We start from the raw sequence: 144,179 nt of genomic DNA, 5'->3' as shown, positions 1-144,179 counted from the left end.
CTCATTAAAATCATTGTGATACAATTACGCTTCCTTAGAGTATTGATTGATGAGACCATTTCATGGTTAAGCTTTCTAAGTAGGACTAGACAATGGGGTGTGTCTAGAAGGTGGCTAATTAGTTTAAGCCACATAACCTCATCTTGTTTTAGGGGGGTTGGGGGGATCTATTAGGAGGATAATACGTCGACGACACGGGTGACGGACGACGACGATATTGAACGGGATCTTCATCAATGATGGCGTGACGTTTAGGTTTTGGCGGTGCCTGCTGCAGCGCCTCGATCAGCAGGCGATCAAGAAAGCATGGCACTAGTGACGGGCGTCTTCGTTGTGACCTTCATGCTACCCGCGCTTGTGTTGCTCTTGCTCTTCTCCTGCATGTACGCCTGCTTCATCGTAGCCCTCTTCTTCCTCTTTGTAGCACCGCTCCTCATGCTCATCTTCCTCTTCTCCGCCTAGCCTAGCTCAAGAATGAACGAAGCTCCTTCCCCTTCTTCTTCTTCTTCTTCATAGCATAAACAATGATCCGCCGCCGTTATATTGATCCGGGTTAAGATCTCCTGCAGCACCCAGGCGCTGTGCCCCCTGATTTCATCTATGAATTGCCGCCCACAACAGTACTAGTCCTGAGCATAGCTAGCTATCCCATTAATTTACTCAATGGCAACCACAGGAAGTCCTCGTTGGTTGCCCTGTAATTTCATGCACCATCTCTCGCAAACAAGACACCGCCGTCGTGTAGACTCGTGTCCACGATTTGCACAATGGTTTAAAGCTGTGCGTTTGGTAATCATGATATCACGTGAGGCGCATGTGGCTTTTTGCATAAGTTGAATCGAATTTTAAGTATTTGCTCTTACATCCAGCCTTTTTGGCTTAGTTGTTAGAACCCTCTTAATGCAAGTTGAATCAAATCTTGTAGTATTTGCTCTTACATCCAACCTTTTTGTCTTCGTATTAGTTGTTAGAACCCTCTTGATGCAATTTTCACTTTTGTGTGTGTGTGTGTGAGAGAGAGAGAGAGAGAGAGAGAGACCCGGGAATATTCACAAGCTTTTTCATTTGACGAAAAACAAAGGATAAATTGATATCAACTACTTGTTTTTACGCCAAAAGTTGTTTTTGGTTGCCACTAGTGACCCATTTATGGTGTAGTGGTGTACATGCCTAATAAGGACAAGCGTTTGGGTTCAAGTCATGTTGGAAAGCAAATGGTATCCATATTGGTGTATGTATCTTTCATTACACACGATTGTATGCAATTATATTTTGTTAAATAAACATTTTGTCTTTCTTTGTTACATAGTCTTCTTTTTCAAATGTTACTAGTTTTATCATCGTCTTTCACGTGACATCATTTTTTTTGTGGGCTCAAATTTCAGTGTGCATGTGCCCCCTCGAAAAAAGACAAGCCCCTAGGGTGATCAGCACATGCGTTCAAGGGGTAATTGAGAAACACTACCCATCTACAAATTATTATAATGTACATGCATCTCTTCTATAAATTTTAAAATGATAGAAGAATCCCAATGTATAGAAATTTTCACTTTTGGAAACCCCCTTATGTATGCATATTTTTTGTAATTTTACAACAAAAACAAAACCCCTTTTGTTTCTTACATATTTTTAAGCAAAGTTAATTTATCTATAGAAAAAGTACATACATAGAATTCATATAAACATCTATATCCAAGGTTCTGCACATCATTTACCATAAAATTTTGTTTTTGAAGTATCCTAGGAAACCTCTATAATAAACACTGCTAAATTAAGTTTTTCGAGTTAAGAAAAGAAACCCAAGACCTTGGGGAGGTGTTAACCTATGACGGACATTGAGACGTACTATGTTTTACGTCATTAATTTAAATATTCTGAGTCATGGACCGGGCTTGTCGGCACCATATGTTAAGGATAAAGGGATTGGGTGATCGCCGATGAGAGGCGCACCTTGAATATCAGCAGGGTAAGGGTTAGGATCGACCGGCCATGTATGGGCGCCCATGTGTGAATGACCAAGTCACCTATAAGAGTCAAATGTAACCCTAAAACCCTCATTCTCATGTGTTGTGAATACAAGAGTGCTCTTGCCTTATCTCCTTGGTTTCCTTCTCCTACGTGTGAGAGAGAGAGAGAGAGAGAGAGAGAGAGAGTGAGTGAGTGAGAGAGCGATCGAGCACTGTGTAGCGGCACGGCAGCGGAGAGGCGGTAGAGCGGCGACGGCGGCTCCTTCTTCACTCTGCGACGTGGGAATCCTTCGAGGCAGCGGTTGAGCGGTGAGTGACACACCTTTTGCATTCTGTTTGAGCTTGCTTCCCTGGTTGTATGCTTGCAGCCATTCGTGGCTCGCATACGGTGTTCGGCAAGTCCCCAGCTACGACCTGTGCGGCAAAAGCGCACATTTTTCGTGCCGCTGTCGAGGAGTTTCCCTGCACCAAGCTTCAGTTTTTGCAGCTCGGGCTGCTGCGTAAAGTTTAATTTACACTGTAGGAAAGCGACTGTGTGTTTAGTGTTGAGGTGTTTCCGTGTTTTGCAATCTGTTTCTGCAATTTGTCTTCTGCATTTCTGTTTCTTTTGTTATTTTTTCGCTCCGTGTGTGGGCGTGCGTTCTGTTATCTGGTTTTCTGCATGGGAGGGGGGTTTCTGAATCCCCAGACCTGTGCTGTGTGCGAACTGCGCCGCAGCCGAGGCTGAACCCCAGAAAGAAACCCTAGAAAACTTATCTCAAAAAAAAAGATTTTTTTTAAAAAAAGAAAAAATTAATTTCAAAAAATAAAAAATAAAAAATTAAATTTTATTTCTAAAGAAAAAACCAAACGTGTGGAGAGGAAAGATTTTTTAATTGGAGAAAAAAAATTTGAAAAGAAAAACCCCTAATTGACTCCGACCCCGGTCCCGGTCCCGGTCTCGGTCTTTTTAGTATATATATATAGGAGAGTGAGCCTCCATAGCTTTCTTTCAAGTGAGAGCTTATGGGAAGTTGTGCCCTATATGTAGCCCACTCCCCAAGGAGTGAAGTGAGGTGGGATAAAGCCTTCACCCTTTCCTCCACAAGCAAATAGGCCTTCACCCTTTCCCCCACAAGAAAACAGACTGTTTTGAGGACCACAAGAGTTCTGTATAGGCGAACACGGTGCTGTAAAGCACAATAGGACCCTTTAAACGATACGCTCGTTTCAAGCTATCACACGCCCTAGTTCAGGTTCGACCATAAGTAAGGGGGTTAGAAACGGGTTAAAAACAATACAAAAACAAGTAAAAATGGAGTGTGAAACACCTAAGAAACCACTTGTGTGGACTTCAAGGGTAGTTACCAATGCCCGTAGGGTGCCCACGTCACATGCATCTACGCTCTGGTCGAGTGCTAGAGTCTGAGCCACTAGAAAGCGTTTCAGTCTACGTAGGCTCACACCATCCCTCCACGTTAGCATCTTGGCCTTCGACTGGAACCCAAGGGAGTGCAACCCAAGATCCACGAATAATGGATAGTGACTCGTCCTCTGATTCAGAAGCCATGGAAGGGCACCCTACTAAGAACCCTGAGGAGACAAACCAAAACATGCCAGTTTGGGTCCCACAACCCAGATCTAGCATGTTTAGTCGTCTAATAGAGACCTTTAGTAGAGCTACACGCTCTGAACATGCGACAAGCGAAGTAAATGAGGAAAGAGGGATAGTAGATTCGCCATTCACATCTTATGTAGATCCTACCCTCCCAAAGAGTGTCCATGTGGATATTCTACCCACTTCGTTTAATGAGGGCCCTACTGAGCTACCACCTTCCTATGCTCTTCCTAAAGTAGAGGTCCCTAGAAGCCAATCCATAAGAAGTGACATTGCGTCCACTTCAAGAGAACCGTTTGGCACACCAAGTCTGGATGGGATATTTCTCAATGAAAATTGGGAATATGATCTACACACAGAGACTCTAACTGACCTATACATGGGTTACACATACCATGTAGGTTGGTTAGAAGTCCTACGATCTACATCTAGCACCACTAATCTAGAGGAGCAACAACAAATGATATGTGAGGTTATTCATAGAATTATCCAAATTGAGAGGCAAAATAGGGGAGTGAACTTAGTTTCCACTGGCCCTATGAGATTTTTGGATACGGGCAAGGCCAAACAACCAACCCTATCACAATTGGAGACTCCCTCGGTGAGTCCCATAGACCCTTCGTATGTTGTTTCGCCTGGAGTCTCAATGCAAGTTGAGCCCACGAGCAGTAACTTTAGCTTTCCAACCTTGGCTCAACTTTCCATTAAGGAATCCACAATGCCTATCCCAATGATGAGCATGACAGAAAGCGCACCTGTTACCACTGTAGTTAGTACGACACCGCTACCTAGTGGAACAGTACCTACAACAGTGCGTGCCAGTGCCTATCGACCATATGTACCTATCGCTACTCATGCTCATGTAGCTCCTACACCTCTTAGTATGCCAATGGCGTATGCTCCACGACCGCCTTATCACAACCCTTATCCAAGAGGAGCTAGGCCTAGTCACATATCATATCCTACGTCATTTCCCAACATACCCAGACCAACGCCAACTCCTATCAGCCAAGCTATCCCAGAAGTGCCTCCACGAGCTATGCTTGCTCACCTAGGTGATTTCGCAGCGTTTGCTCAAACAATCGGATGATCTATTGTGGAAAACATGCGGGGCATGCCTGAGAGAGAACCTAGAAGCAAGGCCGTACAAGTGGCTAAGCTCACTCAGAACTTCAGTGGTAACGAGGATGTTAGGAAGCACATTAAAGTCTTCGAACACGTGTGTGATTCCTTGGAAGAGCACAATGAGCTGCATAAGTGTAAAGCTTAGGCTTAACCTTAAGTGGGAAGGCCGGAGATTGGTATCGAACCTTAAGGGTTGAAGAGCGCACTCACTACCCTACTCTCAAGAGATTGTTCTTGAAAGAATACATACGTGAGGGTGTGCTTTGGGGAGTAGCATCTCAACTCCAAAAAGCTAAACGCGAGGAAGGGGAGTCAGTGAGAGACTTTATAAGTTGATTGAAGCATCTAAATTCTCGCTGCACTCCCGATGAGCGCTTCAATAATAACCAACTGCTCGATAGATTCATCCGAGGATTGCGCCACAAGGACATATACAATGGCCTAGTCATTAGAGGTCTTACAACGTGGGAAGCAGCCACTGCCAATGCAATCCAGTTATTAGAAGTCGAACTTGATGATTGCAGGTAAAAAGGTGTCTTCGGAGACAAAATCCGTTAGTTCGCAAGTATCTGGGCACGAGCCAATGACGGTGAAACCTATTGCCAAGGAGCCCAAGATATCTGAAATGTCTGTGTGACCGACCTTACTAAGGCTCTCCAAGAATACTTTAGGGGTAATCGAGCTTCTCAGAATAGCCATATGTACCCAAGGAGAGAGCAACAATGGTGTTCGGTGTGCTTAGGACCACATAGTACGAGTGAATGTCCCACATTCAGAGTCAAATTCAATGGGAATTGCAATGCATGTAGTAAGTATGGCCATCAATCTAAAGATTGTCTAGTACTTAAGCGAATGTTGGCAAATCAGGCACCACTAGCCTGGTCAAACACACCTCAAGTACCCGCGCTGATGCCTGCACAACCTGTCGAGCAACCGTCACAGCACATAGTTCCAAGGAATCCAAATGTAGTCCAGTCTGTGCCGTTACCACCGCCAGTGTTAGGACCACAACCTCCACATCCAAGGATTACCCCAATAAACCAGATGGGTTATGAGTCACATAGTGCGTGTGGGGATTATGAAGAGGAGATACACCCCACTGCTCCATATGGGATTGATACGTTTGAAATGATTCCCCAGTACTACATGGAGGATCATTTCAGGCAAGTCAAGCCTGTATATCAAGCGGCTGCTCTCGCCCCACAAGAGGGCAAAACCTTAATACCTTGGCGAGGAGACCACCTCTTCAATGCTACGATTGTGGTGGATCGCATCGTGTAGCGGAGTGCCCTAATAGGCTATAGAAGATCGCTACTCAAATGCAACCAAATCAAGGGAGCACATCGAGAATGCCGGTACTTACATGTAATCGTTGTGGCATAGATCATTTGATCGCTCAATGTCCACATAATCCTAATGCACCCAAGATTATGCCATTGAATTTGGTTGAGGTCACCAACCAAGCACGAGGAACCACACCTGTTGTACCCGCGAATGTAGTTACACGGTCAATGCTTCAAAATCAAAACTACATTCTCGAAGAGAGAGATACTGCATCAATTGCTCAGGCAAAGAAAAAGAAAACACGACGGAAGAGATCGCTTAATGCCACGAGCTCCAAGCCCAGTTCAAAGACTAACATAGGGACAGGAGACGACCCCGTGTATATGAATGATCCTGAAGATGATTCTGATTCAATAGAAACCATGGGGACCAAAGCCGCTACCTTAAGGGAGGAACCCACTCGGGAGCTCAATGAAGGAGAATCAAGCGAGTACATAAATAAGGAAAAACAGAAGGAAACTCCCTCGGCCCCACAACCAAGTCAGTTAATGCCCTCTCGACCACCCAAACTGACTGAGACTCCCCAAGACAAGCCACCTTGGCCAAAAACCCTCAAGAAAAAGATTGGAACTTACCCAAACCCAGTTGAGGAGATTGAACAAGTGCAACACTTAAGGGGTTTGGTGGAAGAAACACAAAGAGAACTGGAGACAAACCCGAGAAAAATCAAAATTCCAGACACAGTGTTTCCTACGCAAGTTCAGCCTCACAGGAACCATAAACCGTTAGCTATACCTAGTATCATTCGGGAAGAAAGTGAGGATAGGACATCAGGAAGTGGGAAAACACTCTTTTTGCTTGAAAGAATGTTTAGTGAGAGGGAATGCCTGACCTCATTGAAGAGGAAGTGATTCCATCTTCACCAGTCCCTAGTCAAGGGACGATGTCTCGAAAAGTACCGTTGAATGTGTCTAAGCTAATGGATTTCATGTCCTCTGAAATCAGAACCACGATCATATCCAAATTATACGGAGATCCTGAGCTATTCTTAGCTCTTCGGGCATTTCTCAATGGAGAACTAAGGACGGGGCTACCACAATTTGCAACCCGACACGCTTCAAGATGAAGGGGAACATTGGGATCTACAACCCAACCTAGATGAAGACTCGGTCATTGAAATACCTGTGAACAAGTTGGGACAATATTTTGAAGGTGACGAATCTAATGTAACCCTCTCCATTACTACCAAGAGATTAACTCTAAAGAGAATTCTTGATGGTGGTGCTGGAGTGAGCATTGTGACTAAAAACTGTTGGGAATCTATGGGGAGACCTCACCTCGAAGTCACAAACATAGTGGTTAAGATGGCAAACGGAACTATTGCTAAACCTATTGGAATATTAAGGGACCTTAAGATCAAGGTTCTGGGATACAAGGTACGACATACCTTCATTGTAATGGATTTCTCCAAGCATCTTATGTCATATCAAATGATCTTAGGACGTCCTTTCATGAGGGAAGCACAAATGGTGCATGACTGGTCGAAAAACCATGTCTACCTACAATTCCAGGACTGTCATTCGAGTTGATCTTGAGAATGGTTGTGCACATCCTTTAGGAAGCAAGGTTATCATCGATAATCGATCGGATACCACTATTCACTCCGTCCCATTAAGGTATTGCTATACATGCAAAAAAGAGACTGATGATGGGAAAGATTCTCCTTATATGGATGTCCTACCGGGTATGACTGAGTCGGATAACGTGGATTGGGTACACCTAGCGACAACCATAGACACATGGAAAAATAGAGGCACAAGTTGGGTAACACCTGAGAGGCAGGATATGCCACCATTAGTGCCAATAAACATGATAGGTGTTATGCACTTGACTCCTGATGGTGAGAAAGTGGCAAACTCCACTGACACTGAAAGTAGCAAAGACTCTGACCAATGCAACTCTGAGTATAAATCTCAAGAAGAAACTAACTCTGAGCCTGATGAGGGGATGAATCAAATACTCACCCAAATGTGGAAGCAAGGTGCTCAAGGCCTAGGACAGTGACCTCCTGCAGTTCATCCGAAAGTGAGGGGGACACAAGTGAAGATCGACCAAGTGAGTCCGAATCTGATAGAAACAAAAATCAAAAACTTGGTAAGAAGAAAAAGAGACATAAGCGCCAACGCTATCGAGCTAATGTACGCACTGCAATAAACAAGAAAAGATCCACTGCAGAATGGCTTAGTTATGTAGGAGCCATCGGAAGTTAGCAGATAATTAGGGACAATACCTCTAAAGTGTCATGTGGTGTATTCCGCAACCTCATGACGTCGCCCAATTAGAAATTGAAGAGAAGCCGAAACTAAGCGTACTGCAAGAAGGCGGCAAAACCAAGAGTTGGCTCAGCAACAAAAGGAGGCAGAATTGAAAGAAAAAAGCCTCGCACAACAAGAACCAGTAGACTTACACCCCGCACCTCGAGCATTTCAAATCATTTACCATGGAGAACGTAAAGTGGTCTACACAAAAGCCCAACGAACGCCTATCAATGGGGGTAGCGGTGTCTACGATGGCCCGGCGGTAGTCAAGGAGATAGACTTAGAAGATCCGGGTGAGGAGTCTAAACCAGTTTTTATTGCTCAAGACCTCACCAAGACAGAAGAAGCTGCACTTACGAAGCTTCTTAAGGAATTCAAGGACATATTTGCCTGGACATATCATGATATGAAGGGTGTTTCACCCTCTGTGGTGCAACACACGATTCCAATGATTAGCACTGCTAAACCAGTCCAGCAACGTCCCTACCCAATGAATCCTAAGTACGCAAAGATTGTACAAGAGCAAATTGAAAAGCTTGTAAAATGTGGATTCATATACCCTATCGAGCACTCAGAATGGGTTTCTCCGATAGTCATCGTACCAAAGAAGAATGGGAAACTCAGAGTGTGCGTTGATCTCAAAAAGGTTAATCCAGCCACCAGAAGGGATCATTATCCCTTGCCATATTCTGAACATGTGCTTGAAAGAGTGGCAGGCAAGGAGGCATATAGCTTTTTAGATAGGTACTCAGGTTACAATCAGATCACAATTGCAGTCGAGGATCAAGCTAAAACAGCATTTATCACAGAGTTTGGAGTGTTTGCCTTTCGCGTCATGGCCTTTGGCTTGACCAATGCACCTGCAACATTCCAACCATTGATAAACACGGTCTTTAAGGAATATCTAAGGGACTTCTGCGAAGCTTTCTTAGATGATCTTTGTGTTCATTCCTCTTGGGATGAGCATTTGATGTGTTTACGAAAAATATTTGAAAGTTGTAGATTATATCGCATCTCCTTGAATCCTTTCAAATGCCAATTTTGGGTTAAACACGGGGTTATTTTAGGGCATATAGTGTCCAAAAATGGGATTTCCACTGACGAGAGTAAAATCAAGGTCATTCTAGAATTGCCCCCACCCACCACCAACTATAAGGGAGTCCAACGCTTTATGGGCCACGTTGGTTATTATCGAAGGTTTATTCTATTCTTCGCCGAGATAGCTCGACCATTGTATAAGCTTCTCATCGAGTTTATTTGGACCGAAGAATGTGACCGTGCCTATGAGCTATTAAAGAAGGCCTTGGCGAGTGCTCCAATCTTGAGGATGCCTAACTGGGATTTACTCTTCCATGTGCATATTGATGCATCAAACTTTGCTATTGGGTGTGTGTTAACTCAACCTGGAGAACACAAGCTAGACTACCCCATTAGCTTTGCCAGTCGCCAGTTGAACGATGCTGAGATGAACTACACCACTACAGAGCGAGAAGGGTTGGCAATGATATATGCAGTAAGGAAATTTCGTTATTACCTCCTTGCCACCAAGTTTGTTTTCTATGTGGATCATCAAGCATTGTTATATCTGGTAAACAAACCATGCTCCACAGGAAGAATCACACGATGGCTATTGATTCTTCTTGAGTTTGATTTCACTGTTGTTGTGAGACCTGGCAAAAAACATGTTATGGGCTGATCATTTGTCTCGCATACCCAATGGTGAGGCTCCTACGGGGGTTGATGATGACTTACCTGACACTTCCCTGTTCATGGTGGAGACAATGCCTGAATGGAGTGAGAAGATTGTTAACTTTTTGGTTAATGGCTTTCCACCCAAGGAGCTTCGTAAAGATCTAGCTCGAAAGCTGATCAAAGAATGCGAACCCTATTGCTTGATAGCCGGGACTCTTTATAAAAGCGGAAAGGATGACGTTCTTAGGCGTTGTGCCCGGGAGGATGAGTATCTACACATTTTGCAAGAGGCACATATGGGCGTAGCCGGTGGTCACTTCTCAGGAGACTTAACTGCGCAAAAGATCTTACAATCAGGGTATTGGTGGCCCACTATGTTCCAAGATGCATCACTCTTTGTGAAGGGTTGCGATGAATGCCAACGATACAAGAAACCCCAACGGAAAGATCAGATGCCCCTACATCCGATCAAAGTAAACCAACCATTTAAAAAGTGAGGTTTAGACTTTGTAGGTCCAATTAGCCCAGCGGCCCGCAACACACAATCTCGCTATATTATTGTGGCCACTGACTATATGACCAAATGGGCTGAAGCGAAAGCGACACATAAGGCAGATGCGAGGACAACAGCCAAGTTCCTCTTTGAAAATATAATCACACGCTTCGGTTGTCCTTTTGAACTTGTGAGCGACAATGGGACGCATTTTATAAATGACATGATTAAGGATCTCACAACAAATTTCATGATATCTCATCATAAATCTACTCCTTATTATCCGCAAGAAGCGAATGGCCAAGCCGAGAGTACAAACAAGACATTAATCTCTGTTTTGACAAAGACAGTTGAAGCTCATCGCACGGATTGGGATCTAAAGCTTACGACAGCTTTATGGGCCTATCGTACTACGTACAAAGTGGCTATTAATTGCACACCATTCAAAATGGTATATGGCCAAGAAGCAGTCATGCCGTGGGAATTTATCATTCCTAGTCTTCGTGTTGCTACCCAAGAGGGTTGGGATGGTAATCCCTTAGTAGAGCGATTGTATATCCTTGAGCGACTAAACGAAGAAAGACAATTGGCTGTGTACAATGCCCTTGTGGAGAAGGATAGAAGGAAAAAATGGTTTGATCGCCACACCTAAAGGACAAGGACATCAAGGTTGGGGATAAAGTCCTGATGTATGGAGTGCGTAACGAAAAGAAGAAGCTCAAATATGCTGGTAAGGGACCGTATAGAGTATGTGAAATTACCCCGCAAGGTACCATCAGAGTGGAGACTCTCGACGGAGTTGAAACCATTGGATTCCTTAATGGGAGTAAATTCAAAAGATACTATGACCCCCTGAGCCAAGAGGAGTTACATGCAATCCATCAAAAGAAGGCAGCTAAAGAACAAGCTGAGCTTAAAAAGATACAAGCGAGAGTCGAAGCCAAAGAACGTCAACAGCGTGCTAGGCGACAACGAGAAGCCAACTTGGAAAATACGCAAGTATTTTTCGAGGAAGCAGAGGAGGATGCACTGAAAACTTACCCGCCTCTAAGATACCCAATTGAGTTACAGAGTCCTTACGGGGAGGTGCTGTATAATGCATTATTGGATACAGGAGCTCAACACAATTTGCTATCATATGGCGTGTGGTGTCAACTTGGAAAACCACCTTTATCCAAGAGTGCTATCCAAGTTCAAGGAATCAACAGGAAAAAAATCCCTGTCTCACGAGTTCTGCACACTCCGGTTGCCTATGAAGGGGACCGTAATTCAAAGCTTTTTGGTTATGCCTGCGGGTACCATGGAAGGGACTGTAAACTTAGGGCGCAAATGGATGATGGCCACCAAGTGCAATATCGATTGGGCAACTAGACGAGTCACAACGCAAGAACCAACACTAGGTCTGACCGCTCAAAATCCCGCACCTAAGTCATCCACTCAAATGCTAGATAATGAAAAATCACAAAGTCCAGTGGCAAAACCATCTTTGATTGTTTGCCACCCCTCTAACGCTTCAACGCCAAGAGTGGAAACATGCAGGGTGGTCTCTAAAGCTCCGCTTACTATGCCAAAAAACACATACAAATGGGTCCCAAAAGCTTCGTTAATAGCTACTTCCCCTGCTTAATCTCGTTCAGCCACCAAGAAGCCTCGTAAAAGGAAAGCAGCTACCCACCTGAGAAAGGACAATGTAACATCGCGATGAATCCCTAAAAAATTATTAGTAGCCCAAGGGTACTACGAGGGGAATGACCAGATTTGGGTCCCTAAACATAAGCTGAATCCCCAATGACAATTCAAGACCGTGGTAATAAGGGAAAGGTAACAGAGTGCTCCGCACCACTTCTTCCAGAGTTAGTTTGGATTCCCAAACGATACAAGCTGAGCTTAAAAAGATACAAGCGAGAGTCGAAGCCAAAGAACGTCAACAGCGTGCTAGGCGACAACGAGAAGCCAACTTAGGAATTACGCAAGTATTTTTCGAGGAAGCAGAGGAGGATGCACTGGAATCTTACCCGCCTCTAAGATACCCAATTGAGTTACAGAGTCCTTACGGGGAGGTGCTGTATAATGCATTATTGGATACAGGAGCTCAACACAATTTGCTATCATATGGCGTGTGGTGACAACTTGGAAAACCACCTTTATCCAAGAGCGCTATCCAAGTTCAAGGAATCAACAAGAAAAAAACCCCCGTCTCAGGAGTTCTACACACTCCGGTTACCTATGACAAAGGGACCATAATTCAAAGCTTTTTGGTTATGCCTGCGAGTACCATGGAAGGGACTATAAACTTAGGGCGCAAATGGATGATGGCCACCAACACCAAGTGCAATATCGATTGGGCAACTAGACGAGTCACAACGCAAGAACCAACACTAGGTCTGACCGCTCAAAATCCCGCACCTAAGTCATCCACTCAAATGCTAGATAATGAAAAGTCACAAAGTCCAGTGGCAAAACCATCTTTGATTGTTTGCCACCCCTCTAACGCTTCAACGCCAAGAGTGGAAACATGCAGGGTGGTCTCTAAAGCTCCGCTTACTATGCCAAAAAACACATACAAATGGGTCCCAAAAGCTTCGTTAATAGCTACTTCCCCTGCTCAATCTCGTTCAGCCACCAAGAAGCCTCGTAAAAGGAAAGCAGCTACCCACCCGAGAAAGGGCAATGTAACATCGCGATGGATCCCTAAAAAATTATTAGTAGTCCAAGGGTACTACGAGGGGAATGACCAGATTTGGGTCCCTAAACATAAGCTGAATCCCTCTACATCACTTGTAAAACCTTGCAAACCAATTGTTGCCACCCCAATGACAATTCAAGACCGTGGTAAGGGAAAGGTAGCAGAGTGCTCCGCACCACTTCTTCCAGAGTTAGTTTGGATTCCCAAACGATATCGATCATTATCACCTAGCTCAGGAAGGGGGGAGCCACATGAAGCTTCTAGCTCCTCATGCCAGGCACACACTCATATAGAAGTTTCTACATGCTCTACACCTACTCTTGTCAACACCCAGCAAAAAACCGATGAGTCTACGTCTCCCCTTGTAATAGTATCGTCGGAAACCATTTCCTCCATTCGTCAATGGGAGCGTACACTACCATCTCTACAATTGGATGTGGCCACAAGGGTCATAAAGAGCTATCTGCCCACATCACAACCTATGACCCGCTGGACAAATTGGTTCCAAGAGGCTGCAACATCATTGCAAATAATATGATCTACCCAAGGAAAGGGGGAGCATGTACTCACGCTCGACATTCTAATGCTTCCTCCTTAACCTTCTCCCCTGACCATGTAATTGCCAAATTCAAGGGGATGTATATATATAGCTTCATACATTTAAAAAAAACAAAGAAAAGAAAAACAAAAAATAGTAAAAAGAGCAAGAGCACAAAAGAAAAGAAATATCCGTATACAATCAAGAACTAGATTGACCTGTCACAAACCTACTGATGCTATATCTGTGTTTGCAGATATGGCAGATGCACGATCATCATACACTTCATCCTCTCCCACCTTTGGTGAGAGATATCATCTGTACCTTTCTCAGATATTTCACATGTGCTATCCTGTAATTGAAACTGAATGGGATCATATAGATGTAATTGAAAGTGAATGGGATCATATAGATGTACTAGCCAGAGAGAAAAATGTTGAGGAATTAGAATGACTAATTCGCCTATTGATCATGACGGTTACATTCTTGATGAGTTTATGTGGATGGAAAAATGAAAAGAAAATATCTGACAATGACGAATGGACGGATGAAACTCATGGCACTACTGAGGTTGACTTTATCTATTTGGATGATGCGGATAGAGGATTAGCCTTAGAACTAGAGCGAGGACTCTACAACATCCTCTTATCGTATCCTCAGTAGTAGTGTGGTGACTGGTAGGTAAGTTAGTGTTTTCAAGTTTTTTCTAGTTTGGATTCCTTAAACGAGTCTTTAATTTTTCACACTGATGTGCCTCTCGAGATATAGTGCTTGTTAGTTGATTGTACAAGTTGAAAAGTTTGAGATGAGTTCGCTTTCAAGTCCTGAGATAGTCGTAACGCTCATACATAAATATCTCATCAAATTGCGGACATTTCTCTCATCGAATCAAGGAGATCTCCAAAATACAGGTGTAATTCTTCCATATCCACTCTCTTTCGTTTTTTTTGTTCAATTAATTGCATGAACTATAATGCATGACCACATGAAAATTGTCAATGTACTACTTAGTTTTTGAAGTTGCTTGACGTGCTAATGTGAATCATTAATGAGTCTAACCTTATTGGATATATTCTTGAGAATGCATGCAGTCTTTAGTTAACCTTGGAATACGATTGTCTTAGGTCTAGGATCAAACCATCTTAATGTTTGACACCTGGCCATGTGTGTGTTGACCTCTAGGACATAGCTTTTACCCCTTTGTCGAAAGGATGCAATACAAATTATAGTTCAGGAGCGAAGATCAAAAGAAATTTTGAAAAAAAAGAGCCTACAATAAATGGCAATATAAGTCTATGATGTGCTTTAATGTTGGCCTATCGCCTTATTGATACTTGGTAGGCGAGGAGTATACTCCACACCGATGCCTTGGTTGATAGGGGATAGCCTTGCCTAAAGTGAGCTAATAGATTCCTGGATAATGCCTTGTGTTAAACATGGTACCAGGATCGATGTTAGTTTTACCTTAGGAAGGTCGCCATTGTGTATAAAAATTATCACGTGCGTAAAGAAATAAAGGCAAAAGACTCCTGTAACTCTGATATTTCTTGTGTCCCTAGGCTCGTGGTATTAACTTGTTCTTAGAGTAGACACAGTGTGATCATCTGTTTATTTATTAAGCTTGGTTATTTTCCTTGACTTAGGCCAGTTATAAACCTTGATTAACCTTTGACACCTTGCTAACTCTTGATTTACTTTCAATAATTTTAAACTCCTGTTAATTTGCTACACTAGCTCATTCATATGACCCTTAAACTAAGTTCTCATAACAACATCCATTGTGGTCTAACATGCTTGAATTTATACACTTTATATCTTTTGAATTCCAACATACTTTCACTCTACTTCCCTGTTTTGCAGACGGTCCACCACAACCCCCCTATCGAGCTTACTATACCATAGCTTCCGAGGACGGAATCTACATCAGGAAGGGGAGAATATTAACCTATGTGACGGACATTGAGACGTACTATATTTTACGTCATTAATTTAAATATTCTGAGTCATGGACCGGGCTTGTCGGCACCATATGTTAAGGATAAAGGGATTGGGTGATCGCCGATGAGAGACGCACCTTGAATATCAGCAGGGTAAGGGTTAGGATCGGTCGGCCATGTATGGACGCCCATGTGTGAACAACCAAGTCACCTATAAGAGTCAAATGTAACAATGATATCCGCGTACCTACTCTTCTCGAGGATTCCCAGACCTCGTATGAGATTTTCTGAGAAAACCCAAAATTTGAGCGAAACATTCGAAACGATGAAGTCGTAACCTTATCACAATGATTTTCATCCAATAGTGTGGCACATGACAGACGCCACACAAAAAAAATAGTTCATCACAATATTACATTGTTGCAAAGAAAGTAGACGTAAATAACATAGATGACACAACAAAAGATATTTCATCACAAAAGGCATATTCTCCACCCAGCATAACATCAGAGTTGCTAACTAAAGAAATTGTAACGATACCACCATGCCTTCAGAGAAAAACTAATGCATATGTCATAGACGCCACAACAAAAAATAGTTCATTAGAACATTGCATTGTCGCAAGAAAGTAGACGCAAATAACATAGATGGCGCAACAAAAGATATGTCATCACAAAAGGCACACTCCACCTAGCATAACACCGGAGTTGCTAACTAAAGAAGTTGTAACCATACCACCATGCCTTCCGAGAAAAACTACTCCATATGATTAGGCCGCCACAACAAAATCTACTTGACACAGCAATAGCCAAATCTTGGATATCAACTTCGTTATGCCGCCACATTGCATCTTCTCCCACTTAGGGCTTGGTACAATTCAACCTTGGTGAGGACTTCCTGGTGCATGAATTCATGAGCAAGAGAATCCAACCTTGGTGAAGACTTCCTGGTGCATGAATTCATGAGCAAGAGAATCCAACCCCAAAACTTGTAAGAATACATGTTTACAAGGCACATATGTCAAGTGTTTGCTCTCCCCGAAAGTCTTTGTAAGTACATCGTGGAAAATCTAGTATTGTCACAAAATAGTTCACACCCTTAGAAATGGATCCCTATTTACCAACATAGAAGATATGGGACTCATTGCCTAGTATAATGGCCTCACAAATAACTTGTGCATGCATGGTTCTTCCATTCTTAATTCTATCATGAAATTCCTTTGTCAACTTTGATCTCCACTTGACAATTTACCATATCTATTCTTTGGGCGAAAACCACTCAGAACTCTGCATCCATCTCTTGTTACCTACTGGGAAACTTTAGGGATCCCACCCCCCTTAGCACAAAACCGTTACCTTGCAAACAATTGTACTTCATGAGGCAAAAAACATGTCCCCTCTTCAACTGGCCACACCCCTGGTGCTAGGCCCAGTTGTCCAACCACAAGATCATGAACATCCCAAGCATGCGTATTTGAAGTGTTGCAGAAGTAGATGTAACCTTCCACCACCTCACTAGGGCGTGATCCTGATGCGGGGTACTTTCTACGGCCCTTAAAGCATGGTGTACCCACTCGTTGACCATCACCACTTGCACCCTCGTTAATGTACAACTCTCACTATTGCCATCTTGGCAACTGGGCTGAATGTTTCCTCATAATCAATGCCATAGGTTTGCGCATATCCTTTGGCTACCAATCTAGCCTTGTACCTGCTTATGCTTACATCACTGTCATGTTTTACTTTGTATACCCACTTGCATCCAATGGCTTTCTTGCCTTCAAGCAATTACACTAAATCCGAAGGTTCATTTCCATAGAGTGTATCCATCTCCTCATCCATAGCTTTCTCCCAACACACATTTCCAAACAGCCTCATCAATGCATGTGGGCTCTACAACCTGTACAACTTTTACCATGTATGCATGGTGATGCGCCACATAACCATCATAAGTAAACCTCTACACAGGATTCTTCACTCTCCTAGATCTTCATAGCTTTGCATTCATGGCTTCCATAGCCTTCTTTACACTAGGTGTTCTCATAGCTGGTATCCCAAGATCCTCATCAAGGCTCATCTCTGAGCCACTAGACTCTCCATCAACATGAGAATGCCCTGCAGAAATGTCAGGTATACTAAGGGACTCAACCACTTTCTCTTTGCCTTTATGTGATGTACTAATCACATTTTCAAGACTGGTATTATGACGTAGCCTACCACTCTATGGTCTATCAGCTGAACCACTAGATGAGGACTCTCCTGGTCCACTCAAAGACTGTGATTGCTGACTTGCATTCTGTGCAACCACATTTCCACTCACATATATACGACATATTCTTCTCTCCCATCAATGCTCGCGCAATCTCAGCAATGTGCATGTTTTTCCGCTCAACTCCTCCATTTTGTTGCGGAGTGTATTTGCATGTAACCTGTCTCTGAATACCATTCTTCTGTAAAAATTCAGAGAACTCATTGGAGAAGTACTCTCCCCCTTCATCTGACCTTAGGCACTTTACATGTTTCCTGTTTGCTTTTCAACCATAACTCTGAAATTCTGAAAATGAGTGAACAGCTCACGCTTCTCCTTCATGAAGTATACCCACACTTTCCTTGTGTGGTCATCAATAAATGTCACATAATACCTGCAACCTTCCATAGACATGGTCTTCGCAGGACCCCATACATATGAATGCACAACATCTAGTGCATTTCTGCTCACATTTCTGTCACGTGGAAATACATGCTTTGTTTGCTTTCCAAATTGACATGCTTCACATATTTTTTGCGTACCTTCAACTTTAAACTTTGACGGCCCTGTCACAGTTCCTTTAGTCTACATAGACTTCATTCTTTGCACATTCACATATTCAATTCTTTTATGCCAAATGTCTGTGTCTGCAACAATTCCTGAACTATTTGCAAACATCGCAGCACTCACTTCAGGCATGTTTACATTCAATGTAAACATTCTGTCCACTCTGTTGCCTTTTGCAACCAACTTGCACTTGTCTTTAAAAGTCTTCAACATAACAACCATCAGGGTTGAATCGAGCCAGCAAACCCTCCTCAATCATCTGGCCAGCTGAAACCAGATTCTTTGTTATGTTCGAAACATGAAGTACATCTGCAAGGTACTTCACTTCGCCATCCTGCATAGACAATGGCACATCTCCAACATGGGCAATTTGATGAGCAGTGTCATCCCTTGTTTCCACAAAACCTGGTCTTTCAAGGTTTTTCATCTCCTTGAACCACTCCCCATGACTTGTCATGTGGTTTGAAGCACCTGAATCAACGTACCATACATCATCTTTATGTGCTGCTTCAACATTTTCAGACATGGCATTAATGGCATGCTGCATAACAAACAACCTTTCATTATCCTCATTGTTTCTGCTCGAGGATGCATAGTTGTTTTGCTACAATTTTCCATTTTGCATGTCAGCCTGCTTCTTATAACAATCTGCCTGCACATGTCCAAGCTTACCACAATAAAAGCATCCACATGTATCATTATACTGCCTTTGCCAATTTCCACGACCTCTTTGACTCCTATCGCGAGAGCTAGGTTGAACCTATAGCGATGGTTAGACTTGTGATTTCCCATTCGAATTCAGTAAGCCACACCCAAGATTCGATCTTGGTTTTAGGTGTAGGTGTAAACACTGTGCGCACCAAACCGTCTCTTAGGAGTGATCTTAAATTCATTATGGGTTCGACCTTGCATTTATCCGGCTACCCTATCACAGTCTACTTCCCGGGCCTCTGAAAGCAGTATATCCCACTCTTTTGGTCGACTGGGCGACTGATAGAGCACGTTTTGGGGGGGTCCACTTCTGAAAATGGGCAAGAAGCAACGGCCTTGGATGGGGATGACAAAGCAGCTGCCATGGAGTCCTCTTGAAGGGGTGAAGACCAGAGGAATTCGACACTCGCCAAAGTAGTGGCAACCCACAAAAACTACTGGGCAAGTAGAGAGCGAGGATATGCAAGAGAGAGGTAACAAGATGGCAAGGAGCTCCAACTTGCCTTTTGGATTAGTGCATGTTTACATATATTTTAGCTAACTTTTCCATTTCACTCATCTATTCATCTTTTCCGTTTCGCTCATCTGTTTGATGTATTTCTCCTTTGCTCGTATTCCGCATTTCACTCTTTCAACTCATCCTCCTCATTTCACTCACTGAGCCATTTAACTATAAGTTAAAATAATACATAATGAAAAATTCAACACTGGGCCACGATGTAAAGCAAACACAATGCTGAGCACCAGAAACCAGAACCACAAAGTGTGTATTGCATTGAAGAAAGCACACTGTATATTACAAAACAAAGGCAAACTGTATGTTGCATTCAGGAAAGCAGAGTATATATATTCTTTTGCTAACAAAGGCAAAGTAAAAAAGATCTATTCACAGGTTCATAACCTTCACACCTAGGCAGAAAGAGATATTCCACACTTCGGCGTTTCAAACTTAACAGAATGTAACATCTTTGGGAACGACTCTGCATGGAGACAGCAGCACAAAATCATCACCATTCTGTATTGCTTCTCTGTATTGGTCAGTTTTGTCGCACATAGAGCGATAGTTTGCTGCATACTCAGTTTGCTGCATACTCTTCACTTGGTACTATAGGATTCGCTGAACAGCCAGGTCTTGCACGTTCGGACACCAGACTGGCTCGCTGAAGCTTCCGCTCCCCCCTGCTCGCGCTGCAGCCTGCACGCTCACTCCCTTCCCCGCCTCCTATCTGCCCTCGCGTCTCCCCCGACTCTGCTCATCCCCCCCCCCCTCTGCTCATTCACGCCATCCCCCCCCCCTCCCCCCGCTGTCCTTTCACGTTTCTCTTCTCTTTCGGCCCCCCCCCCCTTTTTTTTCTCCCCCTCCATCCGCCTTTGGTGCAGCTCGGTTCCTGTAGGGCTTTCCGTTTACGCTTCGCCTTCGACAAAGCTTCAGACACTGATGGAGGCTCCTCCCGCCCCACCTCAGAGGGACTCTTCCGCAGCCCCCTCGCCCGCCCCTGAGGATACCCCCATCAGGCTTTCTCTTCCGCCAGAAGAGGAAGCGAGCCTCGCCGCAGAGGTGGACCGCCTCCAGGCACATTCCACCATCTGCCGTATAGTTGGCACTCGCCCCAACTGAGGGGAGATCCAAGATCTTCTCTAGGCCCGCCTTCTTGCAGATGTGGGCAAGATCCTGGACGTTCAGCTACTGGGCCGCGGACACTACCAGATCGAGTTCGAGACAACCCAGAGCGTGGCCCAGATCCTAGCAATGAGTCGCCTTGACATCAGGGGCGCTCGGGCCTTCTTCAGACCTTGGCAGCATGGCTTTGGCCCAAATCCTAGCAATGAGTCGCCTTGACATCAGGGGCGCTCGGGCCTTCTTCAGACCTTGGCAGCATGGCTTCGACCCACCACGGCCGAGCAGGGAGAGCGCCTATTTCATATCACAGTTTGCTTCCCTGGACTCCGCCGCGAGTACCTTCCACTCCTTTCTAGAATAGGAGCATTGGTGAGCTCGGTGCTTGAGACTGGCCCCACAGCAGCTTCAGTGGTGGCTAGAGCAGCTGGCCTGCCTTCGGTCAAAGTTTTGGTTCCTGACATCTCTCTTCCGAAGGTCATTCAGCTACCTAGGATAGGGGGGGATGGATTGATCAGAGAGTGGAGTTCTCGGGACTCCCGAACCAGTGTTTTATATGCAGGCAGGTCGGCCACCTGGCCAAGGCCTGCCCTCGCAGGAGACCCCGACCTTCACCACAGCAGCAGGTCCCCGATGGCCCGCCCACAAATGCGAGCCTCCGAGACATCTGCTCAGCCCACGGAGACCTCGGATTGGCAGCTTGGACAGGGGCGCCGTAGAGGGAGACAGACACAACAGCAGGCCCAGAGGCCGATGCAGCAGCAGTCACAGGCTCAGCATCACTGGGTTCCAGTGAGGAACACCTTTGCTCCCCTCCAGGAGGAGACCCCAGCGCAGACTGAGGATCTGGAGATGCCAACACCCCCTCCTTCGCCCCCACACCCCCCTCCCCCGTTCCCCCGTCCCGCCTCGCTTCCGCCTTCGCCTCCTCCCGTTCCCGCTCCCATTTTGTCAACGGCTCCCTCCCCACCCCCTTCTCCCCCCCCCCCTCCGCTCGCCTCAGCTCCTCGGGAGGCCCTGGCAGTACCCTGGCGCTCACCTGCTGTCCGGCTGGCACTGAGCACCGACCTTGCTCGAGCACCGCAGAGGAGACCTACCATGCCGATTCGGGCTTCACGCATATCCTCTATCCGCAGTCGACTGAGCAGGCTCGACACTAGACAGCGCTCGGAGGCTTTTGACTACTACTTCACACGGCTTTTTGGAGCAGAGGGCCCCCATGAGCCAGCACCCATCAGAGTGCATGTGGTGATACCTCCGGCCCGAGAGGAGGAGGCACTTGATTCAGTGGTGGCTTGCCTTCTCCTTCCCTCGTTGTGGCACTAGTCACCGGGAGTGGACTCTGAATCTCGCTCTTAGCATACTGAAGACTCAGGCAGTTGAGTTTTCTCATCATGTGAGCGATCTGGAGGTGACAGACGTGATAGGCCGACTCTGGGAGCTGGCTCACTTCTTTGATTCCGGGAGTGCAGATGCCTCCGAGGTTCGTCACTTGGTGGTCCGCAAAGTGGCAGACCTAACACGCGACCCTGGATATGTATGTATACACGAGGTTGCTCTCTCTGAGCGGGAGACAATCGCCATGGGACACAGCCACTGGCGCCTGATCCGAGATTCTTGCAGCACCCCGGGTGGGCAGATTCGTAGCCGCTCGAATGGGGACTATTCTCCATCCAAGCCGCTTGCAAAGGCCCGCCGTATGGCTGAGACAGCCTCCACCTCAGCAGGTCATCCATGAGGATCATCTCATGGAATGTATAGGGCCTTAGCGGCGCACACTATGTACACTATCGTGGATGCTTGAGGCAGGAGCTTCAGAGATGCCTGGTTGGGGGCAGTATTGATATTCTGATGATGCAGGAGCACCATTTGAGAGAGCAAGATTCGGAGATATGGTTCCGTGATGCCTGGCAGTTGGGACACATTTTGGTCTGCAGGGTTTGGCCCCTTGGGTGGGCAGGGAGGAGTATGTATGGTCATTGCGGATGCATGGCGGCAGGCCATTGTGGATCGCGGGGTCATTGTGCCTGGTAGAGCACAATATGTTATTCTGAGGATGCACGATGAGCTCTTTGGCGTGCTCAATGTCTATGCGCCTAACCATGCTAGTGCCAGAGCAGAGTTATGGACCCTTGTTACAGATGCATTGCCCGAGGCCGCACATTGGTGTGTCGGGGGTGACTTCAACATGCTTGAGGACCCGGCCGTTAACTGGGGAGTTCTTTGAGATTACCGGACCCCGCCATGCTCGAGCAGGTGTACGCCAGCTCAAGAGACAGGACGGCTCTTTAGCCACTGAGCCCGGGGAGATTAGAGCCATTGCCACTGAGTTCTATAGAGACCTGCTCTCAGCGGAGCCAGCCACGGAGGCACGTGATGCTTGCAGACAGGCTGTGTGGGCCCATGTACAGAGGAGAGTCACAGATCGTATGCGCACAGTTCTGGGTGAGTCTCTTTCAGAGGATGAGCTTGTTGAGGCTTTGAGGGTCCTTCCGCGCCATAATAACCCTGGGGAGGACGGATTGACGCCTGCCTTTTTTATGCGCTATTGGGACATTTTGGGACCAGGCCTCTGCAGGGGCTTTCAGTATGTTTTGGACACTGGGGTGATGCCACAGAGCTTCTCAGAGGGCTTGATCTTTCTTATCCCCAAGGGGGAGGGAGTGTCTGATGATATTCGGCAGTGGAGAACCTGCTCGATTCTGAGTTTGCTGATGACACGGGATTATTTTTGCATGGCCAGGAGGCCAATCTTCAGCGGGCAGAGCAGTCGCTACAGGTTTTTGGTGCAGCTTCGGGAGCATTGATCAATTGGCGCAAGACAGTGGCCTTTTGGATCAGTAGCGCTCCCACTCCGGCATGGAGCCCAGACCCGGGTTTTAGATGGATTCCTCCTGGCACAGCAGTGCGGTATTTGGGATGCCAGATTGGACTTGATTTGTCACCTGAGCAGCAGATCGCCCCGCTTTATCTGAGCATTCGGAAGAAGCTTTTGTATTGGAGTTCAGCTCGGCTATCCTTCTTCGAGGCGCTGAGCCTTGGAAGGAGCTTCTTTTTCAGCGACTGCAGGCTAGGGCTCCTCTAGCAGGGGACACTTGGGCACCAGAGATACGATGGATCTTCATAGAGATGAGGAGGACAGGCCTCAGTAGAGGATAGGAGGACAGATTTGCCTTGAGCATTCAGCGAGCTTGGGAGCTGCTGAGACCGCGGCTTTCTCAGAGACCTACTTGTGATGAGGGCGGGCCAGACAGCCGCTCATCTGGAGCTCCGCGGTACACACTGAGCAGGGTCATATGTTGGGTTCTCGGCCTCGTCTAGATGCCTCTACTATGAGATCCAAGATGAGGGCAGACTTCAGAGAGTGGAGGCGGAGTCGCCTTTGGTTGCAGAGTGCATCTTTCAGAGGATACGGGTAGTGGCCGCCGCTTCCCGGAAGTGGCATATTGATCCAGACCCTGCAGATGTGGACTCTGATTGGCGCATTTGGGCATATGTTGCGCGCCTTGGCCCGGCTCCAGTGGGACCCTGGCGAGTACGAGTGGCATGATCCTTATGCGTCCCCCGAGGCCACATAGATTACCTTTTTCCAGTACACTGTTCGGTTGGGGGACATATTTTGACTGCGAGGAGGATGGTCTCTCCAACCGCAGCGGAGCATTGGCGGCCACAGGGACTCTCACAGCAGTTCCTGGAGGATTTTTGGACCGGGCTCTGGGCTAGTCGACAGGCACGCAGGATATCGACTTTTCAGTGGCTGGTTGCCCACATGGGCTCTGCAGTTGGCACCTGGCTTGTCTACAGTGGTCTTCCGGCGGCCTGTGGCCGATGCGGCCACCCTTTGGAGACACAGAGACACTGCCTATGGGACTGTCCAGGCGCAGCAGATTTGGCTGAGGATGCCGCGCATTTTGGCCCCCCTCTCTCCAAAGGACATGTATATGTGGGGTGCCGCTGCTTGGTCGACATCGTCAGGGCCTGCTCTGGGATACGAGACGGAGCAGGACAGCCAGGCCATCAGATTCATTAGGGGCCAACCTCGCCTTGTTCCTTCATCGGATTTCTCGTCCGCCGTCTGGACACAGGAAAGGGATTTACGATGGGAGCTCCTCAGCAGCCTCACCATCTGGTTCACCTGGAGAGTCCGGTGTTTCAGGGCCTTTGAGGGGAGACTGGAGCCACCAGCAGAGACTGTTCGGGGGATTTGGCAGGAGCTGATCCACACCCTGCGCGGACAGTATGACCGCATCATCCGGGGCGACTCTGATGCGGCAATCTTGCGGCGCCAGGCCGTCCACACCACTTGGCGCAGCGGCCCCTTCTATACACTACACGCGGGAACCCCTCGCTAGCATTACAGGCCACCTGTTTGGCTTTTCCCCCCTCCTATTGTATGATATAGCTCTCAGTTATTTTTACTGATCTTTGTACCTTTTTGCACCTCGGGAGAGTCTCCCTAGCTACCTTGGTTGGATCTCTGCTCTGCCTTCTTATGAGCAGGAGAGTTTTTGTAGCCCAGTGGGCGTTTTTTTTAGCTAATGAAAGGATCTTTTCTCGGAAAAAAAAAAAGGTCTGGCACGTTCGGGAGTGTGAGCATGCTGATGTTGATGTCGTATAGCCCCTCCGTCAAACCTCCGTCTGTCCTCCTCAAACTGAGGGTAATACCTAGGAGTTGGAATACTGAGAAGAAAATATCATCCAAGTTGTGAGCCTCTGCCATGTGTGGCATCCTTATGACTTTCCAAATTGTGTTTGCACGCTTCCTGTCCATGCCCTGTCCGGCTTTCGGAATGACCCACGAAGCAGCTGGATAATATTCTCCTATTTGTAATATCTTCAGTAAAGTTGAATCGAGATCTGTGGCCAAGTTATTCACAATGTAATTGTCCATATACACATAACATCTATCAAAAAGATTCAGCACTGTCAAGCACACCTTGTTATTCAAATCTGCTTGTCCATACAAAGTATAAACTTGACGACCCTCATTCAACTCCTCAGCTGTAATGTTATGTGCGAAGAACCTGAAGTGTGGTTTATACAAATCTTTCATACAATACCCCAACATACCTTGAAAAGTGTGCATACGAACTTGTTTCAAACCACGGCACATAACCAAACCACCTGGCGGTTTCTCCATATGCCAACCCATATATCTTTTAATCATTTTACCAACCGATATGAGAGACAGAGCCATAACCCTCACCACCATTTGGAAATGCAAATGATTCAGTGTGCCCCATTTTTCAAGGGAAAATAATCCTTTCATGCATTCATTATGGACAAACTCTTTGATTGGCCTACAAAAAGAAAGGTCAATATCAGCACTGCCAACTCCAATAGTCACAAAGACTTCTAGCATCTTTTCTCTTTTCTCACCAGCCAATCTTGGACATGTTGGTGTCGAAGGAGTATAATCTTGTACTGTACTCTCTGAAAATCTGGTTTCATTTCTTGACGACCCCAAGATAATCTTGTACTGTATGCTCTGAAAATCTGGTTTCATTTCTAGACAACCCAGCAAAAACAAGAGCACATGAGCCTTTGTAGAAGTGCATGACGAAAAACATGAACTGAAAACATGGAAATAAAACACATACCTGACGATCGAGCCAACTTTTCACTACAGCCAGATTGTGCACATACCTGACGATCGAGCCAACTTTTCACTACAGCCAGATTGTGCACTGCTGCAGATCCCTCAGGAGGCGTTGTAATACGAGGTGCTGCCTCCTGGCAAGCCACAGGCACATCACCTCTCGAGCACCTGTCCCCAAGAGGGCAATTCGAAATATCAGCAAGCACATTCCTCCTGCAAGGTGAGCCGACTCTTCTCTGTGGAGCCATCGCAATCCAGACAGCACACAGAACGCAGGTTGGCATAGACAAAAGTATCTGCACATGACAAATTGAAAGATCACCAGAACGTTCCACTGCAGCGAAATCTCACGAAGGTGCACATGCACTGCAAGCCAAAAACATCCAGAGGCGAAACGGAAAAAGAAAGAAGATACTGATCCGCAGTCGGAACCTTCCAGTCAACTGAATTCCAAAAGAGGTGCAATCTACTGGCAGTGCACAGCCGCGAGAGAAAAAAGAAACACACGTGGGTTTTTGCAAAGCAGAAGCCGTAAGGCGGCAAGAACTATCCGCAACGTTCTACCCAATTCGTATGGAGGTCCAATCCATGACTCCGAAGCAAAACGCTACAGAGGTGGGAGAGAAAAAAGAAACACGCGTGCGATGCAACCCAGAAGCCGTCCAAACCTTCCAGTCAAGCAAATTAGAATGAAGCAGAAGGAAGAAAAACCGCTAACAAGTGCTTGACTGGAACCAGACGGATACTAACCCGCATGCCTCCACGAAAAGCATGGATCGGAAGCTTGGAGTCCAGCAAATTGCAGCGAACCAAAATGGTGCAGACACCGAGCAGAAAAAAGAAAGAAGCCCACACGCACCTGAAGACTGCGGGATCGAACCGCTTCATTGGAAAGCACACGCACACTTACCCACAGTGCTCCATGGAAACCAAAACGCATGCGCAGCCGGCACCCACAAAGAACAGCACACGCATGCATCATAGGAGGGCACACACATGCTTACCCACAGTCGAAGACAGCATCGCTGCATGCAAAGGTGAATTAATTCTTTGACTGTCATTAATTAATGGGAACAAAGTGTGCTAGTGGCCAATTTAGCTATTCTTAACAATTTTGAGCCAAGTACTACAGAGCATGCCACAACTTCCAATGGAGGTTTGAACAAAGTAATGCACACCGAGCAAACAATCCCCTATCTTGGAATTGAGATTCATAGTAGTTGGAGGAAAATTCACTCACAACCATCCATCTCCTTAAAACACACAAATCGTAGTAAGCAGGAGTCACTGCTTGCCCCACACACACAATAAAATGATAATAATAAAGATTCATAATCTACCACACTTTCAAAGTGATTAGATACCCTCTATGTTTTTTATGATGTCATCAATACATGACCATCTTAATTGAGAGTGTTTGTCATGGGCCCTCAGCATAGAGAGTCGCCGTGTTTTGTGCTTTCGTCAGGGTTACTTGTGTTTAATCCAGAGACATTTGTAGACCACTATTAGGAATTAATTACAATCATGAGCTGAATTATTTCACTCAAATGTGTGGTTATCTGCATGTTTAGTGCCAATAAAATCTCAGAGCTTGATAAACTCCTCATGCTTATTGATATAGTCTGTGTGCTTATCCTGCAAAAACTCGACAAGAGGCATCTCCACGTCTGGATGTAAGCCATCCTTCTCTATAGCTGTTTCTCCTTGAGTTGTCACTACAATGACCTTGTGCCTCCTTGTCAAGAGCTCATTGGCTACAACCGCATGCATTCTGTACTTACTCTGTGCCTCCTTTGCTTTTTGTATCAAAATTCTCACGTCTGTTTCAAGCTGCAAAAACAAACCATAACATCAGGATTTTGAAACTTGCCTTCTGACCAATACATGCAATCCAAACACAAGTTGGCAGATGCACACTAGCAAAGAGGGAAAGGGGTGACCTTGAAAGAGACACAGAATGCCGAAGGAGCCCAAGTCTCCCTCAATACTTTGATCATTTTGGGGACAGCTGTGAGCTGCATTGCTAGAGGGCCTCCTGCAGATTGTATTTTGTGTTCGTCCTGTATGCACAAGAAGATGAGGAACCAAGCTCTTAGGTTGTTACCTGTCAACCAACCTTGAAGTAGGAGCACATTCTCAAACAGTAACAAAGCTTACCATGGTTTCCCATGGAACATAAAAGTCTGATACTGCAGCCGCAAGGTAGAACATCCCGACCTTGTGGAGGCAGTTCATAGTGGTTGCAATTATGCGCAAAATCTGTTTCATATCCAATCATACATCCATGAAAGAAATGGCAAAAGAAACCCGTGCATGGCATCATGTGCATCTGCAGGTAAGGGTGGGTCTATAGCTTTGTCTAGCCGCTTGTGCACTAAGCTACCCTGGTCTGAGATGCTTTTCATCATCATTGCTTTCCTAAAAACAAAGAAGGGAGAAACCTGTAGATATTCGAAGAGTGTAGAATATGGCACTTTCAAGAGTTTCCCCCCCATCATTGCCTGCACAGTTCAATTTATTAAGTTTCCTTTTCGGGTCCCCGTGCACAGACGCATGCCACAAAAAAAAACAGGTTAAAGCCAAAACCTTCATTTCAAACCTCATGGTGTGACCTAACTGCATGTTCCACAGCTGTGAGATATTCTCCCCGCACTGTAGTTTAGCAAACATCACCCTTACACTTCCATATCCAAACACTTCACTCCAACATATGCAAAAACTTTTCACTTTAACATTTGCAAGATTGTAAAAACCTTAAAAACATTTGGAAAGTCTGTAAAAATTTAAGAGAAACTTGAACTTATGTAGCACTATGTGGAACCATTATGACAATCGATGAACATCCGTCACGAGTCCAACCACCTACATATTCTCCTTTACAACCTCGTCTCTTTTCTTCCACAACTGTTACTGATAACATTTTCCTCGAGGCGTATCAAGACCAAATTTTTGTGAAGTATTGCACAGGCCAGGAATCTTAGGCATGAGGGAAGCAGGCATGGCAAAAGAAGACCAGCAAAACATGAAGGGTAGCCAGCCAAGAGGGAGAAGAGAAGGGTCCAGCTAAAACAGGCCTGACAAAGTATCCCACACAGGGTGTCCAATGACTTGATTCCAATCATAAACAGGCAAGAGGCTTAAGATAGAAAAAAAATTTGGGGAAAAAAAAGTGGGCCAGAGGCTGGTCAGCACTAGGCTGACCAGCCTATTGCTGACCAGCCCAACCGGTAAAAAGCAAAGAGGATTGGGGTAGATCTGCCTATGTAAAGGAGGATCCCCCACCATTTCTTCAGGCGGTCACAACCCAACAGCCCTCGTCCAGCCCCAGCACATAAAGGCTAAAACATATACTAAAGGGAACGTTCACCTTATAACAAAAACCAAAGTGAGTCTACTGACAAAGCTTCAAATCATCAACTCTATCATGCATAGCATAGACTACATGCTATGGCATCCTCACAGCATCTTTAACAAACACTACTTTTCCAAGTGGAGCAGTATATTTTTTTGATATATCAGAACCCTCAAATACTCTATCCACCTATGATGCGTTGCAGATAAGGTTTCTAGAGAATGTGGTGACATCCGTGATAAAGTGAATTTAGATGTAAACATGTTATGTACCTACAGGACATAACTAGACTGGCTTTATTGATGAGGTTAGGCTTAAAAATATTGGGCTAAGTGACTTAAGACTGATTTTATTACTGAATCCAAGCCTATATAAGCGAGTGGATTCCCAGGAGATTATGACCCAGATCACACCATGACCAAGCTCTTGTAAGGGGGGTTTCAGTGGTGCGGGACACCAGGAGCTGGGTGACGTGCATGGTTGGCGTAGGGCTAGCCTCAGGCTCTGAACAGAGCTATGGTTGAGCCAATGGGCAGTGAGCTTGCCAGCAACCCTTTAGATGGTATTTATGTATATGTTTCTGCAAGATGGTACTTGAGGCCTGTCATTGACTCAGACATGTCCTACAGATTTAGTTGCCAGTTTCAGAATTAAAAAACGTGCATGCCATATGGAAGAGTTCATTTACATCCACTACTACATGCACCTTAACATTGAAACCAAAAGTAAACCATGCAATGATTCAAGGCACAAAATATTATAACTTACCGTGAATGCTAGAACTGTCCATTGGTTCAAAACAAGTGAAGACCGCATCTTCTGGAATAAATCTGCCAAACGGCTGCACAGTTCCTCTGCGGAAAATCCACCAACAGAAACATATGTATCCCTTAAGCAGTACAAAGTCTTAAAAGATTGCTAGGTTAATTTGCCAACCTCATAGTTAGCTAGAAGGGAACAGACCGTCTATGTAAAAAGATGACAGCATATCCAGCCTTCAAGAAACATCTAGCAAAACCAATATACAGAGTCAATATCAAAATAATCAGTCCTGCTTGAAAAAACATAATTACGAAACTGAGATAAACACAGATTACGCATAAATACCATCAAAGTTGGGGCTGGCAAGCTCACCTATGGCTTATTTTACTTGTTTCATGTCCTCCTTTGGCTGCTACTCATAGCGTAGTGTGCTAGGATTTTCAGAGATAGAAAGGATGGGTGTGGCGGAATGCCACACATCACACACAAGAGTCCTAATCTACTAACTGTATTACGTACAAGAAAGAAGTAATATAAGTGAATCTTCAGTACAATCAATGGATATGGCTAAGGGCAAACGTCAACTACAGCCCACATTCCTCGCTAACTTTGCCAACAGAGAAAAGCTATGTGAAGTCCAATGCTCAGGAAAGCAGATGATTATGATTAATTGGCTATCAAAGCACCAATGCTACTCATTGGCCAGTATATGTTGTCGGCCTATTGTCCACGACCTGCCACGTGTCATTGTTGGAATTATTCACATTATTTGAAATTTATGGATTTATTTGATGAATATTTATTATGTGCAGGCGAGACTGATCACCTCTAACTTGTCACATATTTTGAGCTTATATTGTGAATGTTAGTGCAGAGAAGTGGCAGGGTTAGTGTGCGGGATGTGCATGGATCCATTGGGCTTGAGCCTTGCTTCGACGAAAATCTATTGACACATGGTGCGTGGCGATTATTTATTCAACAATGGCAATCATATTTTATGTGCACATTATGATATACATTAGTTCTATTTTATGAGTGAACCTTAGAGTGTTCACTGTGACATGTGAGGGATTAACCGTCATAAACGCAACCTTAAACTGACTAAGCTGCACTTAATGATGCTTAAGAAATAGACAGATAGTGTCAATGCAATGCAATGCAGCTATATTAGATGAATGGGTTACAATGAGATCTGAATAGATCTATGATGCTGTCCTAGATGACTATCCTTCTTGGGATGAGAGGAATAGGCTGAATGCTGATGCTAAGGACTGTCCTTGCTCCAATGCTGAGGTCCACCCTTCGATGCCGGCTTCCCTCTATGTAGGAGATAGGAATGATGAACTATATGCTGAATGGACTGCTGTCCCACTGTCTTTCCCTTGTCTCCTGGGAAGGAAACGCTGAAGGGTTGGCTTTGGGACTGATCAGATGCTGATGCGATGCTGAAAACGCAGATGCTCTCTTGTTGCCTGGGAAGGAAACACTGAGGAGATAGATGCGTTGGCTGAACTGTACTGGACTGAACTAGATGAGATGGCTGAACTGAACTAGATGCGTTGATGGCCTGAAAACGCTGAGGTCAGATGCGATGATGGACTGAATGGTATGCGCCTCTATTTATATGAGTGAACTGGTGCTGGTCGGCCAGCCTTGCTGCAGTTGGCCAGCCCTGAATGTTCACGACTGCACCTGGATGCCATAAATGCCATCAAATGCTGGTCGGCTGACTTGAAGGCTGTCGGCTGATGTAGATATGCTGTCGGCTAATGCTAACAACCATGACTTGATGAACATTAATGCCTTATATGCTCATGATGACTAAAATGCTGATGTTGGTGATGAAACACCCCCATATGATGCTCATACTAATATATGCCTGAATGAATATCCTTATTATATGCCTGATGATGCCATGCCACTCGTACACCTGCTGGGTGTGCATACCTAAGGGAAAATCCCTAAGGGTGCCTTGCAAGATTTTGAGAACTGGGTTTAACTGTGCGGAAGCGATTAACATGATGTCTAACTGAATGACTGATGGAATGATCTAAGGTTGGTTACCCTCTAACGCTCTGATACCAATGTGACATGTGAGGGATTGACCGTCGTAAACGCAACCTTAGACTGACTAAGCAGCTGCACTTAATGATGCTTAAGAAATAGACAGATAGTGTCAATGCAATGCAATGCACCTATATTGGATGAATGGGTTACAATGACATCTGAATAGATCTATGATGCTGTCCTAGATGACTATCCTTCTCGGGATGAGAGGAATAGGCTGAATGCTGATGCTGAGGACTGTTCCTTGCTCCAATGCTGAGGTCCACCCTTCGATGCCGGCTTCCCTCTATGTAGGAGATAGGAATGATGAACTATATGCTGAATGGACTACTGTCCCACTGTCTTGCCCTTGTCTCTTGGGAAGGAAACGCTGAAGGGATGGCTTTGGGACTGATGCGATGCTGATGTGATGCTGAAACGCAGATGCTCTCCTATTGCCTAAGAAGGAAACACTGAGGAGATAGATGCGTTGGCTGAACTGTACTGGACTGAACTAGATGAGATGGTTGAACTAAACTGGATGCGTTGATGGCCTGAAAACGCTGATGTCAGATGCGATGATGGATTGAATGGTATGCGCCAATGCCATCAAATGCTGGTCGGCTGACTTGAAGGCTATCGGCTGATGTAGATATGCTGTCGGCTGATGCTAACAACCCTGACTTGATGCACATTAATGCCTTATATGCTCATGATGACTAAAATGCTGATGTTGGTGATGAAACACCCCCATATGATGCTCATACTGATATATGCCTGAATGAATATCCTTATTATATGCCTGATGATGCCATGCCACTTGTACACCTGATGGGTGTGCATCCCTAAGGGAAAATCCCTAAGGGTGGCTTGCAAGATTTTGAGAACTCGGTTTAACTGTGCGGAAGCGATTAACATGATGTCTAACTGAATGACTGATGGAATGATCTAAGGCTGGTAACCATGTAACGCTCTGATACCAATGTGACATGTGAGGGATTGACCGTCGTAAACACAACCATAGACTGACTAAGCAGCTGCACTTAATGATGCTTAAGAAATAGACAGATAGTGTCAATGCAATGCAATGCACCTATATTAGATGAATGTGTTACAATGAGATCTGAATAGATCTATAATGTTGTCCTCGATGACTATCCTTCTCGGGATGAGAGGAATAGGCTGAATGCTGATGCTGAGGACTGTTCCTTGCTCCAATGCTGAGGTCCACCCTTCAATGCCGGCTTCCCTCTATGTAGGAGATAGGAATGATGATCTATATGTTGAATGGACTGCTGTCCCACTGTCTTTCCCTTGTATCCTGGGAAGGAAACGCTGAAGGGATGGCTTTGGGACTGATGCGATGCTGAAAACGCAGATGCTCTCCTGTTGCCTGGGAAAGAAACACTGAGGAGATAGATGCGTTGGCTGAACTGTACTGGACTGAACTAGATGAGATGGCTGAACTGAACTGGATGCGTTGATGGCCTAAAAACGCTGATGTCAGATGCGATGATGGACTGAATGGTATGCGCCTCTATTTATATGAGTGAACTGGTGTTGGTCGGCCAGCCGTGAATGCTCACGACTGCACCTGGATGCCATAAATGCCATCAAATGCTGGTCCGCTGACTTGAAGGCTGTCGGCTGATGTAGATATGCTGTCGGCTGATGCTAACAACCCTGACTTGATGCACATTAATGCCTTAAATGCTCATGATGACTAAAATGCTGATGTTGGTGATGAAACACCCCCATATGATGCTCATACTGATATATGCCTGAATGAATATCCTTATTACATGCCTGATGATGCCATGCCACTTGTACACCTGATGGGTGTGCATGGTTGTCACGGTACGAAAATACGATACCGTACGATACGATACCGTACGGAAATTTTTGGTACGATATGAAATTTTCGGATACCGTACGATAAAATACGGCTTTTATTTTTTACACTTTCAACCTATGGAGCTTCAAGCTTGAATGTGAGGGAAGGTTGGGAGGGGAGGAGTCTATAGTGCTTGAGGAACCAGAACATGGATATGTGTCTCTCCCTGGATGGGTAATGCAATACCAAAGGTCTCCCAGTGTAACGTTTATGACTAAGGGACCGTCCTTGCACAAATACAAGAAGTGCATCTAGGGTGATAAGTTTAGGGACTCCTCTCTAGATCAAAATGGCCATGTCCAAATCTTCTCCCTCGTACATAACTTGAGAATCTAATTGTCTAGCCTACCTATACCAGGGATCCCCAAGTGATGTAGCAAGATTCTCTCATCCTACCAATCAAGTGTACACTACCAGTCTACCTCGCCAGATTTTTTAGGTCTCTCAACAACCCCATATGGAATACTGAGTGGACACAAAAGTTGCGAAGTATTGCGAGCATTTGGGATCTTCGTAAAGCAGGGTTTCTATATTTTTTAAAAGCATTTGGGAAATTTTTTTTCAAGGAAAAATAATTTTTTTTGGGGAGGGAGGGGGGGAACCCCTCGTACCGTACGATATCGTACGGTATCGTACCGTACGAACCGTACCATACGAACCCATTCGTACCGGTACGAGAAACAACTATGTGGGTGTGCATACCTAAGAAAAAATCCCTAAGGGTGGCTTGCAAGATTTTGAGAACTGGGTTTAACTGTGCGGAAGCGATTAACATGATGTCTGATTGAATGACTGATGGAATGATCTAAGGTTGGTTACCCTGTAACGCTCTGATACCAATGTGACATGTGAGGGATTGACCGTCGTAAACGCAACCTTAGACTGACCAAGCAGCTGCACTTAATGATATGCTTAAGAAATAGACACATAGTGTCAATGCAATGCAATGCAACTATATTAGATGAATGGGTTACAATGAGATCTGAATAGATCTATGATGCTGTCCTAGATTACAATAAGACTGGGAACTCAGTCGTCATAGTAGAACTCCTGAAGCCTGCAAATACCCTGCATCATGGCTTCATATCCACTCGGCATCCACAAACAAGTCCAGCCATTGTTCACCTCAAAAGACTCTCACACATTGAGTCCTGCATACAGAAGTCTTCTTCCATGATCAGGACTGCCACAACCATCCATAGCCTCTCACACTATGAACAACATCACACCCTGACACATCCAGTGCTTCTGCATCACAACACAGACTCCCAAACTGTCTCTCAAAAGAGAACTCGTATCACAGCACAGCATACCATACAGTCGACACACCTGTACCAACCCTCTCTACCTTCCAAGGGTACTATCCATCTCTGTTATGGATTCCCTGTCCCCTGCCCAATCAGTAGCAAGGCTGTACCAAACATGTGTCCATTCCTATACCTTCTGCCTGCATGTGACCTATCTCCTGGAGAAACCCAAATACATGTTTCCACATGAAACAAAGACCTGTTTCAACATGAAACCCTTAGGCCTCTTTCCCTTTGAAACTTCTGTTTCCATACAGAACCCTTCATGGCACCATTCAACAACAGTGCCAACAGCGGCATACATCTAGTTACCTGTTCCCTCATGAAACATCTGGAAACATAGAGATGCCCATAACTGTAGGTCCCTCTGTTCCTTTCTAGTAGGAAGAAAACAATCTGCTCCATGAGCATGCAGCCATGCGAGCTTGCTTCACTCCCATGCCAAGAAACACATTCAAGTGACCTGTACTTGCAGCCGGAAACTCAAGCACATAGCTGAATTTGCTACCAAACAAAAACAGCCCATAAACAATCTCAAAATAGTCCTAGCTTTGCGCCTCCTTCAGCCCGCTCCTTCCAAGAGAGAGAGAAAGATAGAGAGAGACCTGCTCAACCTGCCTGTGTTCAGCCCAGCACATCCCCTCCTGAAATGGCCTGCAGTCCTGGCCGCCTTATATGGGTGGAAGAGAGGGAGAAAGAGAAAAGTCCTGCACCTACAGTCCAGCCCTTGCCTGCTGCTGTCCAGCTTGACACAACGCTCCCTGCTCCCCACCGTTATCCTGCAGCCAGCCGCCTGTAAACTCCCCGATCAGCCTTCCAAAGGCGTGTGGAGAAAAGCGCGTACTGTTCTGTCCAGCAGCCGCCTACAGTTCCCCTTGTGCGTGGAGAAAAGCATGCACTGTTCTGTCCAGCGCTGCCTGCAGCCGCCCGTTTGACGAGAGAGAGAGAGAGAGAGAGAGCATGGCATGATGACACCTGTACATGCAGCGGCTGTTCAGTCCGCCTGCAGCCAGTCCAACAGCCACCTAACACCTTCCCTTCTGCAACCTGTCAAAAGCCCGTAGAGCCTGCTGTCCTTGCAAAGGAGAACCATCCCACATGTGCTCCTCTGTCCAGCAGCCGCCTCTGTGCAAAGGAGGAAACCGGCGTGTAAGAGCAGTCCTCCTCAGTGGAAAGCACACCTTCATCAAAAGATAGGCGCCTGTATGTGTTCCAGCGCAGCCCGCCAGCAGCCTTTTCCAAAAAAAGCAAGAAAGAGAAAAAGGCGCATCCTCCAAGAGTAGAGTAGCCTCCCCAAATTAGCCTTTTTGGGCCACCAAAGGTTATAAAACCTTTTTAATTAAAATGTCTTCGTCCCCTTCACACTTGGGATTGTCCACACATGGGTTTCCTTTTCAACTCCAAACTGATGCCATTCACACTGTCCACCATGTCCCCGTGCCCACTTGCATACTGTCCAGAGAAAAACACAGGGTCGTGACACCCCCACCATGAGAGAGTGGCTGACGTCCTTTTCATAGTGTATTTAAATATATTTCCTTGTACAAAAAGCAAGAGCCAACATACATGTAGCCAAAAAAATGGATCTCCACATTGGGCTTGCATAAGCCTAAATACAAAAGTGTGAACTGTCACGTGCACACCCATCGGGTGTACAAGTGGCATGGCATCATCAGGCATATAATTCAGGCATATATCAGTATGAGCATCATGTAGGGGTGTTTCATCACCAACATCAGCATTTTAGTCATCATGAGCATATAAGGCATTAATGTGCATCAGGTCGAGGTTGTTAGCATCAACCGACAGCATATGTACATTAGCCGACAGTCTTCAAGTCAGCCGACCAGCATTTGATGGCATTTATGGCATCTAGGTGCAGTCGTGAGCATTTAGGGCTGGCCGACCAGCACCAGTTCACTCATATAAATAGAGACGCATACCATTCAGTCCATCATCACATCTGACATCAGCGTTTTCAGGCCATCAACGCATCCAGTTCAGTTCAGCCATCTCATCTAGTTCAGTCTTGTACAGTTCAGCCAACGCATCTATCTCCTCAGTGTTTCCTTCCCAGGCAACAGGAGAGCATTTGCGTTTTCAGCATCGCATCAGCATCGCATCAATCCCAAAGCCATCCCTTCAGCGTTTCCTTCCCTGGAGACAAGGGAAAGACAGTGGGACAGCAGTCCATTCAGCATATAGTTCATCATTCCTATCTCCTACATGGAGGGAAGCCGGCATCGAAGGGTGGACCTCAGCATTGGAGCAAGGAACAGTCCTCAACATCAACATTCAGCCTATTCCTCTCATCCCAAGAAGGATAGTAAGCTCTTATAATCAATTAATGAAATACCGCAAGGGACGCCACTGCGTTTTGGGGCCAATCGGTGTCCGTGTACTGTTTGCAGGAGCACTCTAGCTCCCCCTGTTTGTTTTCCTTTTCTAGGTCCTCAATGGCGTTGAAGTGTTTTGTGTGCGAGTGTTTGTTTCACCGCCCATCAGATTTCTGAAGGCCGGTTCCAGGGGGAGATTTAACCCATTCTTGTGTCGCGTACATAGCTTTCTTTTATTTTAAGCTTGTGTATTTCTTTCAAGTTGATTTTTAATAGAGGGCCAACCGTGAGCTTCCAATATTGGTATCAGAGCCAGAGAGCCAAGGAACACAAAGAATTGTGCCGCATACTTTTCTTGTCAGAAATACAAAAAAAAAGTTGTGTATTGGGCACTCAGACGGCCCATGACTGCTGTCCTTTGCGTGAAGGTGAGAGCTACCGGCACAAAACCCGAGAGTGACACCAGTTGTCAGAGCGCCACCTATCTACTGTCTAGAGTGCACACTACTACAGTGGACATCGCACAAAGCACTAGAAAGCAAACAGCACCGACTCGGCTAGCAAGTACACTCAGCACCACCAGCACAGAGGCGACACTAGCGAGCATAAGAGGCAGTTAATACAGCCGACCGCAAGCGCCGGCAACAAACCCAACCACCGGCAACAACACGGACAAGGAGCACCTGCAACTGCGACAAGCGGCAGCAAGAGCAGACTCCGGCAGACGGACGGACAGCACCGAGACGACTCCTCACCTCCCCACCACTCAAAAAACGTGGGTGTCTCCTAAGAAACGAAGACAAGACCATTCCCTTCTCCCCTTTATACTCAACTTCTTTTCACCTTTCAATACTATGTGGGATTATTTGAGGCCTGCGTGGCACACTATGGTGAGCTAATGAGAAAAAGTAGGAGAGTAAAAGAGAAGAGAAGAGAAGAAGAAAGAGAAGGAGAGAGAACAAAAGAAGGAAACAAAAGAAGGAGAGAGAAGTAGAGAGAGAAGAGAAGAAGGAAAAAGAAGAAGGAGAGAGGTAGAAAATATATATATATATATATATATATATTCAACATCGAATCAACATATTTATTTTTTAACTAGCCTTATTAAAGGCTACCACTAAGCTTTTTTAAGATCTTGCAAAAGTCTTGTTAAAGGCTTCTTTTAAGCCTCCTTCACATAGTTTTGATTGGGTTTTTCATCAGCAAAATTCACATCAACTTCTAGCCTTATTGCAAGAGTTTCTTGTGACTTTTTCCACGCCTTTTTGAATGAGGAAATTTTTCTCGGCTTCAACAAATACCACAATTAATATGTATTTACTAATCACTTTCTCTATCCAAGATTGAGATTTTCACAGATGTGATTCAACATTATCGAACAAATAGTCGCTTCCACATTCTACTTGCTTCGACATTCAAAGGTATTTGGCGTACTAATTTGTCAATTATAAAACAAATTTCCAAATTCAACTACTAATCTAGGTATTCTTCTTGTGACGTATTTTTCAGCTTGCCATTCATTGATATAATATTCAGTACATATTATTTTGTACATGTATATACATTCAAATATTTGTTGTGTATATATAAACATATAATATCTAGTATTACTATGTAATTCGATTATTTTCACTATCCATATATATATATATATATATATATATATATATATATATATATATATATATATATATATATATATATATATGATAATACACTTCATATGTATTTTCTACACACACATATATATATATTCTTATTGTTAATTAATTACACTTGCATAAAGAACAATCATTTGTGTTTAAATCTTTATGTTTAACCACCTATCTGGTCGTTGGATGCTGGCAACCCATGCATACAACATTCCTGATATCCATGCGCTGGCAGCGATCCATATGGCTATAGCCATGCGCTCAGCCCGCCTGGCTTTAGCCATGCGCACAGCCCCCTGACAGTGCCCAACAGCAGCAGCAACCGGCGGCAGCGGCGGCGGCGGCAGTGATAGCAACAGCGGCAGCGGCAGCGGCAGCGACAGCGACAGCTATACCCGGTGGCGGCAACTATACCCAATGGCGGCAACTATACCTCATGAGGGGCGATAGCTGTACCCAACGATGGCGGCTGTACCCGACGGTGGCGGCTGTACCTGGTGGCGACAGCTGTACCTGGTGGCGGCAGCAACTTCTAGCGATCGCAGCAATTCCTGGCGGCAGCGGCAGCGGCAGCGCCCATTCATACCTTGTGCCAGTTCTCGCTCAAGGAGTTGCGCCTGTCGTCTCACCATGCGCTACGCCACGGCCACCTCCTCCAATCCACCACCCTTCGCTCTTTTTAAAGAGGCGATGAGCTTTTCATTAAAAACGCCAAAAAGCAAAGTTTAAAGGAACCGCATGCTTTTCAAAAATATAATAATAAGCCTTGAAATCATCTAAGGTTTAAAAACCGTATAACTTTTAAAGTTCCTTTTTGTCCCCTTTCACACTTGGGCTGGCCAAACTTATGAGTTTCCTTTTCACATTCAACTGATGCCTGTCCACACTATGCGTCCCGTGCCCGTGCCCGTGCCCACCTGCGTATTGTCCAGAGGGAAAAACACAGGGTCATAACATACCCCCATCTTGAAAAATAGCAAGCGTCCTCGATTGCACTCAATAACACAGTAAGCATCTAATGAAGAAGGATTCCCCTTATGAGACCAAAGCAATGCCCCTCTAGTGCATCTGGGTAATGAAACAATCATCTTGAACAATAAGGTCACACTGTCACGTCGAAGTGACAAACAACTCTTGCTTGTTCCTTCAAAACCTGCAGAGCAGCAAAAGTCTAAAACCAAGTGGAAACACGTAACGTGTGTTAGCCAAAAACAAAACCATGCATCATTCTACATATAACAAACATATGCATGATACATATATGCATTCGCAAACAATATGCTCCTCAAGATGCTCTACCTACTCTAAAGTAACAGTCTAAGGACTGCTCGCAAGCCTTACACCCATGGGTATCCCGCAACACACACGACTGATGGTACAACATGAGCATATGAAAGCACTCAATACATCCACTAAGTACTTCCCACATATGTCCCTCTTGATGCTTTACCCACTCTACACATGGCCATCCTGCAGGAGCCACACTCAGTGATACACCATGAACATGGTAAAGTACCTGATGTATCATACCAACATACATGCATCTCATCCTGACACATTCAGAGTATTGCCCAATGTATTCTCAAGGGTACCAGGATCCAATGGCACCAGAATACAATAATACCTCAGAAAGTGTATAAATATATGCACAAGTAGAGTTTAATCCATAAATGAACCAAACCAACTCTAGGACTGCTCGCAAGCCTAATGCCTTTCATAGAGTCTCGAAGTGTTACCTCAGGTTGCTGCAAACTTTGAGCTCAACCAAACCATGCCATTCCAAAGGAGACCAACTCCACAAATAGCATCCATCTCAATATCCAATTGACCAATCCTGTGGTCAAGAACAACCAAAACCATATGACAAAGATCAATGTCCCAATCTTCCTCAGTCATACCTTAGTTCCAAAGGCAAAAACCATCTATGTTAACCATAGGTGTAGACAGAGTTATCCATAGCCTGTCTATAACAAGGGAGTGGAGGCAATGTTCCAAACCCAAGCTCTACTGAACCTGAATGAGCCGTCGCAAGAGTTGGCTCCAACTCAAAGGCGTCAAGATAAAGCTGCAATACCTGAGGTGAATCTGCTAAGTCACCCTCCTCCATCCACTTCGCATCCATCAGTGAACAGTTCTTGAACTTCACAAGATAGCGACGAGAAACTTTACCTTGTACCTCTTTCTTTCCGTATGTTCCAGTATCTGCTCTGGAATAAGAACCTCATCAAGTTCCTCTGCTTCCAACCGAGCCTCATCTGATACATCCACAGGCACCCAAAACTTGCTTGCACTTCACCCAAGTGGTAAGCACAAGTCCCCAATGAAGCATAGTAGATCACTACTGCTAAACATAGAAAGAAGATGCCTTCTGAACCCATGAAGTCTCCGTGAAGATACCACTGGTGACAAAATGTCAAAAGCCATAGCCTTCAACCCATCTCTTGCACCATAACACTTCAACTACTTCTTAGTCCTAGCTGACTACTTCCTGTCCTTAGTGTCTTTTCTCCAGAGCTTCATCTTTAGCTTTTGCTCTTCACCTCATATAGGCAAAGACACACAATCCTGCACTGTCTCCTGCACTTCCTTTTCACCTTCCACATGTTGAAGCTTTTGATGTGACTCTCATGAGACAACCACGAGCTCACCCCCTTAGGAAAGTTGGCGATTGTCCCAACCAAAGCAACCACGGACTCGCCTCCTTGAGAAAGTCGACCATGTCCCGGCGATGGAACCATGAAACCGGCCTTCAGAAATCTGACAGGCGGTGGAACAAACACTCACACACAACACTTCATCACCCATGTGAACCTGAAAAAGGAAAACAAACAGGGGAGCTAGAATGCTCCTGCAAATAATACAAGGACACCGATTGGCCCCAAAACGCAGTGGCGCCCCTTGCGGTATTTCTTTACTTGATCAAAAATGAGTACAAAGTACAACTTGTCAAATCCTTTACCAATAGGATCCTTTTAACTTTTCACCCAGGACTTTCCAAATCAGAACTCTCGCTTAGTACAGCAAAGCATTCTATAAAAAAGGCACACCTGGACGACACCTCCCTGCTTGAAAAGGTCTTCTCCATCTCAACCATGGATCCCACAACCCTTTCCCAAACAGCAGTAGGGCTGTACCAAACCACATGTCCTTCCTATAGTCACAGCTTGCATGTAACCTTGAGAAAACTAGAACCTGTTCACATGAATCCAGAGACATGCTTTCCTCATGAAACCAAAGACATGTATCTGATAAACCATAGACCTGTATCCATAAACCATAGTCCTGTATCCTCGATACCAAAGTCCTGTTTCTTCACGAACGACCAATGTCCTGTTTCCATGACAGATAAACCATCAGATCACGGTTGCCAAAACCTAGAGAGAGAAAGATAGAGGACGTGTCAAGCAATCCCTAAATACACATAAGTCCAAGTCGAAGAGCAACGACACATCTCTTTCAAGAACATCATCCTGTGCCTATGCAGCTTGATCCTCTGTATCCCAATCTCGTAAACAAGGCCTGCAATCCATGATACCAAAGTTCGCCTGCCTAGCTGCTTCCACACATGCATGTAACCCACTCCACGACCATCAATACCTGGTTAAATTCATTGCTGTGTGCCCATTCTCTGCACCACTTTCCCACACCTAGCATCCATTTGACTACCCAACTGGCTGTCCACCTAACTGATAGCTAGCCTAGCTGCCCACCTATCTGGTCGTTGGATGCTGGCAGCCCGTGCATCCAGCATTCCTGATATCCATGCGCTGGCAACGATCCATCTAGTTGTAGCCATGAGCTCAGCCCGCCTGGCTTCAACCATGCGCACAGCCCCCTGACAGTGCCCAGCAGCAACAGCAACAATACCTGGAGACGGCGGCGGCAGCAGCAGTAGCAACAGCGGCAACAAGAGCAGCGGCAGCGGCAGCGGTACCTGACGGCGGCGGCTGTACCTAGTGGCGGCACCAGCTTCTGGCGGCGGCAACAGTTCCTAGTGGCGGCGGCAACAGCATCACCCGGAACCGACAGCTCTTGGAGGCGGCAGCGCCCATTCATACCTTGTGCCAGTTCTCACTCAAGGAGTTGCGCCTGCCGTCTCACCATGCGCCACGCCACAGTCACCTCCTCCAATTCACCACCCTTCGCTCTTTTTAAAGAGGCGATGAGCTTTTCATTAAAAACGCCAAAAAATAAAGTTTAAAGGAAACGCATGCTTTTCAAAAATATAATAATAAGCCTTTAAATCATCTAAGGTTTAAAAACCTTATAACTTTTAAAGTTCCTTTTTGTCCCCTTTCACACTTGGGCTGGCCAAACTTATGAGTTTCCTTTTCACATTCAACTGATGCATGTCCACACTGTGCGTCCCGTGCCCGTGCCCACCTGCTTGTTGTCCAAAGGGGAAAACACAGGGTCGTAACACCTCACATGCATGGTGTCCATATAAAATGCCCTTCCATAAAAGGAAAAGATCCAAGCAAAGCTCATCCAAGGTACCCAGGATCCCGAACACTGTGAGACCACTTTCCGTCCAGTGCGAAGGCTCACATTCCATCTTCACTCCTTCAGCAGAAAAACCTGCAAAGAAACCTGCGAATGACCAACTTCTGCCTAATCCAGTGCTTTCCGTCTATCCAACCGCCCATTAAAAAAAAACTGCAGACCACTAAGTATCCTCAAGTAGCCCACAAGAAGAACAACCAAAGCCAATGCACCCTGAAGGGAGAAAGGAGAACCACGAACAAGACTCCTGAGAAAAGTTGCACCAAATCTGTATACAGCAGCAATATTGCTTGGCACTTGTATGTCTAGACTACCATCTTGTGGTACATATTCCAAGTAATACATCCGTTTATACACCGAAGCAAAAACTCTGGCCATTGTCGGTACAGTCTCCAAGAAATCTATGTGATGTGAAGACACATCACTGACACATCCTCCCATCGTGAAGACAAATCCGATGATTTGTCCATCCGATGATTTGTCCTCCTATCATGCCTCCATGACACCCAACATTGAGGATACTCCACCCAACGCAAACGGCAAGTGAGAAGAGTCCCAATGCAAACAGCAAGTGCGAACACCGCTAGTACTACCCCGAAACTGAAGCAACTGTCGTCCACTCAGGCATTCTCCACCTAGCGCAGATGGCAATTGTGAAGACTCTCCCTCAAAGACCTGGCTGAATACTTCTTCTCTGTGTGAATGTGGCCTAATGCAATGAAGCACCCCTCGTGTGTGATCAACCCAAAAATGATAAGGCCGAGACCCGCACACATGAATCTCCTTCACACTCATCCTCCAGTTTTGAAGAAGCCTCCTCAAACTGCTCCTCCAGTTTTGACCTCCTTGGATTGCTCCTCCAAGGTCCTCGGACAATCCTTCAAGACGTGCTCGGTGGAGTAACACTTGAAAAATTGATCGGCCAATCACTTAGTACCGAACTCCTCCTCCTGAGAAAGTCGTGTCTACAACTCTCTCCCACTAAAACTTGCTATCCTCCATTAAGGAATCTCCTTGCCCTTTTCCTATTGGACTTTTTGCGGAGTTCCAAACTTGGAACTCTCCCACGTCTCGAGGGACCAACTATCGTAATACAATTATGCTTTCCACAACTCTTGTGTCTTCCTCCTTAATCCCCCTATTATAATACAATTATGCTTTCCATGACCCTTGTGTCTTCCTCCTTAATCCCCTCATTAATGCCCTGTCAATGTATTGATTATCTTGCTAGTCATCGACATAACTCTCTCCTTCTTAATCCCCTCATTCATCTCTTGTTAATGTGTTGATTACCTTGCTGGTCATTAACATAACTCTTATCTCTCCCCACTTAGTCGTGTTCTTGCTCACTCACATGTGAGGGACCAGCTCTTGCCTACTCTTAGCTAGGACCAACAGTGATAAGGTAGTCCACTACGTGGCTGTAACCGCTCCCTCCGGGAGGCCTACAAATCGGAAGGTAAAATACACATTATTAGATCACAAACAATGGAAAAATACTTGCAACATTAAAACTGGAAATGACAAAGAACACTTGACACCATCACTGGGGCCGGAAAGGGCCGCCCACCCCCCCCCCCTCAATACAGTTTTGTATTTCTTGGAGTATTTATATGTACAAGTGTTCAAGGGCCCCAAGGCCAGATTTCTCCATAACATGGAGTGAATATAACTGAAAACAATAAGACTTCTGTCGATGAAGAATCGGTTGTCGGAGTAGACCAAATCACAAGCAATCTCCCATCTTCACTAGGTGAACACCCGTCCCTCATTGGTCTTCCGGGACCATGCACCAACAGACACGCCCGTACTAAACCTAGCAAGGTGAGGCACCGCGGAGGGAGTGATAACTGGTGCTTCCAAGTAAGCTTTGCTCCCAATTTCCCTCAAACCCCATTGACCTTCACTGGCTCCTCTGAATGTGAGGGTGCGGTCAAGGTACTCACAGAGAAACATCACCATCGCAGTGGCCTTCCACGGTGAAGGGAACCGGTGGTGATGATTGCCTACACAAGACTTGGAAAAACAACATTTAAATTTAATCTTATCTGAATTTGAATTGCAGAAACAAGCGCCTGATTTAGATTCAAATTGGGATCTAAGAGGAGAAGACTGTCCCCTTTAATGTGGTCCTAGTCCTCGTTGGTGCAAACAGCAATCGACAGTAAGTACTAATAGCGAGTACAGGAGCAGCAGCAACCGACAAGTGTGAGGGCAGTTACAGGGCAGCAGCAAACCTGCCTGGTCCTGGTTGGTGCGAACAGTAGCCGGCGGGTACGAGGGTGGCAGCCGGCGGGTACAAGGGCAGCAGCCACAGGCGGGTGCAAGGACAAGAGGCGGGTACAGGAACAGTAGCCGACTGCAGGGCTAGAGGCGGGTGCTAGAGCAGGAGGCGGATGCTGGAGTAGTAGCCAACTGCAGGGCTGGAGGCGGGTTCTGGAGCAATAACCGGCTACAAGGCTAGAGGCAGGTAGGCTTGATGGCAGGTACAGCAACAGACAGTAGCAGTCGCGTGTGTGAAAACCATCCCACTCCTCCCATCCAGGAGCCGTCCCTTTCCTTCAACCACCCCCTTACCACCATCCACGTGCTGGAGGGGATTTTTTTCCATGCAATCCTTGGTCTAAAATATTATTAGGCCTTAATCAATGGTTAATCCTTGGACACCCACATTGAAAGGTGTCCAGCCATTATTTTAAATATGTGTGAACACCCAACCTTACAAATATTAAGGTTTACACTATTTTATAGATTTCACATTTGAGAAAGGCCGAAAAGGCAATACTTACCACCTGTTCACATGCCACACCAACTCGTCAACAAACAGCACACCCACGGTACACTGGAGCGTCCCCACCATCCAGTATACTGGCATGTCATAGCAGGCAAACACGCGAAAACAAGTTTATGCATGCAAACATGAATAAATGTACACATGTAATGGACGAAATCTCCCTTTCATGAAACTTGTACAAGAATTTCTTGTCGGGCACAAAACTGGAGCAACAGAAATGTGAAGTCCTGGTCTTCCTATGGATTGACATTCCCATAGACAAAACACAAATCCTGGCATGGGTCTTCCTATGGAGTGACAATCCCATGGACAAAGCTTGACACAAATATCGATCCTATCATGGAGTGACAGTCCCATAGGTAAGATGCAATCCTGGTCATACACAGGTGACAGCAAACAAGCTCCCGTCCATATGGCACAATACTGGTCACACACAGGTAGCACAAAACTGATTCCCGTCCATGTGGCACAAGATGACTGACCCTTTTCACATGGGACACTGGCCTGGCCACGTGTGAACATGGTACAAATCTGGCCACTCTATGGAGTGACAGTCCCATAGAAGTGGCTCCAGAAATGGAGATGGACCAAATGGTGACACTGGCACATTTCTCGAAGCTTCTACGCGTGTTCTCGAGGATCGTCCAATAGTTGGAGCATGTTGAGCGCTTTGTGGATGGTTTGAAACCATGCTTGCACGCATATGTTCGTGCACACCAACCCTGTGATCTCGATGCAGTAGTTCGTCATTCTATGTTAGAGACCCCTTTACAAGGTGTGTGCATATGCTACCACCACACATGCCACATGTCAAGGCATGACGCCAAGTGTCTCTAAGAGGTGTCACCTTTACACATCATTGCTTACATAAGATCCTTCTAAGGGTTGTTCCCACACATAAATGAACCTACACACTAACGGTTGTTCACACGCACTAGAGCCGCTTTATTTAACTTAAGTTTACACACACTAGAGTACTTGCTGAGGAAGCCTGGAGGACAAGGTTCATCCCCACTAACAATCTCCCATAACCCCTTGGCTATCGTCAAGCTTTTCATCATAAAGCTCCACAATGAATAATTAGAGCCGTCAATTCTATCCTTAGTGGCCATATACCCAAAAATATTAGATCCTCTTTGTGCCATCTCTCCTCACAATGCTAGATTACTCAAGAGTCACTTTCCTGAAACCTAAGCTTACACACTAGAATGCTAGTTTACACAACGACCTAGCATTGGTTTATTCCCACATTAATCACTATTAATATTTAACAATCACCTTGCTTCTAGGCAAAGCCCCCCCATTGTTGCTTTAGTGTACGGTAATAATTCACAGGAATAAACTGCTTCAAGATTGCCTTGCGGCAATCATCCTAGGTTAATCTCCTTGGTTAATGCTTCAAAGTTTTCCGTGATTCGGATCTAGTTGTGATTCCCTTGCATGGCTAAGTGAATGGCCATGCATCATGTTTTCCCCCTTCTTTTTCCAGGGAAAATATCCTTCTATTAGTTTTAAATAAAGCAACCATAGGCTAAATGTACATGCCCAAAATCTTCAAAAGGAGGCGAAGAGAAAAAACTACGACAGGTGGTTCCCTCCATGGCTGGTTGCTCTCAAAAGGAAAGTACCTAATATATCTCGCCGCCTACGCACGCGATCCAATCCACCCCAAAGCTTCCCCCACTGGCCACAAAGGGTGTGAATAATATCTGTTCATATGGAACAGATTGTCTCAGCTGGGGGGGGGGGGGGGGGGGTGTTGCGTTGTTGGCCTCAATGGCCTCGCTACAATGGGTCCACCCTATATGCCAAGTAACAATGTTGTTGATGATCTCCCATATCTGACAAGTGCCTAGAGACAAGGTCTCTGAAGATAGGTTGGGAGTAGGAATTTCCTCTATCTTGGAGTAGGATAGTAGCAGAGCATGCTCCCTTCACTCTCCTCATAAAACACAGTTGGGCCACTCTATGTTACCTAGGCTACTGCCCCCCAAGTGATAATGCACCGAGTAGCCTACATTGTCGTGTAAAGGCAAAGAATCCTCTGCCAAACTTGTTGCGCTTTGGGACATGCACTATATCTTAAAGCTCACCCACTATCTAATAGACTGAGCACAAGGGGTGGCCAATAGGCATCCTAACGAAAGGGTTCCAAAATTACGGGGCTTGCGGACCCACAAGGCCCTCCCTGGACCATGGTGCCAGAATCCAATACTGAAGAGATCAACTGCTCACTAACTAAGATGCACACACCCCCCTCATTCCCCTCCAGACCAAAAGCAGGAGACCAAAAGGTGTGATTCCGTCCAAGCAAGACTTTCCTGCATCTACGGGTACGTCCTGCTGAAAGGTGACAGGAGGGGAGTTATAATCGCATCAACACAAGGACTGGGAAAGGATTGATCACCTTGACTCGATCTTGTTGTCTAAAGGAAGTTTTATATGGGATATGTCTTGGTGGCATGGGACGCCAAGATCTACAACATGTAGAATTTCCCCGGTGAGGTTGTATTGTCCAAGGTGAAGCAGTATTAAGTAACCTGGTACAAGTGAGGGTGGGAGGTACGAAAGTAGGGATTAGGAAAAGTTAAAGGCCTTAAAGAGAATGGGGAGGTAAACTAGTTGAGTTTTGCCAACAAGAGGACTGACTTGTGTTATTCCCTAAAGCGAGTTAGCTAATTATGGCGCAGTTATCACTATATAAGTGAAGCTTGGGTTATTATTGAGACATAGTTGTGCGGATTACCCACTAACAATCTAGCTTGGACCAACAGAGAACACATGCTCATGCCACACACATGGCGAGTACGTAGGTTGGCGTGTCGAAGGCCTACTGGAGTCTGGTAACTTTAGTGGTATGGGATGCCAGAGTTAGACACGGGCCTATGGGATAGTGTTGGAGTCCTAGCTTTGGCTCCGGGGTGGTTCGATCCACAGAACCTACAGTTGGGAGGTGATCTAGCATGTTACCTCATGACTTGGTTTTAAGACTAACCTTGGTTTGTTTAGGGAGATCAAGAACGTTACAGACGCTCTTTGCAACTCTTGGAAAAGAATCCCTCTCTGACTATGGAAACGGGACCCGCCCATCCCATGAAGGTTCTAGGATACAATCAGTGTGGCTAAGGATGGGAGGAGTGAGACTTGCTCGGACACCCTCTACTCGGAGGGTTTTTGGGAACAGTTTGGAGGGGGGGTAGTCGTTGTCTGTCTAGGGCCAGAGGCGAGCTAAGTGAGCCCTAATCCTACCTTCCATGAAAGCCCACTCTGCTTTCACCTGGCTGTATGCACACTCAGGGCTCCATCCATTACAATAGAGGTATCGATATCGCAGGCATATAGGGTACTACTACATACACATGAAGAAAAACAAACAAGACCACCAATAGGCTAAAAGAGGCGAGGGTTTTGTCCAAGAGCCTCCAGCAAGACTATGCATACACGAATGGATGGAATCCTTGCTACCTTGGCTACCACGGAAGCAGTTGTCTAAAGGGATTCCATCACCTCTCCAACTGATCGTCCAATCAACCGAATGAGGGAGATATACTCTTTTTGGATGCCTGGGAAGTACACTGTGACGAGGAAGCCAGATAATTGTTACATGACGAGGGTTGTAGTAGTCACAGCCTTAATTGACTTAATTAAGGTAAAGATGAATTTTAGATTGTAACATGCGTTGGGGAAGCGTGTTCATGATTAATGCTAAGAAAAGAAGATAACGCTAATCCTATGTTTAGCAAAGACACAAAAGAGAAGGAGAGATAGACCTAATCTACTATATATTGCCAAAACATGCTATATATACAATGATCTTGTTGATTCACAGCTTCATGATGCATACCAAAGATCCTTGCAATCAAACAAGAGAAGCTCTTGCTGATCCACCACTGTGTCCTTGTTGCCTTGCAGAGTCTGACAAATGGATCCTCTTGATCTTTGAATGATGATTCTAATAAATGCCTAATGATCCTATTTGAATGAATTCATAATCAAGTCGGTTTTGCCTATTTTTCCCACAAAACATTGTCCAAACAATCATATTTTGTGTCCAAACTATGCCCAAAAGGTGTCCCAACCATTGGGCTATGTCTTGGGCACTTCCGGGAGCTTGTAGGGCTGCAAAATCTGCTCTAAATCTGCCCCTTAATCTGCCCATATATTTGCTAATGAGAATATACATGTCTATGAGCATTGGGATACATGACATCCCCTTTTGCTAAGCTTGTAGCACTGGGGTAATTCATACACCTTTGCTCCAGTTCCGTTCTGGTCCAATTGAAGATTACGCTTCATATCCATCGGCTCAATCCCCAAGCTCTCTGACTTAGTCTTCAAGTTCTCTGGCTTGGTCTTTGGATCTTCTAAAAACTCCTCTGAAACTGTCGAGATGACCTCATCCTCCTCCAAGTAGGATTTGGAGAGATCCACCTCCTTGGGAACTATCGAGTTGACCTCATCCTCCTTCAAATAGGATTTGGAAAGATCCACTTGCGCGATGTGTGGTTCTGGTTCTGGTTTTGGCATGTGCATCCCGGGTAATGGCACATCCTCAGAAACACCTCTTTCTGTGATCACGTCTCCCGAGAACTCTCGTCTTAGAAGCTCTCTTTTCTTTGGGTAAACGCTCTCGATCATGGGCTGCTTCACAACCCTAGGTGATTCCTTCTTGGCCTTTGTTGATGCTGCCATGAATTGTGCCCATGTCTCCTTGAGCTATGTCCATCTTTGCTCATATAGAAGTGGGCCTTGACGCGCCTCTTCTTGAAGCTCTTCTATGAGTTGTTGCCTAAACCTGGTCCCCACGATGATTTGTTCATACTGAGCATAGCGTTCTTGATCCCTTTTGTATCGTTCATCTTCCCGTCCCCGACGACTCTACAAAGTCTTGAGAAAGTCATCGTCCATTACCTCTGAACTCATGATATTATTTTGCTGTTTTTTCTGTTGTAATCAACCCAAAAACCCTAACTCTAGAGTTCTACATGCTTTATAAACTCCCTAGGATCATGCTAGGCTGAAAACTAGACTTTCTAGCACTATACTATGCTGAAAACGAGCAAAAAGCTGATGCAAAAACGCGGATTTAATGCAAAAACGCAAACCCTAATCTTGCTCGTAAACCCTAAAATGCAAACCCTAATGTCAGAAACCCTAATTCAACATGCACCAAACATAAGCTAAGGGCTGTCCTAGGATGACCTAAGCTCTGATACCAATGTAACATGCGTTGCGGAAGCGTGTTCATCATTAACGCTAAGCAAAGAAGATAACGCTAATCTTATGTTTAGCAAAGACACAAAAGAGAAGGAGAGATAGACCTAATCTATTGTATATTGCCAAAACATGCTATATATACAAAGATCTTGTTGATTCACAGCTTCATGATGCATACCAAAGATCTGTCAAACCTCCGGAGATGCAAGGCAGACTCAGCCATAATGAAGCCTAGCACTAAGGAAAGTAGCAAATAGAAAGAATTAGTACAGCACATAAGTAGTTGATAGGGCAAATGCACCGCTAAAGATAGAAAGAATAAGCACAATATCAATTGGCCGCAACTCGGACGAAAACTTCACAATGTGAAATCTGCATGTCCGCTAATACGGCTGAATTATATACCTAGATGAATCCAGAAAAATGCCCAAATTCACCTTTTAGGAACGTGCATGTTATATACTCATGGTAGTCAACCCACAAGACTATATAACTATCAACTCCATTATGCATAGTATAGACTAGATACTACAATATCCCCACTAACGTCATCAGTGCCCAATAGTGGGTGTAGAACTCTATATCAAGATATGCTCTCACACACGCACTCCACACACAGACACACACACATAAGCGCATATATTCACACAAAGCCCTTCGTACTGAGTTTTTGTCAAACCTCTGGAGATGCACGGCAAACTCAGCCATAATGAAGCCTAGCACTAAGGGAAGTAGCAAATTGAAAGAATTAGTACAGCAAATAAGTAGTTGATAGGGCAAATGCACCGCTAAAGATAGAAAGAATTAGCACAATATCAACTGGCCGCAACTCGGACGAAAACTTCACAATGTGAAATCTGCATGTCCGCTAATACAGCTGGATTATATACCTAGATGAATCCAGGAACATGCCCAAATTCACGTTTTAGGAAGTTGATGCTGATGTTGACTTCATTCTGATGTTGACCTCAAGATCTGATGAATGAACTTGATGATCGTGCTGGTTTATGTCTTCTTCTTATATATGATGCTTGAGGTGCTGGTCGGCCAGCACATGCTGTTGTCGGCCAGCTCTGGATAAATATTTAGGAATAAGATCTTGAAATGATGCACTTCTTTCTATGCTTGCCCACACTTGCCAGTCAACCGCCTACTGATATCCTGCTTGCTGCCTGGACACCCCTGAAGGCTTCCGAGAGTCCCATGCCCTCCTTATGATGGTTATGATGCTTATGTGCTGCTAGTAATGATGATGATGATCATGATGACAGCTTGTCATCGTGCAATCCAAAGAGTGTGCACATGACATTCCCTACTGCTAAACTTGTTGCTAAGGTAGAGACCTTGCAACACTTTGATTCCGGCAACTGATTCCAACTCCATTGACACCACTGACCCCATATTGGCATATATGCTATGAGTTATGCCACATATGCTATGAGTAGTGCCACATGTGAACATAGGCTAACCAACGGCACTTTTCTCCCTTTGGGTTTTTCCCCTTGGATATTAGGTGTGAACGGACACTACATTTGTAGTTTGATATTGTGGAGTCAACCCCTTGCTCCACACATTGTATCTCATCTTCTTTGTGTGAGCATCAATCACCATCTCTCTCTCTCTCTCTCTCTTGAGAGTGCTTGTGGCTGTACTTCTGTGTGTGCCTCATTCCTGTGCCACCCTAACTTAACAGTGGAATCAAAGCTTGAGTCATCTCCCTTCCAACTGTTCGCGGGGTTCCGTAGCCTACGTTTCTTCCGTCGACTTCTGTGCGCTTCCATCGACTACAGATTTTCGTCTGCGCTCCCTGCAACCTGGGCTCCGCCTGCCTCGTGTTTTGCCGCCCATTTCATCCACCAGCTCGGGCGGCACTACTGGGGAGGGCTCCACCATCGCCCCGTCAACCGACTGAGCTTGCACTGCAACGGGCAGAGGCTAGCTAAGCCCCGCTACACTTTGACCTTATGTGGCAAGTACCCATTTTTTGCAATATCTTGGGTCGATACATCCGGCAGGCATCCCCATCCAGCGACAGCTCTGTCACCATCTTCATGAAGCTCGTTCCGTCCGGCATTCTTCACCAATAGCTTTGTCGCCGTCGCCATCGCCATCGCCATCGCCAGAGGGCTTCCTGCTGTGCTGTCCAGTCTCATCGTCACCCAGCTCTCTTCATGCCGTCTGTTGTGTTGGGATCGCTAACTCCAACTCCAACTCCCGCCGAGACCTGCAACACATCTGCTATCTACATAGTCACCGTCATCCAGCATTGTGCCATCTCCACAATCACCGGCCATCCAGCCCGTCTACACAGTCCAGCCCGAAGTCTACCCGCAGTTGAAGCTTGTCGTCATTTGAAACTCGATGTCTCTAGCCCGCCATCACTGAGACAGCCCGCCATTGCCGACAGCAAACAGCCTGGAATAGCAAAAAATTTACAAAATCACGGTTACTTCAGGCCAAGTAACTGATTTTTGGTTCAAATCATGGGGCTTTCGTGAATTTATTGCTTCATTGCAAAAATCAAATGCAGGCAACATTGCATTGCGACATTAGGGTGCAAGACACAGAGAAAATTTGGAGACTTTTCAAAATTTGTGCTTAATTGCACAATTGCAATTACAAGACAAAGAAATTTGAATCACAAAATTAAAGCTCATTGGTACACAGATTTTTGGGGCTTTTGTCAATGACACATAAATCAACCCATTGGTGCTCAGAAATTTGGGGATTTTCAACATTGCTGATCTGCAGCCTTGTATTCGGAGCAAAACATTTGCACAGGACTCTGTGGGTGCCTAGAATTGCACTCCGATGCATTTGGGATTTTAGCTACAGGTGCTTTTTACAGCATATTTGGTTGCACGTGTTTGTATCTCTCTCGGTGAAGAGATTTCAAAAAATGGCTAGAAATACGACCGATATATTGGGGGTTTTGTACCAGGAGGACAAATTGGATGGCAGTAATTAATCCCTCTGGAGTTTCATGGTCCGAAATCTTCTTGTGTCCAAAGGATTATGGGGTTATGTGTCAAGTGAAGATGCACGCCCTGTTGACATAGCACCTAACACGCCTGGCCATGGTGCTCAGCACCAAGGAATCCGAAGAGACCAAAGCTTCTATGGACACCGATTAGCCAAAGCAAGAGCCGTAAGAGTAAAAAGTATTTTTTTCTCACAATTTGTAACCAACCAATTTGTATAGATACCATTGCAATAAATATATAATATGTGAAATTAATATTGAGTTGAGTTTCTTGTTTAACATTGGTCATCTTGTCTTAATAATATTGAAAAACTATTTTACAAAATGAAACTACAAGACAAGATAAATGGGTGAAAAATTATACTATATTAAGAAAAATTCAAAATTACAGGGGACGGACATTTTATACAACTAAAAGTATTTTTGGTGGGAGTGTTTACAGTGTTAATTGATGATAGAATTAAGTCCTGAACACACCTAGGCAAGTGTGAAATCCATCAAGGTTGCATTTCTCAAGAAAGAGCTTGAGAACTTGGACATGAATGATGGTGATAGTATGGCTGATCATCTTACCAAGATCCAAGATCTTCGACAACAGCTGCTCAATGTTGATGAGGTCATTTTCGAGAAGGAGCTGGTTTCCAGAACACTATCATCTTTGCCAGAAACCTACTTGAATTTCCACACATCGCTCACTCTACCTATGCGAGGAAACCCGGAGCCAATCTTGTTTGAAGAGTTGGTTGGTTTGTTACTACAGGAGGAGCAGAATCGGAAGAACAAATCTTCCAGCATGCGTGGTAGTGATGGGGCTTTTTGTAATAACCTTCACCTTTTATAGACATGTAGCTCTATCTTTTGACTCATAGAAATCACACACACACACTAGATAAGTAGCACATGGAACACTTATCCTATCCATTCATAATAGAATGGATAGGATAAGTAGCACATGGAACACTTATCCTATCCACTAGATAAGTAGCACATGGAACACTTATCCTATCCACTCATAAGAGAGTGTTTACACACTACTAGCAACCTAGTGTGTTTACATACACACTAGATAAGTAGCACATGGAACACTTATCCTATCCACTCATAAGAAAGTGTTTACACACTACTAGCAACCTAACCCTTTTAGGGGTTGTCCACCCACCCACACTACTAGCAACCTAACCCTTTTAGGGGTTGTCCACCCACACACACTCCTATGGACACAAACAAGTGTTCACATATACGAGGGGAGACACACATGAGACTTCTAGGGTAGAAAACCCTTGACTCACACATAAATTAGATAAGCTTGGATTTTAAAAACTCTCCCTCGAGCGTATATCGATGCAGGGTGACCTCTTTTGGCAATGTCCGAGTGTTGATTGTTGCTGATGGTGCTCACAAAACGATGACAATAGCATAGTTAGTGTGCAGAGGCGAGACGAATATGGCATCGACGGCAATGGCAAGTTGGACGAATGGCATTGCAACTCAAATGGATGGCTGTTTTGCGAGTCAAACGGACAGTCGATGGACTGGGAGTAGGAGCTAATGATAGCGGTGAGTATGGGGGGATTGTGGACAAAAGATGGCATTGGGGCAAGTTGCGTAGCCCTGGTGACATGCGATGTGGATAGCAGATATAAGGGTCTTTACACACCACCTAAGGGTGTCACAATACTGCCCAACATGTGGGCAGCCAAACTGGCACTGATCTAGCTCCCGTCCATGTGACACCATAAAACTGGCCCCTTGACATGGGACACTCGCCTGGCCCCATGTGAACATGGCACAAATCTGGCCGCTGTATGGAGTGACAGTCCCATAGAAGTGGCTCCAAAAAATGGAGATGGACCAAATGGTGACAGGTAGTCGCCTCCATCGAGGATGGCGGAGCGGCTGACATGGAGTCCTTTTGAGGGGTGAAGACCACAGTAAGCTGACACTCGCCGAAAGAACAATAACCCAAACGCTCTAACCCCCGTCGTTGGTCCAAAACACTAGTCTGCACAACACTTTAAGGATGACTAAGCACATTCAGCTTTACTTAGCACAAGACCATCAACACTAGGACTGGAATGGGCCAACCCCCCACCCCTTCGGATTTCTTATATTCCAAAACAGTATTTTAATGTGCAAGCTTTGAGGGGGCCATGCACCAGATTTCCATATACATGAAATGAAAACAAAACAAACAATAGATCATGACACAAGAAAATAAGCAAGGGTAGGATTACCACTCCAGAAGCCACTCAACAAGAGGAGAACACAGCCCCCCGACGATGGTGAATCCCTCCCCCCCAACCCCCCTGTAACTTCGAGGAACCCGCCATCAGGCCCCTCCTTTCTAAAGACCGTTGCCTCGTAATGATCCCACTCCAAGCATCCAGATTTCCACGATTTGGCAATCGGGTCACGAAATAAACACCAACGTACATCCATATCCAAGAGTTCATCTAAACAAACTCAAGGTTACCTTAGAAAGACCAGCCAAAGAAGGCTCTCTATTCCCCCAAGTCAATGGTCTCTACAACAAATTCTTCTCTACACGTCAAGGTTGTTTCCCAGAAGGAAATCACCCTTCTACAATTAGACCCACTCAAATGTCCATAACAATAATCTGTTAGATATCGCATACTAGATGGGACACCAAGGTATATGTCTCCAAGGCGTGTATCTCCATCTAAATCTCCCAAAGATCAACTACTCTTGGGTTCCTCTCTCAGATCACCCCTACATGGTCTGGATCTAGTCCTTCAGATCTATCTACTAGATCTAGTTCTTCAAATTGGTCTACCACGAATTGGAGTAATCAAGGAGATTCCTCGTCCATGTTGTTCAACTAAGTACAACTGAAGAAGCTATCAAAAATCCGCTTCTCAATACTTAAGCAAATTAAATTCCCTCACCTATGTCTGCTCCTTGTGGGTGTGAAACGCCACGGAACCCTCTAACAGAGGAGAAGAAGCCATCAGGTCTTTGGAAGGAACCATCAAAAGCAAATAGGAAAAGCTTCCTGAGACCTTCACATGTGCATTGTGTGCTCTTCTGCGTTTAGGTTCCTCTAATACCAAGTGTTACAACCCCACGGATCTCCTAATGCAAAACAAAAGGGATTAGTACAAGCCCCCTAAGAGGGGTGCAGGCCAGCTCACCACCCAACCGTAGGTGTTGTTGAAAATATTGTTCATTCCCAGATGGACTCCCTGCATGCTTGTATTTGGCCCATTTATAAGGCCCTGCACTACATATTCTCTCTACTATTTTTGCACCATTTTTTGGGTGCCTTTTAGCATTTTTTCGGCATTTTATGGATTTTTTGTCCAGGTCAACCTATAGGACCTGACCGATCAGCTCATGAGGACCTATATAATAGGTGCCTCAGCCCACATCACTTTTATCTCTGATTTCAGCCTTGACTTGTACATACCAACACTCATGGCATAGTCACCCAAAACGAGAAACGGGAATGGAAACGGGGAAACCAGTTTTTTGGGGTGGAAATGGTCGTTTCTTGTGACAATATCACTTGGGAAACGAGAAACGGCTATGGAAACGGATGGAATCCTGAAACGGAGAAACGCATTTCTAGGGATTGAAACGGCCATTTCCTGTGACTGTGACTCACGGGCCTCCCTCGTGGTGTACCTTCATTCATATTCAGGTTCTTGACCTTGTTTTCAGATTTACAGTAGTAGCACATATTTCTCACATGGTATCAATACTCTAGGACCTGCGTTTGTCATCATGAACCTGTTGTTTACAGATTTCAGCACATAAAGACCTGCGTATTCAGATCTGGAGGTGCGTTTTTCATCAAAGAGCTGCATTTTCTCAGTGGTGCTGCGTTTTCTTCAATCAGGCTGTGTTTTTCTTCACAGACCTGTGTTTTCAGCATCTGTGGTGCCATTAAACCTTGGAGAACCATTTTCTTTTCTCCCCTTCCTGATTTTTTCCCACCCTGCATTCCTTCTTCTTCGTCCTCATACTAATTGTGCTCAGTTTTAGAGGAGGTCTAGCTGCTTCTAGCCCTATTTGAAGAGGAGGATTCTACGTTTGGAGGACTAGAGATCAATATTCTAACTTCTCTGGACTTCTTTTCTCTTCCCAGGAAATCCTATCCCCTACTTCTGAGGCTACCACTTCATCGGTACCCTCTCCCTCCACCCCTTTGGAGGTCCCTCCATCCTTTCCTACAACCACTTCTTCTCTTGTTTCTTCCCTCCCTCAGAACCTCTCCCCTTCTTTCTCTCAAGTTCCATACTACACTCCTCCCCAAATCAATGATTCCATGAAGCTTACAACCACCAATTATCATACTTGGTCTTTTTATACCCATTTGCTACTTGAAGGTGCTGGTGTTTGGACATCACTTATAACACCTGCCTTGGTAGATCCATCTTTACCGGGAGTTTTGGATGCTCGTGCACGCCCCATCATCATTCATTGCATGACTCCTGCCATACAGGCACAATTTATTTCTACAAGTAATGCCTGACAAATGTGGCTTGAGATTCAGAGGAGGTTTGGTGTTGTTTCTTCCATGAAGATTGCCAAGCTAGAGGCGAATCTTGAGAAGATTTCCATCAGTGAATCTGACAATATCACTGATAATATTGGGGACTTAACTCCCATCCAGCGGCAACTTGAAGAATATGGGAGCGCAATCAACAACCCAATCCACACGCTGCTTGGTAAATTGCCTCCCTCTTTTGATTCCTTCAAAGATCATATTTACTTTCGCCAGCCTCTTGCATCTTTTGAAGATGTTGTGACTTATCTACATGACAAGTATTTGATGAGAGGCAAAGGAAATCAGAATTTGCTTTTGTTGCCCAAGATAAGGGCAAGAACAAAGGAGGACGAGGAGGCAACAACAACAACAACAAGAAAAAAGCTGCCCCCAAGGCAAGGGCAAGAAGAATGCTACAGAGGCCAAAGGTATCAAAACCTTCGAGTGTTCTTTTTGTGGCTGATCAGGCCATGCGGAGGAATGGTGCTTTGCTCGACGTGACAATTCTCGGCAGCCAAAGCCAAATACAAAGCCAAAGATAACTCTCAGGATTCTGATAAAGATTCTCATAAGAACAAAGGCAAGGAAAAGGGCAATGCCAAAGTGGCATACATGCCAGTTATTACAGATTCTCCCCCTCCCTCTCCATAGGATACTTTCCTTGTGATCACAAATATAACTTCTTCCACTGAGGTTAGTGACACACCAACATAGGTTGAGTGGGTCAATGACAGTGGTGCTCATGTGACCTGAAAACAACTTCTTTGAAAGCCGAGGCACATGTAAAACTTCATGGAGAGTAGTAGAGGAACCAAGAGAAACATTACCAATACCAAGAACGGGTACGAAAGAGTCATCTCCAATGCGAACCGAAGAAGAGAGCGATTGGTAATCCTCGAAAATATGTGAATTTTTGGTCGTATGGGCGGAGCTGCTCGGAAGGGACTTGGAGTTTATTTTGATGATGAGGTGTTTGAGGTCATTGTTGATAGAAAGACACTCTCAGTTGTGGTCACTGGAATTCATGACGCAGGCCTCTACAAAATCACCACTTTCTCCTCACAGATTCCCTCATCTGACTCTCATATACATCACCTATTCTCTCCTTCTCATGCCTTAGTCTCCGTTGATGAGACCTCTATGTGGTATTCACACTTTGGTCGTGTACCTGTTTCTGCTTTGCAGAAAATTTCTTCCCAGCAGTTGGTTCTTGGTTTTACCTAAGCTCCGTCAACTACCACATATATGCTCATCTTGCATGATGGGCAAACATCACAAAGATGCTTTTCCACAGGAGAGCTCCAACTTATACATGCAGACTTGGTTGTTGGACCTATGGAGGTTCAGTCCCTTGGAGGGGATAAGTAGCTCATGCTTTTGGAGAATGATTTGACTCGATGGGTATGTTTTTTGGCTTGGAAGTCTAATGATTTTGCCAGTTTTAGGACTTGGATAGCCATGGTTGAGAATCAGTTTCACTCTACATTTTCATTCTTGCGGACTGACAATGGTGGTGAGTTTGTAACCTTTGATGAGTTTCTTGCATCGAAAGGTATTCAACGGCAGACAATAGTTCCTTATACTCCTCAGCAGAATGGAGTAGTTGAGAGCAAAATCGGGCCATGAAGGAGATGGTGAGATCTTAATTGTGTCATTTTGGTCTTTCCCCCGGAGAAGTTGTGGCTACTTCTATTTATCTCATAAACCCCTCACTCACGAAGGCGGTTGACGGATTGACACTAGAGGAAGTATTTTCTGGACATAAGCCATCTGTATCACATTTTCCTGTCTTTGGTTGTGTTGCTTTTGTTCATGTCCCAAATAAGAAGTGGACTACACTTGCTCCCAAGTCCAAGAGGATGACTTTCACTTGCTATAGCTCGAGATCCAAAGGATAATGGCTTTGGGATCCGGATGTGGAGGATATTATCATATCTCGAGATGGTCAGTTTGATGAGACATTAGTTGGACTTGATTCTTCTTCCATGTCCTCTTCTGAGCAGATTTTGGACCCATTTCCAGCCGATATTGGAGAGTTTTCTCATCTACCACAGCAAGCTTCTTCACCCGCAATGATTCGGATGTTTTTAGCACCAATTCAGCCCATTGTACCCTCTGTTTCAGCTCCTGTATCTGCTGTGTCCAGCCCCTTACATAGAGCTGGATTGCCTCCTACATCTTCTCTATCAGTACCTGCACCCTCTCCATTATCTTCTCCACATTTTCCTACTGCTTCTCTCCATCACTGTTCTCCTGGATGCATCCATTTCCGTAGCAGTACCTTCTTTTCTTCTTTCAGATTTGAGAGGAGGTCTGGTCCACCCCCGTGGATCCAAAATTTATTACATGACTCTAGCCTTTCTGATAGCCAGTTGCATTCTCAGGCATCAGCTCCGTCTTCTAGACCTCTTGGAGATCTTCTCGGCTTGCTTCTTCCGATCATACCGTGTATTATGCTCTTATGAGTACCTTACACGATATTGATGAGCCCGAGACTCCCGAGGAGGCCCTTGCTTTGCCGCAGTGGCAACAAGCTATGGATGCAGAGATGTCTTCTATCGAGTGGAACAAAACTTGGGAATTAGTTCCATGCCCATAACATCCTCAGGTCATCAGTGTCAAATGGATTTTTAAAGTCAAGTTTCATTCTGATGATACTTTGGATAAGTACAAAGCTCGCCTTGTTGTTCGCGGTTATCATAGTAGTTAGGAAACGCGTTTCCTATAGGGAATGAAACGTGGAAACGTTTCTAAAACATTTCCTTGTAGGAAACGCGTTTTTTTCAAGCAAATTTTTTGACCTTTTTTTTTGCCCCAAATCTAATGTTGAAATCTATGCGACTCTTTTGATAAAGTTTTTTTTGGTTTCCGTGTGCCGCTTTCCCTCATCAAGGCTGATTTATTTTGTATTGTTTATGGGCATTGGGCCATGACTGTTGATTCATGTGACATGAACACTTCAAACTCATAAGTTTTAACCTATGTAGTGTCATGTATGGGTTTTTTTTTTTTTGTGGCATGGAATGATGGATGATTGGATCATGGATCATGGATAGTGGACCATGGTCTTTGAATCATGATCATTTGACATTGATGATGGATGATTCTATGGTTTTTGTTATTTTTTATTCAAAGACTGTAGGCTTCAAATTGATATTTCCATGTATTCTATGCATTTAGTGTTATTTTTACATATTTTATGCAGTATATATTTGAAATTTTGTACATGCAAAAACCTGCAGGTAGGAAACTTGTAGGAAACTTTGGGCTGATTTTACGAAACCCATTTGAAACGCATTTGAAACTTTTAGGAAACCCATTTCAAACAACCCCCTAACTACTATGGTGGTTATGCTCACAAAGCTAGCGAGGACTTTGATGAGACGTTTGCACTTACAGCTAGGTATACTACCATTCGGATTGTTTTAGCCTTGGCTGCTCATTTTGGATGGCCTGTCTTTTAGATGGATGTTAAATGTATCTTTCTGAACGGGAATTTAGAGGAGGAGTTATATGTTCAGCAAGCTTCGGGATTTGAGATTCAGGGACACACAGATCATGTTTATTTATTGCAGAAGGCTCTATATGGTCTCAAACACGCACCTCGTGCTTGGTATCTGAAGATTGATGCCTTCTTGATTTCACTTGGCTTTGAGAGAGCTTATCGAGATTCAAACCTTTATGTCTTTCTCTCTAATGGTGATATTTGTATGATTGTGCTATATGTGGATAATCTCATCCTTACAAGATCTCCTTCTCAGTTGGTCACTCATGTTCAGTCTCAACTTTCACAGCAGTTTGAGATGACCGATCTTGGATTACTTCATTACTTTCTTGGTCTTGAAGTATGGCCGCGCGATGAAAAATTGCTTTCTCTTTATGGTTTTACAAATTGTACTCTGCTCTCTTGTCCCATGGATCCTAGTTCCAAGCTTTCAAAGAAAGATGATTCTCCTTTGGTTGATTCTACTCCATACCAGCAGTCGGTTGGTTCATTGCTCTACCTCAAGAACACTCGTTCGGATATAACTTATGCCTTGAGTATTCTCAGTCAGTTCTCCTCTGCGGCTCCACGGGCTCACTGGCAAGCTTCTTTACGGGTTCTTCAGTATCTCTGTGGCACATCTAGTTATGGTATCACTTATTCCACTAGTTCTAATTTGGTGGGATTCACCGATGCGGATGCGGATTGGGCTGGTCGGCGATCTACTTCTGGATATTGTTTTCTACTTGGATCTGGAATGGTTTCTTGGAACTCTCAGAAATAGAGGATTGTTGCTACATCATCTACTAAGGCTGAGTATAAGTCCTACCTTCTCTCCACGACTGAAGCTTTGTGGATTCATCAGATTCTAGAACATTTATGCTGTGCACAAGATTCTCCTGTCACAATTTTCTCGGACTCTGTCACCATTTGGCCGCCCAAGTGGTCTTCCTCTATTTTCATGCCAAGGTACAGGAGACCAGAGAGCATTGTGTCACCTGTACTGAGGCTAGGACTCGCGTCACCTACGGGAGGCCAAGCCTCGTGTCACCCGTAGTGTGGCCAAGACGTTGAACCCATTGTCAAGGATCCCAGTTTAGGCTTCCCATTGAGCCAGTTTCATGCTCACGAAGACCTACTATTTACACGTTCCAAAAACGGGAGATATTTTCATTGCATAATGCATATGCATGCATCTCTGCTTGTTTGAAACTGCTTTCGCATGACTTGTTTTCGTGCGAATGCCTGTTATGACGTGTCCAATTCCAGGTTGGGGACGCCCACCCGTGAGCCTGTGAATGCCTTGTATTCTGACATGGTTTGTGGCATGTGAACAGGTGGTGAGTATTCATTTAACCCTTGTTTATGATTGCAAAAGTTTTATAACCTTAGCAGTTCACATTTATTAAAGCTGGGCACCGCTCAATGCCCGGGGCCCAAGGTCAAAAGTGTGGCCAACCCAAATGCTGGGCACCCACACAAGGCCTCATAAGTGTGTGGACACTTTAAGGAGGTACGGTGGGCTGTGCCATATATGGCACAAGGGATTTGGACCCCTCCACCTCCTCTCCCCCATTCTTCTCCACCTCTTTGCACTTTCCCTTCTCCTAGAAGCTGGCGCCCAACTCTCCTTGGCTCTTCCCTTTTTCAGCTGTGGGCACCTGTTGTACCTGCTAAAACCCTAACAGTACCTGCTATGGGAACCTGATGTACCTACTAAGACCCTACCAGTATCTGTTGTACCTAATGTACCAGCTGTACCTGCTGTGGGCACCTGTTGTACCTGCTAAGCCCCTGACAGTATCTGTTGTACCTTATGTACCGGCTGTACCTGCTGTGGGCACCTGCTGTACCTGCTGAAACCCTAACAGTACTTGCTGTACCTGCTGAAACCCTAACCGTACCTTCTGTACCTGCTGTGGGCACATGCTATGCCAGCTGTACCGCATGTACCGGCCACCGTACCTGCTGAAACCCTAACTGTACCAGCTGTATCAAAACTGTACTTCCTGTTGTACCTGCCGAAACACTAACTGTACCAGCTGTACTTGCCGAAATATCATAACTGTACTCACGGATGCACCTGCTGAAACCCTAATAGTACCAGCTTGTGTACCGGATCTTCTACAAGTACTTGATCGTGTACTTGTAGAGTGTGAGCACCTATTTGTGTGCCTACACTTGGGAGGACCAAGCCCATTCCTCTACGAGTTGTGCGAGCCAGGCTCTAGTACGAGAGCGCCTGTTCGTGTGTGGTCTCAGAACGACAATTTCGTGTTCACACAACTCCAAGTGTATGAGGAGTCAGGGCTGGTTGTATTGACTCATTCGACGAGTCCGGCTTCGACATTCTTCACCGACAAATACTTGTTTGGGTAATATGTCTTCATTTTATGCATTGCATGGATTATCTGGCTAGCAAGTCCTTGGAACTTTGTACACAAATAAAATACTCCAATAATATACTTCAGTATTGAGGGGGGGTCGGCCCATTCGCGGCCCCAATGGTGGTGTGCTATGCAATGCTTTTCTTTTGCAGATTGTCTTGAGCATTGATGTATCTTTAAGTGATTATGTGTATTGTGGCTAGTTTATTTTAGTGTTGATGAGTGTATTGTGCATGAGATGGTGCTCAAGGAAGTTCACACCTAGTCGGTGTAGTTTTAGTGGTATCAGAGCATGGTTGTGGTCGTTTGGGCATTGAGCATTGTGTGAACAGCCATCATTCACTATTGATAGCCATGCACACAATGGACAAGGGCCTAGTTCAACTAGCCAAGCAAGTGGCATGGCACTCATGTTTCTGAAGCCTTCGGCAATAAGCATATGCACATGGCAGAATGAGTGGCACACATGCTGAAAATGCACATCTTTTGCATGCTAAACCTTTTGCGAAAGATGTAAAGAGTGGTGGGAAGGCTGAAAATAAGCAGTCAAAGGATGCCTCTCACAAAAAGCACAAGTTTAGCCTCACTCCTGAGCAAAGGGAGCAATATACCAAGGAGAGTAAGTGCTTCTCATCTGGCAACCAAGATCACATGTTTCGTGAATGTCCTAAGCGCAAGAATAAGGACAATTAGAAGCAACAAAAGGCTAATGTGCATGCCATTCCCGATGTGCAAGGGAATTCAAGTAAGGATGACAAACATAGGATGGTTTGCAAAGCGTGGGGACAACTTAAGGATCAGCCCGCACTCTTTATGTTTGATGATTGTGCCGCAGACAACTTCATTTCTGTGGAGATGGCACCCGCATTGAACATTGATGTAGGGAGCATGGGACCCCATATTGACGCGGAGACTGCTTTTGTGGGAAAACAAGTGCAAGTGACCCATATCATTGGAAAGTTGCGCATACACATCTGTCAGAATACGCAACGGAGATGATGACCAGATCTGGGAACACGAGCAAAACGCAATGCAGAAAATAACAGCACAAGAGAGAGAGAGAGATAAGAGGCGTGCAACTCTGCTCTATATACACAAGAAGAATCCCGGAATGATACAAATGTGACAAGGGGCTGTGGGGCCATTTTATATGGCCCCCAAACAGCAGTCGGCCTGCTGTAAGGCAGCCGACAGGCCCACAAACTCCACGACCTGCTGAAATGTACAAACGCCAACGGCAGGGGGGGTCGGCCAGCATCAAGAAGGTCCACGACCTATGGAAAACAGTCGGCCACCTTCAGTGTATCCACAGCTGCAGTTGGCCAAGTTCAAGGTCCTCCTCCCACTACAAGATTGCCTCCCATGCCACAGAAAAATAGGAAAAATGGGGAAAAAATACGGGGAGTGAGGAAAAATGAGAAAACACCTACAAGGGCAGGCACACCCACAACAAAGGCCCTGGTGTCAACATAAAGACAGGAGATGACTTCTAACACCCCCTCTCAGCTCCTGACTGACCAACCACAGGGAGCTTGGGTGCCGCCTGAGCAAATCCTGAGATAGCGACTTCTTGAAGAGGTCCACCATACTGTTTTTCGTCGAATAGAACTCTAGCAAGATGTCATCAGCAACGATCTGTTCACGAACAAAGTGCCTCTGGATGACCATGGGTTCCTCCAGTGGAAGCCCAATCCTGCAATGCAACCTCTGCAACCGCACCACCTCACAAGCAGCATCACAAGCAGCCCAGTACTCTACCTCACTAACAAGGCAAAAGATGACTGCCTCTTACTGCTCCATAAAACTGCTCCTAGGCCTGAAGTAGATCTCCTCGTGTCCGGATCTCCTCCCCACACTGAGTCACTCCAACAGTGGAGTCGGACTCCATCAATCAATCCCCCTCTTGTGTAAGAGAGTCCATGATCCTTCGCATGCCGCAGAAACCACAGGATGCGCAATCCTGCCTCCCAAAGAGTCATCAACAACCATGAGCTCAACTGCCTCATCAGGAAGCTCCCGTCCAATCTAGTGTCCATCAACCAGATCAAAGAACCATTCTGCTTCCAAGTAAAGGAGGCATCACACTGCTCACAAGGATCAACACCTGTTGTTACGGTGCAAAGCCTAGTCCTAGAAACCTGCTGAAGACCACGCAAGGCCTTCTGAAACCTGTGAACCACCCCCTCTAAATCCGGAACCACAAAGCGTGGAGTATGCACCTCCTTCTGCAAGTAATCAACAGCCACCCGCCTGGCTTTCCGAGAGGTCCCCGTGGAAAGAACATCCTCATCTACAGGAGTTTCTTTGTCTCGAATACTACAAGAAGGTCCACGACCTGTGCAAAACAGTCGGCCACCTTCAGTGTATCCACAAATGCAGTTGGCCAAGTTCAAGGTCCTCCTACCACTACAAGATTGCCTCCCATGCCACACAAAATAGGAAAAATGTGGAAAAAATACGAGGAGCGAGGAAAAATGAGAAAACACCTACAAGGGCAGGCACACCCACAGCAAAGGCCCTGGTGTCAACATAAAGACAGGAGATGACTTCTAACACCCCCTCTCAGCTCCTGACTGACCAACCCCACAGGGAGCTGGGGTGCCGCCTGAGCAAATCCTGAGATAGTGACTTCGTGAAGAGGTCCACCGTACTGTCCTTCGTCGAATAGAACTCTAGCAAGATGTCATCAGCAACGATTTGTTCACGAACAAAGTGCCTCTAGATGACCATGGGTTCCTCCAGTGGAAGCCCAATCCTGCAATGCAACCTCTGCAGCCGCACCACCTCTCAAGCAGCATCACAAGGAGCCCAGTACTCTACCTCACTAACAAGGTAAAAGATGACTGCCTCTTATTGCTCCATAAAACTGCTCCTGGGCCTCAAGTAGATCCCCTCGTGTCCGGATCTCCTCCCCACACTGAGTCACTCCAACAGTGGAGTCGGACTCCATCAATCAATCCCCCTCTTGTGTAAGAGAGTCCATGATCCTTCGCATACTGCAGAAACCACAGGATGCGCAATCTTGCCTCCCAAAGAGTCATCAACAACCATGAGCTCAACTGCCTCATCAGGAAGCTCCCGTCCAATCTAGTGTCCATCAACCAGATCAATGAACCATTCTGCTTCTAAGTAAAGGAGGTATCACACTGCTCATAAGGATCAACACCTGTTGTTACGGTGCAAAGCCTAGTCCTAGAAACCTGCTGAAGACCACGCAAGGCCTTCTAAAACCTGTGAACCACCCCCTCTGAATCCGGAACCACAATGCGTGGAGTATGCACCTCCTTCTGCAAGTAATCAACAGCCACCCGCCTGGCTTTCCGAGAGGTCCCCGTGGAAAGAACATCCTCATCTACAAGAGTTTCTTTGTCTCGAATACTACGAGACATCAGAGCATAAGTTACCTGTTCAGTTTCCTCTGACTGACGAACACAAGAACCACCAACATCAGTACTGGAAAGTTCCTGCCAACTGCTATCATCAACTGGCAAGCTATCCACCATCTGGTCCCGGAAAGCTTGCACCTGCAGCGTATCCACACTAAAGTGGCCATTACCAAACTACCACTCATCACAAACCTGAGGACCTGGGAGAGAGTGCTCAAAGCTTGTAAACTCCATTCTCCACTCCGCCTTCCCAAACCACCTGGCCTGTTGCTTTGTCCCGGAGAGCAACAAAATGCTCATCAAACTCCACTCGTACGCCAGTCTTGCAAACCTGATGCACTGACAACATATGAAAACCAAGTGACGGAACCTACAACAGCTGGGAGGAATGCTTCCCTCCTCTGCCATCGGGAACTATCTCCATCCTGCCCTCACTGTGAACTGGGATAGTGGATGTATCCCCAGTAAGAATGTGACCAGAATACCTGCAAAGATCCTGTAAATCTGAACGGGAAGGAGTCATGTGCCTGGAAGCACCACTATCTAGAATCCACTCTCGAGTATCCATTGCGGAGAATCCTCCAACCTCCTCCCTACCTGAAGAAAATAAAACATCGGTGTCCATCACCTCCAGGTGCACAAAAGCCAGAGTCTTCATGATTGCTGCTGAGGAATCTTCACCCTTCTCGGTCTTCCGCTTGAGACACTGCCTCCAATAGTGGCCTTTCTCGCCGCAATCATTACAGGTCCTCTCTGCCTTTAGTTTCTCGCGGTTAGTAAAACGGACTTCTTCTCAGAAGACTTCTCCGATGAAGCCTTCCCTTTGCCCGTGTTACGGCCTTTTGACCGTTGGCTAGTTAAGGCCTCCGAACCTCCACCCTGAGGAGGGTTCGTGAATCATTCCTCTTGGACCAAGACCATGGGCACAAGCTCCTCCCACGTGATGGTGCTGAGAGGGCAAATGCGACAGCAACGTTATGGCCATGTCCTCTGACGATATATCCTTCCTAGCCTGAAGAACTTCCTGCTGAAGAGCGTGCAGCTTGGTAATATGCTCCCGCATCGTCAACGACTTTGCAGGGCTCATAACCCGCATCTGTACTTCCAAGGAAATCCTCTTCATGGGCGATACCCTGTTGTAAAGAGAAGCCAAATGCTGCCATATACCTCTGGCCAGCGTCATATGCTTTACATGATTGATTACCTGCTATGTGCAGTTGAGGAAGATAAATGAACGGACCCTGGCGTTGACACAATCCCACATCTGTGCTTGTGCCTCCCGGTCCTTTCGGATCGACGGTAACTCCCCTTCCTCTACTTCCGGCCGTGGAACCCCAACAACGACGAAATCAACGAGGTCGTAGGACTCCAGAACAGATTCCATCATAACCTTCCATATGCCGTAGTTGTTCCCGTCCAACTGACGGTCCACCGGGAACGTGGGGAGTGTAGGGATCTTCACATGCCTCTCGGCCATCTCTAGCAAATCTGCCATTGCGGGGATGTACTCTGAAAAAGGGTGGGTGGGTGGGAACAAAGAAGAACTTACACCTGCAAGTGGCTGTCCAGCAAATCAGCCCGCCGTCCTCTTGCTTCTCCTCTTCCCAAACAGTCCCGAACAGTCCACCAATCAGCAACACAACAGTCCCCCTCTTGCTCACACAAATCCCAAGAACTATCTAGAGCCTAGGCTCTCATACCAAGTCAGAATACGCAGCGGAGATGATGACCAGATCTCGGAACACAAGAGCAAAACGCATGCAAAAAATAACGACACAAGAGAGAGAGAGATAGAGGCGTGTAACTCTACTCTATATACACAAGAAGAATCCTGGAATGATACAAATGTGACAAGGGGCTGTGGGGCCATTTTATATGGCCCCCAAACAGCAGTCGTAGGGCAGCCGACAGGACCACAAACTCCACGACCTGCTGAAATGTACAGTCGGCCAGCAGCAGAGGGGGGGGGCGGCCAGCATCGAGAAGGTCCATGACCTGTGCAAAACAGTCGGCCACCTCCAGTGTATCCACAGATGCAGTCAGCCAAGTTCAAGGTCCTCCTGCCACTACAAGATTGCCTCCCATGCCACAAAAAAATAGGAAAAATGGGAAAAAAAAATACGAGGAGTGAGGAAAAATGAGAAAACACCTACAAGGGTGGGCACACCCACAACAAAGGCCCTGGTGTCAACATAAAGACAGGAGATGACTTCTAACAACATCCAGGGGTATCTTGATCATGAGAATTTCTTGGTTGCACCATTGCAGGGATATGATGTATTGCTGGGAAAGCCGTGGCATCACCGCATTGAGCCACAAAAGGAGTACAAGACCAACCGGATTACTTTTATGCATAGAGGCCGCATGCATGTTATTGATATTGGCCAAGAGGGAGACTCCATCCCAGTCGTATCTCATGTTCACATTAATAAAGCAATGAGAAAGAGTGTTTCCGCATACTTAGTCTTTGTTCGTGATAAGGTTGAATGTAATGATGTATGCATAGATACTCTCACAAGCGAAAGGCTGAAATTTTTAAATGCATACAAGGATTGCTTTGGAGATGCATTACCAAGAGAGCTACCTGTCACAAACGGGTGCGTGGTACTGCACTAGGGACCAAAAGATGGGCTGGGTCCCCCCCTCGGCACCCCTCCCCCCCCCTTTGAAGGATATGTATTGCCTTAAGGGAGTAAGAATTTTACAAGTACATAAAACGGGTGGTTTGGCCCAGCCACCACCGTTTCTTCCAAAATGATTGAACATGAAAACAACTTACAAAAACTATACTTGCCCACAAGTAGCCCAGCTACAAGCTAGCTAGCAATATGGTGCTCAGCACCCTTCACCAAGATTGCCCAACAATCCCGATTTTTGCAAATGTAGTTAAACTTCAATGAGATCAACAATCTAGTGGCAGAAAAACCAACCTTAGGAGAATGCCCAAAACTTCCCAAGGGTTCTCCCGCATAGAACTTGTAGCAACCGGAGCCAAGATGATTCTTCCACAGCTTCAATCTTTATAAATAGTCTTCCTCTTCTTCTTCTAGTTTGAATGGAGCCTTTCAATTCAGAAAATCAGAATTCAGCCAGCTTCTAAATGTTTTGGAAAGGTAAAAACACTATGGTATGGCTGGAAATCTGAATTTATAGAGTTCTATTCAGCCTAGAAGGTGGCGCCTAGACGAAGAGGAGTGGAGAATATTGCTCATGAAAAGTTGAGGTAGGGAGAGGTTTGTGCATGACTTAGAATGGCTACTAATGATGAGGAGCAACTCATGTAGTAAAAAATGAGGAAAGGCTTTCTTTTTTTTAACTTTTCTTTTTGAGTTAACTAGCTTGCATGACTTCTTTTGGGAAAAGTGAACTTGCATGATTTACTTTTAAGTAAAGTGAACTTGCATGGCACATTTTTAGGTGCATGTAAGGATAAAGCATTGCATGATGCATGCATGTAGCTGGAAAAGCTTGCATGTTGCATGCATGGGGGTTTCTAACCATGCATGTCGCATTTCTAACCATGCATGTCGCATGCATGAGGATTTTTGGCCATGCATGTCGCATGGGGGTTTCTAACATGCATGGGGGTTTCTGACCATGCAAGTCGCATGCATGAGGGTTTCTGACCATGCATGTTGCATGCATGGGGTTTTCTCATCATGGAGAATTTATCAACCATTCTTAGCTAAATTGTCATGCATGCATGCATAGAAATAGAAAACCCACATTAGAGTGGGCTGCCTTCAAAATATCAATTATCCTTGTACAAATCCATCAATACAAGTTAACAAAAGACAGGTTATGCAACATACTAACCCATGGGTGTAATCCAGGCGTCCCCAAATCCATGAGCTTCTCATGCAATAAAATCCAAGCATTGTCAAGGCAAACAAAACATTACACGCAAATAAAAAATAAGCCATGCACACAAATGTATGCATTTAAACACATATTTTGGAAGAAACCCCATCTATTCATACGTACTTGATATTTACAAGGGCTATGGTATTTGGCTCTCCAAGATCCATCAAATATTCATGGCATTATGTATTGCATTTGGTTCTCCAAGATCCATCGAATGCTTAACATGTTTCTGTGCAGCCAGGATCTCGTAGATACAGCTAGTATACATACATGGGAAGCTTACCCATAAACATTCCATGGCTACATGTAGTGTCCAACACCCATGTCCATGGATAATAGTTAGCATCCAATATCATATGATAACCATTGCATGTTTGACAAGGACTTCATGCGTGCATTAGAGACATGTAAAGACTTCCTATATGGAGCGGATTTTGAGCAACGTAATCACAAATGAAACACAAGGATGAAAAAGACCTCAACACAAGTACTTTGGGCGAAGGCCGAGATAGTTATCCTTTGGACAAATAAGTACGAACGTTGTTACCAACCTACCACACTACAAAGAAACGCAATAGACAATGTTGAACCATACTAGACACGCTTACTAAAGTTGTCATCTTCATTCTAAGCACAGGCAACGTGCTAGGAGTGGAGACAAAAATTATGTTTGATGCCAAACAGGGATAGCTTGCGACAAATTGAATTTCTTAAGTACTTTCCAACCTCAATCAAATGGACACGATAGAGATATACATCCAACTGGCATTTGACTGCTCAAGTGCTATGTCTATGACGAGCACGGCTAGGTTCTACTGCCATCTAAAGCCCTAAACACCATCTAGAACATGCTGATGCAAAAACGCAAACAGAAGGGAGAGTAGACGGAGACAAAGTCGCTTAACGTCGACTTTATTGATCTAGAAAGACCAATCGACGGAGAGACTTGAACCCAGGTGGGTTCATGTCATCCCAAGGGCAATTCCACTAGCCATTTCTACCCCACAATGGGTGGCAGAAAGGTAGTGAGAATGTCCTCTTTTACACACACACACACACACACACACACCCATTTCTACCCCACAATGGGTGGCAAAAAGGTAGAGAGAGAGAGAGAGAGCTGGAAATTCAGTATTTCATATGGTACAAAAAGGTACATCTATCTTGCAGCCATAGACTGCCTTCCATGAAAAGGTAAATCACCTAAACAAAGCCCTAAATCTATGACCCAGCCAACAAAGGGCTAAATGATCAAAACGATGAGCAATTATGCCTATTTATAGGTCTTGAAGTGACCATGTGATCTGGCCGACTGCTAGTCGGCCAGCTCCTGGACATAAAATAAACATATGCTGCAGCCGACTGGATCCTCTTCTTCTGTGTACTGGCCGACAGCCCCCATGTCCTCTACTGGTCAACTCTCCTTGTTGACAAAATTGTATACCATGCTCCAAATCTGTGTTTCTAGTGAGTCTTTATCATGTTGCCTCCAGGATTAGCCCTGAGATTAGCATGAACATGTGTATGCACATGACATCCCCCTCTGTTAAACTTGATGACGGGATTCCAATCTGCTTCTTGGATGGCTCTCATCATCCCATTCTATTCCCAGAGTCCCTCTGTCATCCTTCCTACTCTGGCAACCTTTTCAGTGAATAACTGGCCTGGTCTCCAAATCCACTCTAACTCTGAATAAGATCTATGCATCTGTTCCATCCAATCCCCATTCCATTCCTGCCCTATCTCTGAACACCGTCTTGGTCTTCATTCCTGAGAAATGAGTCTAGCACTCTCACTCCACCCTTTGGAGGATCATCCTCCCTTGGAACCGTTGCCCAAAAGCCTTTCCTGGCTCATAGGATTGCCATCCCCTTTGGGCTTTGTGGAACACCACCAACCAACCTCCTGGGAGCTCTTCTCGGTCTTGTGTTCCTTGCCTTGGGCTTCGTACCTGTGTACTTTCCTGTACCTTGGACCTGTACACCTTCATATGGGACTAAATCAGGGTTTAGCCTTGTTGAGCCTAATGCTCTAATACCAATGTTACATGCGGAAGCTCTGAGAGTCTTCTTTCAGCCCTAAACACCATCTAGAACATGCTGATGCAAAAACGCTGACAAAAGGGAGAGTAGAGAGAGAGAGATAGCTGGAAATTCAGTATTTCATATGGTACAAAAAGGTACATCTATCTTGCAGCCATAGGCTGCCTTCCATGAAAAGGTAAATCACCTAAACAAAGCCCTAAATCTATGACCCAGCCAACAAGGGGCTGAATGATCAAAACGATGAGCAATTATGCCTATTTATAGGCCTTGTAGTGACCATGTGATCTGGCCGACTACTGGTCCGCCAGCTCCTAGACATAAAATAAACATATGCTACAGCCGACTTTATCCTCTTCTTCTGTGTAATGGCCGACATCCCCCATATCCTATTCTGGTCAACTCTCCTTGCCAAAACAGCATACCATGCTCCAAATCTTTGTTTCTAGTGAGTCTTTATCATGTTGCCTCCAAGATTAGCCCTGAGATTAGCATGAACATGTTGTGTGCACATGACACATCTATAAACACAACTTGGAATGACAGTAATGTAGTAGCTTGCATTTTTGGGGAGAAATACAATGGCGCGAAGATTTAGCCTAATTCGTTAAGCACCCCGGGGGTTTCGATGGTGCGAACACGCCGATGCAATCTGATTTTCGATTGGAGATCTACAACAGCTGATTCAAGCCTGGATACTCAAATAGAAGCGTTTTTTGTAAAGTTGAGATTAACCTTGATTAAAAGTGGTTAATCCTGTGTGTCTGAATTTAAAACTCATCAGTGGGAGCCGCTAATACTTGGTTTATGCTTACTTTGCAAAAGCTCCATCATTTGGTGCTTCAATTTTACACCCCAAGTCAACCTCTTCTTCTGCACTACAAATAGTTAATTGCCTCTACTGATCAGTGATTAACATGTATTTTTGGATCATTCAGGATTCAATCCTACCATTGGGGACTTACTACAGCTTGCCAAAGCTTCATCTTGAGAAAGCCCGTTGATTTACCTCTTCGACGATGCTGTACAAATCAGGGTATTTTCTGCACAGCACAGTTAACAAAAAATTGCTTTCACTAATACTTTGATTAGTGCTAATGACCTACAATTTTTTTGGGCATTTGTGATTGGATCTACATATTTAGATGCTGCTAAACCTCTGTGAAGCATCAAATTAAATTTGCCCCTTGATTTGAGTGGTCAACTCCTTAATCTAAAACAGGATATAAATCTGCATTAGCATTTTTTGGAACAATGGAATTTATGAGCTTGTATGCATCATATAAATCATTGATCATACTCATTAATCAGTTATACAAGGGCAATACGATGGTCATAAATAAGACTAAGACCCCCTTATGTATATTTGCATTATCGTTTGAAAGGGATGAACATCATCATCATGTAAGGCTTTATGAACACATTAAGAAAATGTTTTATCTTTGCCTACATGGATTTCATAACACAATGAAATCAAGGATGAAGATCAAGAGCTACATAAAGAAGATCAAGTGCTACATCTACATCAAGATCTACATCGACATGAAGAAGATCAAGAGCTACATTGACATAAAGAAGATCAAGACCAAGAAGAAAGCATCTTCGAGCAAGAAAGAAGCAGCCTCCTCCGAGGCCATCTACATTAAGGATAAATGGGCTTCTTAGACTAGCTAGGGCCAACCTACCTGTAGTCACACCTCTATCCTGAGTGACTGTAAACATAACTAGATTCCTGGCATCTGTATCATCCTCTGGTATTATAAACCACCATGAGTAAGACCTACCTATGGGCACTCGGATGGTCATCATTGTCAGAGTAACTAGAGCTAGCATTGTTATCTTAGTAAAAGGTGTTGAAATAATACACCAAAATATCATACATGTGACATTGGGGATATGGGCATATGTTCATAGGTCTCATAACTATCATACATTTGGTAAACTATGATCAAAGGAGAATCTAAATCAGCATATTCTAGGCACCTAGCTCAAGTGGAGAAGGGTCTCACTTTCCCTCAAATTAAGCAATGACTGCTCACTTCAAGGGTTTCTCAAGCTTTTGCTTTAAGGATTAATCATGTCCTAATCACTTGTACTCCAACCTATATAAGAGGCTCACACCTAATGGAAGAGTACAACACTCCCATTCTCTTTCTCATCGTTATGATGTCATTATGTTGCCCCATTAACTCTAATCCCATGTGATTAGTCTTAACCCTTTTTGCTTAGCTTAATGTTGCCTTAATCATGAGCTTCATCATCATGTTTGATCCACAATGAAAGCCAACAGATGGAGCCAAAAACTCTGTAAAGCAATAGACATTCCTCCAAAGCTCCCCTCTCCCAACCTAGCAAAGCATGATGTGAACAGTTTGATCAACTTAAAAATAGCACAATAGAGATTCACAAGGTGAATGATGTAAACTTACTCCGTGGATGCAGCTCCACGATTCCCTGAGCTGAAGTTATCAATGAAGCGGACACAGCGTCGCTCCAGGGGAACAGTTGTGCCTCCAGATGTCACGCAAACTAGACGATTCTGTGTTTCACCTGTGCATAAGAAAATTGTGCCTCATTACTGCAAAGGGTTTTCAAGCATGAACACACACAAACAACTTGGGCGGATGTAACACAAGAAACTGGACAACTCACAAAGGGTTTTCAAGCATGAACACACACAAACAACTTGGGCGGATGTAACACAAGAAACTGGAGAACTCACAATGCAGATCAACAAATCTTTTCACCATTCGTTGTATGAGCTCCTCATCCTTTAAATTTGGTGCTGATTTGAAAAATGCATCCACATCGGGAGCCTCTCCTCTAGCTTCATGCAAGTTTTCCATATCGTTTCAAAATCTATAAAAAAAAAGGTGCAAATCGAACATAAGCATTTTGGTAAGACTTACCACAAATTTGGGTATTTAAATCCATTTCACTAGAAATTTCGAAAGAAAAAAGAGACTGTATACAGTGCAATATGAATTTACAAAAAGAAGCATACTTACACAAACACATTTTACATTCTCGGTAAGTGCTTTCACAAAAGAGAAGTATTTCATTTGTAGATGCCTATGCAAATTTCTAGTGTACTATAAGATCCAAGGGAGATTTCATGGCCTATTTAGAGAGGGATTTGACACACTAACCAAGATCATGACCAGCGCTACCTAGGACTTTACGTAATGGATCTATGCATGCATAGAGACTCTCATTAGAGAGAGATGCGTCGAGCCCTAGGACACCTCACAAAAGAAAATCACAAGTGTCTACTACATACCAGAGGGTATAGCACCATGCAATCACCTTGAGAGGCATTGGAAACCAAGGACCTCCTTAGGACGAACCACCATACCAAACCAATACATTGCCTATCACAATCTCCTAGAGGTACCCTAAACAGATCCCATGAACTGTGATCACATGATGACAAGCCTTTTTTCCACCACAACCTTCCATGGAGCACCTTTAGGTCGAGGAGATTCTTTAGCGCGACAAAGGGATGCCCACCACCATGAGTAGTGAACATGGCAAGCCTCCTAGAATCATACTCCCCTATTTTACATATTTTGGATGGATGAGCTTTATCTTATATTGTATTCTCACATTTATCCACATGGTCATTATGATGTTGAGAGATGGTCAAATAACTAGTCTCTTTTTCAGCCTTTTCATGGCTTAGTATGCCATGCACATCATACTCATAGACCCATTGGGTCTTTTGAAGATGTTAATTAATCTCTCTCTCTCTTAATTAATCTCTCTCTCTCTCTCTCTCTCTCTCTCTCTCTCTCTCTCTCTCATACATAAGGCAAAAGAAGAGCTTCTCCTATCCTAGTCATTAACCTAGGATTAAAAAGAAATCACAACGTAAACCAAACCTCTAACGTATGGATTAAAAAGAAATCGCAACGTTGGATATGCAGCAGCACAAACACTGCTCCTTGCACATTCAACCATGCCGTCTTCTCCTTTCATGCCTGCTGTCCTCCGTCCTTGGTTTCCCATACCACCTCACACCTTGGAACTTGGAAGACTAAAAAGCAGCCTCTTGGCCTGAATCCAGAAGGTCTGGGTGATGGATTTTCTCCTTTCATAGAAGAGCGTCTTTAGAGCATATCCGGAGACTGTTCTCTCTCCAACCATGGATGAAAAACCGTAGCTATGGGAGGATTGCTATAATAGGGAAGAGTGAACCCTAGGTGTTGTGTAAGATCACAAGTAGTGTATTTTGGGGTGGGAGGCGAGGGAACAGGGGAAGTGCCATGTAAAGTAGTGGGGAGTTAATGTGGTGCTAATCCTTTTACAACATTATTTTTAATGCCGATCACCTTGAGGTAGAATGAAGAACGCACAGTCCACCAGGTCTCTGATGATTATCCCCTTAACTCGATCGTGAACTGCACCAATTTGTCTTTACAAAAACCTATAAAATTTACAGGTTTTTAGTTATAAAAAGCAGTTAATTTTGAATAGAGGAAACCTATTGTACTCCAACTTATCTTTTTTCTTACTCGATGGGGCAAAAGTTTTTCTTTAGCACTATCTCTCTATTATTCTTTTTCACTGCCCGATCTTGTTTGACCATGGTCTAGGTGCCTGCTTCAGTCTTCAAGCCATACAAGGCTTTGCGTAACCTGCACACGAAATCTAACCTAGTGGCTTCATCATGTAAGCAAATCACCATGCAAGAATGCATTCTTTGCATCCATCTGATGTAAAGACCAAACCTCTACAGCCATAGCAATGACCACTCTCACGATTTCCCCAACCAAACTGAATGTCTCCTCATGATCAATGCCATATGTCTACAACCAATCTTGCCTGGCTGCACACAGAGGACAGGAGGGCACTAAAGTGATGGCGACAGTAGGTACGAATGAGGGGAGCTCTAACTCTCTGCCATTAGATCGATGGAGCTTGCCTTGCTGCCTACCAAGCCCCTAGATCTTTTGATTATGAATCTAGATAAGGTTGATGTTATTGTAAGAAAAGAATTATTTTTCAGCCATGGTGTTCATGTTAATTGGAAGGGTCGTACTTTGTCCTTTGTTATGGAGGGTCTTCTAATATGTCTTAAGGATGATTTGCGGTTCCACCCTCTACTCTTGTAAATTCAACAGAACTTCATAATATAATTGGAAATTTGGATTATGACAAGTTTTTCAATGTGTTCTTGATCCCCTTTTATCTAATGTTAATTGTAGTTTTAATATATCTAATGTTAATTGTAGTTTTAATTTATCTATTGTTAATTGTAGTTTGAATATAATCAAAATGGATGATTGGGAGACAAAGGCTTCAAAGGGCATTAAGGCAGATTTTGTTGATGTCTTCCTTGTTGAATTGTCTTATGGTTTTCCACCTTGTAGGTCGGTGAATCATAAGATTGATTTACTTCTAGGGTCTTAGCTTGTGAGCATCACACCTTACACGATGAGCCAATTAGAAGAGGATGAGATAACCGGCAATTATCGGAATTTCTTAGGATGGGACAGATACGCAAGAGTAAATCTGCCAAGGGAGCTCGAGTGCTTTTAAAGCATAAGAACGATACTTGGCGGATGTGTGTAAATTATAAAAACTTGAATAGAGTTACGATTAAGAATAAGTATCCTCTTCCCAAGATAAATAATTTGATAGATAGGTTGCAGGGTGCTGTCTATTTTACGAAGATTGATCTTCATACTGTTTATCTCCACATATGTATATTTGAGGAAGATGTTTAAGACAAGTTTCTATACACATTATGTCAATATGAGTTTCTCATATTACCTTTTGGACTCACGAATGCCACTTTTCAGCAGATGATGATGAATGATCTCTTTCGAGATTATTTTGGGAAGTTCCTTGTGGTGTTCTTAGATGATATTTTAGTGGTTATTTATGGTAGTAGTACTCACTAAGTGACTTATGGGTTATTGTGTTGGTAGACTGTTATACTTGACACTTGGTCTATGCCTAGACCAAAGTAGTCTTACTCTTGCCATATACATGGTGGTTCATAGGCAATCTTGCTGAGGGTCCCTTAGGATAAGCTTCGGTGGTATGGGATGTCAGGGCTGACTAGCTTAGCTTGTTGGGAGTCGAATCTTAAGGGGGGAGAGAGAGAGAGAGAGGTGACAAAACTCAAGTGAGAGAGTATTGCACGACTTGATGATTGCTTCTATTGATGTAATAACCTTCACCTTTTATAGACATGTAGCTCTATCTTTTGACTCATAGAAATCACACACACACACTAGATAAGTAGCACATGGAACACTTATCCTATCCACTCATAATAGAGTGGATAGGATAAGTAGCACATGGAACACTTATCCTATCCACTAGATAAGTAGCACATGGAACACTTATCCTATCCACTCATAAGAGAGTGTTTACACACTACTAGCAACCTAGTGTGTTTACATACACACTAGATAAGTAGCACATGGAACACTTATCCTATCCACTCATAAGAGAGTGTTTACACACTACTAGCAACCTAACCCTTTTAGGGGTTGTCCACCCACCCACACTACTAGCAACCTAACCCTTTTAGGGGTTGTCCACCCACACACACTCCTATGGACACAAACAAGTGTTCACATATACGAGGGGAGACACACATGAGACTTCTAGGGTAGAAAACCCTTGACTCACACATAAATTAGATAAGTTTGGATTTTAAAAACTCTCCCTCGAGCGTATATCGATGTAGGGTGACATCTTTTGGCAATGTCCGAGTATTGATTGTTGCTAATGGTGCTCACAAAACGATGACAATAGCATAGTTAGTGTGCAGAGGCGAGACGAACATGGCATCGGCGGCAGTGGCAACTTGGACGAATGGCATTGCAACTCAAATGGATGGCTGTTTTGCGAGTCAAACGGACAGTCGATGGACAGGGAGTAGGAGCTAATGATAGCGGTGAGTATGGGGGGATTGTGGACAAAAGATGGCATTGGGGCAGGTTGCGTAGCCCTGGTGACATGCGATGTGGATAGCAGATATAAGGGTCTTTACACACCACCTAAGGGTGTCAGAATACTGCCCAACAAGTTTATGCATGCAAACATGAATACATGTACACATGTAATGGACGAAATCTCCCTTTCATGAAACTTGTACAAGAATTTCTTGTCGGGCACAAAACTGGAGCAACAGAAACGTGAAGTCCTGGTCTTCCTATGGAGTGACATTCCCATAGACAAAACACAAATCCTGGCATGGGTCTTCCTATGGAGTGATAATCCCATGGACAAAGCTCGACACAAATATCGATCCTATCATGGAGTGATAGTCCCATAGGTAAGATGCAATCTTGGTCATACACAGGTGACAGCAAACAAGCTCCCGTCCATATGGCACAATACTGGTCACACACAGGTAGCACAAAACTGATTCCCGTCCATGTGGCACAAGATGACTGACCCTTTTCACATGGGACACTGGCCTGGCCACGTGTGAACATGGTACAAATCTGGCCACTCTATGGAGTGACAGTCCCATAGAAGTGGCTCCAGAAATGGAGATGGACCAAATGGTGACACTGGCACATTTCTCGAAGCTTCTACGCGTGTTCTCGAGGATCGTCCAATAGTCGGAGCATGTTGAGCGCTTTGTGGATGGTTTGAAACCATGCTTGCACGCATATGTTCGTGCACACCAACCCTGTGATCTCGATGCAGTAGTTCGTCATTCCATGTTAGAGACCCCTTTACAAGGTGTGTGCATATGCTACCACCACACATGCCACATGTCAAGGCATGACGCCAAGTGTCTCTAAGAGGTGTCACCTTTACACATCATTGCTAACATAAGATCCTTCTAAGGGTTGTTCCCACACATAAATGAACCTACACACTAACGGTTGTTCACACGCACTAGAGCCGCTTTATTTAACTTAAGTTTACACACACTAGAGTACTTGCTGAGGAAGCCTGGAGGACAAGGTTCATCCCCACTAACAATCTCCCATAACCCCTTGGCTATCGACAAGCTTTTCATCATAAAGCTCCACAATGAATAATTAGAGCCGTCAATTCTATCCTTAGTGGCCATATACCCAAAAATATTAGATCCTCTTTGTGCCATCTCTCCTCACAATGCTAGATTTCTCAAGAGTCACTTTCCTGAAACCTAAGCTTACACACACTAGAATGCTAGTTTACACAACGACCTAGCATTGGTTTATTCCCACATTAATCACTATTAATATTTAACAATCACCTTGCTTCTAGGCAAAGCCCCCCCATTGTTGCTTTAGTGTACGGTAATAATTCACAGGAATAAACTGCTTCAAGATTGCCTTGCGGCAATCATCCTAGGTTAATCTCCTTGGTTAATGCTTCAAAGTTTTCCGTGATTCGGATCTAGTTGTGATTCCCTTGCATGGCTAAGTGAATGGCCATGCATCATGTTTTCCCCCTTCTTTTTCCAGGGAAAATATCCTTCTATTAGTTTTAGATAAAGCAACCATAGGCTAAATGTACATGCCCAAAATCTTCAAAAGGAGGCGAAGAGAAAAAACTACGGCAGGTGGTTCCCTCCATGGCTGGTTGCTCTCAAAAGGAAAGTACCTAATATATCTCGCCACCTACGCATGCGATCCAATCCACCCCAAAGCTTCCCCCACTTGCCACAAAGGGTGTGAATAATATCTGTCCATATGGAACAGATTGTCTCAGCTCGGGGGGGCACGGGGGGGTGCGTTGTTGGCCTCAATGGCCTCGCTACAATGGGCCCACCCTATATGCCAAGTAACAATGTTGTTGATGATCTCCCATATCTGACAAGTGCCTAGAGACAAGGTCTCTGAAGATAGGTTGGGAGTAGGAATTTCCTCTATCTTGGAGTAGGATAGTAGCAGAGCATGCTCCCTTCACTCTCCTCATAAAACACAGTTGGGCCACTCTATGTTACCTAGGCTACTGCCCCCCAAGTGATAATGCACCGAGTAGCCTACATTGTCGTGTAAAGGCAAAGAATCCTCTGCCAAACTTGTTGTGCTTTGGGACATGCACTATATCTTAAAGCTCACCCACTATCTAATAGACTGAGCACAAGGGGTGGCCAATAGGCATCCTAACGAAAGGGTTCCAAAATTACGGGGCTTGCGGACCCACAAGGCCCTCCCTGGACCATGGTGCCAAAATCCAATACTGCTGAAGAGATCAACTGCTCATTACTAACTAAGATGCACACACCCCCCTCATTCCCCTCAAGACCAAAAGCAGGAGACCAAAAGGTGTGATTCCGTCCAAGCAAGACTTTCCCGCATCTACGGGTACGTCCTGCTGAAAGGTGACACGAGGGGAGTTATAATCGCATCAAGACAAGGACTGGGAAAGGATTGATCACCTTGACTCGATCTTGTTGTCTAAAGGAAGTTTTATATGGGATATGTCTTGGTGGCATGGGACGCCAAGATCTACAGCATGTAGAATTTCCCCGGTGAGGTTGTATTGTCCAAGGTGAAGCAGTAACCTGGTACAAGTGAGGGTGGGAGGTACGAAAGTAGGGATTAGGAAAAGTTAAAGGCCTTAAGGAGAATGGGGAGGTAAACTAGTTGAGTTTTGCCAAGAAGAGGACTGACTTGTGTTATTCCCTAAAGCGAGTTAGCTATTTATGGCGTAGTTATCACTATATAAGTGAGGCTTGGGTTATTATTGAGACATAGTTGTGCGGATTACCCACTAACAATCTAGCTTGGACCAAGAGAGAACACATGCTCATGCCACACACATGGCGAGTACGTAGGTTGGCGTGTCGAAGGCCTACTGGAGTCTGGTAAGCTTTAGTGGTATGGGATGCCAGAGTTAGACACGGGCCTATGGGATAGTGTTGGAGTCCTAGCTTTGGCTCAGGGGTGGTTCGATCCACAGAACCTACAGTTGGGAGGTGATCTAGCATGTTACCTCATGACTTGGTTTTAAGACTAACCTTGGTTTGTTTAGGGAGATCAAGAACACTACAGACGCTCTTTGCAACTCTTGGAAAAGAATCCCTCTCTGACTATGGAAACGCGACCTGCCCATCCCATGAAGGTTCTAGGATACAATCAATCTGGCTAAGGATGGGAGGAGTGAGACTTGCTCGGCACACCCTCTACTCGGAGGGTTTTTGGGAACAGTTTGGAGGGGGGGTAGTCGTTGTCTGTCTAGGGCCAGAGGCGAGCTAAGTGAGCCCTAATCCTACCTTCTATGAAAGCCCACTCTGCTTTCACCTGGCTGTATGCACACTCAGGGCTCCATCCATTACAGTAGAGGTATCGATATCGCAGGCATATAGGGTACTACTACATACACATGAAGAAAAACAAACAAGACCACCAATAGGCTAAAAGAGGCGAGGGTTTTGTCCAAGAGCCTTCAGCAAGACTATGCATACACGAATGGATGGAATCCTTGCTACCTTGGCTACCACGGAAGCAGTTGTCTAAAGGGATTCCATCACCTCTCCAACTGATCGTCCAATCAACCGAATGAGGGAGATATACTCTTTTTGGATGCCTGGGAAGTACACTGTGACGAGGAAGCCAGATAATTGTTACATGACGAGGGTTGTAGTAGTCACAGCCTTAATTGACTTAATTAAGGTAAAGATGAATTTTAGATTGTAACATGCGTTGCGGAAGCGTGTTCATGATTAATGCTAAGCAAAGAAGATAACGCTAATCCTATGTTTAGCAAAGACATAAAAGAGAAGGAGAGATAGACCTAATCTACTATATATTGCCAAAACATGCTATATATACAATGATCTTGTTGATTCACAGCTTCATGATGCATACCAAAGATCCTTGCAATCAAACAAGAGAAGCTCTTGCTGATCCACCACTGTGTCCTTGTTGCCTTGCAGAGTCTGACAAATGGATCCTCTTGATCTTTGAATGATGATTCTAATAAATGCCTAATGATCCTATTTGAATGAATTCATAATCAAGTCGGTTTTGCCTATTTTTTCCACAAAACATTGTCCAAACAATCATATTTTGTGTCCAAACTATGCCCAAAAGGTGTCCCAACCATTGGGCTATGACTTGGGCACTTCCGGGAGCTTGTAGGGCTGCAAAATCTGCTCTAAATCTGCCCCTTAATCTGCCCATATATTTGCTAATGAGAATATACATGTCTATGAGCATTGGGATACATGACATCCCCTTTTGGTAAGCTTGTAGCACTAGGGTAATCCATACACCTTTGCTCCAATTCTGTTCTGGTCCAATTGAAGATTACACTTCATATCCATCGGCTCAATCCCCAAGCTCTCTGACTTAGTCTTCAAGTTCTCTGGCTTGGTCTTTGGATCTTCTAAAAACTCCTCTGAAACTGTCGAGATGACCTCATCCTCCTCCAAGTAGGATTTGGAGAGATCCACCTCCTTGGGAACTATTGAGTTGACCTCATCCTCCTCCAAATAGGATTGGGAAAGATCCACTTGCGCGATGTGTGGTTCTAGTTCTGGTTCTGGTTTTGGCATGTGCATCCCGGGTAATGGCACATGCTCAGAAACACCTCTTTCTGTGATCACGTCTCCCGAGAACTCTCGTCTTAGAAGCTCTCTTTTCGTTGGGTAAACGCTCTCGGTCATGGGCTGCTTCACAACCCTAGGTGATTCCTTCTTGGCCTTTGTTGATGCTGCCATGAATTGTGCCCGTGTCTCCTTAAGCTATGTCCATCTTTGCTCGTATAGAAGTGGGCCTTGACGTGCCTCTTCTTGAAGCTCTTCTATGAGTTGTTGCCTAAACCTGGCCCCAACGATGATTTGTTCATACTGAGCATAGCGTTCTTGTTCCCTTTTGTATCGTTCATCTTCCCGTCCCCGATGACTCTACAAAGTCTTGAGAAAGTCATCGTCCATTGCCTCTGAACTGATGATATTATTTTGCTGTTTTTTCTGTTGTAATCAACCCAAAAGCCCTAACTCTAGAGTTCTACATGCTTTCTAAACTCCCTAGAATCATGCTAGGCTGAAAACTAGACTTTCTAGCACTATACATTGTGAAAATGAGCAAAAAGCTGATGCAAAAACGCAGATTTAATGCAAAAATGCAAACCCTAATCTTGCTCATAAACCCTAAAACGCAAACCCTAATGTCAAAAACCCTAATTCAACATGCACCAAACATAAGCTAAGGGCTGTCCTAGGATGACCTAAGCTCTGATACCAATGTAACATGCATTGCGGAAGCGTGTTCATGATTAACGCTAAGCAAAGAAGATAGCGCTAATCCTATGTTTAGCAAAGACACAAAAGAGAAGGAGAGATAAACCTAATCTACTGTATATCGCCAAAACATGCTATATATACAATGATCTTGTTGATTCACAGCTTTATGATGCATACCAAAAATCTGTCAAACCTCCGAAGATGCAAGGCAGACTCAGCCATAATGAAGCCTGGCACTAAGGAAAGTAGCAAATAGAAAGAATTAGTACAGCAGAACCCCACCCCGATAAGCAGTTGGTTACGATCCTGTTCCGTCGTCGGAAAAGGGGTGCTATTCTCACCAATTTTTCCCGGTTCACCTCGTGAGGTTAGTAGTTGATAGGGCAAATGCACCGCTAAAGATAGAAAGAATAAGCACAATATCAATTCGCCGCAACTCGGAGAAAACTTCACAATGTGAAATCTACATGTCCGCTAATACGGCTGAATTATATACCTAGATGAATCCAGAAAAATGCCCAAATTCACCTTTTAGGAACGTGCATGTTATATACTCATGGTAGTCAACCCGCAAGACTATATAACTATCAACTCCATTATGCATAGTATGGACTAGATACTACAATATCCCCACTAACGTCATCAGTGCCCAATAGTGGGTGTAGAACTCTATATCAAGATATGCTCTCACACACGCACTCCACACACAGACACACACACATAAGCACATATATTCACACAAAGCCCTTTGTACTGAGTTTTTGTCAAACCTCTGGAGATGCTCGGCAAAGCCATAATGAAGCCTAGCACTAAGGGAAGTAGCAAATTGAAAGAATTCGTACAGCAAATAAGTAGTTGATAGTGCACCGCTAAAGATAGAAAGAATAAGCACAATATCAACTGGCCGCAACTCGGACGAAAACTTCACAATGTGAAATCTGCATGTCCGCTAATACAGCTGGATTATATACCTAGATGAATCCAGGAACATGCCCAAATTCACCTTTTAGGAAGTTGATGCTGATGTTGACTTCATTCTGATGTTGACCTCAAGATCTGATGAATGAACTTGATGATCGTGCTGGTTTATGTCTTCTTCTTATATATGATGCTTGAGGTGCTGGTCGGCCAGCACATGCTGTTGTTGGCCAGCTCTGGATAAATATTTAGGAATAAGATCTTGAAATGATGCACTTCTTTCTATGCTTGCCCACACTTGCCAGTCAACTGCCTAGTGATATCCTACTTGCTGCTTGGACACCCCTGAAGGCTTCCGAGAGTCCCATGCCCTCCTTATGATGGTTATGATGCTTATGTGCTGCTAGTAATGATGATGATGATCATGATGACAGCTTGTCATCGTGCAATCCAAAGAGTGTGCACATGACATTCCCTACTGCTAAACTTGTTGCTAAGGTAAAGACCTTGCAACACTTTGATTCCGGAAACTGATTCCAACTCCATTGACACCACTGACCCCATATTGGCATATATGCTATGAGTTATGCCACATATGCTATGAGTAGTGCCACATGTGAACATAGGCCAACCAAGGGCACTTTTCTCCCTTTGGGTTTTTTCCCTTGGGTATTAGGTGTGAACGGACACCACATTTGTAGTTTGATATTGTGGAGTCAACCCTCTTGCTCCACACATTGTATCTCATCTTCTTTGTGTGAGCATCAATCACCATCTCTCTCTCTCTCTCTCTCTCTCTCTCTCTCTCTCTCTCTCTTGAGAGTGTTTGTGGCTGTACTTCTGTGTGTGCCTCATTCCTGTGCAACCCTAACTTAACAGTGGAATCAAAGCTGGAGTCATCTCCCTTCCAACTGTTCACGGGGTTCCGTAGCCTACGTTTCTTCCGTCGACTTCTGTGCGCTTCCATCGACTATAGATTTTCGTCTGCGCTCCCTGCAACCTGGGCTCCGCCCGGCTCGTGTTTTGCCGCCCGTTTCATCCACCAGCTCGGGTGGCACTACTGGGGAGGGCTCCACCATCGCCCCGCCAATCGATTGAGCTTGCACCGCAACGGGCAGAGGCTAGCTAAGCCCCGCCACACTTTGACCTTACGTGGCAAGTACCCATTTTTTGCAATATCTTGGGTCGATACATCCGGCAGGCATCCCCATCCACCGACAGCCCTGTCACCATCTTCATCAAGCTCGTTCCGTCCGGCATTCTTCACCAATAGCTTTGTCGCCATCGCGAGAGGGCTTCCTGCTGTGCCGTCCAGTCTCACCGTCACCCAGCTCTCTTCATGCCGTCTGTTGTGCTGGGATCGCTTACTCCAACTCCCGCCGAGACCTGCAACACATCTGCTATCTACATAGTCACCGTCATCCAGCATTGTGCCATCTGCACAATCATCGGCCATCCAGCCCGTCTACACAGTCCAGCCCGAAGTCTACTCGCAGTTGAAGCTTGTCGTCATTTGCAACTCGATGTCTCTAGCCCGCCATCATTGAGACAGCCCGCCATTGCCGACAGCAAACAGCCTGCAATAGCAAAAAATTTGCAAAATCAGGGTTACTTCAGGCCAAGTAACTGATTTTTGGTTTAAATCATGGGGCTTTCGTGAATTTATTGCGTCATTGCAAAAATCAAATGCAGGCAACATTGCATTGCGACATTAGGGTGCAAGACACAGAGAAAAGTTGGAGATTTTTTAAAATTTGTGCTTAATTGCACAATTGCAATTACAAGACAAAGAAATTTGAAAATCAGTGCTTAATCACAAAATTAAAGCTCATTGGTACACAGATTTTTGGGGCTTTTGTCAATGACACATAAATCAACCCATTGGTGCTCAGAAATTTGGGGATTTTCAACATTGCTTATCTGCAGCCTTGTATTCGGAGCAAAACATTTGCACAGGACTCTGTGGTTGCCTAGAATTGCACTCCGATGCATTTGGGATTTTGGCCGCAGGTGAATTTTACAGCATATTTGGTTGCACGTGTTTGCATCTCTCTCGGTGAAGAGATTTCAAAAAATGGCTAGAAATACGATCGATATATTCGGGGTTTTGTACCAGGAGGACAAATTGGATGGCAGTAATTAATCCCTCTGGAGTTTCATGGTCCGAAATCTTCTTGTGTCCAAAGGATTATGGGGTTATATGTCAAGTGAAGATGCACGCCCTGTTGACATAGCACCTAACACGCCTGGCCATGGTGCTCAGCACTAAGGAATCCGAAGAGACCACAGCTTCTATGGACACCGATTAGCCAAAGCAAGAGCCGTAAGAGTAAAAAGTATTTTTTTCTCACAATTTGTAACCAACCAATTTGTATAGATACCATTGCAATAAATATATAATATGTGAAATTAATATTGAGTTGAGTTTCTTGTTTAACATTGGTCATCTTGTCTTAATAATGTTGAAAAACTATTTTACAAAATGAAACTACAAGACAAGATTAATGGGTGAAAATTTATATTATATTAAGAAAAATTCAAAATTACAGGGGACGGACATTTTATACAACTAAAAGTATTTTTGGATCTTCTTTCCACCATAATACCATCTACCTTAAATTTGAAGTCTGATGGTATGGCATCTAATAGAAATTCCAAGAACATGTACACATGCCTTAATGTCCATTTTGCATTCACGGGGATAACTTGGTTGTCATCATCATTCAAGTTGATCATTCAGTCATACTGCAACAATACCCACTCCTCCCTCACAAGACCAGAAGAGATGGGATACTCGCGATACCCAAGTGATGGCTTTGATTGCTTTGTCAATAAAGCGGTCAATCATACTGCATATTCGGTCTTGCAGGACCTCACAGCAAGCTTGGGATGTACTTGAAACCATGTATCAGGCAAAGACGAGGCCAAGGTTGCATTTCTCAAGAAAGAGCTTGAGAAACTTGGACATGAATGATGGTGATAGTATGGCTGATCATCTTACCAAGATCCAAGATCTTCGACAACAGCTGCTCAATGTTGATGAGGTCATTTTCGAGAAGGAGCTGGTTTCCAGAACACTATCATCTTTGCCAGAAACCTACTTAAACTTCCACACATCGCTCACTCTACCTATGCGGGGAAACCCGGAGCCAATCTTGTTTGAAGAGTTGGTTGGCTTGTTACCACAGGAGGAGCAGAATCGGAAGAACAAATCTTCCAGCATGCGTGGTAGTGATGGGGCTTTTATTGCCCAAGACGAGGACAAGGGAAAAGCCAAACACAGTTTTCAGCCAAAGACTGATTCGGGACAGCCTTCACAAAAGGCTAAAAATAATGCAGGCAAGCCCATTACCTCACGGAGGGATTTGTTTAAGAAGCTTATGGCTACCTTGAAGGCAAGCAGGTAACATGTGCAAACAATTCTTCTTATCTAGTTCAGGGTGTTGGTGAGGTGATCCTCGCAACAGCAAACGGTGCAAACTTATGTTTTCAAGATGTATTGTATGTGCCAAGGATTAAGAAGAACGTGTTGTCCGTCTCCTCTTTTGCTAAAAGAGGATATGCAGTGAACTTTGAGGACGACAGATGCACAGTCAAAGACCGTGAAGGTGGCTCCGCGTTGGTCACTTCCGGCACATTGTACCACCATGGGTTATATCAGCTTGACAGGTTTGACAAGAGAGAGCATGATGCTCATGTGGTTACCACTCTTACACCTTCCATGCATGAGACAGAATTGTGGCATGCCAGGTTTGGGCATGTGAATTATGGCAGTTTGATGATATTGCAAAGGCATAAAATGGTACAAGATATGCCTCATGTAGAGCTGCCACCAAAACATGTATGTGAAGGGTGCATATTGGGTAAGATGACTAGGATAGGAGAAGCTCTTCTTTTGCCTTATGTATGAGAGAGAGAGAGAGAGAGAGAGAGAGAGAGAGAGAGATTAATTAACATCTTCAAAAGACCCAATGGGTCTATGAGTATGATGTGCATGGCATACTAAGCCATGAAAAGGCTGAAAAAGAGACTAGTTATTTGACCATCTCTCAACATCTAGTTATTTGATTTTTTATGTGTCGGATTCGTCCTGAAGATGTCCCCGAATCTACCTAGTTACTAGCTTTGTTTTCAGTTTCCAATCCTAGTTCCAGTGCCAGGATGTGCTTCTTCCACTTGTAAAATGCATGCCCAATGGCAGCTTCAGGTGCCGCATCACTCTCAAACAAAAAGGCAAACTTCGGATCACCTACCTGTCTCGCACGTGCCATGCTCTCAAATCGAAGGCCATTCTTAACCACAAAAGCAGCCAAGACATCAATATTCTTGAGCATTTCAAGATCATTAGGCTTAGGAGGTTCAGGAGGTAGCAAATCAGCGGGGCAGACGACGATTCCTCTAGATTAGGGAGGGGTGGGGGCTGAGGAGGGGGGCTATGAGGAGGAGGGGGTGGAGGGTTCTCAAATGGTGGACTGGGTGGTAAGGGAGGAAGAAAAAGTGCAGGTTGAATAGATGGTACAGAGGGAGGCACTAAGGGTAAAGAAGGCTGGACTGGTGGCAAAGATGGCTGGAATTGTGGTAAAGGTGGCCGCACTGATGGTAAAGAAGGCTGCATTGATGGAAAGGATGACTGCAATGGTGGTAGAGATGGCTGCAATAGCGGTAGGGATGGCCGCACTAATGGTAGGGACAGCTGCATGGGTGGTAGAGATGACCTAATTGATGCTGGAGGCGGTATGAGCAGAGGGGGTGGAGGTTGAGGAGCAGGAGGGGGAAAGGTATACTGATGCATAACATGAGGCCTTCCTTGCATGGGAGTAGGTATGGGAGGAGGAGGGGATACATAAGGCCCCCCAATCATTCCAGATGGACGGGGTGCTACAGGTACAGGCCCAAACTGAGGCACATCTGAGCCTGGTCTATACATTGTTTAAAACCTTCCTTGCAAAAACTCAAAACAGAAACCCTCAAAAAACATCAATTTTGCTGCCCTTCATCCGCACCCCATCTCAAACAGTAGACCTAAGAACCCGTTCTCTGAAAGAAAAGAAAAAAGTTTCCACACTTCAAAACCCTAATTTTCTTTCCTGCACACAGCAAGAGTTTGCCACAAATATGTACTTCAAAAACCTAACTTTGGCCACTCCGTTCTGTTTTCTTTAGATCGAAAACCTAAAATGACTCTGGCTCCTGTATTCTACAACAGAGCTGCTACGGCTTACCTTGCAAGAAAGCTTGAGTTTGCCATCGCGGCGGCGGAGCGATCTTTTTACTGACAACGAACAAAGCCACCTTGTGTCGATAGGGGTTCGTTAAACATAGAAGACCACTTCTTCTTTTGGGAACAATACTTATATATATTAAACATAGAAGACCTATATATATTAATATTAATATATATATTATATTATATTATATTAATATTTATATATAAATACATATTCATTAATTAGTGCTAAGTATATATTTAGTCACTATACATATTCATTAATTAGTGCCCGGGCACTAATTAGCTAAGGTTCAAAGCCCAAGCTTTAAACCTTAGCATCCTTCCCTCTACTACCGTGCCAAACAGAAGGACTAGTAGCCATGGGTGAGAGGGAGTCCAGTAGCTGCACCAAACAGAGAGAGCAGTAGCCGAGAGACAAGGCACCAAGCACAACATGCGTTGGCAAACAGAGAGACCAAGAGCCGTGTGCGAGAGAGAGCCCAACACAACTGCGGCGGCAAGAGAGACAGGGCAGTAGGTGCAGAGCAGTAGGTGCAGAGGAGAGAGAGACCCTCACACCCTAGCAGTCGGGCGTGAGAGAGAGAGAGAGAGAGAGAGAGAGAGAGAGAGAGAGAGAGAGAGAGAGATGATCGAAGAGAGAGAGCCAAAAACGTCTAGAAAAATCTACATTGCCTTCACTCTTTCAATAGCATCATAAGGTTTCAAAAAAAAAATCAAAGGTTCGACCCTTCTCACTAATTAATTAATAGCAAAAATAATTTGGCAAGAGAGACAGGGCAGTAGGTGGAGGAGCGAGAGACCCTCTCACCCTAGCAATTGGGCATGAGAGAGAGAGAGAGAGAGAGAGAGAGAGAGAGAGAGAGAGATGATCGAAGAGAGAGAGCCAGAAACGTCTAGAAAAATCTACATTGCCTTCACTCTTTCAATAGCATCATAAGGTTTCAAATAAAAAATCAAAGGTTCGTCGACCCTTCTCACTAATTAATTAATAGCAAAAATAATTTGGCACCCATATTAAAAGCCCTTTACAAAAAGTCCTTCTCCATCAGAGAGACTTAACAGCTATTCAGCAGATCAGATTTACATAAGGCAAAAGAAGAGCTTCTCCTATCCTATTCTCGGCGATCTACTTCTGGATATTGTTTTCTACTTGGATCTGGAATGGTTTCTTGGAACTCTCAGAAATAGAGGATTGTTGCTACATCATCTACTAAGGCTGAGTATAAGTCCTACCTTCTCTCCACGACTGAAGCTTTGTGGATTCATCAGATTCTAGAACATTTATGTTGTGCACAAGATTCTCCTATCACAATTTTCTGGGACTCTGTCACCATTTGGCCGCCCAAGTGGTCTTCCTCTATTTTCATGCCAAGGTACAGGAGGCCAGAGGGCATTGTGTCACCTGTACTGAGGCTAGGACTCGCGTCACCTACGGGAGGCCAGGCCTCGTGTCACCCGTAGTGTGGCCAAGACGTGGAACCCATTGTCAAGGATCCCAGTTTAGGCTTCCCATTGAGCCAATTTCATGCTCACGAAGACCTACTATTTACATGTTCCAAAAACGGGAGATATTTTCATTGCATAATGCATATGCATGCATCTCTGCTTGTTTGAAACTGCTTTCGCATGACTTGTTTTCGTGCGAATGCCTGTTATGACGTGTCTAATTCCAGGTTGGGGATGCCCACCCGCGTGAGCCTGTGGTTGAATGCCTTGTATTCTGACATGGTTTGTGGCATGTGAACAGGTGGTGAGTATTCATTTAACCCTTTGTTTATGATTGCAAAAGTTTTATAACTTTAGCAGTTCACATTTATTAAAGCTGGGCACCGGTCAGTGCCCGGGGCCCAAGGTCAAAAGTGTGGCCAACCCAAATGCTGGGCACCCACACAAGGCCTCATAAGTGTGTGGACACTTTAAGGAGGTGCCCACCATTAATTACGGTGGGCTGTGCCATATGGCACAAGGGATTTGGACCCCTCCACCTCCTCTCCCCCATTCTTCTCCACCTCTTTACACTTTCCCTTGTCCTAGAAGCTGGCGCCCAACTCTCCTTGGCTCACTTCCCTTTTTCAGTTGTGGGCACCTGTTGTACCTGCTAAAACCCTAACAGTACCTGCTATGGGAACCTGATGTACCTACTAAGACCCTAACAGTATCTGTTGTACCTAATGTACCACCTGTACTTGCTGTGGGCACCTGCTGTTGTACCTGCTGAGACCCTAACAGTATATCTGTTGTACCTTATGTACCGGCTGTACCTGCTGTGGACACTTGCTGTACCTGCTGAAACCCTAACAGTACTTGTTGTACTTGCTGAAACCCTAACCGTACCTTCTGTACATGCTCTGGGCACATGTTATGCCAGCTGTACCCCTAACTGTACCAGCTATACTTGCTGATAATCAAAACTGTACTTCCTGTTGTACCTGTCGTCGAAACACTAAACTGTACCAGCTGTACTTGCTGAAATATCATAACTATACTCACGGATGCACCTGCTGAAACCCTAATAGTACCAGCTTGTGTATCGGATCTTCTACAAGTACTTGATCGTGTACTTGTAGAGTGTGAGCACCTGTTTGTGTGCCTACACTTGGGAGGACCAAGCCCATTCCTCTACGAGTTATGCGAGCCAGGCTCTAGTACGAGAGCGCCTGTTCGTGTGTGGTCTCAGAACGACAATTTCGTGTTCACACAACTCCAAGTGTATGAGGAGTCAGGGCTGGTTGTATTGACTCATTCGACGAGTCCGGCTTCGACATTCTTCACCGACAAATACTTGTTTGGGTAATATGTCTTCATTTTATGCATTGCATGGATTATCTGGCTAGCAAGCCCTTGGAACTTTGTACACAAATAAAATACTCCAATAATATACTTCAGTATTGAGGGGGGGTCGGCCCATTCGCGGCCCCAATGGTGGTGTGCTATGCAATGCTTTTCTTTTGCAGATTGTCTTGAGCATTGATGTATCTTTAAGTGATTATGTGTATTGTGGCTAGTTTATTTTAGTGTTGATGAGTGTATTGTTCATGAGATGGTGCTCAAGGAAGTTCACACCTAGTCGGTGTAGTTTTAGTGGTATCAGAGCATGGTTGTGGTCGTTTGGGCATTGAGCATTGTGTGAACAGCCATCATTCACTATCGATAGCCATGCACACAATGGACAAGGGCCTAGTTCAACTAGCCAAGCAAGTGGCATGGCACTCATGTTTCTGAAGCCTTCGGCAATAAGCATATGCACATGGCAGAATGAGTGGCACACATGCTGAAAATGCACATCTTTTGCATGCTAAACCTTTTGCGAAAGATGTAAAAAGAGTGGTGGGAAGGCTAAAAATAAGCAGTCAAAGGATGCCTCTCACAAAAAGCACAAGTTTAGCCTCACTCCTGAGCAAAGGGAGCAATATACCAAGGAGAGTAAGTGCTTCTCATCTGGCAACCAAGATCACATGTTTCGTGAATGTCCTAAGCGCAAGAATAAGGACAATTAGAAGCAACAAAAGGCTAATGTGCATGCCATTCCCGATGTGCAAGGGAATTCAAGTAAGGATGACAAACATAGGATGGTTTGCAAAGCGTGGGGACAACTTAAGGATCAGCCCGCACTCTTTATGTTTGATGATTGTGCCGCAGACAACTTCATTTCTGTGGAGATGGCACCCGCATTGAACATTGATGTAGGGAGCATGGGACCCCATATTGACGCGGAGACTGCTTTTGTGGGAAAACAAGTGCAAGTGACCCCTATCATTGGAAAGTTGCGCATACACATCTGTCAGAATACGCAACGGAGATGATGACCAGATCTGGGAACACGAGCAAAACGCAATGCAGAAAATAACAGCACAAGAGAGAGAGAGATAAGAGGCGTGTAACTCTGCTCTATATACACAAGAAGAATCCCGGAATGATACAAATGTGACAAGGGGCTGTGGGACCATTTTATATGGCCCCCAAACAGTAGTCGGCCTGCCTATAAGGCAACCGACAGGACCACAAACTCCACGACCTACTGAAATGTACAAACGCCAACGGCAGGGGGGGTCGGCCAGTATCAAGAAGGTCCACGACTTGTGCAAAACAGTCGGCCACCTTCAGTGTATCCACAGATGCAGTTGGCCAAGTTCAAGGTCCTCCTGCCACCACAAGATTGCCTCCCATGCCACAGAAAATAGGAAAAATGGGGAAAAAATACAGGGAGTGAGGAAAAATGAGAAAACACCTACAAGGGCAGGCACACCCACAACAAAGGCCCTGGTGTCAACATAAAGACAGGAGATGACTTCTAACACCCCCTCTCAGCTCCTGACTGACCAACCACAGGGAGCTTGGGTGCCGCTGAGCAAATCCTGAGATAGCGACTTCGTGAAGAGGTCCACCGTACTGTCCTTCGTCGAATAGAACTCTAGCAAGATGTCATCAACAATGATTTGTTCAAACAAAGTGCCTCTGGATGACCATGGGTTCCTCCAATCCTGCAATGCAACCTCTGCAGCCGCACCACCTCACAAGCAGCATCACAAGCAGCCCAGTACTCTACCTCACTAACAAGGCAAAAGATGATTGCCTCTTACTGCTCCATAAAACTGCTCCTGGGCCTGAAGTAGATCCCCTCGTGTCCGGATCTCCTCCCCACACTGAGTCACTCCAACAGTGGAGTCGGACTCCATCAACCAATCCCCCTCTTGAGTAAGAGAGTCCATGATCCTTCGCATGCCGCAGAAACCACAGGATGCGCAATCCTGCCTCCCAAAGAGTCATCAAAAATCAAAAACTTGGTAAGAAGAAAACGAGACATAAGCGCCAACGCTATCGAGCTAATGTACGCACTGCAATAAACAAGGAAAGATCCACTGCAGAATGGCTTAGTTATGTAGGAGCCATTGATGCTCATCGAAAAATAGCGGATAATTGGGGACAATACCTCCAAAGTGTCATGTGGTGTATTCCGCAATCTCATGACGTCGCCCAATTAGAAATCGAAGAGAAGCCGAAACTAAGTCGTACTGCAAGAAGGCGGCAAAACCAAGAGTTGGCTCAGCAACAAATGGAAGCGGAATTGAAAGAAAAAAGCCTGGCACAACAAGAACCAGTAGACTTACACCCCGCACCCAAGCATTTCAAATCATTTACCACAGGGGAACGTAAAGTGGTCTACACAAAAGCCCAACGAACGCCTACCAATGGGAGTAGCGGTGTCTACGATGGCCCTGCGACGGTAGTTAAGGAGATAGACTTAGCAGATCCGGGTGAGGAGTCTAAACCAGATTTTATTGCTCAAGACCTCACCAAGGCGGAAGAAGCTGCACTTACGAAGCTTCTTAAAGAATTCAAGGACATATTTGCTTGGATATATCATGATATGAAGGGTGTTCCACCCTCGGTGGTGCAACACACGATTCCAATGATTAGCACTGCTAAACCAGTCCAGCAACGTCCCTACCCAATGAATCCTAAGTACGCAAAGATTGTACAAGAGGAAATTGAAAAGCTTGTAAAATGTGGATTCATATACCCTATTGAGCACTCAGAATGGGTTTCTCCGATAGTCATCATACCAAAGAAGAATGGGAAACTCAGAGTGTGCGTTGATCTCAAAAAGGTTAATGCAGCCACCAGAAGGGATCATTACCCCTTGCCATATTCTGAACATGTGCTTGAAAGAGTGGCAGGCAAGGAGGCATATAGCTTTTTAGATGGGTACTCGGGTTACAATCAGATCACAATTGCAGTCGAGGACCAAGCTAAAATAGCATTTATCACGGAGTTTGGAGTGTTTGCCTTTCGCATCATGGCCTTTGGCTTGATCAATGCACCTGCAACATTCCAACGATTGATAAACACGGCCTTTAAGGAATATCTAAGGGACTTCTGTGAAGCTTTCTTAGATGATATTTGTGTTCATTCCTCTTGGGATGAGCACTTGATGTGTTTACGAAAAATATTTGAAAGGTGTAGATTATATTGCATCTCCTTGAATCCTTTCCAATGCCAATTCTGGGTTAAACACGAAGTTATCTTAGGGCATATAGTGTCCAAAAATGGGATTTCCACTGACGAGAGTAAAATCAAGGTCATTCTGGAATTGCCCCCACCCACCAACTACAAGGGAGTCCAACGCTTTATGGGCCACGTTGGTTATTATCGAAGGTTTATTCTCTTCTTCGCCGAGATAGCTCGACCATTGTATAAGCTTCTCATTGAGTTTATTTGGACCGAAGAATGTGACCGTGCCTATGAGCTATTAAAGAAGGCCTTGGCAAGTGCTCCAATCTTGAGAATGCCTAACTGGGATTTACTCTTCCATGTGCATATTGATGCATCAAACCTTGCTATTGGGTGTGTGTTAACTCAACCACCTGGAGAACACAAGCTAGACTACCCCATTAGCTTTGCCAGTCGCCAGTTGAACGATGCTGAGATGAACTACACCACTACGGAGCGAGAAGGGTTGGCAACGATATATGCAGTAAGGAAATTTCGTTATTACCTCCTTGCCACCACCAAGTTTGTTTTCTATGTGGATCATCAAGCATTGTTGTATCTAGTAAACAAACCATGCTCCACAGGAAGAATCACACGATGGCTATTGATTCTTCTTGAGTTTGATTTCACTGTTGTTGTGAGACCTGGCAAAAAACATGTTATGGCTGATCATTTGTCACGCATACCTAATGGTGAGGCTCCTACGGGGGTTGATGATGACTTACCTGACACTTCCCTGTTCATGGTGGAGACAATGCCTGAATGGAGTGAGAAGATTGTTAACTTTTTGGTTAATGGCTTTCCACCCAAGGAGCTTCGTAAAGATCTAGCTCGAAAGCTGATCAAAGAATGCGAACCCTATTGCCTGATAGCTGGGACTCTTTATAAAAGAGGAAAGGATGACGTTCTTAGGCGTTGTGCCCGAGAGGATGAGTATCTATACATTTTGCAAGAGGCACATATGGGCGTAGCCGGTGGTCACTTCTCAGGAGACTTAACTGCGCAAAAGATCTTACAATCAGGGTATTGGTGGCCCACTATGTTCCAAGATGCATCACTCTTTGTGAAGGGTTGCGATGAATGCCAACGATACAAGAAACCCCAACGGAAAGATCAGATGCCCCTACATCCAATCAAAGTAAACCAACCATTTGAAAAGTGGGGTTTAGACTTTGTGGGTCCGATTAGCCCAGCGGCCCGAAACACACAATCTCGCTATATTATCGTGGCCACTGACTATATGACCAAATGGGCTGAAGCGAAAGCGACACGTAAGGCAGATGCGAGGACAACAGCCAAGTTCCTCTTTGAAAATATAATCACAAGCTTCGGTCCTTTTGAACTTGTGAGCGATAATGGGACGCATTTTATAAATGATGTGATTAAGGAGCTCACAACAAATTTCATGATATCCCATCATAAATCTACTCCTTATTATCCGCAAGCGAATGGCCAAGCCGAGAGTACAAACAAGACATTAATCTCTGTTTTGACAAAGACAGTTGAAGCTCATCGCACGGATTGGGATCTAAAGCTTACGACAGCTTTATGGGCCTATCGTACTGCGTACAAAGTGGCTAATAATTGCACACCATTCAAAATGGTATATGGCCAAGAAGCAGTCATGCCGTGGGAATTTGTCATTCCTAGTCTTCGTGTTGCTACTCAAGAGGGTTGGGATGGTAATCCCTTAGTAGAGCGTCTATATATCCTTGAGCGGCTAAACGAAGAAAGACAATTGGCTGTATACAATGCCCTTGTGGAGAAGGATAGAAGGAAAAAAAACGTTTGATCGCCACCTGAAGGACAAGGACATCAAGGTTGGGGATAAAGTCCTAATGTATGGAGTGCGTAACGAAAAGAAGAAGCTCAAATATGCTGGTAAGGGACCGTATAGAGTATGTGAAATTACCCCGCAAGGTACCATCAGAGTGGAGACTCTCGACGGAGCTGAAACCATTGGATTCCTTAATGGGAGTAAATTCAAAAGATACTATGACCCCCTGAGCCAAGAGGAGTTACATGCAATCCATCAAAAGAAGGCAGCTAAAGAACAAGCTGAGCTTAAAAAGATACAAGCGAGTCGAAGCCAAAGAACGTTAATAGCGTGCTAGGCGACAACGAGAAGCCAACTTGGGAATTATGCAAGTATTTTTCGAGGAAGCAGAGGAGGATGCACTGGAATCTGACCCACCTCTAAGATACCCAATTGAGTTACAGAGTCCTTATAGGGAGGTGCTATATAATGCATTATTGGATACAGGAGCTCAACACAATTTACTATCATATGGCGTGTGGTGTCAACTTGGAAAACCACCTTTATCCAAGAGTGCTATCCAAGTTCAAGGAATCAATAGGAAAAAAACCCTTGTCTCAGGAGTTCTGCACACTCCGGTTGCCTATGACAAGGGGACCGTAATTCAAAGCTTTTTGGTTATGCCTGCAGGTACCAAACGCAAGAACCAACACTAGGTCTGACCGCTCAAAATCCCGCACCTAAGTCATCCACTCAAATGCTAGATAATGAAAAATCACAAAGTCCAGTGGCAAAACCATCTTTGATTGTTTGCCACCCCTCTAACGCTTCAACGCCAAGAGTGGAAACATGCAGGGTGGTCTCTAAAGCTCCGCTTACTATGCCAAAAAACACATACAAATGGGTCCCAAAAGCTTCGTTAATAGCTACTTCCCCTGCTCAATCTCGTTCAGCCACCAAGAAGCCTCGTAAAAGGAAAGCAGCTACCCACCCGAGAAAGGGCAATGTAACATCGCGATGGATCCCTAAAAAATTATTAGTAGCCCAAGGGTACTACGAGGGGAATGACCAGATTTGGGTCCCTAAACATAAGCTGAATCCCTCTACATCACCTGTAAAACCTTGCAAACCAATTGTTGCCACCCCAATGACAATTCAAGATCGTGGTAAGGGAAAGGTAACAGAGTGCTCCGCACCACTTCTTCCAGAGTTAGTTTGGATTCCCAAACGATATCGATCATTACCACCTAGCTCAGGAAGGGGGGAGCCACATGAAGCTTCTAGCTCCTCATGCCAGGCACACACTCATATAGAAGTTTCTACATGCTCTACACCTACTCTTGTCAACACCCAACAAAAAACCGATGAGTCTACGTCTCCCCTTGTAATAGTATGGTCGGAAACCATTTCCTCCATTCGTCAATGGGAGTGTACACTACCATCTCTGCAATTGGATGTGGCCACAAGGGTCATAAAAAGATATCTGCCCACATCACAACCTATGACCCGCCCGCTGGACAAATTGGTTCCAAGAGGCTGCAACATCATTGCAAATAATATGATCTACCCAAGGAAAGGGGGAGCATGTACTCACGCTCGACATTCTAATGCTTCCTCCTTAACCTTCTCCCCTGACCATGTAATTGCCAAATTCAAGGGGATGTATATATATAGCTTCATATATTTTTTTTAAAAACAAAGAAAAGAAAAATAAAAAATAGTAAAAAGAGCAAGAGCACAAAAAGAGGAGAAATATCCGTATCCAATCAAGAACTAGATTGACCTGTCATAAACCTACTGATGCTATATTTGTGTTTGCAGATATGGCAGATGCACGATCATCATACACTTCATCCACTCCCACCTTTGATGAGAGGTATCATCTGTACCTTTCTCAGATATTTCACACGTGCTATCCTGTAATTGAAACTGAATGGGATCATGTAGATGTACTAGCCAGAGAGGAAAATGTTGAGGAATTAGAATGGCTAATTCGCCTATTGACCATGATTGACCCCTACTCCGTAGAGGAAATATCCCCGATAGCCCAATGCTTTCCTTTTCCACAAGATGACTATCCTCGCATGGTTACATTCTTGATGAGTTTATGTGGATGGGAAAATGAAAAGGAAATATCTGACAATGATGAATGGACGGATGAAACTCATGGCACTACTGAGGTTGACTTTATTTATTTAGATGATGCGGATAGAGGCTTAGCCTTAGGGCTAGAGCCAGGACTCTACGACATCCTCTTACCGTATCCTCAGTAGTAGTGTGGTGACTGGTAGGTAGGTTAGTGTTTTCAAGTTTTTTCTAGTTTGGATTCCTTAAACGAGTCTTTAATTTTTCACACTGATGTGCCTCTCGAGGTATAGTGCTTGTTTGATTGTACAGGTTGAAAAGTTTGAGGTGGGTTCGCTTTCAAGTCCTGAGATAGCCGCAACGCTCATACATAAATATCTCATCAAATTGCGGGCATTTCTCTCATCGAATCAAGGAGATCTCCAAAATACAGGTGTAATTCTTCCATACCCACTCTCTTTTGTTTTTTCTGTTCAATTAATTGCATGAACTATAATGCATGACCACATGGAAATTGTCAATGTACTACTTAGTTTTTGAAGTTGCTTGACGTGCTAGTGTAAATCATTAATGAGCTTAACCTTATTGGATATATTCCTGAGAATGCATGATGTCTTTAGTTAACCTTGGAATACGATTGTCTTAGGTCTAGGGTCAAACCATCTTAATGTTTGACACCTGGCCATGTGTGTGTTGACCTCTAGGACATAGCTTTTACCCCTTTGTCGAAAGGATGCAAGACAAATTATAGTTCAGGAGCGAAGATCAAAAGAAATTATTTAATAAATTAAAAAAAAGAGCTTACAATAAATGGCAATACAAGTCTATGATGTGCTTTAATGTTGGCCTATCGCCTTATTGATACTTGGTAGGCGAGGAGTATTCTACACCACACCAATGCCTTGGTTGGTAGGGGGTAGCCTTGCCTAAAGTGAGCTAATAGATTCCTGGATAATGCCTTGTGTTAAACATGGTACCAGGATCGATGTTAGTTTTGCCTTAGGAAGGTCGCCATTGTGTATAAAAATTGTCATGTGCATAAAGAAATAAAGGCAAAAGGCTCCTGTAACTCTGATGTTTCTTGTGTCCCTAGGCTCGTGGTATTAACTTGTTCTTAGAGTAGACACAGTGTGGTCATCTGTTTATTTATTAAGCTTGGTTATTTTCCTTGACTTACGCCAGTTATAAACCTTGATTAACCTTTGACTTGCTAACTCTTGATTTACTTTCAATAATTTTAAACTCCTGTTAATTTGCTACACTAGCTCATTCATGTGACCCTTAAACTAAGTTCTCATAGTAACATCCATTGTGGTCTAACATGCTTGAATTTATACACTTTATATCTTTTGAATTCCAGCATACTTTCACTCTACTTTCCTGTTTTGCAGACGGTCCACCACAACAACCCTATCGAGCTTACCATACCATAGCTTCCGAGGACGGAATTTACATCAGGAAGGGGGGCATGTTAACCTATGACGGACATTGAGACGTACTATGTTTTACGTCATTAATTTAAATATTCTGAGTCATGGGCCGGGCTTGTCGGCACCATATGTTAAGGATAAAGGGATTGGGTGATCGCCGATGAGAGGCGCACCTTGAATATCAGCAGGGTAAGGGTTAGGATCGGCCGGCCATGTATGGGCGCCCATGTGTGAACGGCCAAGACACCTATAAGAGTCAAATGTAACCCTAAAACCCTCATTCTCATGTGTTGTGAATACAAGAGTGCTCTTGCCTTATCTCCTTGGTTTTCTTCTCCTGCATGTGTGTGAGAGCGAGAGAGAGAGAGAGTGAGAGAGCAATCGAGCACTGTGTAGCGGCACGGCGGCGGAGAGGTGGTAGAGCGGCGACGGCGGCTCCTTCTTCACTGCGACGCAGGAATCCTTCAAGGCGGCGGTTGAGCGGTGAGTGACACACCTTTTGCATTCTGTTTGAGCTTGCTTTCCTGGTTGTATGCTTGCAGCCATTCGTGGCTCGCATACGGTGTTTAGCACGGTGTTTAGCAAGTCCCCAGCTACGACCTATGCGGCAAAAGCACACAACTATCTCCATCCTGCCCTCACTATGAACTGGGATAGTGGATGTATCCCCAGTAAGAATGTGACCAGAATACCTGCAGAATCCTGTAAATCTGAACAGGAAGGAGTCATGTGCCTGGAAGCACCACTATCTAGAATCCACTCCCGAGTATCCATTGCGGAGAATCCTCCAACCTCCTCCCTACCTGAAGAAAATAAAACATCGGTGTCCATCACCTCCAGGTGCACAAAAGCCAGAGTCTTCATGATTGCTGCTGAGGAATCTTCACCCTTCTCGGTCTTCCGCTTGAGACACTGCCTCCAATAGTGGCCTTTCTCGCCGCAATCATTACAGGTCCTCTCTGCCTTTAGTTTCTCGCGGTCAGTAAAACGGACTTCTTCTCAGAATACTTCTCCGATGAAGCCTTCCCTTTGCCTGTGTTACGGCCTTTTTACCGTTGGCTAGTTAAGGCCTCCGAACCTCCACCCTGAGGAGGGTTCGTGAATCATTCCTCTTGGACCAAGACCATGGGACAACACAACAGTACCCCTCTTGCTCACAAAAATCCCAAGAACTATCTAGAGCCAAGGCTCTCATACCAAGTCAGAATACGCAGCGGAGATGATGACCAGATCTCGGAACACAAGAGAAAAACGCATGTAGAAAATAACAACACAAGAGAGAGAGAGATAGAGGCGTGTAACTCTACTCTATATACACAAGAAGAATCCTGGAATGATACAAATGTGACAAGGGGCTGTGGGGCCATTTTATATGGCCCCCAAGCAGTAGTCGTAGGGTAGCCGACAGGACCACAAACTCCACGACCTGCTGAAGTGTACAGTCGGCCAGCAGAGCAGCAGCAGGGGGGGTCGGCCAGCATCAAGAAGGTCCATGACCTGTGCAAAACAGTCGGCCACCTCCAGTGTATCCACAGATGCAGTTAGCCAAGTTCAAGGTCCTCCTGCCCACCACAAGATTGCCTCCCATGCCACAGAAAAATAGGAAAAATGGGGAAAAAAATACGAGGAGTGAGGAAAAATGAGAAAACACCTACAAGGGTGGGCACACCCACAACAAAGGCCCTGCTGTCAACATAAAGACAGGAGATGACTTCTAACAACATCCAGGGGTATCTTGATCATGAGAATTTCTTGGTTGCACCATTGCAGGGATGTGATGTATTGCTGGGAAAGCCGTGGCATCACTGCATTGAGCCACACAAGGAGTACAAGACCAACCGGATTACTTTTATGCATAGAGGCCGCATGCATGTTATTGATATTGGCCAAGAGGGAGACTCCATCCCAGTCGTATCTCATGTTCACATTAATAAAACAATGAGAAAGAGTGTTTCCGCATACTTAGTCTTTGTTCGTGATGATAAGGTTGAATGTAATGATGTATGCATAGATACTCTCACAAGCGAAAGGCTGAAATTTTTAAATGCATACAAGGATTTCTTTGGAGATGCATTACCAAGAGAGCTACCTGTCACACAAACGGGTGCGTGGTTATACAGAATTTAGTAAATCACAAGATTATCATCCTTTGATCACTGCCTTATCCCACATACATAGCCATAACAATTGATTATACAATGTGGAAGTACTGAAAAGAAATGATACTGCACTAGGGACAAAAGATGGGCTGGGTCCCCCCCTTGGCACCCCTCCCCCCCCTTTGAAGGATATGTATTGCCTTAAGGGAGTAAGAATTTTACAAGTACATAAAACGGGTGGTTTGGCCCAGCCACCACCGTTTCTTCCAAAATGATTGAACATGAAAACAACTTACAAAAACTATACTTGCCCACAAGTAGCCCAGCTACTACAAGCTAGCAATATGGTGCTCAGCACCCTCACCAAGGTTGCCCAAATCCCGATTTAGTGGCAGAAAAACCAACCTTAGGAGAATGCCCAAAACTTTCCAAGGGTTCTCCCGCATAGAACTTGTAGCAACCGGAGCCAAGATGATTCTTCCACAGCTTCAATCTTTATAAATAGTATTCCTCTTCTTCTTCTAGTTTGAATGGAGCCTTTCAATTCACAAAATCAGAATTCAGCCAGCTTCTAAATGTTTTGGAAAGGTAAAAACACTATGGTATGGCTGGAAATCTGAATTTATAGAGTTCTATTCAGCCTAGAGTTATAATCGCATCAAGACAAGGACTGGGAAAGGATTGATCACCTTGACTCGATCTTGTTGTCTAAAGGAAGTTTTATATGGGATATGTCTTGGTGGCATGGGACGCCAAGATCTACAGCATGTAGAATTTCCCCGGTGAGGTTGTATTGTCCAAGGTGAAGCAGTAACCTGGTACAAGTGAGGGTGGGAGGTACGAAAGTAGGGATTAGGAAAAGTTAAAGGCCTTAAGGAGAATGGGGAGGTAAACTAGTTGAGTTTTGCCAAGAAGAGGACTGACTTGTGTTATTCCCTAAAGCGAGTTAGCTATTTATGGCGTAGTTATCACTATATAAGTGAGGCTTGGGTTATTATTGAGACATAGTTGTGCGGATTACCCACTAACAATCTAGCTTGGACCAAGAGAGAACACATGCTCATGCCACACACATGGCGAGTACGTAGGTTGGCGTGTCGAAGGCCTACTGGAGTCTGGTAAGCTTTAGTGGTATGGGATGCCAGAGTTAGACACGGGCCTATGGGATAGTGTTGGAGTCCTAGCTTTGGCTCAGGGGTGGTTCGATCCACAGAACCTACAGTTGGGAGGTGATCTAGCATGTTACCTCATGACTTGGTTTTAAGACTAACCTTGGTTTGTTTAGGGAGATCAAGAACTTTACAGACGCTCTTTGCAACTCTTGGAAAAGAATCCCTCTCTGACTATGGAAACGGGACCCGCCCATCCCATGAAGGTTCTAGGATACAATCAGTGTGGCTAAGGATGGGAGGAGTGAGACTTGCTCGTCGGCACACCCTCTACTCGGAGGGTTTTTGGGAACAGTTTGGAGGGGGGGTAGTCGTTGTCTGTCTAGGGCCAGCTGTCTAGGGCCAGAGGCGAGCTAAGTGAGCCCTAATCCTACCTTCTATGAAAGCCCACTCTGCTTTCACCTGGCTGTATGCACACTCAGGGCTCCATCCATTACAGTAGAGGTATCGATATCGCAGGCATATAGGGTACTACTACATACACATGAAGAAAAACAAACAAGACCACCAATAGGCTAAACGAGGCGAGGGTTTTGTCCAAGAGCCTCCAGCAAGACTATGCATACACGAATGGATGGAATCCTTGCTACCTTGGCTACCACGGAAGCAGTTGTCTGAAGGGATTCCATCACCTCTCCAACTGATCGTCCAATCAACCGAATGAGGGAGATATACTCTTTTTGGATGCCTGGAAAGTACACTGTGACGAGGAAGCCAGATAATTGTTACATGACGAGGGTTGTAGTAGTCACAGCCTTAATTGACTTAATTAAGGTAAAGATGAATTTTAGATTGTAACATGCGTTGCGGAAGCGTGTTCATGATTAATGCTAAGCAAAGAAGATAACGCTAATCCTATGTTTAGCAAAGACATAAAAGAGAAGGAGAGATAGACCTAATCTACTATATATTGCCAAAACATGCTATATATACAATGATCTTGTTGATTCACAGCTTCATGATACATACCAAAGATCCTTGCAATCAAACAAGAGAAGCTCTTGCTGATCCACCATTGTGTCCTTGTTGCCTTGCAGAGTCTGGCGCAGATGGATCCTCTTGATCTTTGAATGATGATTCTAATAAATGCCTAATGATCCTATTTGAATGAATTCATAATCAAGTCGGTTTTGCCTATTTTTCCCACAAAACATTGTCCAAACAATCATATTTTGTGTCCAAACTATGCCCAAAAGGTGTCCCAACCATTGGGCTATGTCTTGGGCACTTCCCGGAGCTTGTAGGGCTGTAAAATCTGCTCTAAATCTGCCCCTTAATCTGCCCATATATTTGCTAATGAGAATATACATGTCTATGAGCATTGGGATACATGACATCCCCTTTTGGTAAGCTTGTAGCACTAGGGTAATCCATACACCTTTGCTCCAATTCCGTTCTGGTCCAATTGAAGATTACACTTCATATCCATCGGCTCAATCCCCAAGCTCTCTGACTTAGTCTTCAAGTTCTCTGGCTTGGTCTTTGGATCTTCTGAAAACTCCTCTGAAACTGTCGAGATGACCTCATCCTCCTCCAAGTAGGATTTGGAGAGATCCACCTCCTTGTGAACTATTGAGTTGACCTCATCCTCCTCCAAATAGGATTGGGAAAGATCCACTTGCGCGATGTGTGGTTCTGGTTCTGGTTCTGGTTTTGGCATGTGCATCCTGGGTAATGGCACATCCTCAGAAACACCTCTCAGAAACACCTCTTTCTGTGATCACGTCTCCCAAGAACTCTCGTCTTAGAAGCTCTCTTTTCGTTGGGTAAACGCTCTCGGTCATGGGCTGCTTCACAACCCTAGGTGATTCCTTCTTGGCCTTTGTTGATGCTGCCATGAATTGTGCCCATGTCTCCTTGAGCTATGTTCATCTTTGCTCGTATAGAAGTGGGCCTTGACGCGCCTCTTCTTGAAGCTCTTCTATGAGTTGTTGCCTAAACCTTGACTCGATCTTGTTGTCTAAAGGAAGTTTTATATGGGATATGTCTTGGTGGCATGGGACGCCAAGATCTACAGCATGTAGAATTTCCCCGGTAAGGTTGTATTGTCCAAGGTGAAGCAGTAACCTGGTACAAGTGAGGGTGGGAGGTACGAAAGTAGGGATTAGGAAAAGTTAAAGGCCTTAAGGAGAATGGGGAGGTAAACTAGTTGAGTTTTGCCAAGAAGAGGACTGACTTGTGTTATTCCCTAAAGCGAGTTAGCTATTTATGGCATAGTTATCACTATATAAGTGAGGCTTGGGTTATTATTGAGACATAGTTGTGCGGATTACCCACTAACAATCTAGCTTGGACCAAGAGAGAACACATGCTCATGCCACACACATGGCGAGTACGTAGGTTGGCGTGTACTGGAGTCTGGTAAGCTTTAGTGGTATGGGATGCCAGAGTTAGACACGGGCCTATGGGATAGTGTTGGAGTCCTAGCTTTGGCTCAGGGGTGGTTTGATCCACAGAACCTACAGTTGGGATGTGATCTAGAATGTTACCTCATGACTTGGTTTTAAGACTAACCTTGGTTTGTTTAGGGAGATCAAGAACTTTACATACGCTCTTTGCAACTCTTGGAAAAGAATCCCTCTCTGACTATGGAAACGGGGCCCGCCCATCCCATGAAGGTTCTAGGATACAATCAGTGTGGCTAAAGATGGGAGGAGTGAGACTTGCTCGGCACATGCATACACGAATGGATGGAATCCTTGCTACCTTGGCTACCACGGAAGCAGTTGTCTGAAGGGATTCCATCACCTCTCCAACTGATCGTCCAATCAACCGAATGAGGGAGATATACTCTTTTTGGATGCCTAGGAAGTACACTGTGACGACGAGGAAGACAGATAATTGTTACATGACGAGGGTTGTAGTAGTCAGAGCCTTAATTGACTTAATTAAGGTAAAGATGAATTTTAGATTTTCATGCGTTGCAGAAGCGTGTTCATGAATAATGCTAAGCAAAGAAGATAACGCTAATCCTATGTTTAGCAAAGACATAAAAGAGAAGGAGAGATAGACCTAATCTACTATATATTGCCAAAACATGCTATATATACAATGATCTTGTTGATTCACAGTTTCATGATGCATACCAAAGATCCTTGCAATCGAACAAGAGAAGCTCTTGCTAATCCACCACTGTGTCCTTGTTGCCTTGCAGAGTCTGGCGCAGATGGATCCTCTTGATCTTTGAATGATGATTCTAATAAATGCCTAATGATCGTATTTATAGGAAAAAGGAATGAATTCATAATCAAGTCGGTTTTTCCTATTTTTCCCACAAAACATTGTCCAAACAATCATATTTTGTGTCCAAACTATGCCCAAAAGGTGTCCCAACCATTGGGCTATGTCTTGGGCACTTCCGGGAGCTTGTAGGACTGCAAAATCTGCTCTAAATATGCCCCTTAATCTGCCCATATATTTGCTAATGAGAATATACATGTCTATGAGCATTGGGATACATGACATCCCCTTTTGCTAAGCTTGTAGCACTGGGGTAATCCATACACCTTTGCTCCAATTCCGTTCTGGTCCAATTGAAGATTACACTTCATATCCATCGGCTCAATCCCCAAGCTCTCTGACTTAGTCTTCAAGTTCTCTGGCTTGGTCTTTGGATCTTCTGAAAACTCCTCTGAAACTGTGGAGATGACCTCATCCTCCTCCAAGTAGGATTTGGAGAGATCCACCTCCTTGGGAACTATCGAGTTGACCCATCCTCCTCCAAATAGGATTTGGAAAGATCCACTTGCGCGATGTGTGGTTCTGGTTCTGGTTTTGGCATGTGCATCCCGGGTAATGGCACATGCTCAGAAACACCTCTTTCTGTGATCACGTCTCCCGAGAACTCTCGTCTTAGAAGCTCTCTTTTCGTTGGGTAAACGCTCTCGGTCATGGGCTGCTTCACAACCCTAGGTGATTCCTTCTTGGCCTTTGTTGATGCTGCCATGAATTGTGCCCATGTCTCCTTAAGCTATGTCCATCTTTGCTCGTATAGAAGTGGGCCTTGACGCGCCTCTTCTTGAAGCTCTTCTATGAGTTGTTGCCTAAACCTGGCCCCAACGATGATTTGTTCATACTGAGCATAGCGTTCTTGTTCCCTTTTGTATCGTTCATCTTCCCGTCCCCGACGACTTTGCAAAGTCTTGAGAAAGTCATCGTCCATTGCCTTTGAACTGATGATATTATTTTGCTGTTTTTTCTGTTGTAATCAACCCAAAAAACCCTAACTCTAGAGTTCTACATGCTTTCTAAACTCCCTAGGATAATGCTAAGGCTGAAAACTAGACTTTCTAGCACTCTACTATGCTGAAAATGAGCAAAAAGCTGATGCAAAAACGTAGATTTAATGCAAAAATGCAAACCCTAATCTTGCTCGTAAACCCTAAAACATAAACCCTAATGTCAAAAACCCTAATTCAACATGCACCAAACATAAGCTAAGGGCTGTCCTAGGATGACCTAAGCTCTGATACCAATGTAACATGCGTTGCGGAAGCATGTTCATGATTAACGCTAAGCAAAGAAGATAATGCTAATTCTATGTTTAGCAAAGACACAAAAGAGAAGGAGAGATAGACCTAATCTAATGTATATTGCCAAAACATGCTATATATACAATGATCTTGTTGATTCACAGCTTCATGATGCATACCAAAGATCTGTCAAACCTTCGGAGATGCAGGGCAGACTTAGCCATAATGAAGCCTAGCACTAAGGGAAGTAGCAAATAGAAAGAATTAGTACAGCAAATAAGTAGTTGATAGAGCAGATGCACCGCTTAAGATAGAAAGAATAAGCACAATATCAATTGGCCGCAACTCGGACAAAAACTTCACAATGTGAAATCTGCATGTCCGCTAATACGGCTGAATTATATACCTAGATGAATCCAAAAAAATGCCCAAATTCACCTTTTAGGAACGTGCATGTTATATACTCATGGTAGTCAACCCACAAGACTATATAACTATCAACTCCATTATGCATAGGATGGATTAGATACTACAATATCCCCACTAACGTCATCAGTGCCGAATAGTGGGTGTAGAACTCTGTATCAAGATATGCTCTCACACAAGCACTCCACACACACACACACACACACACACATAAGCGCATATATTCACACAAAGCCCTTCATACTGAGTTTTTGTCAAACCTTTGGAGATGCACGGCAAACTCAGCCATAATGAAGCCTAGCACTAAGGGAAGTAGCAAATTGAAAGAATTAGTACAGCAAATAAGTAGTTGATAGGGCAAATGCACCGCTAAAGATAGAAAGAATAAGCACAATATCAACTGGCCGCAACTCGGACAAAAACTTCACAATGTGAAATCTGCATGTTCGCTAATACAGCTGGATTATATACCTAGATGAATCCAGGAACATGCCCAAATTCACCTTTTAGGAAGTTGATGCTGATGTTGACTTCATTCTGATGTTGACCTCAAGATCTGATGAATGAACTTGATGATCATGCTGGTTTATGTCTTCTTCTTATATATGATGCTTGAGGTGCTGGTCGGCCAGCACATGCTGTTATCGGCCAGCTCTGGATAAATATTTAGGAATAAGATCTTGAAATGATGCACTTCTTTCTATGCTTGCACACTTGCCAATCAACCGCCTAGTGATATCTTGCTTGCTGCCTGGACACCCCTGAAGGCTTCCGAGAGTCCCATGCCCTCCTTATGCTTGCCCACACTTCTTTCTATGCTTGCTCACACTTGCCAATCAACCGCCTAGTGATATCTTGCTTGCTGCCTGGACACCCCTGAAGGCTTCCGAGAGTCCCATGCCCTCCTTATGATGGTTATGATGCTTATGTACTGCTAGTAATGATGATGATGATGATGATGACAGCTTGTCATCGTGCAATCCAAAGAGTGTGCACATGACATTCCCTACTGCTAAACTTGTTGCTAAGGTAGAGACCTTGCAACACTTTGATTTCGGCAACTGATTCCAACTCCATTGACACCACTGACCCCATATTGGCATATATGCTATGAGTTATGCCACATATGCTATGAGTAGTGCCACATGTGAACATAGGCTAACCAAGGGCACTTTTCTCCCTTTGGGTTTTTCCCCTTGGATATTAGGTGTGAACGGACACCACATTTGTAGTTTGATATTGTGGAGTCAACCCGCTTGCTCCACACATTGTATCTCATCTTCTTTGTGTGAGCATCAATCACCATCTCTCTCTCTCTCTCTCTCTCTCTCTCTCTCTCTCTCTCTCTCTCTCTCTCTCTCTTTCTCTCTCTCTCTCTCTTGAGAGTGCTTGTGGCTATACTTCTGTGTGTGCCTCATTCTTGTGCAACCCTAACTTAACAGTGGAATCAAAGCTGGAGTCATCTCCCTTCCAACTGTTCGTGGGGTTCCATAGCCTACGTTTCTTCCGTCGACTTCTGTGCGCTTCCATCGACTACAGATTTTTGTTTGCGCTCCCTGCAACCTAGGCTCTGCCCGCCTCGTGTTTTGCCACCCGTTTCATCCACCAGCTCGGGCGGCACTACTGGGGAGGGCTCCACCATCACCCCGCCAACCGACTGAGCTTGCACAACAGGAAGAGGCTAGCTAAGCCCCGCCACACTTTGACCTTACGTGGCAAGTACCCATTTTTTGTGATATCTTGGGTCGATACATCCGGCAGGCATCCCCATCCAGTGAGACAGCTCTGTCACCATCTTCATCAAGCTCGTTCCATCTGACATCCTTCACTAATAGCTTTGTCGCCATCGCCAGAGGGCTTCCTGCTGTGCCATCCAGTCTCACCGTCACCCAGCTCTCTTCATGCCATCTGTTGTGCTGGGATCGTTGACTCCAACTCCAACTCCTGCCGAGACCTGCAACACATCTACTATCTACATAGTCACCGTCATCCAGCATTGTGCCATCTGCACAATCACCGGCCAGCCCGTCTGCACAGTCCAGCCCGAAGTCTACACCTGCAGTTGAAGCTTGTCAAACTCGATGTCTCTAGCCCGCCATCACTGAGACAGCCCGCCATTGCCGACAGCAACAAACAGCCTGCAATAGCAAAAAATTTGTAAAATTAGGGTTACTTCAGGCCAAGTAACTGATTTTTGGTTCAAATCATGGGGCTTTCGTGAATTTATTGCTTTCTGCAAAAATCAAATGCAGGCAACATTGCATTGCGACATTAGGGTGCAAGACACAGAGAAAATTTGGAGATTTTTCAAAATTTGTGCTTAATTGCACAATTGCAATTACAAGACAGAGAAATTTTTAAATCAGTGCTTAATCACAAAATTAAAGCTCATTGGTACACAGATTTTTGGGGCTTTTGTCAATGACACATAAATCAACCCATTGGTGCTCAAAAATTTGGGGATTTTCAACATTGCTTATCTGCAGCCTTGTATTCGGAGCAAAACATTTGCACAGGACTCTGTGGTTGCCTAGAATTGCACTCCGATGCATTTGGGATTTTGGCTACAGGTGCTTTTTACAGCATATTTGGTTGCACGTGTTTGCATCTCTCTCGGTGAAGAGATTTCAAAAAATGGCTAGAAATACGACCAATATATTTGGGGTTTTGTCCCAGGAGGACAAATTGGATGGCAGTAATTAATCCCTCTGGAGTTTCATGGTCCGAAATCTTCTTGTGTCCAAAGGATTATGGGGTTATGTGTCAAGTGAAGATGCACGCCCTGTTGACATAGCACCTAACACGCCTGGCCATGGTGCTCAGCACCAAGGAATCTGAAGAGACCAAAGCTTCTATGGACACCGATTAGCCAAAGCAAGAGCCGTAAGAGTAAAAAGTATTTTTTTCTCACAATTTGTAACCAACCAATTTGTATAGATACCATTGCAATAAATATATAATATGTGAAATTAATATTGAGTTGAGTTTCTTGTTTAACATCGGTCATCTTGTCTTAATAATGTTGAAAAACTATTTTACAAAATGAAACTACAAGCAAGATAAATGGGTGAAAATTTATATTATATTAAGAAAAATTCAAAATTACAGGGGACGGACATTGTATACAACAAAAGTATTTTTGGATCTTCTTTCCACCATAATACCATCTACCTTAAATTTGAAGTCTGATGGTATGGCATCTAATAGAAATTCCAAGAACAGGTACACATGCCTTAATGTCCATTTTGCATTCACGGGGATAACTTGGTTGTCATCATCATTCAAGTTGATCATTCAGTCATACTGCAACAATACCCACTCCTCCCTCACAAGACCAGAAGAGATGGGATACTCGCGATACCCAAGTGATGGCTTTGATTGCTTTGTCAGTAAAGCGGTCAATCATACTGCATATTCGGTCTTGTAGGACCTCACAGCAAGCTTGGGATGTACTTGAAACCATGTATCAGGCAAAGATGAGGCCAAGGTTGCATTTCTCAAGAAAGAGCTTGAGAACTTGGACATGAATGATGGTGATAGTATGGCTGATCATCTTACCAAGATCCAAGATCTTTGACAACAGCTGCTCAATGTTGATGAGGTCATTTTTGAGAAGGAGCTGGTTTCCAGAACACTATCATCTTTGCCAGAAACCTACTTGAACTTCCACACATCGCTCACTCTACCTATGCGGGGAAACCCAGAGCCAATCTTGTTTGAAGAGTTGGTTGGTTTGTTACTATAGGAGGAGCAGAATCGGAAGAACAAATCTTCCAGCATGCGTGGTAGTGATGGGGCTTTTATTGCCCAAGACAAGGGCAAGGGAAAAGCCAAACACAGTTTTCAGCCAAAGACTGATTCGGGACAGCCTTCACAAAAGGCTAAAAATAATGCAGGCAAGCCCAAGAAAAATGTCACTATTGCAAGAAGCCAAGTCATTACTTGAATGCGTGCAGAAAGAGGCTTGTAAAGGACAAGAAAAAGAAAAGCGGCATGGTTGTAGATTCTTCTTCATCACCTACAGGGAAAGGTGATGCATCAGTAAATCTTGTGCAAGATGAGTGGACTTTCCTTACTTTTGTAGATGTATCATTGGAGCATATGTCTCTCCGTGTCAGTGAAAGACACAACACATGGTACTTTGACAGTGGTGCTTCTAAACACATTACCTCACGGAGGGATTTGTTTAAGAAGCTTATGCCTTGAAGGCAAGCAGGTAACATGTGCAAACAATTCTTCTTATCCAGTTTAGGGTGTTGGTGAGGTGATCCTCGCAACAGCAGACGGTGCAAACTTATGTTTTCCAGATGTATTGTATGTGCCAAGGATTAAGAAGAACGTGTTGTTGTTCGTCTCCTCTTTTGCTAAAAGAGGATATGCAGTGAACTTTGAGGACGACAGATGCAAAGTCAAAGACCGTGAAGGTGGCTCCGCGTTGGTCACTTCCGGCACATTGTACCACCATGGGTTATATCAGCTTGAGAGGTTTGACAAGAGAGAGCATGATGCTCATGTGGTTACCACTCTTACACCTTCCATGCATGAGACAGAATTGTGGCATGCCAGGTTTGGGCATGTGAATTAACCTTTATTGATAACTACTCCAAATTTGCTTGGCTGTTATCCCTTGAAGGCAAAATCTGATGTATTTGCATGTTTTCAACATTTTGTGACACAAGCTGAAAATCAAACATGTTGCAAAGTGCAGACCCTCCATATAGATCAAGGGGGGGAATACATGTCCATTGCTTTCAAAGCATTTATGGCAGAAAAAGGCATAAAGCATCAATGCACGATGCCATATTCTCCTCAACAAAATGGTGTTGCTGAGAGAAAGAACAGGTCTTTGATCAATATGGCTAGATGCATGGTTAAAGGCAAAGGCTTGCCTGACAAATTCTGGATGGAGGCAATAATGTGCTACACATGTTTTGAATAGATGCCCTACCAAAGCATTGAAAACCATAACGCCATGTGAGACCTGGCACAAAAGGAAACCTAAAGTTGATCACTTTAGAGTTTTTGGATGTATAGCTTATGCACAAAAGGAAACCTAAAGTTGATCACTTTAGAGTTTTTGGATGTATAGCTTATGCACATGTACCTCAGCAGTTGAGAGGTAAGCTTGATGACAAAGCAACTAAGTGCATATTTGTGGGATACAGCAGTAGCAGTAAAGGCTACCGTCTCTTTAGTCATTCCACACAAAGGATTTTGGACAGCAGAGATGTTGTATTTACTAAAAATTCAGACCAGCCATTGGCTGAATTTTTTGGACAACCAACTTCAAGCCCACATAACATGTTTGGAGGACTTCTCCCATTGGGAATTGATGGCTCAACAGATCAACCATCAACTTTGCCTAATGGATAGCATTTGGTTGCTCCAAATCAGCCCATGAATGAGCTCATTTTACCTCAAAATGTGGAGGAGGCAGTGGAGCAAGAGCGGACAACAATAGAAGAGGCTAGAGTTGTGCCTCGTTGGCTGCTCCGTACTTTACAAGAGAGCAAACTTTCAGCTCCACTTGGTAGCAGGACACGGGCTGGTTCACGTAATGCAAGAGAACGGGCAGGTGTTGCTTGCATGAGTACACATTGTGATGCAAACAAGCCACATGCATTTGAAGAGGCTTATGAGGATGAGCATTGGATGCAAGCCATGCAAAATGAGATGGATTATATCCATAAGACTTGCCTGCTGCCAAGAAGCCCATTGGCACAAAGTGGGTTTACAAGTTGAAAAGAAAGTCTGATGGTACCATTGACAGGTACAAGGCCAAGCTAGTGGCCAAAGGATATGCCCACCAAATTATGATGAGACTTTTGCACCTACTTCTCGTATGGCCGTAGTTAGATGTGTTGTTGCATTGGCTGCCCATCATGGATGGATAGTGCATCAGTAAATCAGCTTTTCTCAGTGGGGATTTGCAAGAAGAAGGGTATGTAAATCAAACAATGGAAAACAAAGTATGCAAGCTTCGAAAAGCACTTTATGGTCTCAAACAAGCTCCCTGAGCTTGGTATGAGAATACTTATTTGACCACATAGGGATTTCGCAATAGTCCAACAGAGAGCACCCTCTATGTGAAAGAGGATCATGGCACTTTGATTATGCTCATTCTTTATGTGAATGACATGTTGCTAACTGGGAATGATATGGATAAAATTTCAACATTCAAAGCTGAATTGCAAACGTCATTTGAGATGACAGATTTGGGATTGTTGCATTATTATTTGGGCATACAATTTGTGCAGACAGATGTTGGGATTTATGTACACCAATCAACGTACATTCAAAAGCTGTTGCACAAATTTGGGTTTCAAGATTGTAAGCCCATCTCTACTCCGATGGAACCAGGGCTGAAATTGAGCATAAATGATTTTGAAGAGCCTTTTGATATGAGTCTTTACAGCCAAGCAATGGGCTGCCTCATATACGTATGCAACACACGCCCAGATATTCAGTTTGGGGTTTCCCAATGTAGTAAATTTATGCACAGCCCAAGTACAAAGCATTGGCAAGCACTGAAGCGGATCTTCCGCTATCGATCTTACGTTGGTATATCCCAGGGGGGCAGCTTGCAGTTACATGCTTACAGTGATTCCGATTGGGCTGGTGACTATGATACATGGCAATCCACCAGTGGGAATTGTTTCTTTTTGGGGCATTAATGCATATCATGGCTAAGCAAAAAGTAACCCATTGTTGCCACATCTACTTATGAGGCTGAGTACAGGGCAGCAACCTTTACAGCCACCTTTACAGCCACAATAGATTGTGTATGGCTGAAGATATTGATGATTGATCTTCATGAGTGTCAACCCACACCCACCACCATACTCACTGATAGTCAGAGTGCTATAGCCGTGGCATGAAACCCAGTGTTTCATGCACGTACTAAGCACATAGAGATTCATTATCACTATGTCAGGAAGAGGATTCTGTTACCATATTATAGTAGTGATGTGTGTGAACACACTTAGGACCGCCGGGGCACTTTTTCCCTCACTAGGAGGTTTTTTCCCCCGTGCATTGTATATACGCCCATTATCTTCTAGGGCTTGTTATCTTTCATTTTTGGCACTCATAATACACTACTGTGTTGTGCTCAAGCTTTCTCATCTTCTTGAAGTTGTGTGTGCATTCCTGCAACCCTAATTCCAACAATTGGTATCAGAGCAGGCTTCCTCCTCCCGGGCAGCATCACCGGCACCTGCCGCTTCATCTCCTCCGATTGCGACGAGGTTTCATGAGCGTCTGCAGGTTAGTATATGCCGTGGGAGAGCCCGTAGGGCTTGTTCGTTTCAGAATTTTGATCTGAAGTCATTTCGCCCTCCGTTTTTGCATTCCAAGTACTGCGCAGGCAAAATCGTCCTACTGTGCAGATTTTCTGTCAAGATTAAAATCTGCAGGACAGGTGCCCATTCGTCTGTTTTGGGCTGTGCTACATAGCACAGGTCGATTTTATACAGGTTTACCTCTTACAGACAGCATTTACATCTAGTAGTACAGTCATTGGCCATGGCTGACAACAATGATGTATTCCGCATGTTGGCTGCTGAGGATAAGTTGGATGGCACCAACTATCCATTGTGGGCATATATGATGCGACATGTATTGGTAGCAAAGGGGTTATGGAACATTGTGCAGGGTATTGATGCACGTCCTATTGTGGCTGGGAATGCTGCAAACACATCAGAAACAGGTACTGTTGATGATGGTGCAGGCACAAGTGCTGTAGCAGCTGTTCGAGAACCACCACTTTCAGCGGAGCAGATTCGTTGGGATGGTAGAGATGCGCAGGCTCATGCCTTGATTGCGCTGTCTGTCAAACGTACCATTATCCCACATATTCGCTCCTGCAGGACTTCTAAGGATGCTTGGGATGTACTTCGCACATTGTATCAGGCAAGAAATGAGGCTCGTGTTGCTTACCTCCGAAAACAGTTGGAGAGTGAGCATATGAACGAAGGTGATTCTATGGATAGCTTTTTGACAAAGATCAAGGATTTCAAAGAGCAGCTCATTTCTGCAGATGAAATCCTGTCAGACAGTTCACTTGTGCAGACTGTTTTGAATGGTCTACCAGATTCTTATCAGGGTTTTGCTTCCACTCTTCGCTTGATGATGAAAGGCAATCCCAATGCCTTATCATTTGAGGAGTTAGTTTCTGTTTTGCTGCAAGAAGACCAGTCAAGGCAAAACAGGAATATTATGCGTGTCGCAGATCAAGCTTTCGTTGCTAGTCAGAGAAGCGGGAAAGGTAAAGCTGGCTTTTCTTCTAGTAAGCAGAAATCTGCAAATGCTGCGCAACCAAAGAAGGAAGACAAAGATGAGAAGAAGGGTGACAAACAGAAGACATTTTGCAAGTACTGTAAGGGAAATGATCATGTCATCAAAGCGTGTCCTAAGCTGGCTGCGAAAGAGGCTAAGAAGAAAGAGGCTGGTATGGCTGTTGCAGATGCCTCTCCTTCTAACAATGAATCTGCTAATGTTGTTCAAGATACAGAATGGGCATTCAATGCGCAGTGCAGTTATGACCCATCTTTGCATGACACATGTATGTCTGCAGTAGATTCAGATGTATGGTACTTTGACAGTGGTGCCACTAAGCATATCACCTCGCAGCGCAGTTTATTCACTTTCCTTGAGTCTGCTCCCACAGGGAATACTGTCACTTGTGCCAATAACTCCTCTTATCCCGTTAAAGGAGTTGGACAGATTGTGCTGAATGTTGCAAATTGCAACACCTTTACACTTTTTGATGCATTGTATGTGCCAGGGATCAAAAAGAATCTGCTGTCAGTCTCCGCATTTGCCAAAACAGGTTTGGTTGTAAAATTTGTGGATGACAGATGTACTGTTCATGATCTCTCTTGTGGTGACATCATTGTAGCATCTGGTTCATTATGTCGAGGGCTGTATAAGCTCAATATGGATGGCAAATGTGTAGAGGATTCAGCATGTGCTATTATGGATACGCAGGCTATTTCAAATGCAAAACTGTGGCATGCACGTTTTGGTCATCTGAATTTTGCAAGTTTGCTGCGCCTGCAGAAATCTGAAATGGTGTCTTCTTTGCCTAAGCTTGAGGCACCTGTCAAGCATGTTTGTGAGGGCTGCATATTGGGTAAAATGCAGCGTGCTTCCTTTCCCAAAGATGGATCAGTGAGAGCTGAACGCAGATTGCAGCTTGTTCACAGTGATGTTTGTGGTCCCATGCAAACTCCATCATTTGGAAACTACCTTTACTTCGTGACTTTCATTGATGATTTTACCAGGCATGCATGGGTATATCCTTTGAAGGCAAAGTCCGAAGTGTTTTTGTGCTTCAAACAGTTTTTGGTTATGGCTGAAAATGTGTCAGAAAGTAAGATGGGCACCCTCCGTTCAGATCGAGGGGGGGAGTATATGTCTTCAGAATTTAATGCATTTCTGGCTAAGCGTGGGATAAAACACCAATGTACAGTGCCGTATACACCACAGCAAAATGGTGTGGCTGAGAGAAAAAACAGGTCTCTCATGGAAATGGCAAGATGTATGGTTAAGAGTCAAAGTCTACCACATGGTTTTTGGCTTGAGGCTGTCATGTGTGCCACTTATGTACTAAACAGGTGTCCCACCAAAGCATTACAGGTTGTCACTCCATATGAGGCTTGGCATAGCCGCAAGCCATCTGTTGGCCATTTACGTGTTTTTGGTTGCCTGGCATATGCATTAGTGCCTGTGCAACATCGCAGAAAATTGGATGACAAAGCTGTCAAATGTATTTTTGTTGGATATAGTGCTGAGAGCAAAGGCTATCGTTTGTATCATCCACAGACAAAGCGCATTTTGGTTAGCCGTGATGTTGTATTTGTGGAAGATGCAGTTCAGTCCTTGGTTTCATGTACTAAGGAGACAGATATCAGCTCACGTGATGTCTATGATACATTGTTGCCTCTTTTCAGTGGTGCACAGTCAAATGCAATACCTCATGAGGCAGTTTTTCAGCCTATGCAGGTTTTAAATGATGGCACAGATCAGCCTATATCTGATGCAGATGTGCATGATGCACTTGAGGATGAGAGACAAGAGATTGAGGGCTCTAGGAACATGCCTAGATGGCTGGTGCAGACTTTGCGTGACAGCAAGTTGGATGCCCCTTTGTCTAGTCGCACTCGTTCTGGCTCTCATGGTGCCTCTTATGCGTCAGATTGTTATGCATTGGCTGTTTCTAGTATGTGCGATGAAAGTGAGCCTGTTTCATTTGATGAGGCACAAAGTTCAGAAAATTGGATGGCTGCTATGCAAGCAGAATACGATGCTATTATGAAGAATAGTACATGGTCTTTATGTGACTTGCCCCCTGGCAAGAAGGCCATTGGCACTAAGTGGGTATACAAATTGAAGCGTAAGCCTGATGGCACAGTGGATCGCCATAAGGCTAGGCTTGTTGCAAAAGGTTATGCTCAAGAGAAGGGCATTGATTTTGATGAGACTTTTGCTCCCACATGTCGTATGACCACTGTTCGTAGCATCTGTGCATTAGCAGCTCATAATGGTTGGAATGTACATCAGCTGGACATAAAGACTGCGTTCTTAAATGGAGATTTGCATGAGGAGGTGTATGTATCGCAGCCTCGTGGTTTTGTTCAAAGAGGGCAGGAAAACAAAGTGTGCAGGTTAAAAAAGGCTTTATATGGTTTAAAGCAAGCTCCACGAGCTTGGTATGAAAAAATACATGCATATTTGACTGCACATGGGTTTCAGAATAGTCCAACAGAAAGCACTTTGTATGTTAAACGTGTGGATGGTGTACATCTAATCATTGCTCTCTATGTCGATGACATGCTGCTCACAGGACCAAATGAGAGTCATATTGCTGATTTTAAGGCTGATTTGAATGCCTCTTTTGAGATGTCAGATTTGGGGCATTTGCATCATTATTTGGGGATACAATTTAAGCAGTGTGATGGAGGTATTGCTTTGTGTCAGACAAAGTATATTGAAACATTGTTGCGGAGATTTGGCCTTGAAGACTGCAACCCTATTGCTACTCCAATGGAGACAGGTTTGAAGTTGAGTCTTCATGATGCTGGAGATCACTTTGATGTCACACTCTATCAGACAGCTGTTGGTTGCCTCATTTATGTATGCATTACGAGGCCAGACATTCAGTTTGCAGTCTCACAGGTGAGCAGATTTATGCATAGCCCAGGCATTAAGCATTGGCAGGCAGTGAAGCGTATCTTTCGCTATTTGAGTGGTACTCGGCATCTTGGGTTGTTTTATCCCAAGGGGGGATCATTGCCGCCAGATTTACATGTTTTTTCAGATTCTGACTGGGCTGGTTGTTATGACACATGCGTGTCCACGAGTGGTTTTTGCTTCATGCTTGGAAGCTCATGCATATCATGGTTGAGCAAGAAGCAGCCTACTGTGGCCACTTCTAGTTGTGAAGCTGAGTACAGGGCAGCTTTCACAGCTACGGTTGAGTGTGTGTGGCTCAGACGCCTTATGGCTGATTTGGGTGTTGGGCAGCCATCTGCCACCACCATCTTCACTGACAGTCAGAGCGCATTGGCAGTTGCGCGGAACCCAGTGTTCCATGCTCGTACGAAGCACATTGAGGTGCACTACCATTATGTCAGGGAGAGACTCTCTGCAGGAGAGATCAGTTTGGCTTATGTGCCAACACAGGATAACCTTGCAGACCTTTTCACAAAGGCTCTGCCTCGTGAGAAGTTCGAAGCTTTTCGCAAAGCTTTGGGCTTACTCCCTTTTGTGGATTCGTCCACATAGCTAGACACTTCCCTATACATGAGTGCTAGCTCTTGTTCACCGCATCACTCCAGGGGGGATTTGTTACCATATTATAGTAGTGATGTGTGTGAACACACTTAGGACCGCCGGGGCACTTTTTCCCTCACTAGGAGGTTTTTTCCCCCATGCATTGTATATACGCCCATTATCTTCTAGGGCTTGTTATCTTTCATTTTTGGCACTCATAATACACTACTGTGTTGTGCTCAAGCTTTCTCATCTTCTTGAAGTTGTGTGTGCATTCCTGCAACCCTAATTCCAACAGATTCAAGCAGGGGAGATCTCATTATCTTATTGCTCTACAAAAGACAATGTTGCAGATCTGTTTACGAAGGCGTTGCCTCGAGATAAGTTTGAAGCTTTCTGCAAAGCTTTAGGCTTACTCTCCTACAGAGAGTGATCTACTGCCCACCTTGTACAGGTTCACATTACCACTACAGGGGAGGATTTATTGGCATATATGCTATGAGTTATACCACATATGCTATAAGTAGTGACACATGTGAACATGGGCTAACCAAGGGCACTTTTCTCCCTTTGGGTTTTTCCCCTTGGATATTAGGTGTGAAAGGACACCACATTTGCATTTTGATATTGTGGAGTCAACCCTCTTGCTCCACACATTGTATCTCATCTTCTTTGTGTGAGCATCAATCACCATGTCGAGAGAGAGAGAGAGAGAGAGAGAGAGAGAGAGAGAGAGAGAGAGAGAGAGAGAGAGAGAGATTTTATTAACGTCTTCCAAAAGACCGAACTCAGCCTATGATGAGACAAATCAGTGTACCTATATGGGGTATCCTCTGTCATCCCAACAAAATGAAAAAGTACTGAACTAGAAAGCTGAATCTGGGTGTGCAATAAGTACAATGAGTGGTGAAGGGGATGGAGCTCTACTACTAGGAGAATGCAAAGCTATATGCATGGAGTATTCAATCATGATATGCAACCTAGCTAGCTCCATCCTGTACCATACTGGGGGTATAAAATGGTATACATCAATGAAGGGGGTGTCTACAACTCCCTGAAGAACATGCCTGGGTGTGCTCTGAAGCGAGCCAGTCGCTCCGCACCCTCTCTGTGAAACTGAGCTCTGATCTCTGTCATCTCTCTCTGGTATAGGCGTGGTGTCCGAAAGTCAGGTGTCCTCTGTTTCCTGCGGGCTCTGAGTGTCTCTGCTCTCTGGAGAGTAATTCCCTGCCGTGTAGGGGCTGGGAGTGGGATGGATCTCTAAAAAAATGTAGTAATCTGTGTCTGTCGTCCCCCCTCTAGAGCTGTCTGAGCCTGTAATGATGTCTCTCTGTGGCGCTGTATGTCTAGAATGAATCTCCCCAGTATGCGCTGGTCTGCTGCCTCAAAGATCTGGCATAGGGAATGTGGCTCTCTGAATAAAATGGGATATCTCTCTCTGATGGCTGTATATGCTCTGCATCTGCATACATAATGCTCCTCACTCTCCACCTCCTCTCTCTGCACAATCTGCATACCCTCTCCTCTTGGGGGATCCGTGCTGCTCTGCCAGTCTCAATCTTCAATCGGTGTGATGAAACTCTAAGCTGACCAATAGCCACTCGGGAGCCGTGTGGTAAAAAGCCCTCCATGTATCTAGGTCTCTCTATAAATCCATCATCAGTGATATGAAGTGAGTGATCTCTGTAGTATAGCATCTTCGGAAGAGGCTGTGTAGGCGATATCCATGTCTCTCGTGTATAGAGCTGCCATAGATCTTGTCTGAATACTCTGTTCCTCTCACTATGAGAGAGACGGATATGTGGTGCATCCCTGTCATACTGGAATGGTGGTAGATGACCCATGTCTAGGCCATGCTGTGAGAACCAATGTCTGACCTGTGCATACCATGATCCTCTGTCTCTTGCCTCAACCAGCTGTCTAGATGCCTCAAAAGCTCTATATGACAATCTGTCCTGTGGCATCTCTCTGAATCTGTCTAGCAGGCATATAGTCTGGAATATGGCCTCCACCATCATAGGGGGCGCAGCAAACTCTGCTCGGATAATGTCATGAGGTACTGACGATTTGCTGCGTATCATGCATGCCATCATGAGGGCCTGTGGTCTCTCTATCTGTGTCCACCAATGAGAGAGTGCTTGCTATTGTACTTCTCTGTGTGCCTCATTTCTGTGCAACTCTAACCTAACACCCCATACTTCTTTTGCGGGGATTGAGGCTTATGCAAGAGCAAGTGAGAAACACCTGAACCAAGAGTCCTGAACTGCAAGAACTTGTCTAACAATGCAACTAAAACTGCTTGGAAAACTCAACACACCATTGACTGGCCTGTTGAAACCTTTCACACACTATCTCTGGAGAGCATGAAACTCCATACCTCCTAAGGCGAATGTTGAAGCCCCTTCCTGTTATCTGGCGAGACATGTGCTAACTGATGGCAATGTTGAAGAGAACTTTCTGATGCCAAGTGATGCACAAAACTCCACTTTTCCCTCTTTGATGATGGATGTCAGACTTCTTCCATACAACCAAGGATGGTCTTTGTCAGAATATGCAGCGGAGATGATGACCAGATATGGGAACACGAGCAAAACACAATGCAAAAAAATTACAGCACGAGAGAGAGAGATAGAGGCGTGTAACTCCGCTCTATATACACAAACTCTATATACACAAAAGAATCCCGAAATTGGTACAATACGGACAAAGGGGCCGGGGACCATTTTATATGGCCCCCCAACAGCGGCCTGTTGTAGGGCAGCCGACAGGACACCCACGACTTGCAAATAGCAGTCGGCCAGCACAGAAGGTCCACGACCTGTCCAGTCCAGTCGGGCAGCTCCAAAATGAGAACATAAACATGCTGATGTAGTCGGCCAGCAACTGGGTCCTCCTGCCATCTTAGGGCTGCCTCCCAAGCCACAGAAAAATGGGAAAAAATAGGGAAAAATACGGAGAGTGGGAAAAAATGAGAAAACACCTAATAAGGACGGGCACACCCACAACAGAGGCCCTGGTGCATAAAAAAAGACAGGAGATGACTTCTAACAGTCTTGTCTGCCTTGCAAATGCAAAGGATTAATGCTACATGACTGAATGAGAGGCTGGTTACCCTGCATGCTCTAGCCTCTGAAACCAATGTTGCATGATGAGGGTTGATCGTAGTAATCACAGCCTTAATTAACTTAATTAGTGTAGAGATGAATTTAGATGAATGCAATGCAACTATATTAATGATGCAAATGATTATAACTAAGATAAGATCTGTAAACAGATCTATGATGCTCATGCTAATATTGACTTCATACTAATGTCGACCCCAAGATCTGATGAATGAACTTAATGATCATGCTGATTTATACCTTCTTCTTATATATGATGCTTGAGGTGTTGGTCGGCCAGCACATGCTGCTATTAGCCAGCTCTCGACAAATATTTATGAATAAATTCTTGAAATGATGCGCTTCTTTCTATACTTGCCCACACTTGTTGGGGGTGCTGCCTTGCCTACTGCCTGGACACCCTTGAAGGCTGTAACACAGCCTTTAATGGCTGGAGACTGGAGTCCCATGCCCTCCTTATGATGGTTATGATTCTTATGTGCTGCTAATGATGATGATGCCAGCTTGTCACCGTGCAAACCGAAGGGTGTGCACGTGACAATAATCCTATGTAGAAGGATGCACGATCGAAGCCATTATGCCATCAAGCGAAGAACGTATGAGCACTACATAGTAACACAATGCACCTCCAATCCGACACCTAGTCAACCGCTATAGGAGAATAAAGCTCTACTTGGTAGTAGTCGTGCCCATGAAAATGAATATAGGAAATTTTTATGCCCCAATGAAGGGTCCATGGAGAAAATCCCTAATCTAACCGCGTGCTAGGGGCGGGTCCCCACAATCTTGCAGACACTAAAAAAAATTAGGTTACCTGGCGAAACTCGAGGAAGAATGTCTCCTTGTGCATTACCACACATTTATATTATCCAACAATGCCTTCCATTTCTTTCTTAATATTAATTATCAATCATACATACATTAAATTTCCACACATTTATATTATCCAACAATGCCTTCCATTTCTTTCTTAATATTGTCTTCTAAATTATTAGTTCAGCTCTCTAATTACATAATCCTAAATATTACCTCATATAGAATTACTTTTCACACACACACACACACACAATAAAACTCTGCTATTTCCTCCTAGGATACCACTTAGACAGGTAGGGAGATGGTGCCACTTCCAATATTGCGCTTCTGAGGACTTTCGCATGCTCCCCACACTATTAAAGCCAAAGGTAACTTCTCTCTTTCAAGAGAAAGATGAGGGCTCCCTCTCCACTTCTTACCTACTTGCGGATAACCACTCCTATTCTACCATAAATCGTATCCTAGACAGACTTAAATAAAGCTTTATCACTTATGATTCCCTAATATAAAAACTATACAATCATTCAAGTACTAGAAATAATCCCATGCTACTCAAACAATAACATAACCTACGTATGTGATAAAAACACACCATTTAACATTTATATTCCACCCACATACTTCTCGTAATAGAATTAAGCTTTATCTTTTTCCACACCTCAAAATATTCAATTATTACCCCTTAAACATTTCCTAATTATGATCATTTCCTAATTACGATCATTTTACAAAGCAACTATCCTTAAATCAAAACTATTCAATCCAAAACTTCTATAGACAAAAGAACATATTAAAAAATACGCATTTCTTTTGTTCAAAGTAACCCCATATTATTTATCCATTTCTACATATTAACCCTCCAACAAATCATCAACAATTAATCCATTTACACTAAAAGTATATTTTAGATCCATTTACTGTATACACACTTTTGCATAGACATTTTACACTACAAATATATTTAAGATTCATTTTCTGTAAACACCCTTTTACACAGTCATTCTTCACTAAAATAAACATTAGTTTCTTTCCAAACCATCATCAATTTCCAAAATTAAGCCCAAAATTTAATAAAAGTTACTAATATTTTCTATAAAACCATTTTTTGAATTTTCTAAGCATCATATTGATTAATAACCTCAAAGAAACTTACTACTAAATTTTTATACTATTTTAATACTTATTTAGTTATTTATTATATTTTTATTTACTAAAAATCTACTTGTTTAGTAATCCATCATAGCAAAGTAATCCATCAATGATTCTCAATTTTTTTAAGATGTAATAACACATTGAAACACATCTCTCATCCACTTCTTATTACTAATTTCATTGATTAGGTATGTTTCTTTAAAATAATATTATAACATAATACATTTTAAAAATTAATATTTAATTAGTAAACCTATTCCAATAATTATCAAGAATTCAAAATAAAATCATATTGTTTCTCTGTTTTCAATAACATTTTAGGAAATATTAAAAATTAGGGCTCCTTCATTAATCTAAAAATTAGGGTTCCTTCATTAAAAGGTTAATTATTCAAGTATCTAACCATATTTAATTAGTGATATAATTATCCATTATGATATGATACACCTGTGATAAATTAATATTTTATTAATCATGCATTAAAACTCTTAATACTCATCACTAATTATGGTCATTTTAAGCATAAATGAAGAGAAATACCTTCTACAAATCTCTTGATTTTGATACATGGTTGAGCAAATGATGATGCCAAGCCTCTTACAAGATGGAAAACATCCTCTCCTTAGTAACTTGCAACCATTACTCAGATCTCTCTTCTTAATGACTCAGTAATCTATCATTAAGTACTAATATGAGAGAAATGATGAGAACAGAGGAAGAAATACATATGAGGGATGATAGATAATACGAGCATACCATATCCAAATTTGGGTGTCCCCTAGAGTTGGTTAGTGAGATAAGGGTTCCCATTCGATCAACGAGATCATTGAGCACATGTTGTGATAGAATGTGAACCATCTTTGGGTATTGACTTTAGCAAAGTTTCATGCATGAATTAATATGGGCCATCTACTAAGGGTGAACAAACCATTTGAATAAAATGTCCCTACAACAAATGTGCATATGTGCTGCCATTTTATGTACAAGATAATGACGGCCACCAAGCCATTATATAAAATGTTGCATAATTATAATGTCGCCATGAACATAGTGATGCCAAAATGTGCATCCAATATGCATGCCAAAGATGTGTAACCATCATCATGCCGCCCGCACTAGCTCTGCCTGAACCACCCTGGTGTTGGATTTAAAAAAAAAAATTTTTCCCATTCCAGCATCCGGCCAGGTGCTGCCGGCGCTGGCCTGGCCGGCCGCCTGGGGGTTGACAGCCGGCGCTAGCCTGGCTGGCCGTCGGCTGCGCTGGCTGGCTGCCCTTGGGCAGGCCGCCTGCATAGCATGGTTGGCCGTCTTCCCCCTTACAAGATTCCCACACACACAGTGTGATATTACACAGTCGACCTCTTCGCCCCACTGAATTGCTATCAAAAATACACGCACAAGATTATATCCAGTGACTATCTATCTAACCTGGTGTGACTAGTACCTAGCGCGGTAAGTCATTGACTATGTGGAAAATAATCAAAAATAAATATTGATGAAAATAATACCACAAAAATATTTCAATAATTTTCATAATCCATAACATGCCCTAGGGTTGGAAAGTAACTAACCTGAGTTGTTCATAAAACTAGGAAGATGACTTAATTGGTGGGTCTTCTTCCTCTACTTGTGTTGCCTCAATCGGCGAGTCTACATGAAATCATGCTACCTCAATCGGTGAGTCTGCACACACAAATAGATATATGCACACACAAATAGATATATGTACACTGCCTCAATCGGCGATTCTATGCACATAGTGTACTGCCTGAATCGGCAAGTCTATACACACAAATGGATATATGTACACTGCCTCAATCGATGAGTTTGTGCACATAGCTGGAGTCAAGGCAACTGTGAATGGTAGGCAGGCGAACAACGATGATTCAAGTATCCATTATGCTTCCTCAATAGAGTGATTCTTGTATTTAATCAAGTATCGATGATAAATAGTACTTGTACAAGTAGTGGTCTAGTTATGGTCAAGGATAGATTTTGGGACTCAAATTTTTGAGTCTTCTTGTAAAAGAGGTGGGGCATACTAGAACAGGATAAAGTGGAAGAGCTCCCTTAAATGGGTAGCGAATTGATATGGAAGGAGTTATGTATATGCCAGTGAGGTGGGATGTTTAATCTAAAAGCATTGTCATTGATTTTTTTGAGAAGCTTGAAAGGCCCATAAAAACGTGAAGCGAGTTTAAGCTTGGGGTGCTTTTCAATCAATGCTCTTAAGTCTAGGTTTTTTCGGTTCTTAACCAAACGATGTCATTCTCTTGAAATTGCATAGGTCATCGCTTCTTGGTTACTTTTATTGTATACTTTCTTGAGCTTTTTGAATAGATTGAGTCACTTCAACCAAAATCTGAGTATGGTCTTACAAGCAAAATGGTATGCGGCTAGAACTTGTGTTCCGATTCTATAAGTCGGAGTAGGTAACTTTTACCATAGACAACTTTGAAGGGTACCTTTCCTGTGGGCAGGTTGGGTGGTGTTATTATAAGAAAATTAAAAAATGTGCAAATGCTCATCCCAATTAGAAGGTTTTTCAATGGTATAGGCCCTCAAAAGGTCCATGATAGTGCTATTAGTAGCTTTGGTCTAGCCATTACTTTCTGGGTGGAAAGCAGAACTAAAGTCCATCTTAGAGCCGAAATTTGAAAATAAAGCTATCCAGAAATGATTGCAAAAGTGAGAGTCTGTATCAAAAACAATTAGCTTAAGAAAACCATGATGAGTGAAATTAGTTTTAATAAATATCTTTACAGAGCAAGTGGAGTAGTCAATGTCTTCTTGCATGCTACGAAGTATGCTTGTTTGCTAAACCTATCTACTATGGTCCAAATCATGTCTCTAGGTTTAAGCAAAAGTCCTCATGAGGCTCTCTAATCACCCAAATCTCACGTTTTTTCACTCAAACAAGTAGTAATCCTACTTTAAACACAGAGCTATACATGAATCACAACAAAAACATAGTAAAAAAACCCATGCAAAACATCAAAATATATCAAAAAATACGTACCGAGGGACTTGCATGTATCTCATAGTAGGCTAGGCAGTTAAACATATAGTGTGCCTCATCCTCTACCTCTCCCGTGGGGGGAAGAGGATCACATTGGTTCGCCTAATCAGTCAAGAGAGCGAGAGAGGAAGCGAGAGAAAATAAGTGATTAATGCTAATCACTCCCAAACCCTAACCCTAAGCACACCACACATGCTAGATTAGAGTTGCAAGAGAGAGGGAGAGAGAGAACACTCCGCTTCTATTACACAAATGGGAGAATGAGTTACAAATCAAGAGAAATTGGCTTTTATTGGTCCAAGTATTTTCCCACTAGGCCGCATAGGAGTAAGTGACCCAGGGCACCCAAAACATAGTTACAAGGCTTTTCTCTATGGTTTGGCCAACTGACCAAGATCCTCTTGTCTGTCCTTCGAAGCTCAATACTTGGGAGTGTTTTTAGGGCGTTTCCCTATTCAAATGATGGGATTTACAATATAGAGTACTGACACCCATTACATAAGTGTGCGGACATAGTTGTTGTAGGAATGTGTTAACCAATATGTTTTTAACATTATGCAGGACCATCCTATACCGAGGTATCTGCCAAAGTTGAACCTAGGCACATGGCCACAATGGCTCCTCAGCCAATAGCTAAACCGACTGAAACAAGGGACAGAACTCATATAAAGAATTATAGATGATGCTCCCATGGTAGACATGTAGTATCATAGGATGAATTAAATGGGGGAGCAACTATTGTAGCGCATGTGTCTCTCCTCCTACTGCGTCTACTCCAAATCTCTATTGCCAGCCTTCTCCTCTCTCTTTGATGAAAGGTGCTTCCCTACTCTCACTCACTCACTCTCTCTCTCTCTCTCTCCTCACCATAAGAGCTACACACACACACACTTTCTCTCTTTGACCAAAGTGTTCCCTCCTTCTCTTTGATGAAAGGTGAGTGTCGGCGGATAGTGATGTATTTGATCCAATGGATCCCTGACCTTATGGAGGGGAGTAATGGTGTTACTTCACCATGAGGGTGGGAGACCGTGGCATGGGATTGTGTTGATGAACATGTTGGCTAGCAAAGGGGAAAGAGTATCTCTCGCATGTGTAATGTGATACTCTTTCCTATGTGGGAAATTGTGGAATAGGGCTATGTTAAACATGTTGGCTAGCAAAGGGGAAAGAGTATCACGTGTGTGATGTGAATGTGGTAAGTGTAGTAACATCTCGTGGTCTTGGGCACACCTATTTCAGAGTTTGTCTTGGGCCTGTGTTAAACATGTTGGCTAGCAAAGGGCAAAGAGTATCACATGTGTAATGTGGTTAGCATAGTAACTCCTCATGGTCTTGGGTCCACCTATTTCAGAGTTTGTGGATGGTAGTTACATTGATAAGGGTGGATAGAGTGGGTTAGGTGGCAGGGCAAGGGGACTGATCAGGCACATGAAAGAGTTTTTGTGCATGTAGTAACTCCTCATGGTCTTGGGCCCCCCTATTTCAGAGTTTGTGGATGGTAGTTACATTGAGAAGGGTGGGTTGCAAGTCAGGGGTATTGATTAGGCACATGTGCAAGATTCCTCCTCAACCTGAATAATGAATAAGCTTTACTTCAATCCCTTGTAATCATTCCCTGTTTCTGAATACAAGAAAATATTATTTTTCCTTGTTTTTATCTAGAGAGAAGAAAAATTCTAGAGTGGTAATTCAATATTGAGATATTTTTGGATATAAAAATTCTACAAATATAAAAAATATATTTTTTTGAAACAGAAAATCAAAATAAATTTTCCAAGGTGCATTAGGAATCAATTAAAAATGATTTAAAAGACCTTAGCCTAAGGGTCAATATTTTTTAAATTTTTTGGATTATGGTCCAATTAAGGTTCCTATGGGCCAGTAAGATTAATCCAAGTGTTGGGATGAGATAAATACCCAAAAATGAGTAAATGCTCACATAAGATGAAGAGTTGAATGAGTACAAGGTTTATTAGTTAGATATTTTGGTATAATGATACATTTTTGACACCTTGGTAAAGGAAGGGGGGAGACTTTAAGGAGGCACCTATTTCCATCATGTGAATGAGTTTTTAAATAAAAATATTAAGATATTTTTATCTCTCCTCTCTCCTGAATCAAACTAGATCAAAATGGGAGCTAAACTGGTCCAAATTCAGCCAAACTAAACCTAGAAAATTCTAGAACTTAGTTGGACTCAATTAGTGGCCTTCCTTACCTATAAATAGACCCTCATTATTTTGTATTCTCATCTGTGAGCTAGACCATGCCAGTATTACATTAAAATAAGTCTATTTTCTATTATCCTTTAAAAATTTTCTACATTTTGGAGAGATTGGAGCTTCTCTCTCTCTTCAACCATCCTTGGAGCTTCCCTCTCAACACACTAAACAATTGATTGGTTGGGGGCTTCTTCTAAGATAGAGAAGCAAGCAAAAACAAGAGGTAAGATGCAATTTCATGATTTTCTCTCTAATATTCTCAATGTTTTCACTTCTCAACCCCTCTCAAGCTCGAGAAGTTTCAAATGAATGGTTTTTCAATGCATATTAGACTTTCTAAAGAATTTTAACGAATAATGACTTCTCAACCCCTCTCAAGCTCGAGAAGTTTCAAATGAATGGTTTTTCAATGCATATTAGACTTTCTAAAGAATTTTAATGAATAATGACAAAAAGTTTACATTTATGCTTAATTAGGATGTTTTTTAAGTAGATCTCTCTCTCCCCAAAAGAATGGTCATTCCTATGACCACTTCTCTATTCAAATGATGTTTCTCATGGGAAATTCTCAATTCTAAAATCAAACTCTATGCTAGTTAAGCTAGAGGCTAAGAAAATAGCTTTTATGCTTTAATGTTACATAAATTATGGTAAACTTGGAATTCCATCATATTTGGAATTCAATCATTTAAATGGTAAAAGTAAAATTATTGGTATATTTGGAATATTGAATATTTTTATTTAATTTAAAGAGCAATTTTAGATAGATTTATTTTATGATAAAAGAGGAATTCCCATGACATTTGGATTGCACTCATTAAATGAGAAAAAGAGAAATTTTAAGCTTATTAAAAAAATAGATATTGATATTTAGTAAAAAGAATTTTTTTTAATGATATTTAAGTAAAGAAAGATTTGAATTAATTTTTGGTGTCAAAAGATGAATTTTCACCATAATTCTACCTAGGAAATTAAGGTTGAGAAATTAAGTGGTAGAAAGAATATCTTTAGATATTTTATGTGGTTAAATCATTAAATTGGTATTTACCTAAAAATAGATATTTATCTGAAGAAAATCCTTGTTAGAACTAAACCGAATGATTTTGGTTAGACTACGAGAGGGACGAACAGTAAACCTACTTGTCCATCTCTCGATTTGAATCAAGCAAAAACTTCGTGACCAATTCCAGTTCTTAATACACAAGGAATAGATTGCCGTTGAATTAACCTAGTTTTCCCTTGACCAAAATCACCAAGAATCTAGTTGGATTGTTAGACAAATGATGGGTACATTACCCTGATAAGAGATCAAGGATTCTCATTATGAAATTAGGAATTAACCTAGTTTTTCCTTGACCAAAATCACCAAGAATCTAGTTGGAATGTTAGACAAATGATGGGTACATTACCTTGATAAGAGATCAAGGATTCTCATTATGAAATTAGGGATTAAGAAAAAAGGGTTTTATGGAACCAATCTCAAACTGGGAATTCTACTTGCATAGAACCTCTATTTTCATTTAAAGGACTGTTTAACGCCAGAATGTTGGAGGAAGCATTTGGCATGTGTTTTACTAAGAGGAGGTTCGTTGGCAACAGCAGCAGCTGGCCCCGGGGAGTCGTCGAGGGACGTCGCTCGTGGGGTAAAGCCTGCCGAGGTCTTAAACAACCTCGGTACGGTTAAAATGGTGCGCTTCCGGTATGATGGACGAGGACCGACAAAGTGGTCCCTGAGTGAAGTGCTAGGACACCTAAGTAGGATCCTAGAGGATTCTGACCATGTGATGCACGGGCTCGCGGTTGCTAGGATACCCATGCGTGCGTCGAGGAAGATTCAGATGGACTACTGGATCTGGGGATTCCTCCGATACCATTAAGTTATGATTAGTTACGTTAGTTAGATTAAGTCATGAGAAGACCCTTGTTCTGTGAGAGGAAATCAGCGGGGCTATGCCTCGTTAAAGGAGGAAAAAAGCACTGATTCTATGGACCAAGTGCAAGTGTCTTCTTTGATCTGACCATATGAATTTAGGTTCGGTCGGATCAGTTTGAATAGTTAAGACTTTGACCCGTTAGATTAATTCTCATGCTCGAAGATTTTCCCTGGAGGAATCGCTCGTGCCTTTCGGGCGAGGGAAGTTTTTTCCGGTTCGGTTTTAGAGGAACTGCCAGACTAGTCTCTTGTCCAAACATCCGTGGGCGAGGCCCCGAGTGTGGATCCCCGCCCCGCGCGTGAGGCTGATGCTACTTCTGCCCCGCCAACGCCCTCGGAGGGGGCGGGGAATCTCACAACATGAAAGAGTTTTTGTGCATATATATGTCAAGTGAGGTGGTCAGTGCGATAGGTGTGGGTGGTCGATGGGTTCCACAAGCTTGCGCCATATATATGTCAAGTGAGGTGGTCAGTGCGATAGGTGTGGGTGGTCGATGGGTTCCACAAGCTTGTGCCATGCCTCCTCGCTATCCATGCTTTTTTTGGGGGGGGGTATATAATTCATCGCTGCATTTGGCTAAGAAAGCTCTCTCTCTATTGTGGTGAGTAAGGTGTCAGAAAATCCATTATGCCTACTCTTCCTAATTTGCCCGATCACTTGCTCTTGTAAGATCATGACACCTACTGTCATACCAACTATTTTGAGGCATGAATGTATAGGGGGATTTCGTGGTAATAAAGTAGTGCATGCAAGGGAAAGAGGCTTTCGCTGAGTTGAGCAAGATGGTGGCTAGCTGATAGGTGGGTGTAGGGAGTGGAAGAGAGGGGCCATAAAAGTGGCGATAGGTGTGATTTTGGTAAACATCATCTAGGCCGTGATGATGAAAGTGAACCAACGTGTAGTGGGGGGTATTCTGGGGGGACAATGCTAGAGATGGTGAAAGAAAGGTAAGGGTGACCAGCACGGGGGGATAGTGAAGTCATAAATATGGGGTATGCCAAGACCGGGGATCCCAACTATACCAAAGCCTCTACCATGTGGAAAAAGCAAGTAAGAAGAGGGCCATCCAGCCATTCTGTTATCATCGATGAAGAGCATCTGGGTAGCTCCCATGTCTAGAGACATATGTCAAAAAAAGGTGGTATGCTCCAAATCTTGTGATACTCTCAGTGTCCTTGTATCCATGGGATCCAACTCCCTTAGCAAGAGGGTTGGGTCTCCAAATTCATGTAGGTGGACATGATGACCCTTCACCTTAGCATTAAGTCTTCTAGTAAGAGAATGCCACCTTGCATGGAGTTCTATGTAATGTTCTCATAGAGAGGTAGGTATGGAAATTACCCAATGAGTTGTGCATATGTGGATGTATCTCATAGGAAGTAGCAATTTGTGATATGTACTAGTTTTCCCCGTGGTAAAAGCATAGCCTCATGAGTCTACTCATCTCTCACAACCACTATAGGAAGTAGCAAGTTATGATATGTACTAGTTTTCCCCCTGGTAAAAGCATAGCCTCATGAGTCTACTCATCTCTCACAACCACTATAGGAAGTAGCAAGTTGTGATATGTACTAGTTTTCCCCCTGGTGAAAGCATAGCCTCATGAGTCTACTCATCTCTCACAACCATTGTAATAATCTTACAAACATGTGTGGCATGAATAGGACAGTGACCCCACTTGAGCCCTACATTCATCCACATGATCTAGTCTCCTCTCTATATATACCGATTGCCACTCTTTATTTTGAGGAACAATAATTTATTATTAATATATTAAAGACACCAGACTTTACAAAAGACTTACAACCTCCCTTGGTCCCATTTCCTATTTAGCATGTCACATACTAAGTCCTACATTTCATCTTCCCATACAAAAGAAGAACTTCACAAATGAAAAGTGAAAACCTAGCTGCATACAGGTAGTCAACAACACATCTGAGGTACAACCCTTGGGTGACTGCTCTTCAAAGTCTTCTCCTTTGGTCCATATCTTCACTCTTGGCCTTCTTCCCAAGGGATTCTCAACCAGAGCCATCAATCTCTTATGGCCACTTTTCTTTCAAATACCATCTTCTAGTTATGGGTCCAAACTTGGGGGACTGAGCTCTTACATCATCCCATATATATACCTGCCAGCACTCAAATAACATTAGGATATCCCAATATGCATTAACATCCCATCATCCATGATTTATATCGCCTAATCCCATATTGTAATGCCTAGAAAACCTCAGCCTATCTACTATTATTTAGCTTAGTATAGTATACAGACCAGTAGAAATGTACACATTTGAACATAACTTTAGTGGCCTCTATCCCCTGATTGGTCCCCTTACTAAATATCAACTCATTTCTAGAGACCCAGATCACCCATGAGAAAAAATACCTAATAATGCAAAATATCATATCAATCTCATCAGTCTCTTTGTATACTCTTCCCACCCACAACCCCCTCACTCCCAAGTTGCCTTCCACCCATCTACCTATTTTCCCCCAAAATTCCCTTAATGCAGGGCAATCCCAAAAAGCGTGCTTCCCTTCTTCAATAGCTATTTTGCATCTGGGACATGTCTTAGCACTGAAGTTCTTTTGAAGAAGCTTAAACCCGAGGTAAAGCCAATAAACATACTCTCCCCATAGGAAGACTTGGACTTTCAATGGAATCCGGGCTTCCCATATCAAGTTCCACCTTTTCTTCCAAATGCTCCGATCCCAACTGACTCTCCAAAATTTATTGCAATATTTAACATTCATTTCCCCTTTACACATCTCTTCATACAATGTCTTGGTATTGATTCTATCAAGTTTAACCCCATTAAACCAGATCCAATCATGAAACCAAGAATCTTTATTGAATGTTGTAGAATACCAACTTTTTTCCACCTCAACTAAAATTGAACTTAGAACTTGCACCTCTTTTTTTGTAGTTTGAACTCCCTCTTAATCTCCGTAAAAGCTCTTTCCATCCAGCTTGAGAAAAATTCTAGATGTTCTTTAATTTCCTAAGCCCCTTATTGTTCAATCTTCTAGAGACCTTTGTATCAAGAAGGGCAAGAGGGGGCTTAAACTTATGGGTCCACCAGATATTCAGATTTAATAAAAAAATTCCCAAAGATTCTCATACACCCATTCTTATTAATTAGGCCCATTGCTTCTTTCGAATTGGAACAAAGGAATTTTCAGAAGGAAGAGTTCCTCAGTTTTAGGGGAGCAAAGGATAATAATTTCTCTTTCTAGTTGAGACCAAACCATTTACCTATAAGCTGAGTCCTTGTTACTCACTCCCACCTGCACAGGGACCCCTAGGTGTCTAATGATCCTTCCTTTTTTTATAACATCACAGCCCCATCTTTCCATATCAAAGTTGTCCTCTTCAGTCAGGCTTATAATTTTGGATTTATGAATATTACACTTAGAGCAAGATACTTTGGCAAACAATTGTACTAACTGTAGAGCATTCCTCACATTTTCATTGTCAGTTCTCAAGAATAATAGGGAGTCATTTGCAAAGCATTGAATAATTAATTGTTCCCCATTCCTAAGTTTCAATCCAGTGATTGACCCTTTTTCACTAGCATCCTCTAAGGCTATTATCAAAGAGTGAGATGCCACAACAACAATAAGGGAGCTAAAGGACAACCTTGCCTTATAGTTCTTTTAATTTCAAAGCCCCCAACTAGCCTCCCATTTAATAGTAACTTAGAATGTGCTCCTGTTGTGAGAGTATATATGCATGAAGCAATCCATCTTCTCCATCAATCTTGTCACAAATGACCAATGTATTCTGTCATAGGCCTTCTCTAGGTCTAGATGGAGTATTACACACTCTTGTCCTATCCTCTAAGCTATGTCCTTACCCAACATTGCTGCAAATATATTATCATAAATTGATCTGCCTTTAATAAACCCATGTTGTTTGCTAGAAATCAGCTCTTGAAGGGCTAGGCTGATTCTCAGGGGCTATAGCCTTTGCCAAGAACTTGTATATCACAGTGAGGAGAGTGATATGCCTCCAATGGTTAAAGTGGGTACATGCAAGCTGCTTTGGGATTAACTTTATCATTCCCCTGAAGTCATTATCTAACTCTCTTGAGGAGAAAGCCTTCTTACAAGTGTCCCATATCCAGTCTTTCAAAGGGTCCCAAAAGGCTAAGAAGAATCCAATTGATATAACCCATCCGAACCTGGAGATTTCTCCTTGCCCAATTTTTTAAGGCCATCCTAACATTCCTCTATCTCAATCTCCATGTCCAGCCATCTAGCTCTATCTGCTTTGATGCTTGGGTTAACCAAGTCTAGGAGTTTGGTTTCTGCTTGTTGGAACCTCTCTAGAGAGGTAGCTTCCTTGAGACTCAGAGTAGTTCCCAGAAAGTCTACCCACCTCAAGGCAATATGCTGTATATCCCCTAACTCCTGACCATTTTCATCTGTAATTTGTTCTTGCAATTCTGTATTCCCTCTCTCCTTAGCTAGTCTAAACAAATACTTGGTAGGTTTTCTCCTATTGTTGTATATTCTCCAACTATCCCCTTTCTCTCTCTCACTAGCAATTTTAGCATCTTCCTTTTTTAGGTGAATTTGACATTTTGCACATTGGTCCATTTCCATCCTGGACCGACCATTCAGTTGCCTCTTCTTTTGTAAAATGTCTAAAAGATTCCCCTAATATTCCCTTTTTTATCTCTTCTGATGAGCTCTCAATTTTCCTACCCTTCTAATAATACCCTACATTTCATTTGCAAATTTTCTCCAAGAACCTCCTATCCCTTCCTTGCTCTTCAACTTGTTAATAGCTTCTCTGGTGAGAAGTATGAACAGATCATCTTGCAGTAAATTATTGTTTACCCTCAGCTTTCTCACTGGGAAGTTCCAAAGTTCATCTTCCCCCCATTCAGTTATTTGCCAATCCCACATTAGAGGCATGTGGTCAGACAACATAGAGGAGGTTTCAACTTTGGAAGATACTGTGTGAGGTACCCAAGATGCCTGGTGACTAAAAAAACTCTATTTATTCTAGAGGATGACCCCATATATTGTAGGCTAAAGTAGGTGTGTCCCAGGTCAAAACACCAAGGTCCTACCTTCCATCCATCAGCTAAGCCCAGTTTTCCTCTTAAGGCTATCCCTTTTTTTTCTCTTGTCCCATCATGACTGTGCTTCCCCCACATCTATCTAATTGTTTCTCAACCACATTGAAATCACCCATCAAAATACAAGGGCATTGGATGTCCAACTTATTGATCCACTCCCACATTAGGATGGTTAACAATATTAGCAGGCTTTAAGTATTTCTTAATGATAGACATAACCCCACTTTAGCTTGATTTCACTCCCCATACAATACTACCTAGTCCTTAAAACACTCTCTCTTTCTCCCTTTATTATCCATTAAATTGTGTTCCCGAATTGCCATTATGGACAGATTCCAGTCCTTTACCATCCCCCAAAAAGTTGTATTTTTTCTTTTATCCTTCAAACCTTTAACATTCCAAGTGCATCCTCTGAACTTGTTTACCTTATTCATTCTAAAGCAATAGCCATAACCATTTCAACCTCTAATCCCTCTTCTCTTCCTGATTCTATCCTTAGCTCTCCAGCCCCTGTTTGAAGCTCCCCGGATCAAGCTTCACTATCATCCCCTAGAGGACTAAAGGGGTTAGAGTATATAGGAGGGCTGAGCCCTTCTACATAGTTGCTTGCTTCCATCCCTCTCCCTCCCACTCTGAGTTGATTATTTCTGGCTTCCACTTTTATTTGTCTAAGGTTATTTTTCCCCTTAGATTTTTCCCTAACCCTGGTCCACCCCATATTCTCAGAATCCTTTCCTTCCATGCTCATCTTCTCTTTTCCTTTGTCCCCTTTATCAACCTGTACTCCTAAAGTTTCCTATTTCCCTCTCTCAGTTGACCCTAACCTTGGTCCACCCAGATTCTCAGAATCCTTTCCCTCCATGTTCATCTTCTCTTTTCGTTTGTCCCCTTTATCAACCTATACTCCTGAAGTTTCCCCTTTCCCTCCCTCAGTTGACCCCTCTTCCTTGTTCTCTTATCCATTTACTATCATGTTACTAACCACTCCACAGTTTCTCGCAATATGACCAAAGTTTCGACACCTGAAAAGCAGGCTCCCAAAAAAATCCCAAACTTTAACTTAAGCTCCATTTTTCCAAATTCTCCTAGGTCCATTTCAAGAAGCTTTAGGGTTTCAACCATTGTGTTCCATGATACACAGATTTTGTTTGAGTGACGATTACTGTCTTCATCATTAGGTACGAATAATATTGGGTCAAGTGCGCTAGCCAACTCCTTAAAGGTTGGTCTCAACTAGGGGGGGAGACCTATTATGTCCATCCAAAGACTAGACATGATTCCCCGAGACTCCGATTGACATCAAACATTGGATTAAAAGGCATGGCATGAATCAACTTCGATCCCATAAACAATGGGGCTTTTACAAACAATTTGACACATGGAAAAACCCTTTTCCTAGGTAATACACTTGAGATACTGCTCTGTCATGAAAGAGTTCCTCTTGAAGCCATCTCCCCAATTCTGCTTTGCTAGGCGGCTTCCCAGAAGAGAATAAGATTGTGCTGCTCATGGAGAACAAACCAATTTGTCTTTTGACCAATTCAGATGAGACGTTAACGCATACCTTATTCCTATGCATGTTTTCGAGACGTTAATGCATACCTTATTGCTATGCATGTTTTCGAGACGTTGTTGCAAGATTAGTCGGTTAGAAATCCAATCGTGCTACTGCTTCCTTGTGACCCCTTCTTCTCCATTGTCTTCCCTTTCTCTCTTCATCTCTTCTTCTAAATCCCATTCTCCCCATCCCCCTTCTTGAGCCTCCTTCGGATGATCCCAGTTGCCCACCATCGCAACGCTACATGCATGCGGGCATGAGCTCACGTAACACGACTGTAGTACTCTCGCATGCACTGTCACGTGAAAGAGTAAACGTTGACACCTACCTCGTTGCCACTCCCTTCTCGGTAAGCATCCACTTCACGTACCTTAGGATTTTTTTAAAAAATACCGACTGTTATTCTTATTAAGATACTTGTGGCAATCCTCTCTTGGGGCTGTGATGTGTACGTCTCCGTGGAGAGAGAGAGAGGGGCACCCCTCAGGACTAAGTGCCACGAGGTCTTAAAGACCCTTGTCAGATGATATCAATGGATGGCATTGATCAAAATCGCGATGCCTTTTTTTGGACTGTCGGATAAAGTAAACTAGGGCCAGTAAACTAGGGGTGAAAAACATAGAATATAATGGCTTGAAACCATATGGTTTTAGTGCTTGAAGGTATAGTGTAATGGTAAGATGTTTCCAATGGTAATTTGAGGTCTCGAGTTCAAAATCCTCATTTGCACATAACATTTTGCTTCAAAATTTTTTACGTCCCAAACCCAAATTCACCCTCATTCCATGATGTAAACTAGGAAGTAAACTATGCCCGCTTAGTAAACTAGAAAGTAAACTAGGATCGCTTAGTAA

At 44.0% G+C, this 144,179-nt stretch overlaps 2 protein-coding genes across 14 annotated transcripts; both read right to left on the bottom strand.

The window, feature by feature from the left end:
* Positions 1–25,296: 25,296 nt before the first annotated feature.
* On the bottom strand, positions 25,297–27,464 carry LOC147636554 (uncharacterized). Of its 12 annotated transcripts, none has more exons than XM_086799972.1 (4): positions 27,130–27,283; positions 26,427–26,675; positions 26,160–26,380; positions 25,297–26,080 (listed from the first exon to the last, which is right to left on the bottom strand). In XM_086799972.1, the coding sequence occupies exons 3-4, from the start codon at positions 26,174–26,176 to the stop codon at positions 25,312–25,314; spliced, it is 786 nt and encodes a 261-aa protein (XP_086656098.1). In that variant the 5' UTR covers positions 26,177–26,380; positions 26,427–26,675; positions 27,130–27,283; the 3' UTR covers positions 25,297–25,311. The 12 variants fall into 12 exon arrangements, 11 of the variants coding, with proteins under 11 accessions (XP_086656098.1, XP_086656100.1, XP_086656097.1 ...); XM_086799974.1 differs by having other exon boundaries at positions 26,427–26,547; XR_015266168.1 differs by having other exon boundaries at positions 25,684–26,080; positions 27,130–27,276.
* Positions 27,464–93,303, bottom strand: COAB (4-phospho-panto-thenoylcysteine synthetase). Of its 2 annotated transcripts, none has more exons than XM_086799969.1 (10): positions 93,199–93,303; positions 77,624–77,760; positions 77,331–77,451; positions 30,698–30,742; positions 30,503–30,588; positions 28,982–29,034; positions 28,824–28,883; positions 28,540–28,641; positions 28,323–28,442; positions 27,464–28,212 (listed from the first exon to the last, which is right to left on the bottom strand). In XM_086799969.1, exons 2-10 carry the CDS (start codon positions 77,745–77,747, stop codon positions 27,967–27,969), a joined length of 957 nt encoding a protein of 318 aa, XP_086656095.1. In that variant the 5' UTR covers positions 77,748–77,760; positions 93,199–93,303; the 3' UTR covers positions 27,464–27,966. The 2 variants fall into 2 exon arrangements, with proteins under 2 accessions (XP_086656095.1, XP_086656094.1); XM_086799968.1 differs by lacking the exon at positions 93,199–93,303 and adding an exon at positions 79,233–79,915.
* Positions 93,304–144,179: the final 50,876 nt, after the last annotated feature.

This window comes from Cibotium barometz, chromosome 7 (assembly GCF_041138505.1).
Source record: "Cibotium barometz isolate CiBa-2024 chromosome 7, ASM4113850v1, whole genome shotgun sequence".
Lineage (NCBI taxonomy): Eukaryota > Viridiplantae > Streptophyta > Polypodiopsida > Cyatheales > Cibotiaceae > Cibotium > Cibotium barometz.
Note: the sequence above shows the minus strand (reverse complement) of the source record. Positions and strands in the feature narration are given on the sequence as shown.

Excerpts from the sequence above, each read along its gene's own strand:
- COAB (XM_086799969.1), bottom strand. The coding sequence starts at position 77,747 with ATGGAAAACTTGCATGAAGCTAGAGGAGAGGCTCCCGATGTGGATGCA. Across the intron at positions 28,642-28,823 it reads CACTCTTCGAATATCTACAG|ATTTTGCGCATAATTGCAAC; the intron begins GTTTCTCCCTTC and ends GATATGAAACAG. Across the intron at positions 28,213-28,322 it reads CATTCTGTGTCTCTTTCAAG|CTTGAAACAGACGTGAGAAT; the intron begins GTCACCCCTTTC and ends TTGTTTTTGCAG.